This window comes from Strongylocentrotus purpuratus, unplaced genomic scaffold (assembly GCF_000002235.5).
Source record: "Strongylocentrotus purpuratus isolate Spur 01 unplaced genomic scaffold, Spur_5.0 spur5_scaffold_1, whole genome shotgun sequence".
Taxonomy (NCBI): Eukaryota; Metazoa; Echinodermata; class Echinoidea; order Camarodonta; family Strongylocentrotidae; genus Strongylocentrotus; species Strongylocentrotus purpuratus.
Genome location: NW_022145594.1, coordinates 42394593 through 42532734, shown reverse-complemented (window position 1 = coordinate 42532734; position 138142 = coordinate 42394593). Strand labels below are relative to the sequence as shown.

The 138142-nt window shown below is 38.2% G+C and overlaps 2 protein-coding genes and 1 non-coding gene across 4 annotated transcripts; 1 reads left to right on the top strand and 2 right to left on the bottom strand.

Moving 5' to 3' along the window:
* The first annotated feature begins 16657 nt into the window (after positions 1-16657).
* Positions 16658-80205, top strand: LOC585630. The gene is made up of 37 exons (XM_030978805.1): positions 16658-16699; positions 16911-17146; positions 18323-18413; positions 20928-20981; positions 21854-21915; positions 26291-26367; positions 26930-27012; positions 28237-28331; positions 51815-51932; positions 54035-54256; positions 54627-55085; positions 55877-56014; positions 56623-56703; positions 57400-57509; positions 57747-57870; positions 58209-58424; positions 59684-59835; positions 60725-60876; positions 62192-62376; positions 63070-63117; positions 63574-63677; positions 63895-64053; positions 64237-65797; positions 66749-66868; positions 67459-67586; positions 67940-68033; positions 69006-69125; positions 69935-70228; positions 70818-70921; positions 71943-72033; positions 74296-74400; positions 74839-75019; positions 75681-75977; positions 76552-76756; positions 77597-77738; positions 78217-78501; positions 79476-80205. Exons 1-37 carry the CDS (start codon positions 16658-16660, stop codon positions 79566-79568), a joined length of 6828 nt encoding a protein of 2275 aa, XP_030834665.1. The 3' UTR covers positions 79569-80205.
* Positions 72493-72610, bottom strand: LOC115921528. Its single transcript, XR_004062937.1, has one exon. It is a non-coding gene; the product is annotated as a U5 spliceosomal RNA (small nuclear RNA).
* Positions 80206-86224: 6019 nt separating the features above from the next.
* Positions 86225-128885, bottom strand: LOC585391 (amyloid-like protein 1). 2 transcript variants are annotated; one of them, XM_030978253.1, is made up of 11 exons: positions 128610-128885; positions 99217-99343; positions 97528-97628; positions 96535-96811; positions 95746-95948; positions 95092-95283; positions 94197-94425; positions 93599-93828; positions 92791-93034; positions 92015-92196; positions 86225-91561 (listed from the first exon to the last, which is right to left on the bottom strand). In XM_030978253.1, exons 1-11 carry the CDS (start codon positions 128868-128870, stop codon positions 91310-91312), a joined length of 2298 nt encoding a protein of 765 aa, XP_030834113.1. In that variant the 5' UTR covers positions 128871-128885; the 3' UTR covers positions 86225-91309. The 2 variants fall into 2 exon arrangements, with proteins under 2 accessions (XP_030834113.1, XP_030834114.1); XM_030978254.1 differs by lacking the exons at positions 99217-99343; positions 128610-128885 and adding an exon at positions 98994-99050.
* Between the last annotated feature and the right edge of the window lie 9257 nt (positions 128886-138142).

The following is a 138142-nucleotide window of genomic DNA, read 5'->3' as shown; positions in this document are numbered from 1 at the left end:
GGGAGGGTGAGAGATAAGAGAGAGAGAGAGAGAGAGAGAGAGAGAGAGAGGGAGAGAGAGAGAGAGAATAACAAGTGAGAGGGTTACAGTAAAAGAGAGTTATTTCATCGCTTATGATATCCTTTATATTTTACTTTCCTATCATTTTTTTCTTGCTGTCTTTCTCATGTTATCCACTTTTTTCCTGTCTCTCTTCATGTTATTCTTTGTTTTCCTGCTATCATTTTCTTGTTATGTTTTTCTTATATTATTCTATGTTTTTCCATCTTTTATCTATTCTTTATCATTTTCATTTTCTCTTTCTGACTTTCTGTATGTTATTTTGTAAAATATCTAGCTGTCAACAATCGAAATTTAAGCAACATGCAAGTACTACAATCATGTACTTATGTACATTGAGCTGCTTGGTGCACATGTTTTCTTTGGTATTTTTTTCTACAGATCATCCTTTTGCAAGTTTCTTAGTATAAAGCCACGGTAGAATAATGCATGAAACATTGATGTAACCCCTTTGAAAAGTTAGGGAAAGTCGCTCCAAGGACCGTACTGATCGAGGGCGCGCGTTGCTTTTAAATGCAGGAAACATGCTAGTGAAAGTTCATGAGGATGAGGCTGGAATATTATATGAACTTCTACTTCTGAAATGGAAAAAGATAAGCATGCTTCAAAGGAAGAACTGGCAGAGTCACCACCAGAGATACCATCTAATGGCCATTCGTTGGGAAAATATGGTGAGTCAATTTGTTTTTATACCAGAAAAAGAGTAAAAACTTTCATTGGACTCCCGCGAGTTTTGAGCTGAGCTGAGCTGAGCTGAATTGACGAGGATGTGAAGCCGACAGTTTTGGCTAGCATGGAGTGGTGTGAGCCGGTGATGTGATTCACATATTAAATTCAGTGTTGGATTCAGACATAAAAGATTGGGAATGAAACACGTACTTCTGTCCAGAAGCGGATCCAGCCGGCGGCAAGGGAGGGGGCCGAATAGGGGCACAATTTGTTAGAAAATGTTTAGCGGCAAATCAGCGAGCCGGCAAATAAGTGTTGGGGGGGGGGGGTGGGGTAGTGGGCACTTTTTTTGTAATCAAACACCCACCACCCCCCCCCCTTGCGCCAGGGGGAGGGCCCTTCTTTTTTTTTTTAAAAAAAGGTTAAATTTACCTGGTTTTTTGGCCATGGGAGGGGGCTGGGGCCCCGGGTTCTCCCTAGATCTGCCACTACTTCTGTCAATCAGTATCACTTTTAATCATGTTATTAAATGTGCTGTTATAATTTCGTGAAAAAATTAGACCCATTTAAAAATGTTTATATAAATTTTTTGAAGGGAGTGAATGTCATTATTTATTTGTGCTGGTTGAATCTGAGACAAGTCTGTGTACAGCATGTACAGATGTCTACTCCTGCATCTTGCACATTTTATTTTTATAATTTTTTATAATTTTTTTTCTTTCTTTCTGAAAGTAAGTGGCAGATCCAGGACTGTCAGGGAAGGGGGGGGGGCATAAGTCTGAAGAAGAAAAAAATCAGTGTCAGTTTCATGTAAAAAACTGCTTCTGCTGGGAGGGGGTAGGATCGACCCCCCCCCCCCCCCCCCCCCAATCTGCAGTTGATCAATGACCAGGTACTATCTCCACCTTCAACCTATTTCAATCAAAAAAATTGTCAGTACAACTAACACATTTGATTGGCCCAAATTACTGTTAATTCGTTCAAATTTTGTGAATTCTTTTAAATGTACATTTATCATATATGACTATTTCATTCGAAAAATTGTGGTGCTTAATAGGGATCTGGAGCAACCACTGTTATCAATTATGACCTTGTTTACTATACAAGCTGAATTTGATTTAAAAATAAGTAGTAAATAATAAACATATATGTAGTCTTAAAGGGGACACAAAATATCCCTTAAAGGCACTGTGTCCCATTTGCAGCTAACATCAAATTCTGTACAACTTTGTAGGAATTATGAATATATATATGTCCTATCTGTAAAATTTAAATGTTAGCATTGTCCTATTATTCAAATTATGCTAGGAGACCCGTTTACTTGCTAGACTTCAATGTCAGACACTATTGAGTGACTGACTGACTCCTCTTTTTTTTGGTGGTAATAATGTACATAAAATGAGGTGTAAAAGGTACATGAGCATTCGTCTACATCAATAACCCACTACTTGTAATGGCCAAAATTAAACTGATTGAATCTTTGCACAGCACAAAACGTACAACTATTCGATACAAGGGTCTGAAAATCAGACTATTACTAAAATGATTGCAATCACTAAAGTCGATTCAACAACTGATGCTGGTTATTTTCCCATTAAAAGCCATTTTCAAGCCCTTTTAATTCGAGGGAAGTTCTAAATTACTCTTAACTTTTAAATGGCGTTGGAACTTCACTTTTTCTCTTTTATTTTGGCCTGCAAATGGGACATAGTACCTTTAATGTAGATAAGATTTGAAGTTGTTGGAACTAAAGAAAAGTAACCCCTTCCATGCCACTATGTTTATGGAAAATTTTCGCAAATGGAATTTTCAGGAGTGATTTTTCTTACTTAAAATGCTTTGTTGCATATGTATTAGGCATATAATATCTGCAACATTGGATGATTTAATCTTTGTGATGGAATATCTGTTTCTATTTCTGAAAGGAAGAAAAATGTGAACCTTAGTAGGTCAAACCAATCAATTGTGAAATCCCCATGGCACAGTAGTTTACACTAGATATTTCACTTTTGTTATACACATGCAGTTGTGAGCCCCTTTAGCAATGATTCATGGCTGAATTCTCTCATTCTTTCTGTAACACTTGATATTATGGTTCAATGATTCAATTTGGACTTTTGAAATATGTCTCATATTTTCTATATTGTATACATGCACGTTACAAAGAAGCAGTGTTAGTTCACTGGAATTGTAGGCATGAACACTTATGAATGAAATCCGAATGAGAAGAACGGTAGTCTTTATTCGGTTCTGCGCTGTCCATATCCGGTTGCATCCGGTTATCGATATCCTGCGAACATCACGTCAACTTCCTGCTAGAGAGGTCTCTCATATTCTATAGACTTCTCTCGATCCAGAATTGATCTTGTCTTGTTTTGATGTTCATTGCAAACTACAGCTCGGGAAAGAAGAACAGTAGAATTTTGGTGAGGAACTAAATCACACTACACGTACATTCTTAATTTCTAACCTGGTAAGTTACTTGTTGTAAATGTAAGTTGCTGCCGGGTCATACATGTATACAAATGCATGGGATCAGCCCTAACTACATGTGGCTTTAAGCGGAGGGCCAAAGTCAAATGCTTAGTCATGCATTAGGAACCAGAGCATATAACACTGAGTTCCCATAGGACGTTTAAGATATCAAAGTAAATTATTTGATTGTGTTTCTTGTTATTTATTGATGTAATTCTTATAAAGGCTTGATCTTCAAGACTATGTAAAAACTAGTTTTATTTCATTTTTAATCTGTTTCTATCTTGATTATTTGAATTCAAACGACTTAAATTACTATTTTCGTAAATTCTATTATAAACGACTGGGCCCGTATTCAATAAACTTCTTAAGCATGAAATCTAAGTACTTTTTCTTAAATTTTGGCTAAGAAAAAATCTTAGCCAAAAATCGTATTCTATAACAGCATTGGGGACTAAGAAATTTGCCTTAAGATTAAGAAGAATTCTTAGATTGTATCTAAGAAAAAGGACTTAAATAGCATGTCGTATTCTAATACAATCGAGATATCTAAGATAAGTAAGAAATCTACCCTATATTTAAGCATACTACGAGGATGCTTAAATAGGGCTTTGGCACCGGCAGCTCAATGATGCTGCAAGCAAAAGCTTCGGGTTTCGATCAAATGGAATAAAAACAATGCATGCAGCGCGAGCGCAGGTTACCTATACCAGTCGACCATCAACGTAAGCTTTGTGTATATATACAGCGTCGACGGCGCAGTGCGCAAGAGCGCCATATATAGGCATTGTACTTGTTTATGTTTGTTTGTACAACAACTAAACGAGAACTATATAGCGTATCTACATAAAATTGTGACATGGCTGTCGTATATATAAAGAAACCGTCTCTTACTTTATTAGTCTTTGGCACTAAAATATGGAAACGGAATAATTTGCAATCGGCATAATATTAGGTGAGACAAAATTTGTTGTATTATGAGTCTGATAAAGGTTACATTTAGCCATTTAATTAATTTTAGGCTAGCATAGCAGTAGGCTAGCTAGGCCTAGACGAAAACTAAAACAAAGGGTAGCTTCCAAATCCAATGCTAGCGCTGGTCGGTCGGCTAGCGATGGCGCTCCCTTCCTACTCACAGACCCTGGGGCTGCAACATAAGAAAGCCTGGTTGGGCTGTACGAAGAGTGACAGAAAAGTATAAAAAGCCTACAGTGGATGTTAGATCTAGCCTCAGGGGGTCTTGACTAGACTGTTTTAGTGTCAGTTGGTCAAGCCCGAAACAAATATGTGAGCATCATTCCTCTCTTACGCTCAATCTCCCATACACGTTAGTGTATAATTTTCGTGCGGTGCGATTTTTATTTTAACACGCAAGTTACATAGGCAAATTGAGTTGCAATTAATTCGCTCGAGTCGATCACTTTAACTTTCCAACATGACGTCATCGGGTCTAAGAATTTTTCTTAACCTTCGTCTTAGCTAAGACAAACTGCTTTACGTGTTTAGAATACGGCTGAGGCAACTTTCTTAACCAAGACAAATTCTTAGACATTTTCTTAGACTTAAGAAAAATGTCTTAGAAGTTTATTGAATACGGGCCCAGATGTGGAAGACTAGTCAACGCACCCTTTCGGCCAAACCGGGGGGGGGGGGGGGGGGGGGGGGGGACTTTGGACGAGTAAATAGTCGTGTTCGACGCGACACGACACTCCCAACGCACCCTTTCGGCCGAACGGGGGGGGGGGGGGGGGGCTTTGGACGAGTAAATAGTCGTGTTCGACGCGACACGACACTCCCAACGCACCCTTTCGGGCCGAACGGGGGGGGGCTTTGGACGAATGGTTGCGTTTAAGTCAACGCGCCGCACCGCGACCGGCCTGCCCACACTTTAGGCATATTAGCCTAAAATACATGTGTGAAAAAGCCCCAGCACCTGATATCATAACACATAAGCACTGTTACAGGTGTCTTCACACACAGTTCATTTCAACCCTACATGCAGGATGAATGTGTATATGTTTGACTAATGATTTCACTCCCTTCTATCTGTATTCACCATCTTTCCTTTAAACAAAAACAGTTTACCAGGTCATGTATAAAATGAGAGGGTTGTGAAAAGGCTTTGTTATATACAATAAATCTAGGCCAGGAAATAGGTGTCTTTGCCACCAGAGGAACAAATTCAGTCAATGTTCTCTGCCCGAAAAGGAAACCAGATTTAATTGAAACACTTATTTGATTAATTGATTTAAATAACAACTGATATAAAATTAATCTTAGCCAGGTTCCCTTAAAATGCAATTTCATTCATAATGATGAAGATAATCTTTCATTCTTGTCAAATCTTGATTTTTAATTTTTTTTTACAGGGTCATCTGTAGAAGAAATGACACAAAGTGATCAACTGCTCCAAGGAACGATTGTTTGTCCTCAAGCCAGGCAGCATGGCTGAATTTGTAGAGAAGACTCGAAAAAGAGCTGCGGTAAGTGGAAAGTTGAAGTAAGATATATTTTTTGTTTAATTTAATACTTTTGCCAGTATTGTTTCTATTTCAATTTTTGTTTATGAGTTTTAGCAAAGTAGTATATAGTAGTAGGGGATCGAGGCTGATCAGGCCGGGCCCCGGAAACCTTCCAGTTTGGATTTACGGTCCTGTTCCAGGCCAGTTCCGACCGGTAGAGGTGGTTGAGCGGTTTAAGCACTTGACTGGAGATGTAAAGGTCGTGGGTTCAATCCCGGCACATGTAACATGTTCTTGATTGAGGTTCTTAACAGGTATGAATAGCAAATTCAAAGCCGTCTGAGGTTGTAGCCTTTCTAGGCAGAAAAAGTCTATATCGTCTCTCAATCTTGGACAGTCTTGCAACTGTTCTGACGTTACTGAAATTCACGCCTGATCAAACCTTTCTCTTACCAGAATGCCCATGATATCCAACAATTTTTTTTTCTTGTTCATATTCACATGACTATTACAAACCCTTATATGTTTACATTTCTAAAGATATCTATCAAATGACATCTAAAGATATTGCAATTTGTCACAAAGTTGGATCACATATCGTATGCTGTACAATAAACATGCACATGTTTTATTCCTCTGTTCCCTCCCCAACCCACCTACAGGCCAAAGAAGTGGTGGAATTATGGAACAAGCACCTGCGAGACAGACGCAAGATGCATGAGACCAACATGCGCATCGTTCTCTTTGCCCCGCTGCTCTTCAACAGAAGCACCCTGGCCCCTAAGTGGCAGCAGTGGATGAAACAGGATCTTATCATAGATGAGTAAGTTTATTGATCAATTTGTAATTTATGCTGAGGTCAAACGTGTTGTCCTTGAGTGGCAATAAATTTGGACCTTGGATTTACATGGACTATTCAGCTGCCGAAAACAGTGTGGAATTTCTAGGATAATATATCTGTAAAGTAGTTAGAGACATTGTTAATATAATTATTAAGCACTATATTGACCCTGATTATTAACGTTATAATTATTATTAGGGTAATTAACTTAATGGAAAGATTTATTCATATCTTAGATGCACTTTAGTAACCCTGATAGGTTTAGGTCAGACCAAGTTTGAAGTGAGATGGCACATTTGATGTCAGTTTTATGGCAGAGCTCTACAACACTTAATGTATGGGACACAAGATGGCCCAAAACTGTTCCTTGGAATTGTGCTTTAAATATACATGTAGTGAGGTGATCGCCTAACAGGCTGACCCTCTTCAAGCTCTGCCTTATTTTGCTTACTATTTCCTCACTTTTGATAGAGGCATCATCAATTTAGTACTAGTTGTTTGTTTTAACACCAGGATTATGGCCTGGACCAGTTTCAGACAGTTTATCTTGATATTGAGCGACAGGAGAGTGGACATAGATTTGCAGTTTGGATATTGCATGAAGTTACAAGTTGATCTATACGTCCACCATTCTGCATGTATGCAGTGAAGTTCACTCAAGCAGCCTCTCTATTGTCCTCATGAATGGTCACTTGGATCTACAATGGAGCTGGTCAAGCTGATCACTTTGTACTCTTTGTATCTGCCCTGGGAAGAAGTGCATTCACTGGACACTGTACTTTAAACAGTGGCTTGTTAAGTGGTGTACATGCAGTACAAACTAAAACTGAAGCCCCTGAAATTTCCGGGAAGTCGCCTTGCATACTATGCAAATACTTCATCAACTTTTCAGCTTCAACTGTTGATAGCGGGTGACGTGAACCCGAACCCTGGGCCTATCAGCAATGACTCGACCTTGGAAAAGCAGAACCATACATCAACTCAGGCGCGTAGCCAGGGGGGGGCGGTGGGGCGGTCGCCCCCCAAAACGCCGGCCAAAAAAAAAAAAAGAGAGAGAAAAAAAGAGGAAAGGGAAGAGGACGTAGGAAGAAAAAGGATTAAGAGTCGAGAACGGTACAACGAATCGTCTTCTTTCTCTAATAATTTAATAAAACGTCGAAGCTTCCGCGCTTCGCGCGGGAGGGGAGGTGGAACTGAATCAGATAAGGATTAAGAGTCGAGGACGGTACAACGAATCGTCTTCTTTCTCTAATGAAACGTCAAAAGAAACTGAATTTAGATAAGGATTAAGAGTCGAGAATGGTACAACGAATCGTCTTCTTTCTTTAATAATCTAATAAAACTTCAGAGCTTCGCGCTACGCGCGGAGGCAGGGGAACTTGATTCAAACAAAGATTAAGAGTCGAGGACGGTACCGCGAATCGTCTTCTTTCTCTAATGAAACGTCAACAGAAACTGAATTAGATAAGGATTAAGAGTCGAGAACGGTCCAACGAATCGTTTATTTCTCTAATTTGATGAAACCTCAAAGCTTTCGCGCTTCGCGCGGGAGGGGGGAAACTCCCCCTCCCTGCACCCCCCCCCTAGGGAGCGCGCTACGCGCGCTCTGTAAGTGATTCGCACGCTTTGCGTGCTCACTACCGCCCCCCTAAAATTAAATCCTGGCTACGCGCTTGCATCAACTACCTTACCTCTGTTGAGATTCAGAAATGACAACAGCTAGGGAGTCCAACGTAAACTTTAGTCTTGCATTTATTCACCAAAGAAAAACACAGCCCCTGTACAAGAACAAAATTTGAACGAAATATAATTAGCATATAGCCTCTGGAGCAAAATGTAATAACAAACAATTCATGGTTCAACAATCCTCAACTTTCACTATCTTATCTTCAGCAATTCATAAAATGTGACATCCATTAATAATATGAAATATATATAATAATCATCAGTTCCAACAGTATAAATCAACTTACATGAATTGTGATCTGCCAGAAGTAAATAACAATCTCCATTAGCAGGCACAAATTAGTGCTTCTCTCCTCTCTCTCCAATCTACAATGTCTCTCTGTCCCTGCTATAGCAGCTCTGGGTGCACAGACCCCGAACAAAAGAAAATCACTCATCCACTAAAACTTACAATAGGATCCCCAATCATGCCTATAGGGTATCAGTACATTGGGCAATACAGGTACCCCAAAAAGGCGGGAAAGTAAGGCTATTGTCTGATGAGGAAGGGGGGGGGGGTTGCTTACATTGTAGACTGCTCCACCTACAATTCCTTATACACTAATGCACCAATACACTATAATACATTATGGCATAATTACCTCAACATTCCATATTACAACATATTCCCCGCAATTAATGTCATAATGTTTGATAAAAATGATACATTATTACGAGCGAAATTCCAAATCGTCACCTTTCCCCGCAATTAATGTCATACTGTTTGACCGAGATTTTAGCGATACATGAAAATATAAGCAATGAAAATCTTTCTATAATACACTTCCCCGCAATTAATGTCATAATGTTTGACCAAAATGTTTTTCAGTAGTATATGAAAATACAAAACAATGTTCTTTAAAACATTATGCATAGCATTAATAACACATCACATCTTAATCTGACAAGTAAATATTAAATTCTTGTCTTCAAATTCAAAGCTCTCTTCTTTTTTTTTTTACTCTTGTAACGCCGATATTGGAAGCCGCAGTGGATTTCTATGCTGGCCTTTAGTTACTCGATTAGACCTCCTACGCGGTACCTCGGGACTGGGGTTCTCAAGTTGAGAGTTGTCTATCTCATCAGGTACTATATCTCCGCTCAGATTGAGAACGTCATCCGTACCATTTTCTTCATTCTCAACATTTGCTCCGTCGTGGTCATTTCCCTCATCTGGAATATATTCATCGTCACGAATGTCTACTCGCAGGTTGTTCTGATCCCCTGGAATATTCATCGGTCGATCCCACAAGAAAGTGAAAGAGGGGGTGTTCTCTTCTATAGAACGAGTCGAGGGGTGTTGTGACGTGGTATGGTCACTTCTGCTTTCCTGAACAATATGAACTGGCATCTCTTCACGTGGGTCTGGAATCAGCAACCTTCTGTTCACTACTTTGGTTGGTCCTCCTAACATTGGTCGAATTTTGTAAACGTCACCCGTGTCATTTACCGCCGTGATTATGAAGGGATCTCTCAACACTTTGTCGTCAAGCTTGTGTCGACCCTCAAACGCGCACTTCTTGATCAGTACCCGGGTGCCAATGCTTAGTGTGGAACTCATTGGTAGAGCATCATGTCTGATCTTTTCACTTCTCAAGATCGCTTCCATGTTTTGCTTAGCAACCGTATGAGCATGTTGTAGCGACTTCGAATGCTCTGTAAGAAAGTCCTCATTCCAGTCTGCTTCGCTATTCCCAATTAGCTGGTCGATTGGTGTGTGCGGCTCTCTCCCATACAGGAGACGGTATGGCGATAGCCCTGTTGTTCCATGAGGGGTGCAGTTGTATAGGAAAACCAGCTGGTGGATCAGCCCAGGCCACTTTCTCCGACGATCTGGCTCAAGGGAACGAATCATGCTGCATAACGTTCGGTTGAACCTTTCCGTTTGTCCATTGCCTTGTGGATAGTACGGTGTGGTGTGTGTCTTCTCAATTCCGTACAGTTTGCATAATTCTCGGACAAGAGAGCTCTCGAAATTTCGTCCTTGATCGGAGTGGATACGTAGTGGAGCACCGTAGTGGACTATCCAACCATCGATTAAGGCACGTGCAACAACTGCTGCAGTCTGGTTCTTGCAGGGGATTGCTCGTGCAAACTTGGTGAATGCATCAGTGATTACCAAAACATCCTCGTATCCACCTTGACCCTTATCCAATTTCAGAAAATCGATTGCGATCAGTTCTAGGGGCTTGAATGCCAGCAAGTGTCGTCTTGGAGTTCGTATTGTCGGTGTTGGCGTCTTAGCTGCAATGCAGGCAAAGCACTTCTTGATGTGTGCTCTCACATCATTACACATTCCTGGCCAGAAACATCTTTCTCGCAGGATTGCTATGGTTCTGTTTATCCCTTGATGGCCCCATTGGTCATGAGCCATCTGTAGCATCTTCTCTTGGAGGCCTTTGGGAACTAACAACTGTCTTCTCTGTGGATGTTTGGAATCTGGTGGTCGTCTGTACAATACCCCTCCACAGTCTTTGAGGTACATGCGTTCTTTCATCCAGGACTTTGTCTCTCTGTTCTCGCTTTTCATTTCATCCTCTGGCTTCCATCCATCTCTTATGTATTGTCTGCAAGCTGACAGTGCATCATCTTGCTGCTGCAGAATCTCAAGTTTCTCTGTGGAATATGATGGGTATACTTCAGGAGCTGCCCGAGGTGCTTCTTCTGGCCCCTGATCACTGTTTACTGTAACTTCCACTGGTAAGACAGTAGTTACTGTCAGAGCACCGATCATCTCTCTCACCTCTTGTTCATCATTGCCAGGACAGCGGCTGAGAGCATCAGCACATTTATTGAGCTTGCCAGGGCGAAATCTGATGTCTAGCTGAAAGGGTGCTAGCTGGGCTACCCATCGTTGTTCAGTTGCCCCAGTTGGGCGGTTTGAAGATGGGCCAACGGGTTGTTGTCTGTGTAGACGGTACACTTTGAACCTATCAGATATCCTTTGAACTTCTCTACCACCGCCCATTTCAGTGCTAACAGTTCAATCTTGAAGCTGGAGAAGTCCGGGTAGTTATTTTCAGCTCCACGTAGACTGCGGCTTGCGAATGAGATCGGGTGAAGGTGACCGTTTTCATCTGCCTGTGATAGACAGGCACCTAGTCCTTTGAGAGAAGCATCGACCTCGAGAACAAACTCTTTTCCAAACTTCGGATAGGTTAGCACTGGAGTTGAGGACAGTCTTTCTTTCAGTTTTTGAAAGGATTCTTCTGCTTTGTCTGTCCACACAAACTTTGGATCCAGCATAGTCTTCTCAGGCTTCCTCTTTCTCTTCTTTTGCGACTTCTGTCCGATTAGTGCATGAAGAGGAGCTGTCAGTCTTGTGAAGTCAGGGACAAACCTCCGATAGTACGACGCAAGGCCAAGGAAAGACCTCAACTCTGATCCATTCTGGGGTGTTGGCCAACTCTTGATTCTCTCCACCTTGCTTGGATCGACCATCACGCCCTTCTCGCTGACGATGTGTCCTAAGTGGGCAACTTCTCCCCTGAACAAGTGACATTTCTCTCCTTTCAACTTTAGACCATGCTTCGTCAACCGGGCAAAAACTTCTCCAAGTCTTTCCAAATGTTCCTCAAAAGTTCTAGAAAATACCAACACATCATCGAGGTACAGAATTAGTTTTGTGAAGTTCATATCACTGAAGATCACCTCCATCACCCTCTGGAAGGTGCTTGGACTGTTGCAAAGACCTTGCGGCATTCTCTCAAATTCGAAGAGTCCCCATGGAACACGAAAAGCGGTCAAGGGCACAGAGTCAGGATGCATGGTGATTTGAAAGTACCCATGAGACAGATCCAGAGAAGAGAAGTATCTAGCCCCATCCATGACTTCCAGGGATTCATCAATTCTGGGTAACGGGAAAGAGTCTTTCACTGTAATCTTGTTCAATTGTCGGTAGTCGATACATAGGCGTAGGGCTCCTGATCGTTTTCTAACTAAAACGACTGGGCTTGCATATGGGCTAGCAGACCCCCTGATGATCTTTCGTTCAAGCATGTCTTGCAGAAGTTCACGAACTTCTGATGTCTCGTTGGGGTTAATTCTTCGATATGGCAGGCGTATTGTCTTGTCAGAGGTCACCTTTATCTCATGAGGGATAAGATCACACTGTCCCAAATCAAACTCATCTCTGGAAAAAGCTGCTTCATGATCTGCTAGAAGTTTAGCAATCCTAGATGCCTCATGATAGTCCATCCCACATAAGCTGAGGCCATGAGGAAGCAATACTTCTGTTCCATCAGTGAAGGTAAACGTTTCCTGTGTAGTGATATCATTTGTTGGTTGGGTTTCTCCTCTGTGTTCGAACTGGCCAACATTGTCGTTGTCATCTTGAACCGATTCTGTTGTGGCAATCATTACATTACAAACATCCACCTCAAGTTGGTCCTCTCTGTTTTGAAGATGAACTTCACTTCGTTCTTCTACTTGCACAGCAGATGCCACAATTGAGTGAGGTGGTAGGATGAACTCATTTTCTCCAGCATTAATAAGGAGTAAACGTAACTCTCTATTCCCGGTAGCACAACCTTCAATCACATGAACTTGAGAACTCTCCAGCTTAGTCAGATCCTGGATGAACCAGACACTTGACTCATTGGCAGCTTCACCACCTTGAGAGGACTTCATCGCACATTCTACATGTTGTATGGTCCTGGCTGGCAACACTACCTCCAAGGCACCCGTGACAACCTCTCGTATTTGTGCATTGTCCACTCCTTTAAATTTCAAGCAGTCCTTTACTAACTGGAATTCTTCTTGAGTTTCCTCTGGTGGAAAAAAAGCTCGTAGTGCATTACATCCCAATAAAATTGGGAAGTCTTTTTGTCTAGCTCCACAAGACTCTCGGTTCACGATAAGGAACCCGACGGAAGCTTCTTTGCCGTTCAGCAAAACTCGAGTGCGGATAAAGCCTTCTACAGGAACCTTTGTTGGACCCACCCCAACAATTTTTACCAGTTTTTTCAATGGGCTGACATCTCCTGCTGCTTTCTGAAGCTGCGAGTGAAATACGTCTGAGGGTATTATCGAAGCCTCTGCTCCAGTGTCTAAGACGCAACCAATTTTCACGCCGGCAATTTCTGCTATTGCGGTCGGACTTTCTGAAACCAATTCTGTTTCGCTGTCGCACATTATTTCATCTATTGTCAGCGCAGCTTCTTCCAAAGTGGTCTGTCTGGAATGTGCAAATCTCGTTTCTGTGTCAATCTCCCTCTTGTCTGTTATAGGCGTGTCGGCTTGTAGCTTATGGGAGCTTTGTCCCATGGGCTCTTCTGTCTTGTCCTGTTGTTCATTGTCCCCTGCTGTTTTGCCCTCAACAGCAGAGGAAGCTAGTTTTCCGCCTGCGGGGTGACATCCTGGTGAGGAAGGTGACGTTGGGTGGCATGTGGCGGGGATGGAGCCTGATAACGTGTTGCAAGCAAATTGAAGTTATCCTGGTTCCTGGTACCCGACTCCTGACTCCACTTCTCTGATTCTGGTACGCTGAGCTGTTGGAGACTCCTGGAAAAGCTGGAGTGCCTCTGCTCTCATCCTATTGAACCCACTGGGCCCATGAGTTAATTGGATGCGTCTCAACTCCCTCCTGACCCAAGCCTCACGTGCGCCATTTACAAATTGGTCACTCAAAGCTTTGTCTTTTAATTGTGCCAAAGCTTCACCTTGGGCTTGGGTGATTGCTGCCTTCTCCAGCTTTATGTATAGGCGTATCAAGGCCCGGCTGAAGTCACAAAGCGATTCCCCTTCTCTCTGTACGCGGTTATGGAACTTGCTGCTCAACGACTGTGTATTTTCCTCGTAGCCAAAACATAGTTTAAGACATGCTACAACTTCATCAAAATCACGTCTTCGGGATTCACTAAGGCACATAATTTCCTCCCTTGCCGGTCCTGCAAGGTGATCTACAAGAAGTCTGGCCTTACTGCCCATTTCCATGTTGTGTTGAGCAGTGATCTCATAGAACTCCTCAAGCCATTCCGATAGTGCAATGTCGTTTGCGTGTTGTGGTATTCCCCTAAACTTGGGCAAGTTGCTCTGGAGAATGCTCTGTAGCCCAATGGAACGACGAAAGAACTGTGACAGCATGTCCATGTCTGAAGGTTGCTCCCTTGGTGTCATAGTAGGTCGTGTGGATGATGCTGTCGACGTGGTAGTTGTTGTTGTTGTCACAGTTGTTGTCGTAGATGTAGGGGCCATTTTCCTGCACTTAAATGTGTTAATTATGAAATTCAACAGGAACAATAATATTTCACAACAAGCAAACTTAAACGAACAAATCATCAATCATGTGTATCATTACATGAACATGTTCTTCAAATTCATTAATGGTCACAATGTATCTGACCGAGGCTGTTGAATGTTCACTGTCTGTCCCATGTTCACTTTTGCCTCCGGACGTTGCTGACACCAAATATCGCCAGCCGACGACGTCACGGCCGCAAGAAGTTGGAGGTTGGTCAGTATCCGTGCAGATGATCTCAGTCCAGTTGTCCCTCGCCGTCAGTCATCCCACTTCTGACACCATTGTTGAGATTCAGAAATGACAACAGCTAGGGAGTCCAACGTAAACTTTAGTCTTGCATTTATTCACCAAAGAAAACACAGCCCCTGTACAAGAACAAAATTTGAACGAAATATAATTAGCATATAGCCTCTGGAGCAAAATGTAATAACAAACAATTCATGGTTCAACAATCCTCAACTTTCACTATCTTATCTTCAGCAATTCATAAAATGTGACATCCATTAATAATATGAAATATATATAATAATCATCAGTTCCAACAGTATAAATCAACTTACATGAATTGTGATCTGCCAGAAGTAAATAACAATCTCCATTAGCAGGCACAAATTAGTGCTTCTCTCCTCTCTCTCCAATCTACAATGTCTCTCTGTCCCTGCTATAGCAGCTCTGGGTGCACAGACCCCGAACAAAAGAAAATCACTCATCCACTAAAACTTACAATAGGATCCCCAATCATGCCTATAGGGTATCAGTACATTGGGCAATACAGGTACCCCCAAAAAGGCGGGAAAGTAAGGCTATTGTCTGATGAGGAAGGGGGGGGGGGGTTGCTTACATTGTAGACTGCTCCACCTACAATTCCTTATACACTAATGCACCAATACACTATAATACATTATGGCATAATTACCTCAACATTCCATATTACAACACCTCCAAACAACCCGCGAAAATACAGCAGGTATGAACTTCTACAGCTTCATATACCTGGACAACCGAGAACCGAACTTCAGAGAGAGGTAAGAGAGAACATTTGCTGTCTTGGTATTGAGAGAAGAAATGAGAGGAGAAAATGGAAGAGCCACAGAGGAAAAGGATGGGAAGGAGAAAGCAGAGACCTATCCCAGTACGTATTACAACATGTAACCGACCTTCTTTGAACAATGCTCTGAAACAGGGAACTCGTCATCAGAGTAACCTGATCAGTGTTCCAAGATTAAAAAGATTAAGGATCGCACGTCCAGTGAAGGCAGGCGGAAAATCTACTCCCATATGCGTCAGCCATTGGAACGCTCGTTCCATGAACAATAAAACTACCCCAATATGTGATTTTATTTTGGATAACGGCATTGACGTTATGATCGTGACTGAATCATGGTTACGAGGAGACGCTCGTGATCATTACATTATTGCCGATTTAAACATGACTCTTCCCAATTATTTGGTAGTTCGATCACCACAATCGCTCATCTCGTGGTGGTGGAATTTGCATCATACATAGATCATGCATAGCCAGACAGAATGTGGACCATTCAAGCTTTTCATCTTTTGAACTTATGTACTTGTCTGTGCGAGTAACACCCAGGGATATTTTTGTACTGTGTGCAGTCTATCGACCTCCTCCATCTCAAAAGAATGGCCTGAAGTTTGATACATTCATGCAAGAGTTTTCTACCCTAATTGAGTCTACTGCATCATCTGAATGCAGTACTATTCTGGTGGGTGACTTTAATATCCATGTTGATGATGTCCACAACAGAGAATCCAAGGTCTTCCTTGAAATGCTTGAAGATGCTGGCTTGGAACAGCATGTCACATCTCCCACACATGAAGCTGGTCATATCTTGGATATCGTTTTATCTGATAAAACTAGTAACTTGGTTACTAACGTTGATTTGAAGTCTGGACTCCCATCAGATCACAAAGCTATTTTAATAGTACTAAAATTTCAGCACCCCCAGGCTCAAAAGAAATTCATCAGGGGCCGAAAGCTTTGTGAGATAAATCGTGATGATTTCAGGAGTGACATTATGAATTCCAGCCTCCAACAATATTGCTCTGAGGATCCATCACTGCTCGCAGACAAATTTTGTAATTTAATGTGTGAACTTTTGGACAAACACGCACCAGAGCGCACAATCCCAGTTTCTCTTCGACCGTGTGCCCCTTGGTTCAATGATGAAGTTCGAGAGGCGAAACGGCATCATCGTCAAGCTGAGCGTAAATGGAAGAAGTCTCGTCTTGAAATACATAGTCAGCTTTATCGGGATCAGTGCTGCTCTTACAACCAACTTCTGATACCATATCTAATTCACACTACTTAACATCAACCATAGAACAGTGTGATACTAAACAGCTTTTTAGATTTTTGAAAAAACTTACTACACCTGCGTCTGAAAATATCCTTCCTGACCATTCATCTGATATGCAGCTAGCTAATGACTTTGGACAGTTCTTCCACCAGAAAGTTCAAGGCATCGTCTCTTCCTTAGGTGGTGATGGCAATCTTGCTGACAGCTCGTCTCCCTGCAACTACTCCTTCAATGGATTTGATGTAGTATCCGAGGCAACTGTACAAAGAACTATCAAGGAGAGTCCTTCCAAGTCATGTAGGCTTGATCCTATACCAACAACCCTCCTCAAGGATTCTATTGATGAAGTGGTTCCGTTTATTACCAAGCTTATCAATCAGTCATTATGTACTGGTATTGTCCCAAGTGCGTTTAAAACTTCTTATGTAACACCGGTGTTGAAAAAGCCCCATTTAGATCGTAATGATTTAATCGAATTATCGCCCTATAGCTAATCTTATGTTTGTTGCTAAAGTCATGGAACGTATTGTAGCTAATCAACTGAAAGCGTATCTTAATGATAATTGTTTATTTTCTGACATGCAATCAGCTTACCGGCAGTTTCACTCTACAGAGACTGCACTGCTCAAAGTGTACAATGCTTTACTATTGGCAGTTGATAAGGGTCAAGAAGTAGCCTTAGTAATGTTAGACTATTCAGCAGCGTTTGACACTATCAATCATCATTCTATGGTTGAACGCTTCTGCCACACGTTCGGGATTGGTGGCACAGCCTCAAAATGGTTTACACCATACCTTGAACATAGAGAACAGAGAATTGTAATCAACAAAAGTATATCTAACCCTTTAACCCAGTAATTCAACGTATCCAATTTAAAATTCTTCTCCTTGCCTTTAAAATCCGTAACGGTGAATGCCCCACGTACCTTTCCAGTCTTGTAAAATCCAAACCCCCCCCCCCCCCTCCTCCAGGTTGCGTGCTTCTACTTCCTCTCACCTTCAACTAATTCCTGGCCCTCGTGTGAAAACGAGATACGGGGATAGAGCGCTTTCTGTAGCTGCCCCCCAGTTGTGGAATAGCCTCCCGTCCTACATTCAAAATGCTCCTTCAACTTCCACTTTCAAAGTAATGTTAAAAACCAATCTGTTCAAAAACATACCATGAATTTTTTCTTCTCTAAACATGTCAAATAAATAAATGATGTTGTACTTCTATTTGTTATGAAATAAGTCATGTTTAGCAGAATTTAAGTTAGATTTAAGTTAGATTTAAGTTAGATTAAGCTGATTTATTCATTTATTTGTATAAACAAACTGTAATTTTGATTTTGTAATGTAACATTGCATACTGTATAATTGTGTACTGAATAATATTGTGTACTTGTGGTGCTGTCGTCCCGGCTTTATTTCGTGTAAGGATATTGCTTCACTTAATGGCTGGTGGGACAACAGCACCACTGCGCCTAGAAACAATGTATTAGGCGCGTTATAAATGTGATTTATTATTATTATCATTATGTTCTTTCTGCAGTGCGGCTCTATTTACGAGAAAGAAGGAAGTATTCTCCAGGTTAGATGATCTTGAGAAAGTATGGAAATATGCTTACACCAAGCTCTCAACCGTAAGTATTACTCATGGTGCCCAGCCATCCTAGAAATCAGGAAAAAAAATCTGGAAAATGAGTTCCCCTTTTCTATTTAGTAGGAGACCAGCCTGTAGGTCCCGTGACCAATCTCTGGGAACAAAGATTTGAAAGTGTTTTTGTGTTCCCTAATGAATACCAAACAATTTTGACTTGGGCTGCCCCCTTGAAAATCCCAGGCATTTTCGTGAGGGGTCAACAAAGGTCACACAGGGATAGAAATTAAAATAGTTCCAATCGTGTCAATATGCATATAAAATTACTCGTCTGGTCTTGAGGATTCCAAAAATATATAGTTTGCTATACCTCCGACCTTAAATGAGGGCGCTATGGTCAAAAACGTTGAAAGGTCAACGCACTTTTGACTGGTGGTCAAATTCACCAACACAGTGAACCTTATCAAATTGCATATCAAATTACTCGTCTGGTCATAAGGATTCCAAAAATGTATAGGTTATTATACTTCCAACCTTAAATGAGGGCGCTATGGTCAAAAAGGTCAATGCACTTTAGAAATTCACCAACACAGTTAACATTGTCCGATTCTAATCATTTTAGGGTCTAATAATATGTTTTCTGACATGGCAAATTCAACTATGCAACTTTCAAAAGTAAAAGTGCATACTTGACCATGTACATTCAAAATGGCTGCCGTTTCGGTGAAGTGCATTGACCAAAAACACTTTCAAACCTTTGTTCCCAGAGGTCACGGGACCTACAGGCTCGTCTCCTACTAATTCAGCCAAAAGGCAGGGAGTTTTGAGAAGAATTTGTTTGTATTAGGGGTTATCTTGGCCCATGAAATTTGTAACTTGTGCAATTTTGTAGTATGTACTTGATGGTTGGCAATGTTGGCTTTTTAGTTGTGTCCCCCGGCAGTATGCCGGAGGGGTATTTTGGATTCGGCAGCATTACACCGCCGCCACCGCGTCATATTCTTGTGTCACATTCCTTGACAGATTTTTTTTTCAGAATTTGCACAGAGGTATATCTTAGTTCAATCTAAACACCTATATTTTTTGGTGATGCTGCCCCCCATGCAGTGTTCCGTCTTCTATAGGGTAAAAGGCTGCCGGTATATATATTTGTGGATGGTTTGTGTGCGCCCTATAGGCCACATTTCTCAAGGGATTTTGTTCCAATTTTGAACCAAGGTGTATTTTGGTATATTCTACAAGCCTATAATTATGAGTAATGCTGCCTCCAGTGTTCCGTCTTTTATATGGTCAAAGGTCATATTTTGAGATGTCTTGTGTGCACTCTATCGTGCGGTCTATTCACTGCATCATTTCTTGACAGATTTCTTTCAAATTTGAGTATGGAAGTGTATGTTGGTAAAATCTCTGGACCTATAGTTTTTGGTGATGCTGCCACCAGTGTCCCATGTTTTAAAGGGTCAAAAGGTCATATTTTGCAGGATGGCATGAGTGCACTCTGCAGACCCCATTTCTTGATGAATTTCTTTCAAATTTTGTATAGAGATGTATCTTTGAACAATCTACACATCTTTAATTTTTGGTGGTGCTGCCCTCATTGTTCCATCCTTTATAAGGTCAAAGGTCATTTGTCGCTTCTGTGCGCTCTTACTGCCACATTCCTTGAAGGATTTCTTTCAAATTTTGTATGGAGGTGTATCTTGATCAGATCTACACATCTTTAGTGTTTGGTGTTGCTGCCACCAGTGTTACGTCTATTATAGAGTCAAAGGTCATATTTTGGTGGGTGTCTAGTGTGTGCTCTACAGGTCATATTTCATGACAGATTTCTTTCAAATTTATTATAGAGATGTATCTTGATACAATCTACACATCTGCACTTTTAGACGATGCTGCCCGTATTGTTCCGTCTTCTATATGGTCAAAGGTCATTTGTCTTTTGTGCGCTCTAACTGCCACATTTCTTGATGGATTTCTTCAAATGTTGTATGGAGGTGTTTCTTAGTAAAATCTACACCTCTTTAGTGTTGGGTAATGCTGCCACCTGTGTTCCGTCTGTTATAGGGTCAAAGGTCATATTTTTGTGGCTGTCTTTTGTGCGCTCTTACTACCACATTTCTTGACAGATTTCTTTCAAATTTTCTACAGAGATGCACATATTCTACACACATTGTTTTGGTGATGCTGCTCTAGCTATAGTCTTGACGATCTCTACGTACGTCATCCTTTTGTTTCAGGGAGGGGAGAGGGGATCTTTGTCCCTCCTTCGAACATAAGGATGACACAAAATATCGCTGCCACTGCCGGGGGATACATTTGCATTGCGCAGCAATACAGATTGCGATATTTCTTGTTTGTAAATGCTTTCTTCTATGATCCTGGAATAACAAAATACCATTAAGGAATATTCAGGGAAAATAAGGGGATTTTGTTTTTACAAAATTATGGGAGACCTGATTTAAGGTTTACCATGTTCGTTACTTTGTTGCTTTGGGCCAGCAACTCAAATGGGACCAAATTTGATTCTATATTGAAAACTGTTTTTCGACATATACAGATGGGAACAGATGATTATGTTCAAGTGACTTGTCTCTTAGAGGAGGTGGAGAAAGTGAGTATACTTTTATTAACCTTCAGAACACAAGGCCCTAGTTGTATTCTATGAGAAATTCATGTTATACTTTAAACTTTAGCAATCACTTAATAATATTGTTCTTTGGGGCCGTATTCTGAAAATGATGTCTTTTATGTGAGGAAAAATAGTGATCATTGTCATAACAAACCGAAATAACGCGTAACTAACACCTACTATCGATGCTTGTGCAGATGTCTCTATAAACTTTACATGAATTAAGCCAGATTTGCGCAGATATTAATGATACTTGACATCATTTTACTTACATAAAATATACCATTATTTTCAGAATACTATCCCTGTATGTTTGGGATTCTATGTTGCTATACTGTATTAAAAAATATGAGCTTCAAACATTGCTTCTATTTGGAATTATTCAAAGTGTATTTACACTCTTAATTTACATGAAATTATTTGTGAGTAGATTAGTTGAGGCACCCCTACGCATGTACCGTAATAGCTTTTGATTTGCACATTCAAACTTGCAAAATCATGCATGTGAATAATAATTACTGCTAAATTATTGAGAAATTGCAAGCCACCTAGCTTGTTGAAAAGTCGTCTGATTTTCTTATGATTTTAAACTAATTTGGGCTTTACCGGTACTCAGACTAGAAGGCATTCAATGCTCTAAAGCATATAGATCGTTGATTTTCATATCATTAGTCAGAACCTCAGTTTAGAAGATTATATGTCTGTCCAAAATTTCATGTCTAATATACGAATAATTGTAAATCAGATCACTTTTGCATCGTAAGAGTGTGGTTCATTCACAGTCTAATTTGTTTAATTATATGAAAATAAGGCACCTTCGTGATATGAATTTGCGTCTTTTTGTTGTTGTGCAGGTTGATGAACTTCAGGTGGCCATGGGAGTAGCAAAAGACGATTCATATTTTGGCACATTTTAGTAAGTTTGTATCCAAGTATTCTTACTTTATCTCTGAATTATACAATTACTACCACAACTAGGTAAACTGGGTAAAATACTTAGCCAGTAGCATCAACTGAATCCCAAAGTTGGCTAAGTATTTTATCTAAGCCAATAACTGAGTAAAATACTCTTATTTCTGACCTAAAGGTACTATGTCCCATTTGCAGGCCAAAAAATGAAAAGGTTAAATTCCAACGGCATTTGAAAGATAATACTAATTTAGAACTTCCCTAAAAAAGGGGGGCTTGAAAATGTCTTTAAATGGGAAACTAACGACTATTAGTTGTCAAATCAACTCAAGTACTACCAGTCAGTAAGTAATGGTCTGATTTTCAGACCATTGTACCGAATGGTCATACGTTTTGTGCTGCACAAAGATTCAATCAGTTTAATTTTGGCCATTACAAGAAGTGGGTTATTGATGTAGACAAATGCTCAAAGAAGAAGAAAAAGCCAGTCAGTTACTCAATAGTGTCTGACTGTGAAGTCTAGCAAGTAAACAGGTTTCCTTGCATAATTTGAATGTTAGGGCACTGCTAACGTTTAAATTTCACAGATAGGACATACATTACATATTCATAATTCCTGCAAAGTTCTACAGAATTTGATGTTGGCTGCAAAAAGGGACATAGTATCTTTAAAGGTAATACAAAGTTTTGGTATGGGGTCATGAATTTCGTTCAAATGAACATATTGGAAGCATATGTGATCCTACAATTTTAGTGATCCTTGTCACGGTCGAAAACGAGTCTAAATTTATGAAATTGTAAATAATTTTATGTTGTATATCTCCCTCTCAAGGTCAAGATATTAATTGAGCTATAAAACAATGTTTTTTGACTAAAATCAACCAATTAGCTATTCCCGTTTGGAAATTATATATCTCAACTACATATTCTGATATTTTCATGGTCGCAGCTATTAACATTGTACGGCCATAGGCGCTATTTAAAATTCATCAAAATTTACCGGGAGCATCAGTAAACTTTTAAATTCAATTTTTCTCGAAAGCAGAAGTGTTCTAGGGGCTAAATTTTTTGGTGCATATAATACATCCATATGGGCATCCAAATATATCGAAATTGTAAAAAATCACTATCCACCCAATTTTCAAAATTCCCAAAACTTTGTAGTACCTTTAAGCGTTGAGAATTGAACACCCGCCAAGGCAATAAATTTAAATGCTTGTATCAGCATAGGGTCTCTTTTCATATAAACCAAGGAGCATCTCATACCTCTTTCATATTAAGGGTAGGAGAGAATTGAGACCCGACCAAATGGTAATAAATATAAATGATACTAGCATCACTTTGATCCATACTGGATGCAGACCAACTGATACCCACCTTGAGGGGGGGGGGGGGGGGGGGAGGTGCTAGAGTTCGGAGTCTGAAATTTGATTCTCTGTAACTGAATGGCAACCATACTACTTGATGCAGAACAAGATATCTCTTTGTGGGTTCCCTGTTTGTCTTGGGACTGCATGACGGGCACAAATCAGAAATTGAAATTGAAACTAAGCAATTATTATCCGTTCAGAATTTTTTTGTTTTTCAGTTGTAAAAGTTTACAAACCGATTTACAAAAAGAATTAAAGGTTATCATAGACAATTACAGTAATGGTAAAATACAGTCATAACCGCTGTAGTAGGGTAAGTCAAATGAAATCAATTTTGTACAACGAGGATGGCGATAAAGCGGGAGAGTAGAAGAGGAGGTGGGTAGAGCAGTGAAGTAAAGATAGAAAGAGAGAATGTGGATACATTAGGCATGCCCTGTTCGTTACCATGGAAACAAATGCTCATAGTAGTTTTGATCCACTCTAGCTGCTGTAAATATGAAAGGTAGTGTGATGTTAGCTGTTGATCAAGTGGGTACCTATTGCTCTGGGCCCTGTTTCATAAAACTTATGTAGTATTCTGGTATTCAAGAGAAGGGGGGGGTGGTTGTCAAAAAGAAAACACTACCAGAACACAATGACATGACTCAAAGTTGTAGGATTGTGAGCAGAATTTTTTTTCCAACTTGAGCTAATCTGTAGTAAGTTCATTACAAAGAAGAAAAACCTCTTCAAAAGCAGAAAAGAAACAACAAAAGAAATAACATCAGTAACTACATGTTCAAAACCTCTTCATGTAACAATTTAAAGCCAACATTAAATGTATATCACTTAAAACCAAGTCCATGATACTTCAATATTCATCAAGTGAGTAATTCTATGTAAAAGAAGAAAATGTAGTCCTTATCATTCCAAAATATTCCCTTTAGCTATAAGAGGTGAAATTTGATGAATCGATCTCTTCACTGAAAGTATATGAATACAGGTCACAAAGAATATCAGAATAATCCCCTGAAATATGCCTAGTCATGGATTTTCAGTCTAATTAATGTACCTGTGATTCATTATAGCACCTTGTTATCAACACCTGAAACAGAAGAAATATATAACAAATGATGTTTGTGTTCCAATCACGCTCCACCATCCTGATTCGCCCAACTAGGACTGTAACTACTACTTGTCGCTATGAAGACAAACAATGGTACTAGCTTCCTCAACTCAAACACTGGAATCTAGAACAAAGACAATATCACTACTTGTCATGAATAACAAGTTAACTATACCATCAAATTGTTTTCAAAACATTAAAATGCATCAAGTATATCAATACACAGATGAATAATGTTGCATTCATACTCTACTAAAATGTTCACTCTTCGTTATAGAATAACTGAACCAAATATATCAAAGACTCAAAAAAATGAATTGAATGATATTTAAAATGACAATATTACTTCAACTTCCAACATTAAGTATTGAGGAATTTAGATTAAGAGATATAGAAATGTTAACAACAAATGCTTTAATTTGTCATACATGTTCCTCCAAAGAGCACCAGAACTATTTCTCAATCTGAATCCTGGTCAATCAGTCACCTCAACAACTTTTTAACCCCCAGCTCAAAGAAGGCTAATTAAAGACTTGATGCATGGCTGATCGTAAATGGAAAGGAGTTAAGTCTTTTGTCAACTCTGTTTGTTGCTACGGCAGGCAGCCAGTGAAAACGAATTCATTTAATCAAATTATGGAATAGCATGCATTACTTTAAACAAACAGAACTGTGTTATTCCTGGCTCATATTTCCTGATTGAGGTGGCATATGAAAGGGCAGAAAATTATTTTTCTAGAAATGTGATTTTCTCATTGAAATTCAGATACGGCCCGCCAAATGACTTTTTGGAACCCTCTCTTCAAATTCTTTTTAATCACTCATGCATGAAATATGCATCATATGAGTTGCATCAAATGGAAGAAGAGGATCTAAGCTTTACAAATATGTGTCATTTATTAATTATAATTGTGATTAAGTTATGATAAAACATCGATAAGTCTTGGTTTTGTTTTCTGGGATGCACTGTATACTCCAGCTACAGTATTCAATACCATAACCAAATAATAACACTTAAGTAGATATAAATGTGTATATAATCTCATCGACATTAAAATAAACATAAGATACTCTGCCTTACATATATAGTTTACAAAGCCACTGGTCATGCACAGCAGCTCTACCGAATAAATGCACACAAACTATGTACATTGTGTATTATGTACTAAGCTACACACTGTATGTGCTCCTGACCCCTACACAGTGATGCGATCCCTTCACTTTTGTTACTTCCTTTTCCTTCATTCTATCTACTCAATATCAATAATAACATGACTAAATTCCTTATTCTACACTATAAAAAAAATCAATTAACATACCTCGACAGAAACATGAAATTTTCTGGAAACTCTACTGCGAAACTCTGATTGTCAGTCACTCTCCTCACTAAGTTGGTTGAACAATGACCTACATGTAGACACAAGAAAGTTTCTTCCCAAACTGCCTAATCACTCTCTTAATATTCTTCCACCTAAATGAATTATTTAGTCCTATTTCTAACCAAAGATATGTTTAATAAAACATACAATCAATGACCTACATTTCCATTAACAATCCAGATTCAGTATAATTACATCTCTCTCAATTTGAACTATTAAGTCTGTGGATTTTGAATATGCGTACTGAGATAAAGTGCAGAGGCCCCTCTCTGTCTAGTCTAAGGTGACCTTAAAGACAAAATCAAGTTTACTCACTATACCACACTTATTATCAATAACAAATGGTAAAATTCTATATCAAATCTGCTCTCAAATTTCTTGATTTCAGTAGCTAACCTCAGTTATTGTCCTTTTTTTTTAAAACAATGTTTTATGAAACAGGGTCCTCTACTCGATCCCAATTGGCATTGAATATGTAGCAATATGAAAAAATATTTTTTTTTTAAATTCTGTCTCTTTTTGCAGTAAAAAGTTGAAGGAAGTAACAAAACTGAAGGATGGTCGAGTAAGTCGTCTAACGGCTCTGGTCACTATCAAGCAATGTGAGTACTGCCCTCTATGGTAATCATTTACACAGCCTAAAAACCATTCAGAAAAACGATCAGGTTTTTTTCCCGGCCCCCCATTCAGTGTTATTTAGGGTACGCATATGCGTGTTCCCAGCACCCGTAAGTCCGGTGTGTAAAGTCAATACGGGCAGATCTTTTTCTTTGTTACCAGCCAGAGATTTGGGAACATGCATGCGGTCCCTCCGTTCTCGGAATGGGGGGACATTTTTTTTTATAGCGTACACTTATGGAAAATTCCATAAGAAACCATTTGATAATTATTATTTAATTTTTGTTGGTAACTAGTGTGCATGCATGACTTGTCGCTGCACTGCATGCATTAACACAGCAGCCAGGAGATCATTGTCACGTGACAAAAACTGGAATGATTCACTAGTGTTTTGAGAGTCAGAATTTACACAGTAGATATTAAATACTGGTGAAATTTCTGCCAACGATTGAAAAGAAACCACACTCCAGAAAATGTGATAGGAGATTTATTTTTCTTAGTCTGCATGGAATATTAATGACTTCATCGTGTTTCTCATAATTTCAGATTGGCAGTATGTTAACGACACAGTGGTTCATAAGAAGGAAGTATTAGCTACTCTCATGAACTTGAGTGAAAAGGATGAAAAGGTAAGTTCATTTTGTAAAATATATGTATTGTATAGGATTGTAAAAAAAGTCTTGCAGATTCAAATTAACACTAAAGTAAGAATCAGTGATGTGAAACTTATATTTATTTATTTATTCATTTATTCATTTATTCATTTATTCATTTATTCATTTATTCATTTATTCATTTACTATTTATTCATATGTTTATTTATCTTTCTATTTTAATATCGAATGTGAATTGCAACGTAAGTAGAAAAGAAAATCTCAAACTAGTTAAATATATGAAGATTTTGGTTCAGTGCATGATCAACAGCTGAGACAGTATTTCTGGAAATACATTTCATTATACAAGAACTTGAGCTCACAAGAAATGAGGTCTTTATGAGCAGGTGGTCCTTATCTGCAGTTGATATTCATATATTCAACATGCTTTAGCAACCCCCTGTATAGATGTATCGTCTGTCTATAAGGACCACATATTTTTGTTTCCCTTGAATAGTAATTTACATTGAAAAACATGTACCTATTAGAGCAAACTGCATATGATGATCACTTACCCAGGCGCGTACGCAGGGGGGTGTTTGGGGGGTTAAACCCCCCCCCTTTGGTATTTTTAAGTGTATAAACCCCCCTAAAAAAAAAAAAAACCCCCCCCCCCCTTAGATTTTTTTTTTTTTTTTTTTTTTTAATAATAAAAAAATAAATAAAAAAAAATAAAAAAATTATTCCCATGGCTGACCTAAAAAAAAGGCGACCTTACCCCCAACGAAGCAAAATGTCAAATTTTCAAATTTCAAGGCCATAAAAAAAAAAGTGTCCTCTTACCCCCCCCCCCCCCCCCCCCCCCCCCCCCCCCGCTTATTCAGCGGCTGGCTCGATTTAAGAATGTTAAAAAAAAAACCTTGAAAAAATCCTGCGTACGCGCCTGCACCTACCTATTAAGGAAAAGTCCACCCTGATATAAGGACAGTTTTGATAGCAGCAGAAAATGAGAGAAACAGCAATCATTGATTAGCAATAACAAAGTTATGGATATTTAAAGTACAATCATTCAAAAACAAATGGGTCACTCTGTGTGACGTATCTTGCATGATCCCCTCCTTCCTCATGGGAGACAAAATTTAAGACTTGGCCACTTTAAACAGGTGGCCTTTGTACTAAAACAGGTTTCACTCTCTGTGTAATGACATGGAATTATTGTATTGTGATTTCTATTTTTACATGTTCTGTCGTCTCTAAAAGGACATGAACAGTTCAAAGGACAAAGGCAACAATTTCGTCAAAGGAAAACGATACCGCAATGCACATGACATGTATACCAAGGCTCTGGCAATAGGGTAAGTTTACCTATATTAGCATGTGACTCTGTAAAGCCCATCAAAATAGCTTCTGCAACATTGATAATGATAATAATAAAACTATAATGTTAATAATGATAATAGTAGTACACATGCAATTAAAAAAAATAATAAGATACATTCGTACCCCACAAGACAGTTGAACCACTTCCACACAAAAACAGTTATTTACACCGGTCCACACTATGAATATGACGGACAAAGAAAGCGGTCAAAATATACAGTTCCTCAGGTAGACAAAGGAACATCCCTTCACTGCTATTATGTAAAATGGTGAATGTGCATGCGACACCTGTTCTACACATTTTTACATAATAGCAGTGAAGAGATGTTCCTTTGTCTACCTGAGGAACTGTATATTTTGTCCGCTTTCTTTGTCAGTCATATTCATAGTGCCAGTATTATGGAATAACATAGATCCATCTCTTTAACTAATTACCAGTCAATTCACATTTAAAAGAAAGATAAAGCTTAAACTTTTAAACACATATACGGCACTGGTTTTTTTAACTTATACCAAATGTGTCCACAAATGGGTCCAAAATTAAATTATGTTTACTCACTTCAAACTTGTATTTTTAGGATCAGGACTAATCATATTTTTGAGAAATGCTAATTCTGGACCTTAATCTATCTCCTTATTTATTCACCAGATATGAATACTTTGAGTTTTTACAATTTTATTGTAAACTATAGCTTATCTAATAACTGTGATATAAAACTCATTTGCTATTAACTACACCTTTAAATATGTTGGGTCTTTAAGAATATGTTTCAGAGATTATTCATGCAAATTGTTGAGTTTCTATCTTGAAAAATACAGATTTTGTATCCCTTGAAAGTGAAAAATAGCTCCAAATTAGGGTTTTGACAATAACAAGTTTTTATTTCAATAGGTAAAATGCTTTTTTCTTAGGTCAAACTTATTTTATTATAACAACTGATGATATAAGGTAAATACATGCAAAAAAATTGGGAACCAGTGCATTGCCTAATAATTTTCAGATGGCACACCACTGATGTTTCGGACGTTACACACTGTTAACATTATAACTTTATTCAAGTTAATTGCTTTTCTTTAGGTATTATTGACCTCAGTTACATTAATTGTTTGCAGAAAAATACTTCTGTAACATTTATGGAAAAAAATTGTGCAGTTTTAATTAGTTTAGCACATACATGTATACCAATTTTGTCTTCATCGACCACTCAATTTATGTAAGGTATATTATTCATTTCAAGAACGTGTACCGGTAGTTTAAAATGCTTATGTGATCTAACAGAGTGAAATATGAAGCTAATAGCAATTGTAGTCATCAAAACTCCTTAGAAAATTCACTTAGAAACATACTCTTTATTGCATGTTATGAACAACAGTGTGAAATGTATACTATGGTTTGTTTCGGATGTTACACGATGTTAACATTTCAATGAGATCATCAATTTCTACAAACTCTACAATATGGATGTTTAATCAGCTCGATAATGTTCTTTGCCTTCAACTATATAGTGTGTCATTCAATAATATCACTAACACATACATGTATGTAAGCACTGAAAAATTGACAAATCTTTAAAAAAATAAAACTATAAAAAAGTACCCCCAGTCATGTAAGTACAGTAATAAGAAATAAGTGAATCCTAATGTATTTATATCTCGAGAATGAGACATTTTTGATGTATTTTAAAATTGTGTATGTTTTAGGTTATAATACTACTGTAGTAACAATCATCCTTTACCACTATTTGTATTAGGAGGCCGTTTCAAATGACAATATGTTTTGATGCTCTTAAATAAGTATTTATTTATTTATTTAATTGATGACCGATTGATGAATGGATGGATTGATTGGTTGGTCGGTTGGTTGGTTGATAGATCTTAACTCTTGCTGTGCCTATATTACAGGTGACAAACAATATACAGTGTAGGTTAAACATGTACCGTATTTGCCGGCGATAAGGCCGCAGCGCCGCACCCCCAACTTTGACATTTCGTAGAGGAAAAAAAAACAAAAAACAGACAGCCCATTTATATTTCACACAAGTGTAGGGTTGCGGTTCTAACAGATAATTCCCAGAGATGCCAACCCTCCCGATTTTATCGGGAGGCTCCCGATAATTCACCCCAACTCCCGACCTTACGATCACCATCCTTATCCTCCCGATTTATTAAAAAAAAAAAAAAAAAAAATGATTTTTTTTTTTTTTTTTTTTTTTTTTTTTTTTTTTTTTTATTATGATTTTTTTTGGAGGGCGCTTATCAGTATATATATCTGTGAATTGAAAGAGAAATATCATCTGCTAACTTAAGCATGTAATAATTCCACTATGTTAAAAGACAAATTAAGAGTAGCGAAAGATTGTTTCAGCATATGGATCGCCGTAACCAATGCGTGGATATTGCCACAGAATCCAAATGGCGGAAAATCAGCAAAATAAGACCAGGAAATGGTCTCGGAAGTATAAGACCGAATACAGTATCAAGTACCTGTGTAATCGGAAGTCTGAAAGTAATTCATCATGCATTTTGTACAATTTTTATGTTATTTAAAAAAAAAGGGGGAATTATTTAACTAAATACACATGTAAAATGCTCCAAAATAAGGCTCAGATTGCACCAGAGAGCATCTAGAACCCCAGAGCTTCCAGGGCCCTAAGGCGGGCCCTGGACCCCGGCCGCATGTGTCGGGCGCTACGCGCTCGAGATGTGCGCTACGCGCACATTAATTGGTGTCGATTACAAATCCTCCCTATTTCTGATTTCCAAAAGTTGGCATCTCTGAATTCCTAGCACTCTTAACACAGAGGCAGCCCAGCAGACATGTTGTAGGATTGATAACTACTAGCTAACTGACCATGTTTTAATGTGTAAAAGCATTACAGCATTCTATGTAGCATTCCACATACATTCCATGCAAAGTAGAATAAATCAATAACTATTCATATAGTCCCATACAAGTATAAATCAACATCACAAAGTATTCTTGAATATTCAAACATAAACAAAGGGTATATATTGAATATTCATAGTATATGTAAATTATACTATTTAAGCTTGACTGCATCAGGTGAACATTGAAACAAATGAGAGAGATAGACAGATGAAAGGATGGTGGATGAAAAGGGTGAATGTGAATGAGGGATGACCTATTAATATGAAAGGGATGAATCATGGATATGAAGGGGATCGAGTTTCAGAAGTTCAAAATAAATCTCTACACTAGCTTATACATTTTGTATGTATGCATACATACATGTAGGATCATTAAATAAGGTATTACTGGTAATGCCCTTTTCTTTTATACATGTATGTACTTTCTACACAGATTAGTTACGTGTACTGAGTGCCCTTTTTAAAAGGTATTTTCAAATGAAAATCCATATTTCCCATAAATTTTTAGAAAAACATTTTTTTTGCTTGATTTTATCAACTTTATATACCTGTATCATACCTGTGTCATGTACATGTACACCTGGTATAGCTTAAGTGGGTGATTTTGAGCTTTGGTAACCTACCAAATAGTTTAGATTGACCATACAATCTTTGGTTATATGACATAATTTGGAACAACCTCTGTAAAAATGAAAACGTGATGATTTGCAAACACACAGCAATGTAAATAGTAAGAGGAGAGGTTGAAAAATTGAAATTTGCTATTCTCACATCTATCTTTGCCCCTCATTTGAACTAGTTAAAGTATGAAAATGTCTGTTAACAGTTTAATGTAACATCCGAAACGTGCTAACAGCATTGTGACAATATCTTGTTTGTGAGACTTACAAGTTATAACACTGTACTGCCTATTCAGATAGAGGGCGACAGCACTGAATAAAGACACACACTTCATGTTAGCCATCTTTGTACACATATGAGTTATTCCAGTCTTATAATTAGGGACAAACACTTAACATGGTGGCAGCTGGTGTTTGTAACCCACTCATTGGAAGTCTTGCCATGATTTACCAAGGACTTCACACAATTTGTTAGCTTTCTAAGCTGTACTTGGAAGGTCAAATGTGCACCTCTAACTGAAGTTTTCTACTGTGGCCCCACATGCTTAACTCTGTGTGAGTGACTGCACAGCTGTTGTCACTGTTCTACGACTACGGTAAGCTTGTGATTTTCTCTACTGTGCTTGTGCTTATATAATAGTCAAGATGCCTGATGAGCGAAGTGAAAGTAGTGATGTGGCCAGTAATGTGTTCAAAAGGCCGAACATAAACCCTCCTGCTCACCTGAGGGTATCTGATGGAGATGCGATTGAGGGATGGAAGATGTGGAAACAGATGTGGGACAACTACTGTGTGCTCACAAATCTATCTTCCCAACCCGAGGAATATCAAACGGCTCTTCTCCTTCATAGTATTGGGCCGGATGGCGTACGCATCTACAATGGAATGAAGTTTGCCAGTGATGCAGACAGCAAGAAGTGTCATCTTATTCTCGAAAAGCTTGACTCCCACTTTCTAGGTGAAAGAAAGGAATTTTTTGAGCGCTTCAAATTCAATCGCAGAAATCAGGAAGCAGGAGAGAACATTGAACAATACGTCACTGTGCTGAGGACCATGAGCAAGTCATGTGGTTTTTGTGACTGTATGAAGGACAAGCTACTGATGGACAGACTGTTATTGGGTGTGTCAGATGACAGCATGCGGGAGAAAATGATGGGAATCCCAGACCTCACTCTGTCCAAGGCCATTGACGTATGCAAAGCTGTAGAAGCAGCGTCATTGCAGATGAAAGCTCTCAAGAATGAGGAGGTAGTCTACAAGGTCTACAAGAAGGTCAGCAATGGTGCATCTCATTATTCTAAAAGGCCTGGCAAGAGCAGTGGTAAACTGAAGGATGCAACTGACCCAAAACGTTGCAAATTTTGCTGCAAAATGCATGAAATGAAGAAGGAGAAGTGCCCTGCTTGGGGCCGCACATGCATGGCATGTAAGCAAAAGAACCATTTCAAAGGATCTGAGGTTTGCCGAGCTTCAACCATACACTGCGTGGATGATGACTCCAGCTCGTCATCAGGTGAGAGCATTAGCTCTGTCACCGTACAGAATATCAATGCGGTTGATGCCAACAATCATCCTGTTTTCTGCAAAATGCTGCTCAACGACACAGAGGTTGACTTCCAAGTAGACTGTGGTGCTACAGTGAGTCTACTCCCACAGAAGTATGTTGTTGCTCACAACGACATAAGAAAGGAAGCAGTGCAGCTTCAAATGTGGAACAAATCAACAGTCACTGCAGTAGGAAAGTGCAAGATTAAGACGAGGAATCCTGTTAATAACAAGAAATATGTTGTTGATTACGTGGTGGTTAAAGAGAACCTGACTCCCCTCCTGAGCAAGAAGGCAGCAGAGAAGATGAACCTCATCACAATCAATTATGATAACTTTGAACAGATATATGTTGCGACTTCAAAGGATCGTGCAGAGTATCCCGACGTCTTCTCATCCTCCAAGATTGGCACACTCCCGGGAGACCCAGTCCATCTCTACCTTGACGACAATGTAAAGCCCAGCATTCGACCTGCTAGGACCATTCCTGAATCCTTGAAAGATATTGTCAAGGCTGAACTAGATGAGCTAGAGAGAAAAGGGGTCATAGATGTCATCACTGATCCTACGGACTGGGTGAGCCAACTTTCGGTAGCGACAAGGAAATCGGGCAAGGTTCGTCTGTGCCTGGACCCACGACCCTTGAATGTGGCATTGAAAAGGGAACACTTTCCCCTTCCAGTGCTAGATGACATTCTACCCTCACTAACTGATGCCTCGACTTTTTTCTGTGTGTGACCTGCGTAATGGCTATCTTCATTGTCCCTTAGATGAGGAATCCAGCCTGCTCACAACATTTGCTACACCGTGGGGTAGGTACAAATGGAAGAGGCTCCCTTTTGGACTAAAGGCAAGCAGCGAGATCTTTCAGAGACGTCTACACCAAGCGCTAGATGGCCTAGATGGAGTCCGCTGTGTGGCCGACGATATCATTATCTGGGGTTCTAGTGAACGGGAGCATGATGATCGACTGGAATAACTCATATGTGTACAAAGATGGCTAACATGAAGTGTGTGTCTTTATTCAGTGCTGTCGCCCTCTATCTGAATAGGCAGTACAGTGTTATAACTTGTAAGTCTCACAAACAAGATATTGTCACAAGCATATCAGAAAGTGCTGTTAAAATGGCTGAATAATTTTTATGAGTCACTTTTATTGAGATTTTTTCTGATAAATTACAATTAAGGATATACTAAAGCAGCCAGGAATGCCTTGCACCACAAAGTGGGGCTTCAATATTTATGTTTTATAAGTCAATTTTGCAGAAAATTTAGATATTTTATGGAAAATTTGATTTTTTGCATCATATTTCTTCATATTTTTATATTTAGATTTAAATGAAATTATCAAAATATTGTTTTTAACAGGAGTGTGCATTGTGAAATCGTAACTTGCACATATGATCGAAAATTAGTTGAAATTTGCAAACTATGTGTTAACAATCAAATAGTGTAACGTCCGAAACACCCTTCTTGAGTTTACACAAAATTATTGGATTTGAAAGACCTGATTTGTGTTTTGACTTGTGTTAAGACTTATAATAACTTATTTCATAATGATTTATTCACTCCAGATACTCTCAAATATGGATTATCATCATTTATTTGCTATTTTTTGTTTCGGACGTTACATTTGTTTCGGACGTTACGACTGTTAACGGAAAATTGGTTTTAACTTTAAAATAGTATTGTAATGATGTATTGCAAATTTCTTTTTTTTGGTGGGTAGCCGCCATGAAATGTTTAAAAAATGTTACGAAAGATAGGTCCTGCAGTTTATATATTTTCTGCTACTTCAAATTGAAAGTTGTTTCGGACGTTACAAATTTGTTTACGGAAAATGAGACAACTTTTTCAAATTTTGAATATATTTATAATATAAGCGCTACTATAATTAAATTATATTTTCTTTTAATTTAATGACTTGGAGTAACTAATAAGCTTATTCAAACCATAAACAATCTCATGAAATGATTGTTCTAGTGGGTTAAATGAGGGCCTACATTGTTTACGGAAAATGTAACGTCCGAAACACCATTTTCAATTGCACTGTTCTATCAAAATACAGGAGTTAATTCAGATTACTGTCAACTTTCTTTAAGATCTACCCATGCTCATTAATCATCAATAGAAAAAAAAACATATTGCTTGTGGGTATATATTTTTTTCGGCTCCAACCAAAAAGGTATGTCAATTTTGTTACAAAATTCCGTAAACAATTGGCTGTTCAGGGATACCTCAAGCACATACAGCAACGCTGAAATTTTTTCGTTAAGCTATGGGAGGTTAACCTAGGTCCATGCTACAAGAAAAAGTTGTAACTGATTTCTAATTCTTTATCTTTGTAAAGTTTCAGGCTGTCAAAGGGTCATTAAGCTATTTGGTCATAGTTAAAAAAACCAGTGCCATACATGAATCTCGGTTTGTTTGACTCTCGACTCAATCTCTTTCTCAATCTCTTTCTCCCTCATTCTACTGATCTAATTTCCTTTTACTAGAGCTTTTGCAATCATTCATTTTCCCTTTTTTTGTATCTTTCTTTCTTTTTGCCTTCTACTATTTTCCTCCATTTTTTCCTCTTTTTTATTTCCCCCGCCCCCCCCCCCCAAAAAAAATCTAGAATTTCTTAGCTACATATTTTTTTTATTTACCGTATTGATTTCCAAGCATACTTTGTTCATGTTATATTGTAAAACAGCATCTGAGGAACTAACACTTCAACAAGCTCTGCTTCTAGTTAGTTCCTCTTTTCTCATGCTTTTTCTATTATATTTGTCGTTTCATTGCATACTTTTTGTGATATAATTATTCATTGTATTACGTTTTGCATGAGAAATAAAATCATTTGAATCAATAAAAGCATCAATAATAGTAATAATAATAATATTAATAACTAGATGAATTCCCCTTACAAAAATGTCCTGTGGTAATACCACAGGATTACCACAGGACTGTACCACAGGACTTTACCACAGGACTGTACCACAGGACTGTACCACAGGACTTTACCACAGGACTTTACCACATAATGGTAAATTGGGACATTCCAATTTACCACAGGAATACCACAGGACTACCACACACCGGTTACCATACAGAATACCACAGAATTACCACACGACAGTTACCACATGGATTACATGTGGTAACAGTTACCACAGAAGGGATTAGTATGTGGTACTAGATACAATGGTCCTGTGGGAATGTCCCAATTTACCACAGGAATACCACACATCAGTTACCACAGGGACTACCACACAGCAGTTACCACACACATTACCACAGGACTACCACACACCTGTTACTATACAGAATACCACAGAATTACAACACACCAGTTACCACAGGATTACCACACGCAAGTTACCATTGGAATACCACATGCCAGCTACCACATAAAATTACCACACAAATTACTACAGGAATATTTCTGTGGTAATTTGTGTGGTTTTGGGGGACATTACCACAGGATTATCACACGCCAGTTACCACAGGATTCCCACATTGCAGGTACCACAGGACTACCTAGCATGCCTACCATATACCAGGCATTACCACAGGAATTACAGATGACAAAACTAGACTTATAAAAAATAACATGCAAAAAACATTTTAGAATGAAACCCTTGATATATTCTTAGATACATTCAATGCACACTTTACAACAGAAAAAGGTCAGATTTGATTCAAATTTGAAAATGTATGCGTTTTTTTTTGGCCATTACAAGAAACAGGTGATTGATGTGTACAAATGCTCATGTACCCTTTACAGCTCATTTTATGCAGGGATATTACTAGTCCAGAATCTGCACGGTCCTTTATAATTTCCCTACACTTGATTCAAGCCGTCGAAGATGGCGTTATCAACAAACTCATAATTATGCTCACCAGCCCAGCCTGAGGACCGTACAGACAAAAAGCTCGGTTTAATGGCCCTCCGTTGAAATTTCAACGGAGAGCAATAAAACTATGGACCGCCCACCATCATGTTTACGCCGCGCTGATTGGTTGGTGAAGTGTCGATCTCTTGAGACCGAAGAGAAACGCGTTTGCAAGTATTTATTGTTTATGGAATTTTCATTATTTCTTCTTTAAACTATACAAAATAAAAATATTTGGATTTATTGCAGCTAATATCATTGTTATGTATCATATATCTATTTTTACAATTGTTATGTCTGTATGAACAAACGCTGATGAGGTCTATGCTGCTGTTATTTTGTAAAACATATACTAGCTAGCATGAAAGTAGACCGTGAGTAACAACAGTGTTTTTACTCAGCGTTTGTCTTCGTTTCTTCCATGTGAATTCCAGCAAAATGTACTTTTGATAGACGTGTTTGAATAGATTCAGCTCAGAAGCCACCTGACCAGGGCTCAAATTAATTTTTTGCCCACGGGGGCTCTTCCAAAAAAAAAAGAGCCCCTGTGAGCGTTCTCACGGGGGCGCTTTTAGTGCTGACGGGGGCTCTTATTTTAATACAAATTTCCATTGAATTGGTACCGTGAAACTCCTTGGTATGTTATCATTATCATTTATCTAAGTCGGTATTTTTCCTCTTAGAAATTTACTTGTTACATAGCTGTTATTGACTTTTATCCCCGTGAGGACATTTTCTCCATTTCTTCCCGTTCTGCACATAATTTCCTTCTCATTATTCGGAGCAACCTTATTTACATTCTTTCTTTACTTTTAGTCTTTACCATATCCTTCCAAAACACAGGGGCGGATCAAGCTTTTTGCTAAGGGTGGGGGGGGAGGTACCCCAAATACGATGTGGAGCATCGTCCAAGAGCCGCAAAGCGGCAAGGCAATTTTTTGGTGCTTTTTTGAACCCCCGTCAGTGATGTTTTCCTGGCATCTACTGACATTTACTAATACTGTGTAGGTCTAGACACATGATAGCATTTTTCTGTGCACATCACATTTTTCCTTGGCAGCCCAAGGGGGAGGGGGGGGGGTTAAACCCCCTAGATCCGCCCCTGCAACATCTTATGCCTTCTTCTTCTTCTCAATATTGATTTACTGGTCGGGTTACATTATTTGCTGGGCTTTAAGAATCACCAGATTTCAGAGGATTCAAACTTTCACAATGAAAATCTTCTCCATGTTTCAGTCCTTGCGCGATTGTCGATCTCCAGCTCCAGCAGATATTGGGCGTCAGCGTGCACACCGGTACTACCAGCGCAATATAGCCAATCTGCTGACGGCCGAACCGCGAGCTTCCATTGTTTGTATCGGGAATACTTGTAGAGATGGTAGAGAAAACGCCATCTAAGTTCCATTTCATTGGTTTAAGGTTTGAAAATTAATACTCAATATTGTGTTAAAGTTATATCAGAAAAGAAATCTTAATTTTATAATTCCTGACACGGGGGCGATTTTTAATTTTGCAATCGCCCCCATGAGCAACCTGACGGGGCGATTATGGAGCTCACGGGGGTGAATCGCCCACCGCCCCGTGTATTTTGAGCACTGCACCTGACTGTTTTGACGAAAAATTGTATTTTGTAAATAATATTTAAAGGAAATATTTTCGTGTATTTACAATCATACAATGAACTATATGGGAACGGGTGTGCATGATTTTTTTCTTCTTCCAAACGAGTTATGATGCACACTATTTCCCTTTTGAGATAAATTATCAGAAGTAAATGTACTACATGTAGATTGGGAAAAGAGTCATTTCCCACATTACATATAGTCTGAGATATAATGCAAAGAAGTTCTTAATTTTGAAGAAAAATATAGATGAATGCAGCATATACATTGTATTCGGGGGGGGGGGGGGGTAAAGTGTGGAGGAAATCTTGGAGTGAGTCACCAGAATTGCTTAAGACTAGTGTAGGTCTACAGTGCTTGAATATCATAAGTGTTTGCACAAAAAATAAAAAGAGAGCATCCTGGATGGGTTTTAGAAGTCCCCCACCCCCAGTCCCCCACCATCCCAAATTAAAAGAAAAATTGAGATTAAAAACTCCCAATAATTTGTTAAGAATGCAAACTACTTCTGAATGTTGAAAGAAATTAAAACAATTAGGCATAAGACATAAAGACTCTGCAAATAAGTGGAGATGAATGTGGAATGAATGTTTTAGATTTGAATCAACAGGGGCGTGGTATGATGGTATGGTGCATGAAATTGTTTTGTTAATAATAATAATAATATCGGTATTAGTTCTGTCAGACTTGACACTCCTCATGTGCTCCTGAATATTTATGGCTTTAGCATGGCTGCCATTAGGACACTCTGGCATTTCAAGTAATTAATTCCTGCCCAGTACCCATTTACATCACCTAGGTTGTTGTTTTGAATAAAAGATAAATGCTGCATTTATGTGTATAAGAAATTTGCATAGTTATTCATACAGGAAAATCACTGTAGAATTCGAATTTCCCGACCAGATTAAAAATATTCAGTTAGAGGAAAGGGACAAAATCGCTCACTTGATTTTTGAAGATTTTTCGTTAAACGCTAGGATAAAATGTTTATCAAACGTTTGAGTTGACGTGGTGTCACCCCCTTACCACCCCTCCCTCTCTCTCTCTCTCTCTCTCTCTCTCTTAATAAGGGGCTCCCACTGACAACACCTGTCAAAGTGTGGTAGGAAAAAAAGATATACGTATCATAATTATAAGGAAACATCCAGGGGCATTGTGTGGCTGTGGGCCTTAAGTGGAATTTTCCCCACGAGCCACCCTTTATTTTTGTCAGGATCAAGGCCCAGTTGATTTGTGGTCTGAAGGGCACTTGATATATGCAACTTATATATTGAGCGGGCAGGTTGCATCAAACTTTCAAAACAAATTTTTAAGTCCCAGTCTGCCCCTAGAAACATCAAATGAGTTTTCTGTCAAAGGCATGATGTAGAAAAATATAGAGGTCTGTCCAGATGCTGTAGGCCTGTTGCCTGGTTAATTGATCTTTTGATCGATCAGCCAGACAGGACCGAGCCTTTATGGTTTAGGGCCGCCGGTAGGCCTATAAGGACATTTTTTTTTAAATTCCATTTTACCTCATTAAAGTAGCATCCAAAGACATACTATATTAATTTTGATAGTCAACTTGTGCTATAAAGTATGTGATCGGTAGTCGTCCAAATTTAGAAAGAAAGTTACGGCATTTCCATGATGTCAAAGAGGGCCAGTGTGATTCCCGTGCCGGAAAAAATTAGAAATGAAAATGGAAAATTCATTCCCAACACTTTTCGGAGCTATGAAACTTCTTTGATTTAAAGAGTAATGAATTATTAACGCAATGATGTAAGAGGGTTGAATGTTCATACTTATTGTCCCTCGGCGGAAAATTAATCTTTTTAAATACAAGTGCCACAGACTACACCCCAACTGGGTTGACACATAACCAGTATGACATTTGTTGTCTTTGAGATGACATGCTGAGTTTGCAAGACACAATGCAAATCCCACGTTTGTGGGTGTAAACAAATTGCTATTTTAACTCTATACAAGGGCAATAGAAGTACAGGGATTAGGATTGGAACATTAATCTTGGCGATATCCATTCGCACCCCTGTTTTATGGGTTTTATTACGTAAAAGTGCTAATTTGTTTTCTCATTTCTAATTTATCTTGTTAAATCTTGTTTATAAAATCATATTAGTTTGGCGGTAAATTCCTTTTCCTATTCATAAACAGGAAATATTTTAATATTAATACATGATTCACTATCTGTCCTTTTCCTCTATATCGGGTAAATCTATTCTGAATTGTTATTCTTACCAGTTTAATGTAAATAAACAAATTCAAAGAAAGTACTGCACCTTCCCATACCTTCTGAGGAAATTTCACACATATAAAATAGATGGTTAAATTGATCTAAATGGGTTTCCTTGCATAATTTGAATACTTGGATACTGCTAACGTTTAAATTTCACAGATGGGACATACGTGATATATTTAAAATTCCTGCAAAGTTCTACAGAAATTGATGTTGGCAGCAAAAAGGATTCACTACCTTTAAGTGGATATGTGTATAAGTCCATGGATACACATGTACATGTATATATATATTAACTATAAAATGTTACATACCAGTAGCAAGGCTATCCGGCAAGTTTCAATGAGATATCATGATGAACATAAACAGTCCAAAAATGAATTCTTTAAAAATGTATATGAATGAATACATGTGAAGGCAATTAAAGGTATACAATACATAAATAAGTTTATATCCATAACAATGTTAAAAGTGTTAATTAATAGCACTTGCAGCTAGGTCTATCTGTCAAGTGTCAAAAGATGTCAATTGTCAAACATGAATAGTCTTCAGATGCATTTAAATGAATACTAAAACAAAGCTATAGATACATGAATAATGACACATCTATAAAATGTTACACAATACTGGCATCAACTATACCAGCAATGAGCTGTCATGGCAAAAAGTGTAGAGAAATAAAGTTATGAAGATATATTCACACACAGATAAAGGATATATGTAAATATTTTATTACGCTGTAAGGTAATTAGGTGATACGTAACGAAGTCTACGTATCACCTATTGATTTCGTCAAGATTTTTATTATTATTATTATTCTTCCTCGAATTTGTTCGCAGGATATCTCAAATTGAATAAAGCCATTGTCATGAAACTTTCAATGATGATAGATCTTAGTCTAACTTAGAACTGTGTGACTTTTCAAAGACTCAAAATTATCGTGACGTCATCCAGGCGCCATTTTGTGAAAATCAACTTATGATCATATCTTCATAACGGAAAGTAATTTTTCATTCATATTTATTATGAATAAGATCAATATCCGTCCGGTCAATTTCAGGTCAAAAAACGTGCGCAAATGCGCGCGTACGCGTTCGTCCGCGCCTTTACGTGCGCGCAAAAATTTAAAATGCTCTAAATCATCCCAAATTTTTTTTACATACGTTTCAAGCCATATGGAGCATTTGACAAAAAATCACTCAAACGCGCATGCGCGCCCGTTTTTTGCGCGTTTTGGCATTTTGCAACATATAATCGCCAAATTTTCTCTGTCATCATGTTTGACACATTTTTCCAAGCATTTTGATACCATGTTCATCTCTTTATCACTATTAATAACGGAATGAGCGTCCGTTCAAGATAAGTATCCGTGAGCGCGAGCTCATGTATTACATAGCATATATGGGCAAAAACATGCCTATAAAAAGTCCATTGGGATGAATAAGGACTGCCAAGTTTTTTTCATATTTAGATAGAGTATGAGTCGGAGATATGATTTCATATCTCATTTGGCCATTAAATGCATCTTGATGTCATCATAATGGCCTTGGAAGTCAAAATACCAAATTGCATATTATGACGTCATTATATTTATGGACAATTTAGTGTATTTCTCATAATATTGACTGATTTTCTTCCAAATTGCGATATCTTGTAGATGAGGCAATTGCCTACAAGATAAATACACACTGCTTTTTATTTCATTGATGTCATCATAGTACAAAATTCAATTAAAGGCCACATGTCAGAATTTTCTCAATTTGCGTGTTATGCCTATGTAATGTGAATTTCGTTCACATCATGAATCTACATGACATTGATCTATGAGCACTATCTAGCTTATTTGTGCTCTATGTTCTCCCAAATTTTGATACGGTGTAGCTAAGAAAATTATCTACAATAATGACGTACATTATTTATCATTTTGATGACATCATCATAGTGAAAAAATCAAGTAAAGGTGACATGTCAGAATTTTCTTAGTTTGCGTGTTAGGCGACTTTTTCTGCAATCCTGATTCTACAAATCTCTATCAAATACCTGAAGGGGGCGCTATACCACTCTTAATCATGGTCACCAGGGAATTTTAGTATAAACTTTTACATAACATCATATTTTGTAATGATAAACTGTATCTATTTGGATTAACACAGTCAAATGTATATTCCTTTTGTAGAAAAGAGGTAAAAACCTATCGTCTTATCTTCTTTGAATGTTCTGAAGGGTCCAGAATATGGAATGAGGTGGAAAACAATTTAAAGATGTTTCAGTTGCTTAATATGCAATGGATTGATGTGTTACTTGGTTTCATGTCCTGCCCCTCTCCCTTTTGTTGGTCTGTCTCTGCATCTATCTATATCTCTCTCTCTACTCTTTCACCCTCTCACCCTCTCTCTCTCTCTCTACTCTTTCACCCTCTGCCTCTTTCTCTCCCTCTCTTGCCTTGCCTCCCTCTTATTCTTTTGCTCTGTCTCCCTCTGCCCTACACAGTTGAAACTTGACTCATGGATAGACAATAAATGGGAGAAGTATTTTATAACGAAAGATGAAATCGCGAAAATGCGTTCTTCATTATGTTACACATGAGCATAATTATGTATCACCTAATTCGTCAAAGTGACGAATTAAAGTCTACTTCAATTTATGTTAGTCGAGATTGCCTTGGTACAAAGATGTGTATTGAAGATTTATTTCTCAGATTCATTCCGACCTAACGCAAGGTGATTATGACAGAGCGAGGCGACCTGGAAGTACTTGCTGAATGTTTGTTGGTCGGCATAATTTGCATCATTTTGAAATGCTTTCCATTTAATATAGGAATCCCATACCAATGAACATTTACCCAGTATGGGTCTCACACTCTCACTCATGTCTTGCATTTCCTTGACGTGTTTTGGACAGTTCAGTCTTACAAATTAAGACTGCATGTCTGCATGTACACCAGAAGACAAGCATGCCAGTGCCACACAGTCCACGTTGATGACTTTCCAGCAGCCGAAGATACCCTGAAAAATAAAAAAAAAACAAATACAAAAGTAAGCACGTTGTAGTATTATGCTATTATTCTATTATGCTCTCAAAATAAATCTAGCGAAAATTAAGAGTTGAACATGGCATACACTGTACAAATGAAATTCATCTAAAAACTACAATTACTTGCATCCCTCACAAATTCATGACGTGAGATGCCCGCAAAAAAAAGGATCGTCTGCATTTTCGCTGAAGATTCTGATTTCCGATCCGCACGTTGGCGATGCAAAAAACGGGTTCTGCAATAATTTTACATTTACTTAGCAGTCTACAGAGACTTTTACGTTTTGAGCGATAAATCCTAGGGAAGACGGACAACCCATGAAAGTAGACGGATCAGGAACCCAAAACCCGCAGAAGAAAAAAAAAACTTTTGCAAAATTTTTGCGGACGATCCTCACACAATCATGCCGATTGGCAAGTATGACACTTGACAGTAGACTTACAATTTGAATTTTTAAATTATTCTTTTTAACATCGGTAAGTTGACAAAATTGTATTTTACTGCTATTTAGGTGTCATCAATTGTCACTAAAGTACCGATTTTGAGTGATATTAGTTGAGTTTTGTACAGTATAGTGTTTGAAATGTTGAGAATCAATAACACAGCTTTTAATACACAGCCAGGATAGTAATGCAGCTATGTGTGGATAATTAGGCTACTGATAGTACGTCTGTACTAGTAATCCCATTCTCTTAATTACTAATTAAGATTCATGTTTGATATTTCACTTCCAATGAAAAGCCTTAGGTACACAGAATATAGGTGACTATAATTACGTACACCTACTGTCATAGATGCAGTACAGTAGGCCATCTACGACCTTCATCAAATGCGATCGTTTTTCATTTTTTCATGAACCAAATTTATAAGAGTAAGATTTACTAACCAAATTTCCTATTTTGTACAGAAAGCAAACACAATTCTGTATTGAATTATGTGTAATTTTATTACTCACCTCCTGGTCAAAATGATGATCTTTAAAGTAGCTCCAGCAGCTAGCAGTCCAGAGCAGCAAAGTCAATCGTTTTCTGCAGACCGACTATTTGTATTTCCCCACACATGAGTGGCTGTGTGGGACTACAGTCTGAGTCATGTATTAAACTTGGTCTGGTATGGTAAACTCTGCGATCCTGCCCCATTTTGTTAAATTCTTGCTCTGGAATACACTTAAAATTCGTCTTTCCTGGTGTAAATCTAAGCTTTTCCCTCCATACTCTGGGTTTTAAAGGAAGACAAATCTGGCAAAATGGCAAAGTAATGGTGGAAATGCGCCATTGGGAATTAAAAATAAAGATCTCGCTCTCTATTTTGTGTGGTAACATCAGGTACCACAGGAAATACAAAGTTACCACAGCCAGCCTTTGACATTATACCACAGGAGTTGAGTTAATATTTCAAAAGTTCCTGTGGTACTAAATATTCCTGTGGTATTTTATGTGGTAACATCAGGTACCACAGGAAATACAAAGTTACCACAGCCAGCCTTTGACATTATACCACAGGAGTCGAGTTAATATTTGAAGAGTTCCTCTGGTACTGACTATTCCTGTGGTATTTTGTGTGGTAACATCAGGTACCACAGGAAATACAAAGTTACCACAGCCAGCCTTTGACATTATACCACAGGAGTCGAGTTAATATTTCAAAAGTTCCTGTGGTACTAAATATTCCTGTGTTATTTTGTGTGGTAACATCAGGTACCACAGGAAATACAAAGTTACCACAGCCAGCCTTTGACATTATACCACAGGAGTCAAGTTAATATTTGAAGAGTTCCTGTGGTACTGACTATTCCTGTGGTATTTTGTGTGGTAACATCAGGTACCACAGGAAATACAAAGTTACCACAGCCAGCTTTGACATTATACCACAAGAGTCGAGTTAATATTTCAAGAGTTCCTGTGATACTAAATATTCCTGTGTTATTTTGTGTGGTAACATCAGGTACCACAGGAAATACAAAGTTACCACAGCCAGCCTTTGACACTATACCACAAGAGTCGAGTTAATATTTCAAGAGTTCCTGTGGTACTTAATATTTATGTGGTATTCAGTGTGTGGTAATAGTAGGTACCACACGAAATATCAACTTACCACAGCCAGCCATTGACATTACCACAGGAGTTTAGTGACATTACCACACGAGTTGCTGTGGTACATAATATTCCTGTGGTATTTTGTGTGGTAATATCAGGTACCACAGGAAATATCATTTTGAACCCTCTTCTACTGTGACTGGATCTTGTAAAGCGCTGGGTTTGTGCTCATATGAGGTAATTTATGATACCGTAACTATTTGTTTTTTGAGACGTGTTGCTTTTGTGAGACTTGGACTATAGTACAGTCCCATCTACCAATTTTTGTGTGCAGTCATTTACATTTTCTTTTTGCGTGTGTGTATGCACACATCGACATTGACTCATTTCATGTGAACTCACCTGTGCCGAAATCTGACTACTTTTACTTCAGCTGTGCAATATATTTTTCATCATCCTATTCTCATCAAACGTCTCGCTACATTAAATTTCCCTCGTTTTCTATTAGAGTTTTTATAGACTATCAGCAATGAATACTCGCGCTAAGCCTAAAGCACAAACCCTGACCCAGCCATCTCAACCTCTCATCAGTGCTGAACAACTTATCCCAAACATTGAATTTCTCAACTCTCTCCCTAAACTTCTCCAATGTATGAGTATCATTAACCTGCTCGAGCTATTTACAAATGTAGGAACAGCAGTGGTAGTTCTCTTTCCTCACTTGCCAGAAATATGTTTATTTTTTCACTGATTATAATAGTGTCAAGATTCCTGACAGTGACATTTTACTTGCTGTATTTTTCATACTGATTTATATTTGTTATTGTGTACATAGTTGTGTGAATTTAATGTATCTTAGTCTTTGTCAATGAGACTTTACTTTTTATTAACTTATGTAAAATATTTTAATCTTTTTTATAAAGCCCTTTTTATAATTCCTTGGTTGTGTGTAATTTTTGTATTTTTTTTGTAATTTTTTGTTCTTCTTCTTCTTAGCTGTCGAAGATACTGTGGAGTGTTGTTTTTTATTGTTGTTGTGGTTGTACGTATCAATCTTGTGTGCCATAACCTATTCTTGTGGTTGGTACATCTTTTTAACCATTATTTATATAGCTGTAATTTACATGTACAGTGCGTCCCAGAAAAAACGAAACCGAGAAGTGTCGATGTTCTATCATAACTTAATCACAACTATAATTAATGAATGATACATATTTGGAAAGCTTAGAGTCTCCTCTTTCATTTGATGCTACTTAGATGATGCATTTTTCATGCATGAGTGATTAAAAGCAATTTGAAATAAGGAAATGAAACAGACATTTGGCGGGCAGTATATGAATTTCGAAGAAAAATTCGCAGACGAGAGTCTTCATGCATGGCTGATTGTCAACGAAACTGAGTTAAGTCTTTTGTCAAATCTGCTTTTTGCTACGGCAGGGACCCAGTGAAAACGAATTCATTTGTTAAAATTATGAAAATGTAAGGGCTACTTTAAACAAACAGAACTTAGTTATTCCTGGCTCATTTTTCGTGATTGAGGTATCATATATGAAAGAGCAGAAAATGAAATTTCTAGAAATGTGAATTTTTCTTTGAAATTCAGATACCGCCCGCCAAATGTCTGTTTCGTTTCCTTATTTCAAATTGCTTTTAATCACTCATGCATGAAAAATGCATTATCTGAGTAGCATCAACTAAAAGAGGAGACTCTCAGCTTTCAAAATATGTATCATTCATTAATTATGGTTGTGATTAAGTCATGATAAAACATTGATACTTCTCGGTTTCGTTTTTTCTGGGACGCACTGTATAGTAGGTGGTACCTTTTCTAATGCCTTTATCTGATTTCTGCAAAAAGGATAGTACACCATACCTTCTAGAAGATCAATTCAATGAGTTTATGAATGAAGTTGACTCTAAGACTTCATTATCATTTATACATTTTAACTGTCGTAGCCTATGGAAGAATTATGAAAATATATTTGATTACATTGCTTCTCTGTCAGTCACATTTGACGTGATAGGTCTAACTGAAACTTGGATAAATCAGGATGAAAATTTGTCATTATTTGTACCTCCAAATTATTCTTATGTAAACTGTGGCAGAGTTGAAGGTCGTGGAGGAGGTGTTGGAATTCTGATACACAATAATTGAAAATATTTTCATCGTTCTGATCTTACTGTGGTAAACAAACAACATGAGATGATCTTTATTGAAATTCCAAGAGAGACTGACAAAAATATTTTAATCAGAGCTATATATAGACCGCCTAATCAATCGGTTGGAATGTTCATCAATGATATCTATACAGTGTTATCCAAACTCCAAAAAGAAAATAAAGACTGTTATCTTATGGGCGATTACAATATTGATTTAATGAAAATGGATGTGTGCCTGTATGTAAATGACTTTGCCGAACTAATGGCATCTCCTTGTTTTTTCCCAATTATTTATAATCCGACTAGAATAGGAAAGTGCAACTCTTATCGATAACATTTTTTCAAATACAGTACATAAAGTTTTAAAAATTGGTATTCTATTGACAGATATAACAGACCATTTACCTATATTTGCCACTCTCTCTTGGAATAAACCAGTGAATTCCGAAAGAGTATTTTATAAACGCAATATAACCGACTCTGGTTTTCAATTATTTGATAGAAAGTTCAGTACCTTGAATTTTCAAAATATGTATAATACATCTGATGTTGATATGAAGTATAATATATTCATGAATGCTTTTAACAACATATATGATTCCAGTTTTCCACTTAAAAAGATTACAATTAAGGAAAGGAAAAGTGTTAAACTGTGGATTACTAACGAAATTAAAAAACGGTGTAAAAAGAAGAATAGATTGTATAAAAAATATCTTTCCAAACCATCACTGGAGAGACAACGTAATTTCAAAACATTTCGGAATAAGCTGAATAAAGATATAAGATATGTGAAAAAGAATATTATTTAAATAAGTTTCAGTCCGTGAGAGGCAATATGCAAAAGACTTGGAAGTACATTAATGAAATAATAAGGAGGAAACCCCAGGGTGTTCATCCTGAATTTATTTTAAATGAAGGTAACAAAATTTATGACAATATAAGAATTACAGAGTTGTTCAATGACTATTTTGTTTCTATTGGAGCCTCACTAGGCAATCAATGCTCTTCCATAAATGACTTCAATTGTTTTTTACAAGGTAATTATTCCAATTCTTTTTTCTTAAAACCTATTACTGAGGGAGAAATTGTTGAGATTGTTTGTAGTTTTAAAGCAAATAAAAGAGCCGGACATGATGATATTGAACCAGAGATTGTTAAGAAAACTATACATGTTTATGCCAAACACCTTTGTCATATTTTTAATGAGTCTTTTATTTCAGGACAACTTCCAGATCAATTAAAGTTAGCAAAAGTAATACCCCTTCATAAGAATCTATGTAAAGAAAAAATAGAAAATTATCGACCTATTTCTATCTTGCCAATCTTTTCAAAAATATTAGAAAAATTGGTCTACAAACGTCTCATTAACTACTTGAATAAGAATGATATTTTATATGCTAAACAATTTGGATTTCGTGAAAAACACTCAACATCCATGGCTCTAATTGAATTTTTAAATCTTGTAACTCAGGCATTAGAAAATAAGCTAATTCCAGTTGGTATATTCCTTGATTTTTCTAAAGCGTTCGACCATATTAACCATTCTATTTTGTTACAAAAGCTATCATTTTAGGCATACGGGGAACTCCTCTCAAATGGTTCAAAAATTACCTAGGAAACAGTTTGTTCAATTTAATAATGTTTGTTCTCAATCATAGATCCTTTCAACAGGAGTACCCCAAGGCAGTGTTCTTGGTCCTTTGTTGTTTTTGTTGTTTATAAATGATCTTCACTTTGTGTCAGACAAGCTTAATTTTGTTTTATTTGCTGATGACACCAATATATTATTATCAGCTAAAACTGCGCAATATTTAAATGAGGTTTTAAACCAAGAACTGAGTAAAGTTTGCAAATGGTTCACTGTTAATAAACTTGTTGTTAATATGAAAAAACTAATTATATGGTATTCAGGAGAAGAAAGGTTGGAGGTGACTTTAATGAATTTAATGTAAAATTTGATAATGTGTTGCTCACCAGAGTTAATTCAACTAAATTTTTAGGAGTTTACATAGATGAGTACCTCTCTTGGAAAAGTCATGTCAGTTACATATCTTTAAAAATTGCCAGTGTACTGGGAGTTATTTAAAGTGTAAATAAACTGCTCCCGCCAAAAATATTAATGAATTTGTACAATGCTCTAATCTTGCCACATTTTTCATATGCTGTCTTAGCTTGGGGTGGATGTTTAATTACCTTAACGAACCGTTTGCAGGTTTTACAGAAAAAGGCTGTTCGTGCAATAACAAACTCTCCATATCTTGCACATACTGCACCCTTGTATAAATGCTTGAATATTTTGAATGTGAAATCTCTATATTATATGCAACTTGCTCAATTTATGTTTCTTTTCAAGAAAAATCAGCTGCCATGTATTTTAATGAGATGTTCATTGTTAATGCTGAAATTCACTCTTATGAAACAAGAAGTTCAAATAAATTCATTTGCCCTCTGTTTAAACAACTTTTTTTCAAAGGAACATTTATTTTAGTGGACCATCACTATGGAATTTACTTCCCAATGATATTGTCAGCTGCTCATCACTTTATTCTTTCAAGTCAAAGTTGAAACAATATTTGATCTTGTATCCAACTCTTAAGATTTAGTTTGTACGGTGTTTCTTTCTATTTTCTTACTATTTCTTTCCTGTATATCATTCATTTTCTCTATATATTGTATTTCTTGGTACCACCAACCCACTACTACTCACCCCTCACATAGATTTGCATGTAATATCTATATATGTTTTTGTATATATTATTGTTTAATTTTTTTTAAAAACTATTGTATTTTGATATCGTAATTTTAAGCAGGGGATGATCCCCGATAAACCTCTGTGGTTTTTGATCACCCCCTCTGCAGGTTCATCTTTTGTTGTAATGCTTTTATATTTGATTGTAAATTATACTGTCTTTTATGAATCTGTGGAAATAAATGAAATTGAAATTGAAATTGAGCTCACCGTATGTCTTTTCAGCTGGTTTTGCTGGGGAAACCAAGTCTCGATCTCACCACTCCATAGTAGTTTGAACCAAGTGCATTCAAAAGCAATGCCACCACCCGTGCATCATCCGTTGCCCTAGCGCTGACGGTGCGAACGCTGGTATACACAATCATTTGAGTGATATGTTCATTGTTTATTGACAGAGCAAGTTAAACACATGCAACACGCAGCTAGCACAAAGTAGCAGCAAAAGCGGCAAACTATAAAATGCCATTTGTCAATACACAACACAAGGTGTCAATGGGTACCTGGCATGCTTGGGTAGTAATAATTTTAGGGCCTTCAGGAAGAACAGTGTTGGTGCAGGTGAGGCTTCAATGGGTAATCATATTACTATATTATTATAGTGTGATCCAATATCCTGAACATCACATAAGTCATAACCTTAACCCTATATCCTATGGCGCTTGTCCAATATCTTGTACCCTTTTCAGTGTATTCAACCACATCCTGTACAGCAATCGTTGTCAGACGGCACTTCACATGGAAGATTTCTGGGATGCGTTGGTGGATGCCCGTCGAGCCATCACAATCAAACCCGATTGGCAAGAGGTAATAAACCGATTTTAGAATAGGATTTATAATCAGATTTTGGGGGTTGTTGTAACTTTCTAAGCTCCAACCAGTCTGCACTGCTTTTTTTGTTTTAAGTGTGAAATGTTATTCCACTCTAAGTTGTGTTTCTTTGGGTATCAGGAGAGACATGTTTAGGTTTCTCTCTGTTAACAGACCATGGGTTATGTGTAGACAATTTGGGGTCTTAATTCTTTACACATTGAGAAAACTTGGGTCCTAATTCTTTACACAGTAAGAAAATCTGGGGTTCTTTTTCTTTACACAATAAGAAAATTTAAGGTCCTAATTGTTAACACATTAAGAAAACATGGGGTCAGAATTCTTTGCACAGAGAAAATTGGCGGCCCTAATTATTTACACATTACAGAAACTTGAGTTTCTGATTATTTTACTGTACCTCTGTTACTGATTAGCTCATCACTATTTGATGATAAAATGTGTTATGGTGGACATCACATTTTTGTCTCGCCTGCGTAGCAAAAAAGCGAGACATAGACGCTGCTTTTCCGGTGACGGTGACGGTGGCGGCGGCGTCAACATCAAAAACTTAACCTAAGGTTAAGTTTTCGAATTTTTTATATAATTTTGAAAGCATAAGTCCTTAGTCAATGAAACTTGGACTATAGGGACATCAAGTATCCCTGATCATGTGAGTTGAATTTCAGGTCACAAAGTCAAGGTCAAAGGTCATTTCAGGTCAACAGACTTAGACTATGTTGTGGCATCATTAACGAAAACTTAACCTAAGGTTAAGTTTTTGAATTTTTTTATATAATTTTGAAAGTATAAGTCCTTAGTCAATGAAACTGATACTGTTTTCACACTGGCAATATTTTGCTTAACCCCGTACTATAGGTGGGGTTAAGGGGGGTCTTAGCCCCACCTATAGTACGGGTTAAGCCTATTCCACTTTCTGTTCAGACTGGTTTTTACCAAAGTGGGCTAAAGTTGGCTAACCCCACCTATAGTACGGGGTTAACTAACCCTGCAAAATAGCAGGGCTAACTCCGCAATTGTGGTGCTAACTCCTGCTAACCCCGCAATTGCGGTGCTAAGCAAATGAATGAGAACAGAAACGAAAACTAGTCCGGTACTACGCAATGGAGCGTATCGCAGCTGGCCAGATGCGAAGTATGTCCAATCATAACATACACGATATCCGGGGTTAACGAAATGCAGTGAGAACAGCGGGAATTTTCTTATTCCGGAATAGGCGCTAGTACAGGACTAAAAACAGCGTGTGTGAAAACCCCAAAAAATAGTCCGGGGTTAAGGATAGTACGGGGCTAAGCAAAGTATGGGGTTAAGCAAAACCAGTGTGAAAAGAGTATTAGACTATAGGGTTATCAAGTATCCCTAATCATGTGAGTTGAATTTCAGGTCACAAAGTCATTTTAGGTCAACAAACTTAGACTTTTTTGTGGCATCAACATCAAGAATTTGAATTTTTAGCATATTTTCAAAAGTGTTTGTTCAACTTCCATAAAACTTGTATCTAATGGTTATCAAGAATCACAAGTCATATGACACAAATTCCAGGTCACAAGGTCAAAGGTTATTTTAGGTCAGTAGACTTATGTTTTCACAACTTAATATGAGAATAAATAATCAATTTTTCTTATTTGTTCATGAATCTTAATCAATATTCACTTCAAAATGCTGATTATATTCAGAGGATTTCATTTTTGGGGGCCTGCTAATGGGCCACCCTGCCTATTAATAATGTTCCAACCTCAATTTTTCATCATATCGAATTGCGTAATGCAGGCAAGACCGCCGAGAGCGTTTCCCTTGTTTTATATACCCATAACTTTACTCCTAGGAATCAGGTGCACAAAGCTTTCCACTGTTTTAATCTTGACTCCCTAACCCCTCCTCCCCCCCCCCCCAAAAAAAAAGAAGACAAATAATTAGGGATCAAGGCATACAGGTGTGATATTTTTTTTGTTTGTGAACAAATCATTTCAGACACTCAGAAAAACTTTGTGTGGAGCCCTCACAAACTGCCATTGAAATTTAACCCATGATACGATCATCACTCTTTTATTTATTTCTTTCTCTTCTCTTTCTTGTGACAGGGTCATTACCATTACGCCCAAGCTTTCTTTGAGCTGAAGAACATTGACCGTGCGCTGCACGAGAACAAGCGAGGGCAGGAGCTGTGCGACGATGGCGGGTCCCAAACGGGAGACCTCCAGCGGCAGGCGACCATGTTCAACGATAAGAAGAAGAGGCTCGTTAGTCTCAACAGCAAGAAGGAGGAGGTGAGAGAGTCGGAGACGGACAGTGATAGCGATTCAGTAAGTCACTGCCCTAGAGAGGGCCCTGTTTCATAAAAGTTGTTTTCAATAATGAATACTAAATTACTATGACAAATTTTGCTTTAAATCAATGTTTCTTGACAACAATCGACCGATTTGCTATTCCAGTTATATAATTATATAAATTATATATCAGAACTGCATATTCTGAGATTATTCATGATATAATGAAATAATTTGTATCGAGGCGCTTCGCAAAGACATATGCATAAATTTGGTTACTTTACGAAAATTGTCTATTGTTATGTGCAAAATAATCAATCATTCCCAGTTGTTTTGAGTCAGTTTCACAATGTGCCTGCATTACCAGTATCTAATTTATTTTTCTCCTTGTCTTACTTTACTCTAGGATCGCAAAGGGAAATCCCGAAAGCCAAGCAAACTCCCAGACATCAATCAAGATCTGCAGAAGAGCAAGGAGGACTTCAATAAGAAGAAAGCTGAAGAAGCTAAGAAGAAGAAAGAGGAAGAAGTGAGGAAGGAGAAAGAAGTGGCAGATAGGAAGCGAAGGGAAGCGGAAGAAAGGGAGAGGAAACGCCAAGAAGAGCAAGAAATTAGACGACGACAACGGATTATGCACGATGTAGAGGCCTCAAACAAAAGCTCGGAGGAGGATGAGAAAAGAAAAGCAGAAAGGAACAAACGAAAAGCTGAGAAGGCGGAGAGGAAACGTAAAGAGGCAGAGAAGCAAGCGCAAGAGCGAGTGAAGCGAGATGAGAAGGAAAAACATGCTAAGGAGAAGGAGAAACAAGCCAAGAGGGAAGCTGAGATAGCAAGGCAACAGAAAGAACAGATGCGAAGGGAAAATGTAAGTACAATGATAATTGATGAATATTCTATCAAGCAAAATTGAATTTTGATGTATGTCAATTGAGATGAGTTTATTTTTCCTCTAAAGCACAAATCGATAAAAGGAAAAAAAAAAATTATCTATTCTTGCCTCATATAACAGGTTTTTACTCAAACATTTCTTAACATAATATTGTATTGTCATCATCATCACATCCATTATTTATTTATTTTGTATCGTGCATGTAATCAAAAGAAATTTCCTTGTATGATTTATTGATAATAAAGAAGAATTTAAGTGAATTGATAATTCTCCTTATCTCGTATAGCTCTCTGTATCTAAACTCTTGAAGCACTCTATTGCGTACATGCCAACTGTTTAAAGAGGAACATTCTTCTTTTTGGGAGAAGATAATTATCATTTTAATGCAGGTGTTCCTCTTCCTGTACAAATTTGTCTGTAGTATTGAATAGGAGAGTTAGGAATGTTCCTCTTTAAAAAAAAATATCATAATTTGTTTTGTTCCTATTTCTTTGCTGTCAGTGTTGGCAGGTATGCTATTGTGTTTGGCATGTAAACCAGTTGATTTGCTGGAAAGGAGAATTTTGTTGTAATTTTCTATGCACACCTTTGATATTGATCATCATCGATGATGTTTTAAGAAACGCATATGTTATAGCAAAAAGCCACCTTTCTTCATTATCAAATAAATAAATGCAAAACAAACCCAGTTCAGTTAAACTTAGTAAAAAGATATATTAACAAATTGTATTATCATTCATTTTAAATTTATTTACTTTTATATTTAGGAGCGTTTGACCAAGGAGAGGAATGCTATAGAGAAGTGTCTAGCTGATGGTTCCCTAGCCCTAGTCAGCGGTCAGTCTCGCCAAGCTATCACCCAGTACGACAGGGCTGCAGAACTCTTGAAGGCTACTAAAAAGGAGGTAGGGATATTATTCAAGTTGGTTCATTTTGTAGAGCGTCTGCCTGTGGAACCTAAAGATCATGGGTTTGAATCAAACCCAGGTTGATGACTGAAGCTTGCATTGTGTGTAAATGTGCCCCTCCCCTCTTTCATAGACACAGGCTAGATTACAGTGGTAAACTCTACAACTGAAGGCTAATCCTGGTGATTGACAATACTTGTTATTTGGTGAACGCCTGAATGGCTTCCAATTTCCCATGAGAGCCCACTACTATGCGTCTTTAAAAACACTATGTTGACCACCTTGAATAACATAGAGATTGTCCCTGGAATATATGACCCACTATCATTTTTTCCACTAACCTTGAAGGTACAAATCAATTTTTCTATACTTTTTAGTCTGCATGAGTACACGAGGCAGACTACATATTTGTCTTCCTGTATGTGTGATACAATAATTTTCTCAAGAATACCTTCATGTGTAAATAGAACTTTCCAATTTTATTTCATCTCTGTATTGCCTTCTTGTACATGTATGTGTGATACAACCATTTTCCCAAGAACACCTTTATGTGTAAAATAAACCTTTCTAATTGTTCTCTTCTCTGTATTTCCCCTTTTGTTTAGCATTATGGGATGCATGAAGCAGACTACTTGGTCTTCCTGTATGCTCAGGCCACAGCCTACCTCAAGTCCGGAATACCTTTAGTAAGTATATAATTTGGTTTATTGCAGTACTACCCAATTGGTCTACACCCAGCCCGTCTAATATCTGTATGGTCTAATTATCATTCAATCATAAGTAATAATAATCATCAAATTATTATTACACCTATTTATAGTAAACAAGATGGCCAGGAAAAAAACTGGGTATTAGACTAAGTCACTAAATGAACAAGAGACCAAATGGGTTGTGGCCTCTTTAGAGATTAGACCAAATGGAAATTAGAACAAACAGCTATTAGCCTAAATGATCATTAGACAAAATGATTATTAGACCATGTGAATTGTAGACAGGCTGGCTGTAGACCATATGCAATTTCACCGATAATTTATACCATTGATATCAACTCTGAGTACACAAATACCAGCCCTCTTCAGCTTGCTGTACATGAACTGAAATGTCTTCTTGGCCCCATTTTATAAAGAGTTGGCATTGATTCAAGTCGATCGCAAGTCCTCTAATTAATTGCAAGTTTTCTAATTAATTGCAAGTTTGCAGTCATCTATCTTTTATGTACATAGTTAAGATTGATTTCAGTCATGAATCTGTTACACATTTGCTCATAGCCAATCAAAACCAAAGCTTTCACTAGCTTTTATGAAATATTCTTACTTGTTTTTGACAACAACAAACGGATCCTTAGTTTCATGTCCATTTGATTTTCTGTTTTAAATTTTTAGGAAATCAACGAAGCTCTGTCCAGGTTTGAAAGCATCACAAAGGACTTCCCCAACATGCGAAATGGACTACCTTTTTACGGCCTGGCGACAGCGCTCTTCAAATTAAACAGGTATGGAATACATTAATTATCCTGTATTACAGACTGAGGTCTTTTTTTTTTTAATTCAGAAATGTCTGTTTTCCCTTTAAAAAATGTCCAATCATACACACAATGGCCAATTTTTTCAAGTACTTAAAGTGTGGGGCCCGTTTTCTCCCTTTTTATTTATTACAAGTGCACTTTACACACACACACATATGTCTGCAATTCTCTCTACATCTATCAAACGTGTGTTATTTCCTCCAGGTTTACTGAAGCGCTTGATCCTATCGAGAAGAGCCTGTTCATCACCACTCGATTCGATCAGACCATCCACACATGGCCCGGAACCTCAACCAACATTGAAGAGACGGAGGAAGGCAAGCTCGAGGTAAGACCAACAATCCATCTCATTTGCATTTATTTATTTCCACGTCAAGGTAATAATAATATTCAATTCAATTCAATTCATTTTTTGTATATTTTAAAACCTGGAAATGTAACATGGGATTTTTACAAGCTACAAAAACAGTAATAACTGGAAAGCATAAGTGATAAATAAACATAAGCCTTGACATCATAGACAAGGCAAGGCTTTAATCTTCATTTACCAAGTCCCCTGGAGGGGACTTAATGCTGTCTGTCCCCTGGTTGCTTACGTCAGCTAAGGCAATCCTCAAACATTATCACAACCTTTCAATCATTGCAACTCATCTGGTTTGAACCTAGGCTGCACTGAAAGAGCTTCAGCGTTGGTGCAAGAACCCACCCAGTGCCGACGCCACCTGCAGGTACATGGAGTGCACCTCCAAGAGGGAGATGTACTTCTCCGACCTAGACTTCAAGGGTTACATCAAGGTACAGTGCAGCGAACGTTGTTACATCGACTACCACATCAACTGCTGGAAGGCCATCAAGAATGAGAGCAATATCTTGGGCGAGAAGGTGAGTTGGAGGACAGTCTTTTACATTTAGTGTTTTATGCAAAACCTTGAAGGAGACATGAGATGAAAATATGAAAGCATCTGGTGTCACCCAGGCTGAAGACCATGAGGCAAGAAGAGCCATAAGGTAAATAAAACTGCCAACCCCACAGCATTGGACAACAGACGCTAAACAATTTAGGGGTAGGAGGAGGAAGTGATGGAGGGGGTAACATCTTTAAGTGCTATTCAGATATGATTTGATTGTTGATTGTGATTATGATGAGCAACAACATGGTTTCATATATTGTGCCCATATCTGTCATGCTGTCACTCAAACGGCTCTTCAACAAGAGGGGGGGGGGATGGGAATGAGCTTCTCCTTTTTTTCTTTGAGGAAGTTTTGATCTCTTTCAGCCACACTGACTGCCTTACATATGTAAAAATTTAAATATTCAAATAAGGTTTGTAACAAAAACTCAAATATTGATGAAATCTCTCTCAGGTGTTCTGCCTAAGGCAGGTCCACACACCAGAGCCTTCTGTATTTCTTTCTCCATCCCTCTCTATCTGTAGCCTTCTTCTTCATTATGTCATATGATCTGTCACCTTCCAAGTCTGACACCGTCCCAATGCTTGGTCTTTCTCTTCTCCCCGTTTACCATCCATCTTCCCTTCCAAGATGTCACTGAGCATGTTAAGATGTGTCCTGTCCAGGTTTTCTTACGTCTCCAAATCTGTTTTTCCAAGCTCCTCTGTTCATTTACTCTATGCAACACTCCATTGGTGACCCTGTCTCTCCAACTAATTCCTTCCATTCCTCTCCAAAGCCACATTTCCAAACTGTCAATCAATGAAATTTATGAATGAGTATTTCATCGCCTGGCTGGCAGAAGGGCGTTAGCTCGAACTTCAGGTAAAAAATGAAGCGTTAAGCAGAAGGGCGTTAGCACTAAATCGCCTCAAACTTTTATAAAACTGACTTATTTCTGAGAAAAAAATTGTGGCTGTGTTCTACTATTACATTTCTATTAGTCTTTTAAGTTTGAAATCAATTTTCGGGACGGAAAGCAGTTTAAATATAAAACAAATCTTTAAATGTGAATAATTTGAAAAGTAGTTTTCAAGTCGCTCGCGCTAACGCCCTTCTACCAGCCGGCCTACGATTTTACCATTTAGACATTGTAAGAATGATTGTATGCTGAACTATGGAAGAATGATTGTATGCTGAACTATGGACACATATTAACCAATGCTTGCAAATTGTTTTCCATGTTGTAGGAGGCTCTGAAGACTAAGTGCTCAACACCCGACTGCCTAGGAACCTTGAGTTACATTAAGGTGATCGAAGGTAATGGAATCATCAAGACAGAGTTCAAGGTTGAGAAACCACCAAAGCCAGCCAAGGATGAAGCAAAGAAGAAATCTGCCCCGTAAGAAAACTTTTGTTGTATAATTAGATGATAAGTGTGATGTGGAAGTCTAATTCTGAATGTGAAGAAAAGGTTAATTGAATTCATGATATTAAAATGTCTGTGATCATGGAATTAATAGAAATAGGGATCATGGTTAAATCATCTAATGCAGGGCTTGACGCCAGTTAGCGTCCATGGGGGCCCAAAATCTAAGTCTTGATCCGCCTCCCCCCCCCCCCCCCCTCTAAGTTTCTTTTTCTTGACTTTGTTCTACATATGGCTCATGCATAGACTTTAAAAACCCCAATCCGGGCCCCCTTCCTTAAAAAAGTTGGTGTGGACCCCTGTTTATATTTTGGCATAATGACTACTGTGTCAGTGTAACAAACTGTGCTGATTGGCAGTTTAGTTCAGCTCATATATTTGTGCCTCCCCAGTGGATTAACGTTAAAATTAAAATATCCGCCAAAGTTTTTTTTTGCAGTCACTTTATCAATACCTGTAGAGAGACCAAGTCATGCCAGCTTTCCAAGTTACAAATGAATTATATCAGTTGTTCTTTTATCTTCCGAATCCCTCTTTTCCACAATAAGCTAACTTTTTTTGTCGTATTTTAATGCTCTTTAACAATTTATTGTGTATATTATTCGGAACTGCCCTACAAAGCCATCATAGGCAGTCTGTTTAGTTCTCCTTTTCCATTCTATATCAATTGTAAGATTAAACAATATGTATACATTGCCAATGAAGTTGATTAATCTGTATTTTCATTGTTTTTGTATAAATACATGCTTCTTTGCGTCTATTGTTTGTTTAGTGAAAAATGAAAAAAATGAATCTACTATCGTTCAGTATAATTTGTAGAATCTTAAAACTTCCATGTATTTTGTTTGGTTCATTCTTTAAGGAAACCCACCAAGGACCAGAAGAAAGGGAAGAAGTTTCGGAAGTATCACCAAAGTGATAGCTACATGTACAAGGCAGAGAAGGGCCAAGGGGATGCTGAAGGTCAACCTGGACATGGTCAAACAGCAGAGGGCGCTCATGCAGAAAAGGAAGGTGGGTAAACACATTGGCCCAAACTAACATACAAAGGAGAATCTTTTAAGTAGCGGTTTCATGTCCATACGTTTAGTAATCTTGTATTTTTATTTTAGTCCATGATGGAAGTTAAATTCCTGTTTTAAACCATGGTTTTTCAAGAATTTGCTCTTTTGTAGAGCTCCCTAAAATGGTAATAGCACAGCATTTGTAAAAATAGTCATGTTACAGTATGTGTAATCATCAATGCACAGAGTACCATGTTATTTCTTTTGATAAGAAAACTTAAGTCTGAATTATTCACACAGCCTTTAATTTGAGTCAAAGTCCCTAAATTGACTGGAGGATATCACTCCACATTCATGGGTTAAATAAAAAATATTTTATAGGATGTTGGATTCTCTCAGTATGTCTTTTGTATTTCATTGACAATGTGCTTTACCAGATCGCAAACTCTCCTCTTTCATGTATATAGGTTACATAAAAAATATTTTCCTGTTCTCAAGGGCTTGTTTCCAATTTGATGTCGGCGAAGAATGATGTGGGATTTTGTCAGTGTCTCCTCTGTATTTCTTTGTGTTTTACCAGATTACAAACGCACACCTCTCTCATGTATCGTTTTTGTTAGTACGTATGTATGTGACAGAGTCCTAAGAAGGCCTTTCCAAAGCTATTTATGTGCTGTTATCATTCAGATAGTCAACACCTCCTCCACCAATTCCAGGTGATAAAATGGGTACCCGGTAGGATGCGCAGAGCTGCCAACCATTCCGTTTTTGCCGGAATTACTGTTTTTTCCCTCAAATTACGGTATTACGTTTTTTCTTCATAAAACACGTTTTTTAATAAAAAAATTTAATTAACAAAAAATATATATATATATATATATATATTTTCAAAAAAAAGGAAATGCCGATAATACCGAAATAACCACCAAAAAAATTACCTGCTTGTATGGAAAAAAACAGCATGATGAATGAACATTTATGCATTGGAAGTGTGTCGCGCGTGGTTGTAAGTTTAGTTTTAATGAATTCCTTTTCTTTGCTTGAAATTCCTTTTTTTTGCCATCATCATTCCTTTTTTTGGTCGCACAAGGTTGGTAACTCTGGATGCGACCGTCATTGTTGGTCAAACAGTTTTTGAGCGTCGAGTAACGCCTGGCCGGAATGCTCCCCAGGGAGTGGAGATTGTGCACACATCGTGTGCGGGAAAGCATTGAATCCAATGACCGGCGTAATAGTATATCTTTAAAGCGCTTAGAGAAGCCGAGATGTATTAAGCGCTATATATATAAGCTGAATATTATTATTATTACTTGTCTTGCTTGCAGATTCATCCAGTAAATCAGCTCATAGAGCAACCAAACCCAGGACCGGATCGGATGCTGGTATTGCCGCGGCAACAGACTCCACTCAAAATGATACCTCCAGAGTCCAGGGAGCCGAAGGAGAAGCAGAGATTAAACCAGAAGCTACCTACGTACTGAAGAGGGACGAGTTTGATGACGTCGAACAGGTACGACTGAAAAGGGGGACAAATTGTCAATTAACTTAAGTCGGAATTCATAAAAATTAACATCAAAAGCTGGGACTTGAATGATGGAATGATTAAAGAGCATATAAATACACAATTTATTTCATAGGTGAAAGTGAAATAGGAGAGATGAAAACAGGATAGTAATAGCTTTAGTAGGCCATCAATGAAAGATCTCCAGAGTCCTCTGTTCTGTCCTTTTTCCAGGGATGCCAGTTTTCAGGCATAAGCATGAATTCAGGCCGTGCCAAGTTATTTTCAGGCCATTTAACGCTTTTTTGTGTACAAAAAAGCTCATTATAGGTGATTTTCAAGCCCTCTTATCAATTTTAACTGGCATCCCTGTTTTTTTCTGACAGGTGTTTCTTGACCAGCTAACCTCTCTTCCCCCGTGGTATTCCATATTGGGGCCTGTCCGATGAAACCTGATGTTGTCCATAGCGTATGCCCAATCCACTTCCAATTTCTCATTTAATGAAACTTTTGCCACTCGCAAAATTTACGATAATGATGTGCCATCAGAAGTTCCTGTTTATTTAGAGAGACAAGTACAACAGTATTTAATGGGGCAGCTGCGTCTGTAACCTTTTGTAGTAGTTTTACTATTTCACTCCTATACTTTCAACATTTTTATAATTGTCCTTCTCTCTGTTTCATATCTATGTACCCTATCAGAAAAAGACCAACAAAGCCCAGCCTAAGAAGAGCAGAAAACCTGTGACGGTAAGATGATGTTTTATTACTTACTAGATTCAGAACAATAGGCAATGCACTGCATTTTCCACCCATCTCCCCATATGGTATAGTCGTTATTTTACATTTCCATCTCAGGAAGACTCTCTGAGAGTCTCAGGGATATTTCTTGATGGGACCACAGGTTCACTTTTTTAATGGTATTTCCACCAATTCTGTTGTCAGCAAATTATGAAACGAGTGAACATCTCCCTTTAGTTTAATTGTCTGTTGTTCTGCTTTACCATACAGTTGGCTGAAAGGGCCAAAAACATTGTATTGATTGGTTTTGGACCTGATCAAAGACAACTGGAGCTGATGATATATTTTACCAGAGCTTTTTTTTTAACTTTCCGAAGCTGAATGGCTCTCAACTAAAATGTCTATTTTCAGTGATGTGAGTATATTGTCTGCTAATTAGTCTGTTCTCTGCTTTTTGCCTTGCAGTTGCATGAAGAAGCCTCAAACATTGTCCAATTTGATTTTGGGCCCACCACGAGACATCTCTATGGAGCAGATGATGCAGAAGAACTTCAAGAGAGGAAGAACAGGTACAAATATATGAACAATTTTTTGAAATTTATTCTCTGGAAAAATGTTATATTTGGTGATTGATAATAGGAAATATTCAGAAGAGACGCTTAAGTCCCCTCCTCCTTTATCCCCTTGGTGTTAAACAATGTAAGAATTGTAGTTCAGGGCCTGCGTATAAAGACTTGATTTCTATGCATAAAAGACAATATTTGTGTTTTCTTTCCAAAACTCCAGGTGGCATTCAACCCTGACTGTTTCGGAGGATCGTCCCTTTGCCATTCCTGAGTACCTACAGGATGCTGCGAGGAAGATGGACGCATCGTTCCAGAAGGAAGGATTCATCATTGTGCCAGAGACAGATGAAGAGAAGAGTCAGAAAACGGTCCTTTTCCTGTAAGTAGATTTCAGTGTTAGATAAATTGGGGAGAGAAGGAAATGGTCAAAAATTTTATGATTGTACTAATTCAGCATCTTTTATGAGGAGCCTGCACGTTTATGTTGTATTATCGTGTCGTAATAAAGGTTGTAAGTAATGATTCATAATTCTCTCTCTCTCTTTCTTTCCCTCTGTGCCAGCCATTTCAACGACATCTTTTCAAGCAATGGCCCTCTCTATCTTCAAGATCCAATCATAACTAGATATATGGAACACCTGACATTTGAGCACCAGGAACTTATACTTAAACGAGGTGGCCTCAAGCCATTCCTTCTCGAATCCGAAGACATGGTCGTCATTGGTGATTACGCAAGTATGAAGGGTGATGCTCAGAAGTGCAGAGAGCTAGCGATCCGTAACGGATATCAGGAAAGGGAACTAAGTGGTGATGTTGCGGGTTACTCTCTGAATCCTAACTCTGTTCCGTTCATTCCCGGTCTTGGTGGCTATAACCCAACCTTGTCGGTGGGTCTTGATCAGTTTGATGCGATGACAAAGCGAGGTCCCGTCTCTGGGTTGGACTCTTTCGACGGCGATGAGGATAGCGATGAAGAGGACGATAACGAAATTAAAACAGAAGAGAGCGAAGGGACCAAGAATGAATCGGACAATGACGACACCACCACTTCAAGCGATGATGAAGATGACGATGAGAATGATGACAGTGATGATGACAACGATGAAGCCGAAGATTCGTTCCACGATGCTTCGTCAGAGATGCATGCTTCTAATTACGAAGGAATAGAACCAGAGCTGTATCAGTCGATACTTGAAGACAAGGTCAGCGTTCCCTCCAATTGCAAGGTCGATGGGATCGACGATGAGGACTACCATTGGGAAGATCACTATAGCTCCAAGGAACTCACCATGGAGGAAGTGGACGATGATGTGGTAGTCCATGGGGAGACGGACAAAAATGGTGAACAATCACACGTACAGCGCGGTGGAGAAGGGACAAAGGGAAATACAGGGGCTAGTAACAATATAGAATCCAAAGACACTGTTGACTCTGCAGAGGGTCGTGAACGGCAAGAGAGTGTAACTAAGTTGCCTGTTCCTTCTGAAATGGACAGATCTGATTTTGAACTTATTAGGGATGGAATCAGTGGTTGTCAATCTGAACATGAAAGTAGTATCCAAAGCGATGGACCTCGGAGTGTAGTACAAGAATCTGCGAGTATAACTGAAAATCCTGGAAAACTCATGGTGGTTAATGGGGTTGCTTCCATTTGCTTCCCGAGTTTGGTGGGAGCGCCAACAGAACAACCCTACGCCGAATCTAATGAAATGACTTCTGAATTGAACAAAGGTACTGTTAATCAGTCTGTTAGACCAGATAAAGCTGACAGTGACGATGGCACATCTGTGGATGGGGTTTTGAATCCCCGACCTGATGATGAAGTAGTTGGTGCTAGCAACACCAAGAAATTTGAACAACCAATCTCAAAACCAGTAGCAACCCCTGTATCGAATAGCACCCATGTTGTTAATACGGAGACCACTATGCCAAAGGTTAATAGACAGGAGAGTGGGAAAGAAACGCAGGAATTGCAGAGGACTCCATTATCTGAGAGCGACTATGAGAAGATGTTTGAAAAGCGAATGCAACAGTGGAAGGACCAACAACCAGCGGTCCACGAGCAGAGAACCTTCGGTACGAACACGGATGATTATGTGAATCAGCAGATGGAATCTCTTCAGGTAAGTTAGCTTCTCATGGCATGTAGAAAGTTGGGAACATAATATTTCTTTCCTGTTGTCTTTGTTTTGTAGTGGAAAGGTTAAAAAGGAAAATAAAAATTTCAGCTGATTGCTAAAATTAAGGAATTCACACAGTTTACTTTCTGAAATATATAATTTGTATTTGTGGTCAAAAGTGTCAAGATACACTTCAATTATACCGTAATTAATGTTGTATAAACCGCCCTTGTGTATTAACCGCACCCCTTTTTTTCGTCCTAAAAAAAAAAAAAAAATTTGCCGACTTCTTTTTGCCGACTTATAAAACAGTAGAGGACCTAGGATAGAACCTTGTGGCACGCCGTGTAATAGAAGAAAAATTGGAGGAATTATTATTATAAACTACATAAATTATAAATTTTTGTGCCATGTATTAATTTGCGCCATTCTAATAATCAGAAGCACATTATTTTTATTGTCTCATGATTCCTAGTCCCCATCCTTATCCTCTCTATCATCTTTCTTTTCCCCCAATTTTTTAATTTTCTATTAAATTTATTGCTGTTCTTGTCCCAATTTCCCTCTTCTCTTCCTCCTTCCTTCTGTTTCTCTTTTTCCGCTTGAATGTCAATACCTCTTGTTCTGATCCAGTCTCCCTTTTACCCATTTCTTTTCCCTCAACTCCCATCTCCCCCTCTCCCATTTCTTCAAATATCAACCCCACCCCACCCCCTCCGTCTTCTGCTCTCTTGTCCATATTCTCTTCCATCTCTCTTTTCCTCCTCTCTGTCTCCTTCCTCTTTTCCATTCTTCCTCATATCCCAGTACTACAGAATTATCCTTGCATAATTGACCTTTCTCTTGCTTCTAGACAGTTTCTCCATCAATTTGGCTTGATGACCTGTATTCAACTTAATCATTTATATTCCTTCCTCAATTAATCTTTATCTATGATATTTGTTATTATCCCAGAGGGCTTTGGAACAGGCAGAAAACAACAAGAAGATTTCAGAAGCGAGGATGATAGAATATCAGCAAGCCTTCACCAGGAGGGCAAATGAAAAAATCAGGAGCTTACAGGAGAAATATCAGGCAAGTTGTGGGTCTCATAGTCTGTTCACAAATAAGGAAATTTATAAGAAATTTGTGTAGAGAAATGTATAAAGAATCATTGTAGAGCGAACAGAGCATACAGACAAGAGATCAATATCGTATAAAGAATCGTCCTATAAAGAAGTAAGTGGACTGTAAGCTAGGCAATCGTCAGTGCACGCTCCTGATAAAGTCTCGTTCAGATATGACATGTTAAAACCACTGCATTTTGTTTTAGAGAGGATGATATAAAGCTTAGTATGCTCAACAGTTCTGTATCTTATGACACAGAGCTCAATGAATATGCGCCCGTTACCATTCATTGACATATTTTTTTAATGTGGCTGATTTGTTTGCGGCGGTTCATCGCACCATACCTGAACAGGCCTTGATTGATGTAAAAACGTGGTATAAGTAATAATAATAAATAATATGTGAAGAAGGGAATTGACGAGAAGAAGTTGAGACTTATTCCAATTTGGAAAGCCAAATATCTGTCACTAGTATGAAACTGGGAGTCCTTATTATATTTCTCATTCTTGTTCTCATCCTTCTCATCCTTATGATTCTTCCCATGTTTCTGTGTACAGAAAGACTTGGATCTGCGTGAGAAGAAGGCAAAAGAAGAGAAGCAGTTGCTGTTCAATTCCCTGCACCAAGTGGAAGCCGAATACCTCAAACAAAATAAGAGATTAAATGTCCTCGAAGAGTATGAAGAGTAAGTGTCTTTTTTTTATAATTTTCTTCAATAGACCATTTTCGAAATGTAATCAAATTTTATTTACAAATCTTTATTAAGTGCCTTATTACAAATTATTTCATTCAGCCGACTCAGGATGAATTGTCACTAAAGCGTGTTTTGTACAACCTAACCAAATGCAAACCCAAGCCCTACATTATCTTTGAAGGGGGAAAAAATGAAGACATATGTGCTTTTATCTGGCCCCTTTTACCAACCAATAGTTTCTCTTCTTGTATATGTAAATATCATTGTTTGAAATGTTTTGCTGTATTGCAGTTGATAAAAAAATAAATTCAAATCAAACTGTAAGTTCTAATGTCTACTTACAGATCACGCGAGAGAACTAAGCAGACTCTTGCCAACCTCAACGAGAAAAACAAGAAACTGGTTCTAGCCTTAGCCAATGAGAATGATAGACTTTGGGTAAGTACAAGTTTGTGTTCATTCTATCAGGTACCATTAAAGCCCCACCGCACTGCTTTGGCGAGGAGGGATTAGACCTCCCTGCATGGTAACTGACAGGTGGTTATCTCATCAGATAAGCTCTCAATTAACATAAGAAAAAGAGGATCATGGGGGACCAATGGTCACCGATTAGGCATTGTTTGCTATATAGAGGGCGCAAGTAACTATAAATAGTGCAGTGGGGCTTTAAAGCAATACTGAACTGTTGAAGTTTCTGCTCTAGTGTACTGTTTATTGCACAGCGCCATCTCATGGTCAACTGGCCAACAGGTCGTAACCCAACACCTAATTCCCACTTCGCAGACAGAGGACTAGATGCAAGCACAACAGCACAGCTAGGGTAATAATGTCAAAATACACTTCAATGAGCATATATTGATAGAATTGTAAATCGTCTTATGCGCCATTCTGATTAGCACAAGCACATTATTTTTATTGTCTCAGGATTCCTAGTACCCATCCTTATCCCTTATCATCTTTCTTTTCCCCCAATTCTTTAATTTTCTATTAAATTAATTGCTGTTCTTGTCCCATTTTTGCTCTTCTCTTCATCCTTCCTTCTGTTTCTCTTCTTCCTCTTGAAGGTCATTACCTCTTGTTCTGATCCAATCTCCGTTTCCCCCTTTCTTATCCCTCATCTCCCCCTCTCCCATTTCTTCAAATATCACCCCACCCCCCCCCCCCCCCCCTTCCGTTTTCCTGCTCTCTTGTCCATATTCTCTTCCATCTCTCTTTTCCTCCTCTCCTTCTCCTTCCTCTTTTCCATTCTTCCTCATATCCCAGTACTACAGAATTATCCTTGCATAATTGACCTTTCTCTTGCTTCTAGACAGTTTCTTCCACAATGTAGTTTGATGACCTGTATTCAACTTAATCATTTATATTCCTTCCTCAATTAATCTTTATCTATGATATTTGTTATTATCCCAGAGGGTTTTGGAACAGGCAGAAAACAACAAGAAGATTTCAAAAGCGAGGATGATAGAATATCAGCAAACCTTCACCAGGAGGGCAAATGAAAAAATCAGGAGCTTACAGGAGAAATATCAGGCAAGTTGTGGGTCTCATAGTCTGTTCACAAATAAGGAAATTTATAAGAAATTTGTGTAGAGAAATGTATAAAGAATCATTGTAGAGCGAACAGAGCATACAGACAAGAGATCAATATCGTATAAAGAAACGTCCTATAAAGAAGTAAGTGGACTGTAAGCAGAAGCTTGCCGAGCTCAAGGAGAGATACGAGAAACTGGTTCTAGCCTTGGGCGATGAGACAGATTCTCTGAAGAGTGAGATTGGTAAATATCGGGTAAGTACAAGTTTGTGTTCATTCTATTAGGTACCATTAAAGCGCCACTGCACTGGTTTGGCCAGGAGGGATTAGACCTCCCTGCATGGTCACTGACAGGTGGTTATCTCATTAAATAAGCTTTCAATTAACATAAGAAAGAGAGGATCATGGGGAACCAATGGTCACCAATTAGGCATTGTTTGCTATATAGAGGGTGCAAGTAAATATAAGAAGTGCAGTGGGGCATTAAAGCAATTATATGTGCATACTGTTTATTGCAAAGCACCATGTTATGGTCAACTGGCCAACAATTCGTAAACCAACACCTACCGTAGTTCCCACTTCACAGACAGAGGACTAGATGCGAGAACCAACAGGACAGCTAGGGAAGCGGTGATTATGGGACCGTACTGCTACAGCTAACCCGAGATGGGAATTGTGTATTGCTAATTCAGTCCAAACTACAGTTTGAGATGGCGTTACAACAGCAGATGCAGAGTGGGCCCGGATGGAAGGTCACGTAGAAGGTCACTACTGAAGATAAACAATCATTCCCTTTTTTTTGCAACAGAATTCTGTCAAAGACAAAGAGAAGACTAACAAGATGCTTGAGAAGCAGTCTAAGAAGTTGACGACGGAAAAGCAAGAACTCCATGACAATGTGTCCAAACTCCAGTTTGAGATGGCGCTGCTCAACGAGGATCGTCTCACCGCAGACTCCAGGAGGACCCAGATGGAGAAGGACATGGAGGAGTCTCAGAAGGTTTTCAAGGAGCTGAAGGGAGGGTGGGATGCCTTGGAGCTACGTCTAAAGGCCAGGGATGAAGAGGCTGTGAAGTCCTTGGGAAGGGCGTGCAAAGCTGAGGTATGTGACCCTGTCTCTACCACCACATTCAATTCTTTTGAATATTTTTTGTTGTTGTGTGTTTGTAAACTTGCACTGTTGGAAGTTATGTTTTCATCACAGTGCAGTAGAGTATATTTGTATAGTAGCTGTGCTATATAAATTGATCTAATTATTATTATGTTTTACTATTATATAGTTCAGGACGTACAAGTCGTTCTTTCTTAAAGGTGCTGATTGTTTGATCATTTAAAACTGCGCGAGCACTGGGGTGGACGGAAATAAAAATATGGAGATTTTTTTTTTTTTTTTTTTTTAATTTCAAAACTTCTTTCATTGTTTTATGTATTGATCAGATCTGAATTAAGGAAATGAAAATAGTCTGCATCTTTCCTAGAATTCCTAAACAATGCAAGGGTAGTTTGTTTCATGTGACCTCGCTACTTTTTTTCCCTCACAGGAATTAGAACGCTTCTAGATAACTTTCACTTGTACCAGTACTTGCCCTCAAAAAAACATTTGTTAAACTTGGGCTTAAATGAATTAAACTAAACAATGCTTGTACTAGTGTTCTTCATCACTTTCTTCATCCATTTCCTTTGTTTTGTAGATCCAGTTCCTGCATCTGTTTATGGCCAAGGAGCTGAAACCATTGGAAGAAGCGTGCAAAGAAGCAAATAGCCACATTCAAACTATAGCTAACATCCTCCAAAAGTAAGATTGTTTGTTTGTTTTAAAGTCCCACTGTACTACTTGTAGCTACTTGCTCCCTCTATATATCAAACAATGCCTAATCGGTGCATGTTGATCCCCCATGATCCCCTTTTCCCGAAAGGGAGGTCTAATCTAGTGCAGACAGGCTTTAGGGAATGATCTTAAATGCCGTTGATCCAATGAAGTGTGGTCCTTATCCAAGGCTGGATACTAACCGGGCCGCAGACTGGTGGGTGCCCAAGATCCTAAGTAGGGACCTCAACATTTCAAAATGTCATAATGGGGCTTTTGCATGCAGTCCTTAAAATTTCAGTCCACACCCCATACTAAAGACTTGGTATGTACGGCCCTGTCTTACTCGCCACTACCCAACAACCTTCATCAAAGAAATAATCAGACTTCAATTTACACATCATGTCGTCAATCAACGCCAATATCATACAGGTGTTCCTTGTAACTTGTGTGAAATGTTGAATCTTTATTGATTCTCAGTCCTTTAAAGACCTCTTCAGAGGATTGCACCACAAACCTATTCTCTAAGTTATATTCACGCCATGCAAACATGTACTTTCAAACAATATTTGAGATGTATATTTGTCACAATAATTCAAATATGTCTTTCTCATAAGGACGCTCATTTAAAAGACATTGATATTCTGTTGGTTACACTGCAGTGCACCACACTAACTTTTTTTTTTAACTTGGGTTCAAAATTAAATTTTAAGGGTTCTAGTGCAATGGGCTGCTGTTTTTTTGAAGTTTTAGCTGTCCCCATGTTACTGGAACCGTGTTATTTAATGTAAAACATGTGCAGAGTAACCACTGTCATGGAAATACCTGGAAAGTCATGGAAAAGAAAAAGAAAAAAAACTAAATATGGGTCATAGAAAGTCAAAGTCTCAAATTTTTGTGATAACCCTGATGTGGGTCCAAACTGAAATGATACTTTCCTCTTCAGATAAAGTTGACTGTGGTCCCATTCACTGAGATTGATGTATGTTCATTGTCATTTGTTTCACAGTAACCCGATGATGGAGGAACATGTTAGAGCCATCAGGAGTATGTGGCAAGATTGCCTCGCAACCAACCAACGAGCTGCATCAAAAGCACAGGTAATACACCTATCATATTCATTTAATGTCTTCTGTAGAATTTTGAGTGTGCGAGGTATTGTGAATGAAAATTGGAAAGCGTGTTCACTGATCACACATCGTAACTCTATTTCAAAACTTCTTTTCTTTTTACTTCTTCTTTTCATGTTACAAAGTTTATCTTGGTGATCAGTTACCCAACATATGCTGGGAAGACACTCCCTCCAGGCCTTATTTTGGCGAGGAGTGATAGGGTTAGGGTTAGACTTGGGCCTAAAGTTAGGTCGTGTGTTTGGTCAAGGGTTAAGTTCAGACTTTGGTTTATGGAAGGGAATATCTATTATAAAACCACCTGCATTGATTGGACTCACACTGTCACTGCTTGGTAACTTGAATACATTTGAATTCTAATACTTTACTTAACTTTAATCCATCGATGTTGGTAGGACAGAGCCTGTTCATCGATCGATTGAATTCCTTTGCATCAAATAATTTTAAGCCAGAGAAAAATCTTTATAGACTCATCAATGTGTTCCTCTGCACGGAAATCTTTAGTAAAAGGCGAAAGATTTATGCGTATTGCAGAAAAACCACCCATGCTGACTCATGGGTGACATCTCATTCTATTTAAAATTCTTGCTTTGTATAACATGACGTAAAGTCCTCGTAGCAAAATTGAAATACCCCCTTGCTTCTTGCTTAGATGGAGGTATTGGGAGGCTGCCAAGAACCACTGATCCCCAGGTCAACAATGTGGTTTTGCCAGTGATCGTTGCTGGAAGGGAGAAGAGAGATTGACAGATCGCCATAGTAACCCCCATAGTAACCACTGACCTCTAGGTCAATGGTAGTAACCCTAACGTGACTGCACCACTGACCTCAGGACTGCACTGAGTTGTCCACATGTGCAGACGAAGTGTCCCCCTAATAAAAATCCGCGCAGAAATTAGTCCTCATTAAGAAGCTGCATTCCGTTGCATGAGTATTCACTGATAATAAAAGTACATCTTAATATCAATTAAGATATAACAAGCTTCTGACACAAGACAGAAAATCGTTAAATAGTGCAGTGTAAAGAGAACTTTCTTGTTATTATCAATGCGCGGGTGAAGGGGGTGTTTCAAAACCCGAGTTTGAGGACTCATAATTTATGAATGGGGTTTTTCAACCAGGAAAAACCTGAGGACTGTCGCTTCGACTTGGAGAAAAAGACTAGGCCACTATAGACTGAGAAGAAGAAGAAGAAGAAGAAAAAGAAGAAGAAGAAGAAGAAGAAAAAGAAGAAGAAGAAACAGAAGATCGAAGAAGAAGAAGAAGAAGAAGAAGAAGAAGAAGAAGAAGAAAAAGAAGAAGAAGAAGAAGAAGAAGAAGAAGAAGAAGAAGAAACAGAAGATCGAAAAAGAAGAAGAAGAAGAAGAAGAAGAAGAAACAGAAGATCGAAGAAGAAGAAGAAGAAAAGTGGCCGCCAACCAGAGAGAGAGAGAGAGAGAGACACGGACACCCGGGGAATGGATCGAGAGACAGACATAAATAAACATGATCGAGGAGAGAGAGGTGGGAGAGACAGAGAACTAGGGAAGGGGGAGAGAGACTGAAGGAGGCAGCCTGAAAGAAACAGAGTCGGAGAGAGAGAGAGAGAGACGGAAAGTAGCGCGAACTATGTTTGGAAAACAAGTTGATCAGTGGTTAGGCCTCCTCTGCAGCAAGCAAAGAAGGGGGTGTTTCAATACCCGACTTTATGGCCATTTACTCGGGTTTGCGAGCTACGAGGGGCAGACGTAATGGTCATATAATTGTCTTGTTATGTCATTTGCTGAGAGCCCGAGGACTATACCTGCTCATTGACTTTTTCTTGATAAGAGTCTTGCCGACGCCCTTCTGGCTTTCTGGCACACCAAACCAGGTTTTTGTCTTATGTTTCACATATTACATGTCACACCAATGGGAAATATAGTTCTTTATTTTTATATGGACAATAACATCTTGAATGAATGACTGAATCTCAAAGCGCTTTATTTTTATTTGTAAAGGAGCTTTATAAATTGCAGCTACAGTCAAACCTGTCTACAGCGACTGCCCAAGGGAAACACAAAAAGTGGTCTTTATAGACAGGTGGGCTTTGTAGACAGGTTCCTGTAATACATTTTTCAATGAGAAACAATTTTCAAGGGAAACAAAAAATGTGCTTGTTGTAGACAGGTGGTCTATAAAGTAGGTTTGACTGTATTATTATTATCATTATTATGTTTGTTTTTTAACTATTGTTTGGTGTGTTTTTTTCAGAATGAATTTCAGAAACAGGTAAATGCCATCCAGAATGGTGCTACCTTGGACTCTATGAAGCCTGTGGAAGTCCCTGCCCCTTACAAACCTGAAGGTCTTGTCAAGGTAAGACACACCTACCATATTCTTTTATGTATTCATTTATTTCTAAGGTATTCTGGCAAGTTATTTTGTAAGACATTGGCTGCATATGATAATGCCCTTTCCCCATAAGATAGGATTTATTCGATTAGAAGTCCAGTGCAGACCTGCCAACCAGTATGATTTAGTTGTATTTCTTATGATTTTTAGAAGCAAATATGACAGTACGATTTTCCTCAATAAAGTATGATTTAAAATTTTTAAAAAAAACAACAACCAACGATCCATACAAAAATTTCTTCCTGTATGTAGGAACTGTAAGAGGCATTGATCTGCTTAACAGTCCATGTTTATTTTTATGAATACAACTTTTGGGATTAAAGAATACAGTTTTTGAACTCCAGAGATTGGCAGGTCTGCCAGTGTGTAACTGATTCTCTTATCCTTTTATTTACCCTGTAGGGAGCGAGCGGCTCACCCACCTCCCAACCAGCCTTGACCCTACCTTCCTCCATGGCCCATGAACCAGGCATGGCTGCCCCAGCCCCAGGCTCATGGACGATGTCGGCCCCCAGGATGAAACCTGTAGACCAGGATGGGATCATAGCGGCGCCCACGGCAGAGGGGGTGCCTCTGAATGGTGGTGAGTTTTTTTTAATTCAAACTTGGAAATTAGACCCTACACTTCACTACTCTCTTCTTCTTCCTTTTTGAGTACAGACCTCTTTCCAGAGTATTATCGTGCAGGTGCAGGTGGACCACTACACCTGGGTTTCCCCCTACTCTTATACGAATAGTGCAGTGGGTTCTTAACGTGCAAAGGTAGTGACTCTTCTCTACACAGGGCTTCAATTTAACATCCTATCCGAGGGACGGAGTGTTTTAACCCGCATCTATGAACAAGGGAAGGGGCACGTTAACACACAACGCAGGTTTCAGTCATCAGCCTGGGTGGGAGTCGAACCCGGGATCTTTGGTTCGACAGGCGGATGCTTTACCGACTGAGCCAACTCGCCTCCTCACAGTGTCAAAGCCTTTCAAACCAATATGCATGAACAATATGGCCTATGTGAGATCACACATCCAGGAAGGGATGATGGCGGCACCCAAGGCAGAGGGGGTTCCCCAGATTGGTAATGAGTTTTGTATTCCAGGTTATCTTCAATAAAATGATCACAAGGAAATTTTTGGGTAATGCTTTAACAAAATCTACGGCAGAAATTTTAACAATTTGTTCATGTCTGCAAAATAATTGAGTCACTTAACACTTAACTTCCAAATGTAACCATTCTTTGATTCCTCAGCAGGTGTGGTGGAGAACCAACCTGCTTCTCACACCAACCCTGAAGCTCAACGCAAAACCTTGGCCATGGCCCAATCAGAGGCTATGGCAGAGGCCCAGGCCCAGGCTCAAGCTCAAGAACAGGAACAAGCTCAGGCCCAAGCGCTAGCCCATGCACAAGCTCAGGCTCAGGCTAAGGCTAAGGCCCAGCAGATACAGCAAGCCCAAGCCATGAGCCGAGCCCAGACTCCACCGGTAGTCTCCCAGGGAGAAGCAACCACTCAGCAAGCTGCTATGTCAGGCAACCAGCAGTCTAATGGTAAGTATGGGCTTGAGAATGAACCATTGGGTGTTTTTATCACCATTTTGTATGTATCTTTGTATAGAACTCCTATTACAGGTCATTTTATTGTACTAAACCCAAATTCAGTGATGATTTCTCCATAACAATAAGGTTAACACCAACGAAAATCAGTTATCATTGATGATTATTAGATTTTTTTCTTCTTTTTCTTCAATATATGCTATTTGATGTGTTGATTTTGTACCTGTTTGAGATCTTTTTTGTGTTTAATATTGTAAGGAAAAGTAAATTCAATGCTTTGTTTAGCCATCCATTCATTTTATTGTAATGTTGGTAATTCTGCTCATTATTTTAACATACTGATTTATTGTTATCAACCTGTCAAATAACCATTAGTATACAAGAGATAAATCTTTATATGCCGCACAAATAACCTCCACGTGCCACATTGTATTTATCATTGGATAGATACACCAAAGGCTTCCAGATGATCTATTTTCAGTGCAAAAATACATCAGTCCATACTTACTCATTAATTTAACAATGTGTTTTTCCCCTCCCCACCCTTTCTTATCTTTCATAAAACCAGCTATTCCACCAAACATGCAACACGCTCAGCATCAAATGCGGATGTCGCAGCAACAAGGGGCTGCCGCTCGCCACCAACATCAGGTACAACAGCAACAACAGATGCTTGCACGGCAGCAATACATGGAACAACAAGTGGCACGACCTAAGAACAGTTTTGAGCGGATTATGCTGAGGCTGCATGGCTTCTTCCCTAATTACAACAAGTAAGTGGAAACAGAATCTGTATTAAAACCCCACTGCACCACTTTTAGATACTTGCGCCCTCTATATAGCAAACAATGCCCAAGCAGTGCCTGTTGGTCCCCCATGATCCCCTTTTTCTTATGTTTATTGAGAGCTGATCTGATGAGACAACCACCTGTCAGTGACCTTGCAGGGAGGTCTAATCCCCCTGGCCAAACTAGTGTAGACGGGCTTTAAAGAGAATGTCGGCTTCTGGTGAAGAGGAGGCCCGATGGCTCAGTAGTAGAGCAGTTGTCTCGTAAGCAGGAGGTTCCTGGTTCAAAATCAAGTCGATGCACTAGTGCCCTTTGGTTAGGCATTAATGCTCATTGCCAAGTCCCTTAAAGAGGACTTAAAGCCGTCGGTCCCCTATCTCCTTACTTACAAGCACATGCATGCTTTCTTAGCATTCAGGTAAAAAAAAAAACAAGCAATAATGAATAATATGATTGCTATCTTGTTGGTTGTATGTCTGTTTGGAGGAATATCATGTCTCATGGAAAGGGTTATTCTTCAAAAATGCCTCATATCTTAACTATGACAAGATATGGCTGAAATATTTTGGCCAGACTTTTCATGCAACATGTGTCTGTATTTCATTATACCCGATTCATATATCAATGCTGAAAGGTTTCTTTTCTATAAGGCTCTTTTTCTTCTTTAATAATCTACATCGACCTCCATAAGAATTGAATCTGCGTTGTCACATTTTCACAATTTTCCAGCTCAATATCCCTGTACCGGTATCTATCTACTATAAGTTTTCTTTCAAATTCAGTATTTTTAAGATTCATGTTTCTCAAAATCTGTTATCTTGACAGGGTTCAGCTGACTGGTTTTCTGAAGGAGGTCCGCACATCTAACAATGGCTCCCTTTCTGGTCTGTCGGTGGAAGAGATCGTCCGTCGTGTTAAAGACCTCGTCCATCAACGGCAACGCGAGACAGCAGGCAATGCTTCTCAGGTGAGGCCACAAGGCGACAATTGGCTATCGAGTGTTCTTGTTGAAAGACTGTTAGCAGCTACTGGATAAGTCAAATGTTTGTGTGTGTACATATAGGAGGACCAAGGTATTCTAGCCATTATATTTCCTACACTCCTGACCACATCTAAGATTGCATATGTGGTCATTGCCTTAAAGTAATAAAGATCTTAAGGGTGTGATTTGGAAGCTGCAAAGCAAGGTTAGGATTGATAAGTTTGTATCAATAACATGTTTGATAATTCTTCTTGAATATCTTTCTATTATTCCCTTGAGTTTTGTAATTCCATGAGCACTGCTGGACGTTTACGATACGACCTGAACTTCTGTTTTACTGATAAAAATAGTGTCGCAGAGATTAAATGCTGTAATGGCAGCTAAGCTAAACCCAGATAAGGCGGTATATAAATGCCTATCATTACTATTATTACACTGTGTTCCCATGGCTTACATTCCACAGAGGATGCAGAACAAGGGCTTCTCAAACCACCAGGGCATGTCTGGAGGTCGCCCCACTGCCCCTCCGGCCACCTTCAACACCCAGCCCAAGCGATCCTCTTACTACAATGCCCCAACCCCACCCCAGCCGGCCTGGTCGACAGTGGGCCACATCCAGGGGCTTAACTTGCACAAGGAGCTTGTCGATGGAGAGGCGGAAGAGGAGGACCCCTGCGTGATCTGCCATGACGAGATGAGCGGGGATAACACCTTGGAGATAGAGTGTGGGCATATCTTCCACATACATGTGAGTGATAAAGTATAAAAATGATGCATGCGCATGAGTCCATTATACAATCTATCGGCACTTGAGTTGAGGCTGTGTGTATCTATCGCAGATTGATTGTATAATGGACGAATGAAAACATGCATCATTTTAGGGGGATAACATCTTGGAATAGGAGTGTGTAATATCTTCCACATACATGTGAGTGATATAGTGTACAAATATTAGACAGCAGTGAGGGCATTAGTAAGAATTACCAACACAAGGTACCTTTGGAACAGTCTAAAACGCCTGAGGCGATAGCCGAGTGTGCTTGGACTGTTTCGAAGGTATCAAGTGTGGGTAATTTTACTAATGCCCGAAAAAAAATGATGTGTATTATTTGTTAAATGGATCAATGTTTTATAAAATGATTTTACTAACGGACCGGTCATAAGTATTTACTAATGACCAGTCATTAGTAAAATTACCTGTTAGGGAAAATAAATGCCTGGTCACGTGTACGCTCTCAACCAATCATTCGATTAGTATCCGCTTCATCATCTTATGATACAAAATAGTTCATATTAGGTAGGGTGTAAGTATTCATGCATGATTTGTCATGACGAGACCAGTGTTCCAACCATTTTAAAGGTCACAAGGAAGCAAATCCCCAAAATTATGATTCTTTGGAATCCCTTTACGTGGGGACAATGTAAAAATGTGAAGCACATTTCAAAACATGTAGTTTCATTGCTTTCCATCAATGAAGTATATCCAGCAATGTCTTCAGCAATTCATTAAGTACTTGGACCCCTTACCAGGAACCCGTTTCACAAAGCCTTTTTTCAATGACAAATGACAAAAATCAATGACTAATCTGCAGATAACCAGTCAGAAGCAAGGATTTCAGTAGCTTATAACAAAAACTGTCATTTGTCACTGATGACAAGTTTTGTAAAACAGCCCCCAGGAGTATTACAAATTGACACTCTGTTTCTTTAATTTCCATGTAGTGTCTCCATGAATGGCTGAAGCAGCAACAAACTTGTCCGACGTGCCGTAACTTCACCATCCTCAAGGATGACTACCCTTCACTGCACAAGTAAGAGAGAGATGAGACGATCAGATCTCTCAAAATTAAACTTGCTTTCTTCTACTGAAGAGGGGATTTTTCAAAGTCGTGTGCCTTAGTTTGTTACTACATTATCTTCTAAAACCTATCACCTCACCAGGATCATCTTTTTATTTTTCTTGAGAAAGATTGTTACTACATTCTTGTAGACGATTGTTGCACTTCACTCATCAATCATCAATAGTGATCTGTCAGTTTATGACAGGTTCAGTGACCCATTCAAAATTCTATATCAAGTGTCTCTCCGAGTTTCTCTCCAAGTTCCTCGGTCTTGAGCCAACCGTTTCATCGTTTCATACCCTGTTGCTCCACATTGTGTGATTACATCGTCTAGAAAGCCTTTTCGAGGTCTTCCCCTCTTCTTCTTTCCATGAATACGACCTTCTATGACTCTGAGCATCAGACCCTCATCATGCCGCATTATGTGTCCAAGCCATTTGTTCTGTCTCTCTCTAATCATTTGAATCAGCACCCGCCTTTCTTGAGCTCGATGCAACACCTCTTCATTCGAAACTCTGTCCCTCCAAGACACACCTAGTAATTTGCACCAGCACCACATTTCGACCGCCTCCAATCGCTGCATGTCCTTTTTAGTGAGTGTCCACGTCTCAGCCCCATACAACAGTACACTCCATACTAGAGACTTCACAAGACGCTTTCTCAAACTAAGGTCAATGTTGTGGCTCATCAGGATATCTTGTCTTCGAAAGAAGGCAGCTCTTGCCAGAGCTGAGCGCAAGTTGACCTCTTTGGCAGACTTGCCATCCTCAGTCAGCACACTGCCTAGATACTTGAAGTGGTTTACTTGCACTTCACTATACAAGTAAAAAAAAAAAAAAAAGACTAGCGGTACACATGTTGGTCAGATGTCTCATAAAACCTTTCATTATGTATGACTTGTAAGTCAGAGCTGCCAACCCTCCCAGTTTGTCGGGAGACTCCCCAAAATCCACCAATATCCCGACACACATAAAAAATCTCCCAGAAGTCCTGGTGGTATCATTTCATGTGCGGTTTCATGTTATCTAAGTGTAACCACGCACATGTGTGAGCTACTTCATATTGATTTTCTTTGATCTAGTCTAGTAGATATCATATTTTCACAATCTTTGGAAACATCTTAATATGAATGCACTTGTACAAAATGTTGTGAATGTGTTCTTGATAAGCTTGAAATAAGGTTATAATTAGAGCCCATTTGATACCTGTTTTTATGCAAAAAGGAGTAATATTTTGTTGAAAATTTTCAATCACCATTACAATAAAGACAACATCGAGTCACAGATTCTCAAAAACTTCACTGATTCCTTATAAATCATACCCAAATTTACTGTCAAAATATTCAAATATCAAAAATTTGCACACAGAAAGAGTGTCAGAAAGGCTAAAAACCAGGAGCTCCAAGGGGGCTCTGCCCCCTGGACCCCACCTGGACCCTCGCTTTGCTCAGTTCACAAAAATCTCCTTGATTACAAAAACCAAACGTTGGCAGCTCTGATAAGTTAATAATTTGTAATGTTATATGATGTTGATGATTTATCTACTCTGAATCAATGGTGATGTCAAAGAAAGCCATTTATTATTAGTGATCTTTCATTTTACCAAAATGTTCATGTATATGAATTATTTCGTTAGAATTAAGATGTTGTAGCTTGTAATGAGTTAAATTTTGCATTATTTCTACAAGAAAATAACCCAATTTTGTGATAATTACGTTTATTAAGGCTTGTATGTTGCAAAGGTATCCTTTAGTTACAAAGTTATCCACAAATTATTTGAATTGTGTCATTTTCTTTCCTACAAAAATGTATATTAATGAACATGGAATGTTATTATCAAACATTATTATTATGTAATAACATTATTATTTTAAACAGTAGTTATCATGTCTCCGCTACTAAGTAGATAGAGGCATTATGTTTTCAGGTTGTCTGTACGTCCCGTTTTTGTGATCGCGTTATCTCAAGAACAGATTGATGAATTCCCGCCAAACTTGGGTCATGTATGTATCTCGCAAAGCCAATGAATGATTAGCTCTTGGGGTCACGAGGTCGAAAGGCACAAGGCTCGCTATGTCTGCAAAATCAGCTTGTGATCACGTTTTCTCAAGAACCGATTGATGATTTCCTGCCAAACTGTGGTCATGTATGTATCTTGCAGAGCCAATGAACTGATTATATTTTAGGGTCAAAGATCAAAGGGTCATACATGTTTATGACAAATAGCACGTAATCGCGATATTCTAAGAACCTGTTAATGGATTAAAATCTAACTTGAATTCTAAAAATTGCTTCTGTTTTGGTTTGTAACATCGTTCTATGGCGGAGGCATCATTTTCGACTGCGCTAGGTCGAAGATTCATCTAGTTTTTCTTTTACTTCACAATCGGTAGAATAATTACCTGTGTAGGTAGGCTTTTGCTTACCCTGCTGTATTAGCTTCTTCGGACAGCAGTCATAGCTGGCGCTGTAGCCAATGCACTATGATGATGTGATCGAATGGGAACGTACGTTGAAGAAAGCTTAGGTAATTTCTCTACTGATTGTACAGAAAAATAACATTCAAGTAACAGCACTGATTGGATGAACCTCTTCAGTAATTTGAATACTGTAGCTTCAGTAGGTAATTTCTCTACGGATTGTGAAGAGAGAACTAAATTTTCAACTTTACATCACCAATCAGATGAACCTTTGCCTTAAAAATACAATGCTCAGTAAAATACTTAGATCAGCTACTTATAACGGATGAGATGCTATATTACAAACAAAAAAACATTGTTATGATTAAACTGTTGTGATATGCCTTTCGCGAAACTTGCAGAAAAATAGAAATACAATTATTAGTTGAAGCAAATCCATGTATTAACGTTTACTTTGTAACTGCAGTAGCCGTAAACTTCTTATGAATATTCTGTCTAAAATTATGTTAAGTCATTACTTGTATGTGCCAAATTGGAATTTAACCCCCAAAAACACTTGGAACTCTTAGACAATATAACTTTAGCAAATGTTCCCAGAATAATAGCCCATCACCATTAGTATCTTCTTATCTGATATTTTCTATTGAGTTTTTAATAACACAGTAATGCCAGGCCTGATGATTACTCAATTTAATTTCCTGATTGTTTTTTACTCAAGGGGGGGGGGGGGGGGGGAGGGGTTGAGTTTTTTTAGTGCTATCACCCCTGTTACACCCTTTCGGCTTTAAACAGTTGATATACATTGTACATGTATTATTGTCACAAATGACAATGAAATACAGTGAATATGGTGTACACTTTTATTTAATTTTGTGTCATGATGTGTAACAATAAGGGTTTTTATTCTTTTTACCTGTTTTCAATAAGTAAGTTTTTTAAATATTATATTATTAACAAACAGACGTGTTTCTTGAAACCATCATAAGTCTAATCTTCCTGGATATCCCATATAACCATGCGTTATACAATTAATTATGTTTCTATAGGATGTCATTTATTATTTTCTTTCTTTATGTCTAACCAGAGAGGTGATAGAGAAGGAGTGGAAACTCTTGTATTTTATTCAAACGCATGCGTGAGTTCTAAAGCGTAACAATGGGATGTGTAACATTCCACGCAGCTTTGAAGTTCCATGCTCCGAGCCGCTCTTCCACTGCGGGGAATTTCGGAGGCCAGGCACTAGTTTCACATTTATTACAAAATATTAAATTATCGGCAAAATTTCAGTGTAAATTATTAACTTTATACCGGTATGGGGATTGTATTGGGAATAGTGCATCAAACAATTATTCAAATTTAGTACTCCGCCCTTCCTATAATTTGTGTGCCAGAGTTGGTAAAAGAAAAATTACATCCTGACAAAAACTCAATATTTAAGGACAATCCGATTATATTCGCATGGTTTAATGTCCCGACATTTAATCAATGATTTACAATCTTTGATAACTTTAAGATTGATAATGCGTGCTTTTTGGATTTTTGTCGTTGGAAAAAAGTATGAAATTACAAAGGTTTGTGTTCGCTTGTTCAACTTATTACACATCCGACAATTGATGATAAATCATTGAAATTGACAGCGAACAGTTGCAGTGATACCATTTTCTGATGTAGGAATTCTAAACCCTGATATTTCATACGCTCTTTTATCTCACCACCTGGTCAAAAGTTAAAGATTAGTGCATAAATTTTCGGCAGCTTGGAGCATGGGGTCAAAGGAGAGCTACTTGATTCTCTATCACCTCCCAGGTCTATTAAACCATGGACCTATTACGAATGGACATTCATTGTTTTCTTAACGAATTCATTGAGATTGTCTCCGTCAATGTCGTCTCAATAACATTCCGTACATGTTTCTTCACTTTGAACTCACGATGGTCACCGCCAATAAGCCGGGACAGAATTAAGATAGTGATTTTAAACATGTCAATCTACATGCGCAGAAGATATAAATAAATCGCTTAAATCATGGGAAATCGATGTGCAGTTCTGGTTAATAAATGGAAATTGTTGTTCCGTGTACTGTGTTCTATTTTTGAAAAACATGTTGATACTACCAGATAGGTTTTGTTTGGATTGTTTGTGATTTAAAATCCTGTTTTCCCCAATTTCCTCATAATATTCCAGAATTACAACGCACAGGGCTTATAAAGATCATGGCCTTCTAATTGTTTTATAAGGTCATTGGTGCGTGCAAAAGTGTGCAAATCAGTAATAATAAATTTCATATCACCAAAATCGTCTGCTTTTCAACTTTGCTGCTCCCCATTGAGGATGTTTTTATAGAAGACATACTCTTACAGAGCACACCATCCAAACAAAACCCAAGAGAGGGAAACTGCTCCTTTGTCAATGCCCGAAAATGCTTATGCAGTTGTTATTGTTAAAACAGCTGAATGTTCTCATTAAGATGCACATAATCAGACGGCGGTGACTATTATTGGATCAAAGAAAGAATCACGTTGAATGTCCATCCGTAATAGGTCCATGATTAAACACATACAAGTACGTTTTAGCCTAATTCTCTACTCTCAAATGTGGAAGATGAATACCGGTAGTTTTCACCAAAAAAAAATATTTGCATAGCACAGCTAGTATAGTTGGTGTTCACAATGTTCTAGTGAATAAAATGCTAATCTTACAAGATGGGTGTTTTGTTATTATTTTGATGTCTGCTTACTTATGTTGTATCCCCCAGAGAAGGATACATGTACACTGTACTTAATTGTCACTCGCAACAATACCACAGTGCATCGCACTTGACGATCCTGCCAACCTTGTGCTACCCAGTGTCATTGCTAAATAGCTGCGTTCCCACGATGCCAATTTTGGGCGATGTAAAGGTCTTATTTAGAGCTCACCTCTGAAATGCATTATTGTAGTTTCCTGTAAGTATAGACTATTTTGGTAATACATGTACGTTCAAATTAATTGATATTCTGTAATATTTCATAACCAACTCTTTCAAAAAATTGAGCGGCTTCTTTTGTAAAGCAACATTTGGCATATATAAGTTGTTGCTTGGTCAGACAAAACTCCACCAATTATTTTAAAGAGTAACAAATACGTACATAAACTACGCAAATCACATGTTTGAGATAATGGGTACCGTAACAAGATGGCTACCGTTTTGCATCGATGGCTTTGGTTGTACAATAGCTAATAGTTGGGAATTTTTAAAAATGGAGAAAGAAAAGGCAAGAAGAAGAAAAAATAAGCCTGGTTGACACTTGTGACATATAGCCTATTTTGATTATCAGCTGTTTGTTTAATTTCATCCCCTTAATTGTGGTGCCCAGTTTTCAGTTGCGAACCTCTACAGAACATACATACAAACATGCAAAACATCACCAGATACACATCGTTCAACATAACTACATTTCTTTGTCATTTGAGGAGGGGAGGAGACTTCAACAAAACAAACAAATTAAGTATATTTACCACCATTCTCCTCTACTGCCATCTTACCTCTCCTGCCCTCCTACCTCCCCTCCCATCTTACCTCTCCTGCCCTCCTACCTCCCCTCCCATCTTACCTCCCCTCCCATCCTACAACCACTCCCATCCTATCGCTCCTCCTATATTGTTGCTCTCTCTCTCTTACCATCCTACCTCTGCTACCCTCCTACCTCTCACCATTCCCCTCTACTGCCAATCTATCGAGCAATCTCTACTCCCATCATCCCTCTACTACCCACTTCCACTACCATCCTACATGTTTTAACATTCCACCTCTATAATTATACCTCTCCTGCCATCTTGCCATCCCACCTCTCTCACCCATCCTTTCTATCCTACCATTCAGAGAAAATCTGCCATCCTACTTTATTGCATCTCCTACCCTTCAGAAATCATCCTACTTCTACTACCACCCCACCGTCCTACCCACATCTTTGTCACCCATCATCCTCCTTATCCACCCTTCTACCACTCCCACTACATCTACTCCTACCATTCAGAGAGAAAAGAGTTGATGAGAAAGGTGTTCAAAAAATCTCATTTGTATGAGGATGATTATAAATACATGTATCGTATTAGTCCCCCAGGTATCAGCCTCCTGAAAATGGTTGAAATGATTTTTAACTCATTTTCTCCAGTCTATAAACCTCATTAACTCTGACCACAAAATAAGGATACGAAGTAGAGACCAGTAATACTGAAGACAAACACAATGAAAACTTTTTTTTAATTTTCCACTTTTTTTCAAGGCAAGACCGCCTTTAAGGAGAAAAAATGATACAAATTATTGAGAATATGCAGCTCTAGACAATGCATGTTACACAGAATAAACTCATATAACAGCTATACCGTAATTGATATTGAAGCACATATTTTTCTTTCAAACGGGACTGAATACATAAGCAGTACGGTAAATACTTCAATAACATCTCTTCCACATTTTGCGAGACAGCAATTTCCTCTTTGAAAGCCAGTAGACTTTTCCCAAACCCCACCCAATTTTCTGATTTAAAGCCCTTCTTTCCCAAATGTAATTGTATCTCCAAGAATGTTACTGCTTTAAAATTGGTCCCAAGATCAAATTTTGGGTCTTGTTTACATCCAAAGCCTTTGTCCCATTTTTAAACACAAAAACCCAAGTTTATGAACTGCAAATAAAATTTGTAGAAAAGGTATTGGTGCCGCTCAGTGTTGATTTTCTTCCAAGCATTTAACTGTGGATCAACAACAAAAATTCTCCATTTCTTTTTTTAATATTTCAGTCTGTAAAGTAAATACATGTTACATGTCCAAATTTAAAAGATTATATCCACATTTCCATAACTAACCCAAATATAAATATTCAGTTAAATCATTACTAATGAATTATAACCCAAAATGAAGTACTTTACTTTCATTCATTGAAATGGCCCAAAATATATATGAAATATCCTTACAATTTGAAATGTCCATCTTCTTTCTTTATCTCCCCATACATAAATAAAAACAACAAAAATCAAACTAGTTTGCACAAAGGAGGTTTAATATATGCATTAAAACCCCACTGATTTTGAAAATGTACAGTCAAACCCGTCTATAGTGATCACCTTCTAGGAGGAAACCTGTCTAAAGGCCACCTGTGGTCACTTCCTCTGTTTCCCTTGGGTGACCTTACTAGACAGGTTTGACTGTACCTGTATCACGATGACCGCGATCAGCTGGAGCAAGCAAGCAGATTCCGACTTGAATCATGGCCCTTGTAACGAAACAACGATCTCAGATCCATGGTTTACTCAAATCTGCCATCAAAGTCACATCCCATATTCAAAACAGACTAGCTCCAATTTCACTGACATCCCATTGGAACGGGTGTTGAATTTAATACACCTGTTTGAACAGGTTGTCTGCAAACATGTCCTTAGGACGATTTTGTGAAACCTGCCTGTTCCTTACATAAACCACTTTTGTGCACACCAGTCGCAGAATACAAGACGGTTAAAGTACTAAGCGTACAACATTTTTGGCAAACTGACAGAACACAAAGAATTAAAATACATATAGATATCACTCTTTGAGGAATATTACTTTTAAGCTTCTTATATACAACAAATAAAACCACATAAGAGAAGAAGAAATACTCAGAAATTCAGCTTGTGTGCTAAAACAGCCACATAGGAAATATAATGTAATGCTGGTTTAAAAGATATTAGCACTTAAAAAAATACCTGATTTTGCTCCTCAAATAACAGATATCAACAAAACTCCATACAATGCTGCGATGGAAACGAAATTATTGTAGCCACAGAGCACTTGTACGTCTACTGCGTTTGTTTACATTGAGTAACAAAATTCTGGACAAGTGACAAAACAAAATGCCTAACTTAATTGGTTAAGAAATGAACCACAAAGAATGTTCCATACCACACTTGGGTTTCAGATATGTTTTCAAACTCAAATTGCTATCCACATTGATACTGTCATAACACTGGAAAAGACATGTATTAAGTATGACACACAGTAAGTAGTTGTGTATGGAAAACTCATCAATATCGTTTAAACATTTCTAAGCTACATGTACATCAAACGACAAGATTTAGCATATTTTCAAAACTCAATTACACTATTAACATGTGATTTAAACTAGATGAAAAATACAATAAATTAGTTTTTCTCACATAATGATAAGTAATGGTCACAAAAAGTACTGTTTCATATAAACAGATAGTAAAGAGAAGCACAAGTTATCTCTCATCTTAAAACCTCCAAAATCAGTCCTTGTTTATTTAAGAAAAATAACCTTTTTCCCACTAAAAGATCATAGCATTTTCCCTTTATTTTTAGAAAAAATCTTACTTTCTCTTCTTTTGATTCTCCCAGAATATGTATCGAAACTTTGAAAAGACATGAATTCCCAATTAACCGTGATCCTAACTCTTAACTACCAATAAATTTTCCATCATAAGAAAACCATACCAAAATAAATTTTCAAACAAAAATGTGACTCCCACCCCTCTCCCGAAACTAAGAATCAACTCCACATATCACTCTTTGCCAACCCCCTAACGGAATATCAATATATGAATATTCATAAAGCACACATAGTATACAATTAATTGACGTTTGTACAGCACTCATTTGAATAATATGAATACTATTGAGACATTGGTATATTCATTGCTATCACTTTTTTTTTCACAAGACACTCACGCAATGAGGTTTATATAGACTAGCAAAGAGCTACGTTTGCAAGCTAGATGCTACACGTTACACATTATAGCACATGCCTTTTTTATAATTCATATTCAATATTTACAGCAGCGTTCAATGCCTTTTCAAATGAGTTTGTCTGCACCCGTATTTCCCTTCTTGCAGTTGACCAAGGACCTATCCATGGGACCCCCTTAATCCTGCCACACAACACTAGCTACTGTATCTTCATCACCACAATGGTGAGGTGTGGCCTTCAAGGTATAGGATCTAGGATTTTAAGATTTTGGTCTTGTAACCTTCCAACGAGTATCCAGAAAATCCAGAAGATTGAAATGTTTGTTCTTCTGAAACTAATGGTACACAGACCTTCTGTTACAGTCAACTGGGAATCAGGACCTTAAAGGCCCACTGCACTACTTGTAGCTACTTGCACCCTCTATATAACAAACAATGCCTAATTGGTGACCATTGGTCCCCCATGATCCTCTTTTTCTTATGTAAACTGAGAGCTGAGTTGATGAGATAACCACCTGTCCAGTGACCTTGCAGGGCAGTCTAATCCCTCCTGTAAACTACGGCAGATAAGCTTTAAGCCTTGTAGACCTTATGCCTGTTGGACCACAAGTCTTGTGGACTTCATTCTTCATTCTTAGGAACCTTGAGTCAACTGCGAATTTCCTTTTTCTGTTGTTATCACTGCAGTGTAGTTGATTATCTCTGCTATATTACCAACAGCCTACCATGCATCCCTATCTTACACTGTCTGTTGATAGCAAGAAGGGCATTTACTCTGTTCTAAACGATAGGAATGAACGCCCCTCTGGCTCTCCGCAGATGATGCCTACCCAAGCATTGTCTGAGGAAGTGGTATGAAGAGATTCAAACACGGGTTGCACTAGTCTAATAGTAGTTCATGTACAATAGCTAGGAGATGTATCAAGTTATCATGACTACAAAAGCAAATGTTTCAAATGAATAAATACTTAAGATGGCATTGTTGCTCCGTCGCCGTGACAACCTGAAAGTCATAAAGGGCACGTCCATGTACTACAATATACAATCGTACGGTTCTATTATTTACTACTCTTAGTTTTATCTAGTTTTACTTCAATACAGATCTACATAGAGCAAGATATCTACAGCCATTTAGCTCACATAAAATGTATTATTTTTCACAAGACATTCAAAAGTTGGCTAAATTTTGTACAACAATGAACTATGTCACAAGTTACTACTCCACTACTTGGTGAAAAAGATTTACAATAATTCTTTTTTTCTTTGTTAAATTAATATTATAGACATCATGATTATATCACACGAAGATCAAACAATTTCTCATCTTTCATTTACACGTACGGTACATGTATAAGTTAAGAAGTAGGTCATATGTAATTTCTAGATTTCACAGCGATTGACTTTTTTTAAATAACAGAGTAGCTACAGTTTACTTTTATGAAGAGTATTTCATGTTTTCAAAATCTAGATGCAAGTTTTTATCTTTAATTGGATCAAAGGATCCGATTGAGCCTTTGGCATGGAATACATTTATGACAAATGTATTTCTTACCAAGCAGTCCCCGACTGCAACATTTTTCATTCTCTGAATAAGAGAACTCCTAGCGAAAAAGCTGAAATACTCATGTCAAATATACGTTAGTTTTTTAATAATAACATTGCAAGTCTAGCTCACAATTTAAGTCAGATTTACATTATGACACTCTCTTTTTCCCATCTTTACAAGACGATTGAGTCACAAGACTATATAAGAATACACAAGTTTAATAAGTTGTGAGTTAGGTATGATTCTCTAACATAATATAATGTTATACACTTTTGATGAGCTTACGTTTATATCATTCAGTAGATTCATTCAGTCAGCAAACATATCCACTAGATCATTAACGTATCAATTTTATGTGCTGCAAGTTGTGCATTTAATAGCTTGTCATAGCATAGTTAATATCATATTTTCGTTATGTATATCACAATTATGTAATGAAACCCATAAAACGATAAGGTTTTATATGAATTGTGACTCTTAACAATGGAATGAGTGCCGAAAAAAGTGCATTCTGGATCATAAGTTACACTGGTTTATCACAATAAATAAGGAAATCTTACTGTACATTTAATATTGCAGTGCTTAAAAGCTTCTTTCTTTAATAGAGGAAAAGGGGTATATTTTCGTAAACACAGGTTGTGATACTGATATACACAAACATATATATAGATGTGGTGGAAAAAAGCAAGTGAATAATTCTCGATGAAGTACTCAGAATATATAGGAATATACTGTGCTATTCATAACGAGTTGAATGCCTTTTAAGAGTAATATGTTTGCAATCCTAGATGTAGCGATACACACTTTATATTAACTACCATAATCATGTGAGCAGTAGTACTATATAGGAGATTACTCTTGTGGAAAGCGAGCCGATATGATGGGCGATTATCCGGTCGTCCGCGAGAATGTTATACTATTTCTGTGCTAGATGATTTTCTGTCCAGTATAAATAAACAAAGGTGCAGGAATACACAGTTCAGCAATAGAGGGCGATCTATTTTTTGGTCGACTCTCCGTCACAAGCTAGCTACTGCATGTCAAAGTACTTATATGTTGGGTTTTCGTATCCGTTTTGCTGCATGGCCACAATATGCCTCTGCTCGACTGTTAGGTTAGGGTCGATCTCGGTGAAGCCGCTATTGACGGGCGTTCGTCGAGTCTTCCTCCTAACGATGAGGACCGCGATGACGAGTACCGTGGCCACGGCAAGCACTCCGCATGCAAGTCCAAACGCCATCATGGGCTCGTACCTCAGCGACATGCGCTTTTTAGTGACAGACTGATCTCCCCGGAAATTTGGAAAAATGGACAAAAGAAGAACAGAAAGCTTGTAAGTATACAAATACAAGTATGTTATAAATGTATGCGACGTACCTGATGTTTAATCGTTATATAGGAGGCCAAAAAGTTATATTTAGGCGGGAAAGAAATTGATGTAAAAACAATTTTTTTTTAAACTAGCAAACATTCATCAAAGATGCTTAATGGCTCAACTATTTAATACAATTTTGAGCTCTATAGATAATATTCACTCTGTGAAAACGCAAGGAAATCCTAAGAATTTCACTCCATGAGTCTTTTATAATCTCTACCCAAATAAAATACACTTGGAAAGAACTAAGAAACTTAGTGTTCACTTATGCAACACCTACACCATCCAGACCAACAGCACAATGACTTCAAATCGACTACATATTACAAATCTTAGATTAGGAAGAGTGTTATTACTCACGTTATCAATGCTATTGACATCCTGCCTGCCGACCAATCTCTGTTTCTCCATCCTAGCAGCGGCCGCAGACTTCTCCACCTTAGCTTTAGGTTTCTGGGCTATGATCAGGGTTTGGGGCTTGACGACGTCGGAATCAAGAGGAGCGGTGAGCTCCTCGTCTAAATAACTCTCAATAGGTTTTACTGCAAAGAGGAAAGATGGATGAAAGAAGAAGTGAGTTTAGGAATTCACTTGAGGCCTTAGCCTTACGGATCTGAGCTATGATCAGGGCTTGGGGCTCGACGACCTCGCCATCTAGAAGAGCAGTGATCCAGCTCCTCATCTGAATAACTCTTTATAGGTTCAACTTCAAAGAGGAGATATCGCTCATCATCTATAAAAAAAACTCTCTCTTTCAAAGAAGAAAGATGGATGAAGAACAGATGACCTTAGGAATTCAGGCACATAATGTCATCATAGCGGAATTACATCGAGGCCAATCTCTTATATTTTAATATGGTTCATATATTGCTGTATTCCCCTTGGTCATTTGACCTACTAGCTGATTTGATCCTGCCAGCTTAAGTATCATCAACAAAAAGACAAAAACATTCAGACTTTCAGAGACAAGTAACATTACTCAATCAAGGGCTTCTGCTGTATTCTAAAGAGGTACCGCCTGCTGTTCCACATATTGACTTTGATGTCAGCATCACATAGTCTCACATATCAGCTATGATGTCAGTACATTACATAGTCCTAAACACCAATGTTGATGTCTGTACATCACTGCTTACCTGCAACAATCTGTACATTTTCTGCTGGGACCTGGATCTCTGTCTCTTGCTCTATCTCTGGCTCGGTGTCTCTGCTGGGCGTGGGTGGTTCTGGCTCTGTCTGTGTAGCTGTAGAGGTCCTGGGCTTGGTCTGGCTTGGACTAGGCTTAGTCTGGGCTGGGCTAGTCTTGGCCAGGGTGCTTGGTTTGGTCTCGAAGCTCCTAGAGACGGTTGGGGCTTCCGTGTCCTCTTCCAGGAATTCCTCCTGTAGGATGAAGAGAAGATTCAAAGAGGTGGAAATTTGATCGTCATGTCAATGTTAATTGAAACCATGACATTTATATTTTCATATTAAGTTTGTATTGTCAATACATTTTTGTTGACACAACTTTACCTCTAATCCCATGACTTCTGCTGCAGGTTCAAGTTCAATCCACTTAGCAGCATTTGCCTCTGTTGTTCTTTCTTTATAACGACTTTCCCCATCTCTTTTTAAAACTATACATGTATCTTAATCCTTGCGTATCTGGCTCTTATTTCATACATTCTAGATACTTCATGTAAATCACAATCACACTCATCATTTCCTCTTATTTTTCCTCCTCTTCTTGCGAGGTGATGCCTACCGGAACCTCTTCTTCTGGTTCCATGATCTCTGCTACCGGTTCCAGCTTGGGAGCTGGGTAGGAAGTGCTTCTTTTCATTTCTTTCCTATTTCTCCCTCATCTATCTCTCTCTAAATATACTTCCATCTTTGCCTATTACACTCTCTCTCTCACTTCTCATACCTTACACATTGCATTCATAAGAATATCTACATCACACTCACCACTTCTTCCAATTCTTCCTCCTCTGCCTGTGAGATCACTTCATCGGCTACTTCTGGTTCCGTGATCTCTGCTACCGGTTCCAGCTCGGTGCGCTGGGGGGCAGGTGGTGCTTCCGTCACCTTGGCCTGGGCAATCATCACCTCCTCCTCCTCCACCTCTTCCTCCTCCTCGGTAGCTCGGATGAGAGCTGCATCTTCTGGAGTGTCGTGGGTGCTGTCCAGGAGAGCATCTGCACAGTTCAAAGGTCAGGGTCAGTTTACATATCTGATGGTACTTATACAGTCAAACCTGTCTATAGCGACCGCCCAATAATCATCATAATCATCAAGTTTTCTTCTTTTGGGGAGCGACTTTCTTTATAGATCTAAACATTCCATTTAAAGATACCTGACTAAAATGCTCATGCTGTAAACTTTTGCAGAATTTTGATCTCTATTCTTGTCTCCTATTCTTGTGACTTTTGTCTGGTGTGACCTGACCTACAAGACTTCCAGTCCAAATCGTCTGTTGAGAGTCAGAAGGGAGTTAAGTCATGTACTTTAACACAGAGTTAACACCCATCTAGCTCTTAACAGACACAATTCTCCCAGTACTTACCAACTTTAGGCTTGAGCTCTGCGTAGAGGTCTGGTAGATTCTGGAGCAGGTCTACGCTCTGTGCGACCTCGATGTCCAGAGTCTTGAGCTTGTTGAGGGTGAAGCGCTTGTGCTGATCCGCCTTCATGGGGTCTGTCTTGCGCAGGTGCTTGTAGTGGATGATGTAATGTTGCCTGGCCTTCTGGATGGCGTGGAGGTAGCGCCTCAGGGAGTGAAGGATCTTCTTCGACTGGAAGAAAAGGAAAAGCAAATTGAGATTATTTTTGAAATAACGGAGGCATGATGGCTCAGTGGTAGAACAGTGGTCTCGTAACTGGTAAGGCATTAATCCTCATTACCAAGTCCCTCAGAGGGGACTCAAAGCCGTCGGTCCCCTGGTTGATTACTAACAATCACACACGCATGCTTTTTAGCAAGCAGGTAAAACAAACAAACCAAATTTGAAAGATGGAAAAAATCTAAACACTTGGAAGGGTGTTTCGGAAGTGTACTCATCAAGGTTTATTTTGAAGTTGACATGAAGCTATCGTCTAAAGGCAAAGTTTTACTGAACAAGGACAACTGAATATGTATACGGAAGGCTATATTTGGTAATTGTAATAAATAAACAGTGGAGTAAATGTCGCAAGAGGGTGTGTTGTATACCCAGACATTGTGTGTCTGGACAGGTTGTGTATCCGGACTGTTGATTTAAAACAGCAATTTGACAAAGTTTACAAGCAATATTTCCTAAATCTTCTAAGACATATATTATACATGACACCTATTCATGACAATTAGTGCTATTTTTATAAATATTTTTTTATTAAATCAAGTGTCCAGACACACAACTCCTCACACATCAGAGCAAATGATTCTACAGTTTACATATGTCTGTAGTTTTTATAAGACGTACCTTTGGTTTAGGGACGTCGACTGTGAACCTGTACGCCTCATACGATGCATTAATCTTCTCACGTAGGCTGACTGCGATGTGGACCTGATGGGCTTCTCTAAGCTCCTCCGTCTCTTCTGCGTTCTCCGTTTCCATGGTACCGATCGTCTGCTCAAACCTCTGGGTCATCTCCTTCCTCATCTGCTCAGCAGCCTGGAACGATTAATGGAATGGGACAAATGTACCATGAGTAACAAACACAAAACATCGTATTTTCAATAGCTTATAGCAATAATTCTCTTAAATTATTACTTAAGTGGTCCCAAACTGCCAAACGATTCCAGAGTGATTCTTAGCATTCAAATTAATATCAATTTTTGTTCTGTCTCTTGTCAGTCTGATGTTAGTCTTGTTGGAGTGACTGGGGTCTAAGAAACCACATTAAACAATCCAACTCTGTGACCAAGAACAGCTTGCCTCCAGGTCCTTGTCTTAGGTATTTACACCAAACAACCCCTTTCCCATCTCATCTCTGCATCTAATGTCTTGAATATTAACACCTAACCAAACACCCTATAACACTAAACCAAACACCCTATAACACCAAACCTAACACCCTACGACACCAAAACAAACACCCTATAACACCAAACCAAACACCCTAGGAAACCTTACCTCTGGGTCCTTGGCCTTCAGTGTCTCGTAGTGCTCTTGTGCTTCCTGCCATTGCTGCATGACCCTGGCCATCTTGGCTTTCTGGTTTGATGAGAGACGGCCCTTGGCATTGCTGTATTCCTTCTTCTCCACCCTGCCGGCGAGCCCTTGCTCAGAGAAGTAGGGGTCATCCAGGATGTTGCTTGTGATCTGTGGCTTAGCAACTGCAAACAAATAACAAACAAGGGTTCTAAGGATTTGAGGATGTAGGAGGGCACTATTTAAAGGCCTGTGCCCCCTTCAGAAAGAACCCAATTGAAATACCTTGTGTATACACTACCAAGAGAACTTCCCCCCTTTACAATTTTCAACCCAAGAAGCACTTTAAAAATATGATAACCCTGTGCATGCCATAACTTTGTATAATACATAATTAAGCACTGTAAATACCTGTATGCAATATGTAACTATTAATGGTAGATTACCATTAATGCTAATAGTTTTATGGGATGGGGTCCAGGTAAGTCAATACAATCCAATGTCCTTTAACATAACTAATGGGACTTCAGACTTCAGAGGTTCCTTGAATTGGTCAACAGATGGAGCAGTGTTTATCTGTCTTCTTTTAGATATGATATTATTGGTATTGGGTATTGGTGCTAATGCATTATTTTGTATACAAATTTCCTTATTCCATTGTGTTTTAAACTCTCCCCTCTAAATTACATCTTAATTTACTGCTACGTTTTTTTCATCTACAATACTTTTTTACCAGGAACAGCCATCCAAAGTATCATGATCTGTACTCACCAACATTATCCCTCTCTGGGGCTGGGGCTGGGGCTTGAACCGGCAACTCTTCCTGGACCTGAGCCTGAGTCTCCCCTCCTGCAGCGGCGGCCTCAGCCTCGGCCTCCTCCTCTTCCTCCTCCACCTCGGTCTCCTCCTCCCCGGCGGTCATCGGCCGGTAGGTGGGAGGGGGGCAGCAGGTGTACTCCACCCCCTTGAATTTATCCGTCTGGCAGGGTAGGAGCATGCCGGTCGAGTTGATGCCCATCTTCTTGCCTCGGCAGTCCTCGTCCGCTACCTGTGTTAGTGAGAAACAAGGGAGCAGAAACAGGTACAGCTTCAATAGAAATGAGAATTTTTTTCATTTTGCATACCAGGTAAATCTGTATGACTATCCTTCAAAAAAAAAAAAATTGGGGCCACAATTTTATATACATTTCTCACCTTTTCATAGGGAAAGTTTTTTAAATAACAGCTTTGGAGTTCAAACATTTCATCAGTTGTTCATTCCTAATGTTAATAACAAATTACATTGATAATTTTTTTTTTTTGCGAGAGACCAAAAATTATGAAGAAGAACAAGTCCCTTTAAGCTCATTTTTCCTAAAAACAAAATCCAATCCAATCCAAAAGATATTTGATATAGCGCCTTTTCTTTTCAGTTACAAAGTGCTGCACACAAGCTCCACAATGTTTGGGCCACTTAAAAACAAATGGTAGACAGTTCTCAGAGATCAGTTAAGTATATGTAGGCTGGTAATAAAGTAATTTCTAGCAGAATAGATGTGACTTGAGTAGTTTCTTGAACTGGTCAACAGATAGGTAGCTGGGGAAAATTTCTTTCCCTTTGCATTTTTTTGTTAAATGTATGTATCAAGCATTTTTATTTTACAACATAAATACAGATCAATCATTCTTGAAGAACTTGACAATAACAAAACAAGAAATGTATAGAACAAATCAGAACTGAGCTTTTGTGATGTATAGCAAATAAGAAGAACATTTGACACTAACCCCTTTCCAGTATTCAGGCTCCCTGCATGTGTTCTCATCATGCTTGTGGTAAAACTTGCACACATTGTAGACCATGAGGGCATCGCTCTCGAACGGGCCAACTGACGGAGAAAAGAAGAGATGATAGTGAGGAATATTATAGTGAGTCTTGAATAGAATACTGTCAATTCTTAATCTCTTCTCTGTAACTGTGTTCCATTGCGCCATTAAGTCTGTTCACATTTTAGGTTTTAACAAAAATCAACTTCTTTCACTACAATTTCTGTGAGATCTTTATAATCACATAATGGCCTCATTTATAAGTTGCATTCTGAATTGAAACTGTAATTTACAAGTCATATTTCTGTTTCCATTAAAATTGCTCATCCGTGGGTAAATAGAGGGCAGCATACTGAGCAAACGGGTATTACGCTCTAGTGCCTACTAGTGTCCCTTAATGCGTACAGGAGCGTACTACCCATTGGCTCAGTGTTCGCCAGGTTGCCTACTTCACGAACGACTATAAACCCATGCATGAACATCTTTACCTAAATATTCTATAAAGGTACATGTACCTATCTCTAATATATCAATATTTCTCAAGGCTTCAAGAACATGATTCTATCTGTTTAAAGCCCAAGTCCACTCCAAAAATAACCTACTTTCAATGGAACTAGAAAAATCAGACAAACCAATCAAAAAAAGTTTGAGCAAAATCGGATAACTAATAAGAAAGTTATGAATTTTTAATGACATGAAAAACTTTGAAAATCACTACACAAATTGGCAGCTCACTCATGAGTCTGTGACGTATGGTCCTCACTATCCACTAATTATTTTCTTTATATTGATAATATAAATTTCCTATTTTCATCCTAAGAATCTTATTTCTTCACACCAGCATCCAAGTTAGATTGTTAGTAATATTTCTATGTGTGGATGCACAAATAAAGAGTAATTTATGTCCAGTTAAATCATGAAAAATTGAATTTCGATAAACTATTTATATAAAAATCAATAATTATGAAATACAATATTCAGAAAATAGTATCAATTCTTCAAAATTCATAAAAGTTTTTGGGAAATGTCATGCACGCAATATGATACAAATCATATAACCTGGGCAAAGGCATGGGGAAATCAAGTTTTGGGGGTAAAAAGGGAAATTAATGGGATTAAACTATATAAAGCAATTGATAAGTTGTGAGGACGTGACGTCACAAACTGATAACCATTTTGGCAAATTGTGTCGTGATTCTCATTGTTCCATAGTTTGACATACTTTTTCAAAAAATCATAACTTTCTTATTAGTTATCCGATTTTGCTCAAACTTTGTTTGATTGGTTTGTCTGATTTTTCTGTTTTTATTGAAAGTAAGTTATTTTTCGAGTGGACTTGTCCTTTAAGTCAATCTTCCTTAGCTTAATATTCTTCAAATTTCCATCTCATTCTCCTTTTTTTCCATTTTCCCATCCCTCTATCTTACCCAGGCATCTGTAGTAGGTGACCTTTGCCAAGCTTGCACATTCATCTCTCTTCCTGTATCAACTTTTCCCATCCTATCTCTTTCTCTCTCTCTTTCTCTCTCTCTCTCTCTCTCTCTCTCTCTCTTCTCTCTCTCTCTCTCTCTCTCTCTCTCTCTCTCTCTCTCTCTTTCTACCTTCCATCTCATTCTCATCTTTCTTCTATTTCCCATCCCTCCATCTTACCCAGGCATCTGTAGTAGGTGACCTTTGCCGAGCTTGTACATGCATCTCCGTTGACCGGACACCACTGGTCAATCAATATGGGCTGACTGCTGTCCACTATGTTGTTTATCTCTGTGTCTGGGTATTTCTGCAAAGATACAACAATAACACAATCATTTAGAAACTTTGGCAAATAATCTTAACAATAAGTTCACATGAGAATAGCAATTTGCTGTTTGTGTATATTATGTATTGTCAATGTATTTTGTTTTCTAAATAGAGGAGCAGTATGAGAGAATGGATATAAGTTGAAAATAATAGAGAATACCGGTACTAGATGTATTATGGCATTTTTGTACACGACAAGAAGTGGATTTAGTATACAAGTATGTTTGCGTATGTTATTCAATATGTCCGAGTGTGATTGCGTCTGTACTGATATTGGTAATATCTCTTCACAAACATCTGTTTTCATTTCAATACCAAATTTGTAAAAAAATGAAATAAATGACAAAAAAAATCTACTTAACCACAGTCTCCCTGTATATCATCATGAGACAGTGTTCAATCTGCATGAGGAAAATTAAATCAATATCAAATATTTTCTATTTATGTAATTTCATGCTTTACTTTCTCTCCCTCCACACTATCTCTGTCTCTCCTCTTTTTCTACATCCCCCTCTCTCTCTCTCTCTCTCTCTCTCTCTCTCTCTCTCACTCTTTCTCTCCCACTCTTTCTATCTCACTCTCTCTCCTCCTCTCTCTTTCTTTCTCTCTCTATTTCATAGCTTACAATCTGATCACATATCACAACTTTCAGTCTCAACTAGCGAATATCACGTTCTGAAATACTTGACCCAGCTAGGCACTTGAATTGAGTGCTTTCAAGTTCATGGGTAGAACCAGGGGAGGAATGGGGAGGGTTAATGAGAGAGAGAGAGAGAGAGAGAGAGAGAGAGAGTGGGAGAGATAGATAAAGATGGAGAGAGAGCCGGGGAGAAGGTGTGAGAGGGAGAGAGATGGATATAGAGGGAGAGAAAGAGATATAGAGTAAGGAAGAAGGGGAGAGGTAGAAATAGAGAGAGGAAGAAGGGGTGAGAGAGTGAGAGAGAGAGAGGGAGAGAGAGAAAGAGAGCTATAGAGTAAGAGAGAAGGGGTGAGAGATAGATAAAGAGGGAGAGATAGATATAGAATAAGGGAGAAGGGGAGAGGGAGAGAGAGGTACAAAAAGAAAAGTAGTGGGGAAAGTGAGAGATAAATAGAGACAGAGGAAAAAAGAGAGATAGACCGAGAAAGAGAAAGAGAAAGAGAAATAGACAGAGATTGCAGTTCGCAGCCATACATGCTCTGCATAATAACGATTGGCCATGTTTTCCCAAACAGACCAGGCATGGAGGCAGGTGTGTGCATTCGGCGCTGAATGCAGTCAAAAATCAATATCAAATCTGCGCTGGAATACAGACACAGCTAGGGCTTGATGAGTTGGCCATTTTATTTCTCTCTGTGTTTCTGTGTAGGCGGAAATACAGATAACCTATAACCTACATGTATGCAAGTATATGTACTGTGATGTAGCCCAGCTCCTGTTTAAAAGGAGCATTCACATATGTGTGTGCAGAACATATTGGACAATGCTTTTTCAGTTTAGAGTTTTCTAAGGGTCTAAATTCCTCTTCAAATTGGCAACAATTACATTTTCCACTCTTTTGGAGGGTAACACAATATAAATGTGTATCAATAAATAGTGTGAATGAAAATTACGAAAAAATCAAGATAAAGTTGCACATTTTAATAGAAACCTTAATGATTTTTTTATTTAATTAAATTACTTTTAGTCATTATCAGCACAATGTACTGCAATAGAAATGGACTCAAATTTCCCAGTGATGTTTGCACTTTCTGCTAATGTAAAAAGTGTAATTCACTGAAAGTTGATATCTAACTGCTTTTGGTGTTTTCCCTCTCCTCTCAAATGTTTTCCTATTTTGACGCAGCGCCTTTTTGAGGCCATACACCGAGTCACGAATGAATAAAGCTTTAACGCATCTCTTGTGTCCAAACCACCAAGAAATCCAGAAGCCGAAATTCGTCCTACAACACCAACACATCCATATGGAGAAAGCCAATTACGTCTGTCGGCAAAAGAAGGTATCCAAAATAAAATCACTGCCTCTGGGGCTTGAAGAAACGACCATGAAACTGGACATCAAAATTTAATTTAGAGCTATCAACTGAGGGTATGAATTTTCACTGTTTTTGGTTTCTAGCTATGCATACAGAGAGCTGTTGGGGGGGGGGGGGCTGCGACAGGCGACAGATCAAAGCAATGCCTTAAGATCCGTTCACATATGAAAGAAAAACCAGATGACTTTTTATTATGATGATGTTGAACAGAATATGGCAAGCTTGAGTTACACTGTACGTGTTTTGATAGCTGTTGGCCTAGGGTTGATTCACTCAAATCCAACTAAACTAGTACAATACAAGACAGGGACTACATCGTGTTCATGTGTCTAAACCAAAACTGATGAGTCTTAAAACTCTTTATTACGTCACAATCTTTCGTGCGCGCTTACAGTGTAGCTGCTCCTAATGAATATTTATACATATTCTTACATCCTCCCTTTTTTGTAAAAGATGTGGAGTGACATCATTATTTAAAGGATATAACCATATTACTGTCATGGATACACAAAACAAATAATTGTGGTTATTGAAATTTCTGTCTTAGTGCAATCTTTAACTTTAACATATCAAAATCATAGAGCATGGAATATATAGTCGAATGTTGAACTAGAACATGACTTTGGTGTACAAATAAGATTAAATAGCTCGAAATACAATCTTTGCTATGTAGTATATCAGTTGTAACCAGTTTTATGATTAAAATATCAACAAATTAAATGCTTTTTTTTTTTTTCATTTTGTTTTGTTTTTCTAACACAACACTAGAGTACTTATTTACAGCTGTCTATTATACATAATGTAAGCATAACACTTTTCAAACTAACAAACTCAATCTGATCAAACTCTCTTGGGAGTGAAATCTTAGCAAAAGAAAACATTATCAGGATATTTTTGACTTAAATTCTTGATCATACTAAAATGTTCCGCAAAACTTTGGCTAGACATCTTTGTCAATCAAATAATTTCAACACATATGTATATTAGCTTGCATTAGTTTTCAACAAAATCACAGAATCATCTTTTTTGCTTCAAACATCTTATTTGTCAACATAGTCACCAAATCTTTGGGGAGGCTTGCTTACTCTACCAGATCTGGTCTTTAGGAAAGACTGAGTGTCATTTTTGTCTACCTGTTCTGTTCGAGTATTTTGTGTTCTCTGAGGTTTGTTTTCTTTCACGTGATTTTGAGTACTTTGAGGGTGTTTAGTCATGACAGTGTTAGATGGTAGATACGCCTCTTTCCTTTCAGTCCCATGAGCACGTGGTTGTGGCTGTGGCTTCTCAGAAATTGTTTTCTGTTGATCTTCCTCAGTGTTTGGTGGGGGTTCTTCAGTTCTCTTGAGGTCGACCCTGTTTCTTCTGAGGAGTAATCCAGAGTCGGTCTCCACCTCGTAGGACCTCTCGTCGAGCCGTCTATTTACCACTGCTCTTTGCCAAACTGTGCTTCCTGATTTGTATGGCTTGAGACGTACGATATCTCCTTCTACTAAGGTCGGCAGATCTTTGGCATGTAAGTTGTAGCGTTCCGACTGCTTACGTTGTAGCATTTTAAGCTTTTTCCTGTCTTCACTGAGAACCTCTGCACCTCTTGGTTTCAGGAGACTGGATGAAGTGGGAAGTAGTGTTCTCGTCCTCCGTCCATGAAGCCTTTGCGCTGGGCTACTGTCAACACCTTGGTTTGGGGTATTTCGGAGTTCTAGCATTGCTAGGTAGGCGTCACCCTTAGACTGTGATGTTTTCTTGAGGAGTCTCTTTGCAGCCTTCACTGCAGCTTCTACCTTCCCATTTGCCTGGCTGTGTCTTGGGGAGATTGTGACGTGATCAAACTGCCATCTTTTAGAGAACTTCGCGAAATCTTCGGATGAGTACTGTGGTCCATTGTCGCTGATTACAGTGCTCGGGATGCCATATCGAGCGAAGTGGCTCTTCAGTTTCCCGATTACTGCCCGACTGCCAAGGTCATACAGTCTGTCGATTTCCCAGAAGTTGGAAAGGTAGTCGACGGTAACGAGGTAGTGTTTCTTGTTAAGTTCGAACAGGTCGGTACCTACTTTCTCCCATGGCCTGTCTGGGATGTCGTGTGGCATGAGGGTTTCCTTCTGGTTCTGCTGCTCGTACATTCTGCAGGCTTCACATGTCTGGATAAACTGCTTGACATCCGCGTTCATCCCAGGCCAATAGATGATTTCTCTGGCCCTTCTAAGGGTCCCTTCAATTCCAAGATGAGAAGTGTGAAGAGTTTCCTTCATTTCCTTGCGGAGGGTTATGGGGATGACTACTCTTTCTCCCCTGAATACTAGTCCATCTTGCACGCTTAGCTCGTCTCGGATATTGAAGTATGACTTAGCCGCTTCGGGTACTTCTGCTTTCTGTTCCGGCCAACCTTTGTGGATGACCTTCTTGACGGTCTGTAGAACCTCATCATTGTTAGTATGAGATTGCAGTTGTTTAACCCTCTCCTCTCCCATACTCAGGGTTTCAACGATGTTCACCTCACCAAATTCAGTGGCTCCTACAGTGGTGGGTAGGTAAGCTCTTGACAGCATGTCAGCCAGATGCATGTCCTGTCCCTTTACCCAGGTGATGTCGATGTCGTAGTGCAACATCCTCATTAACATTCCTTGAAGGCGTCTTGGTGCCTTATGGAGAGGTTTCTTGACGATCGCCTGTAAAGGTTTATGGTCACTCTCGACTATGACCCTTTGTCCAAAGGTATATTGGTGGAATCGTTCGAGAGCGAAACATATGGCAAGTGCCTCTTTCTCGATCTGGGCGTACCTCTGTTCAGTTGCTGTTAGAGCTCTGCTAACGTAGGACAACGGTTGTCCCTTCTGGAGAAGTACTGCTCCGAGCCCTGACTTGCTTGCATCACACTGGATGGTCAGTGGTAGGTCTGGTGAGTAATATGCTAGGACAGGTGCCCTGGTCAAAGATTCCTTCACTCTTGACATTGCCCTCTCGTGCTCCGATGTCCATTCCCAATCGGCATCCTTATGTGTTAGTCGTCTCAACGGCTCAAACATATCGGACAGCATAGGTAGAAACCTTGCGAGGTAGTTGACGCTGCCTTGTAGGCGTTGCACTTCCGTAGGGTCAGAAGGGTTGGGCATCTCTAGAATTGCTTTGACCTTTTCAGGATCTACCTTCAGTCCCTTGTCTGTCACTATGTGTCCTAGAAATGGAATGCTTGTAGCCTTCAGCACAGATTTCTTCTGGTTGAGTTTGATACCTTTATCTCTGCATCTCTGGAGCAGAGCTTCTAGCTTACGATCATGGTCCTTCTCTGCTTGCTCTCTGTTGTCTCCAACACCAAACAGGATAATGTCGTCAGCAACACACTCAATTCCATCAAGGCCATCCAAAGCCTGTTGTAGCTTCTTTTGGAATATTTCCGCTGACGCATTCAGACCAAAGGGTAGTCTTTTCCATCTATATCTCCCGAACGGGGTGTTCATTGTTGTAAGGAAGCTACTCTCATCATCAAGCTCACAGTGGAGGTAGCCTGATCTCAAATCAAACTTGGAAAAGATCTTAGCCTTTGACAGCTCCGGGAGAATGTCTTCCATGACTGGCAATCTGTGTATTTCCCTTTGCAAGGCTTTGTTGAGGGGTCTTGGGTCAATGCAAAACCTCAATTCATTCTTGTCTTTCTTCTCAATAACGACCAGTCTGCTACACCATGGGGTTGGTTCCTCAACCTTTATCAAGATGTCTTGGTCAACCAATTTAGCAAGTCCATCCTTGACTCTCTGCTTCATTGCAACTGGTACTGGTTTGGCGTTACACTGTGTTGGGGTCAATTCTTCCCTGGTCACCAACTTGACCTTGCCAGGTAGTTTTCCAGGAGTTTGCTCGTCAAAGATGTCACTGAAACTCTCTAAGATGTTTTCAGGGCTTACAGCACAGACCTGGTTGAAGTTCTCATAATGTACAGTTATGAATTTCATCTGTTGTGCAGCTGGACCGCTCAGGAGTGGTACTAAGTTCTCCTTAACAACGATGAAGTTGACTCTGTACTTCTTGTTGTTCTTAGTGTTACGCAACACGACCTTAGCCCGACCTTCTGCTTGAAGACGAGAACGGTTGTACATCTTCAGTATGATGTTCTCTTTGACTATGTCTTCTGCACTCGGGACAAGGCTCTTTGAAATAACATTCACACTCGCACCTGAGTCAATCTGGAAGTTAGCTGGCCTGTTCTCAACCAACATCTCCGCAAACAGTCCTTTAGATGGTTTGGTGCCTGTAGCGTACACCTCTATCTCTATGTGGTTCACAGATTCCGTTTCCGACTCTGTCTGGTTCTCTGCTGAATCCTCAGACTCTACGTTATGGATCTCCTTCTTGTACTTTGATCCCTTCTTACAGCATATGGCGAAGTGGTTTTCTTTCCCACATTTCTTGCACATCTTCCCATAGGCGGGGCACTCTTCCTTTTTGCGTCTATGAGTATTTCCGCAGAACTTGCACTTTATGAGATTCTCTCCTTCTGGCTGTCGCCTTGGACTCTTCGTCCACTGCTTTCTTTCATGTGACTTTTCTACCCTGTGGATAGAAGGATCATCTCCAATGACCTGCATTTGGGAGGCAGTGACTTCAGAAGAACGGCAAATGTCTATAGCTGTCTCCAACTTCAAGTCTTTCCTTTGGAGGAGGATTTTCCTTGTTGCAGTATCAGCAATTCCCAACACGATGCGATCTCTGATGAGGCTTTCCCTCAGGCAGTCGCAAAACTTACAGGTTTTAGCGAGCTGTTTCAACTCTGTCACATATGCTTCGATGCTTTCACCTTGTTTCTGGTCCCGCTTGTTGAATATGAATCTCTCATATATCTCATTGGTTTGTCCGATGATGACAGAATTCATCTTCTGGATAATGACATCGACTTTCTTGTCATCTCCATCTCTTTCAAAAGTAATAGCATTGAAGATTTTTAGACCTTCAGGACCTACTGTATGGAGAAATACAGCTCTTTGGTACTCACTGTCCTGTTGCTTTTACTTAGTGATAACCTCATAATTTTCATACATTTGTTTAAACATCTTCCACTCTTCCACCCTATCTTCTTTATGCCTTAGGGGTGGCGGTGGTGCAATATGAAAGGGAAGTTGAGCTTCAGCCATGTTTGTAAATGTGTACAATCCAATCTGTTACATGTAATGTCACTGAACCTGGTTCTGTCCTAGACAAAAAGTACCATGCATGCAGAGTTACTACAACAAATATAATGCATTGGACCAATACTTAAAATCAGCACATGAACAGAAAGAATGCACTTGTATACTATCAATACTGGCAATCAGTATGGTACACACAATGTCCATACAACTCTTGAACCAAGACTATGTAGTTTCACACCAATAGGTCACATTACAGGGATCTACTAAAGTAATGACAAGAACGTCCCTGCCTAGGCCATCTAGAATACTAATGTGTCATGAACTTAGATACCATCAATATTATTGAATACACATGACATTATCATGAGACCTCCTCGTGAACTCTTACAATTCAGATTTTAAGTCTATCTCACTTCTATACATGACTAACTTCTAACAGAAGACAATGGTCAAACTAGCTAGATCTAAATGTAGATCTGTATTACTATTACTAATAATACTAGTCAGAACTCAGATGGGTACCATGGAATCCCCAATTGGTTGAATATATCATACAACTTACAAGTATATAGCTCTCAAACCTATAAAGTACAGAACAAGGGTTAGGCATATTGCTTATCAACAATAATCAAATTCAAAACAATTCCACACTTGACCCTCCTTACATTCAGCTCAGTCTTATAATATTAATAGCTGATTGTTGTCCAGTCCAGTAGGCCTATATAATTATAATTAACTGTTCAATCTCTTCGAAGTATACTGAAGTTATATGTCCTGAATATCAGTTCCAACTCAATCCGAGGTAGATATGGACCTATCAGCGATCGTTAAAGCTCAGTTTCTAGACTAGATCTAGATCTGATATTGATCAATCATCAAGTCCCTTTTCCTTGTGAAGACAACACATCTGGAATAGATTCTGGATACACCTTGTCGTCGTAGTGTAGATCTGGCAGTGATACTGGAGTCCAAAGAAGTCTGCACATCAAGAAAGGCTCACTCAGTGACTGACGTTACAATAGTTGCGCAGTAGTTCCAGTTAATAACACAGTCTCATAATGTAGGTCTAACTTGTTACATGTAGGTCTACAAAGTCAAGTATGCTCCCATCGCGTGAAGTTATTTTTCTGCTTCACTGCTGCAGTGCTGGGCTCACCTGTACTGTAGTCTAGTCTCGGAGGGTGCTTACACCATGTCCATGTCCGCACGAACACACACAAATACACTGTAGATCTAGGTCCTATCTAGACCAGAGTCGATCTAGACTAGCTTGTGATCCAATAACGATAAACTCCAATCAAGAGTTCGATTACACACATCATCGCACGACGACGTCGAAGTGGTTCCAGGTCCACATGCACGCGACACATAAAAGTTCTTTCTCGTGCACCGGAATACGGATTCACAGAAGACACACACATGTAGTACAGAATATACACGACGACGCACTATAGTACATACCGCACCGCACTGCGTTGAAGTCGCCAAACTCAGTTCTCGGTCATCAACAATTCTGTCTCACAAAGCATGTCCAAAATCCGCTATCACTACAGTGATCAGACTCAAGATCATTTCAACGGCAAAAAAACATCTATCCCACCGCTGCCACCATGTTTTGATAGCTGTTGGCCTAGGGTTGATTCACTCAAATCCAACTAAACTAGTACAATACAAGACAGGGACTACATCGTGTTCATGTGTCTAAACCAAAACTGATGAGTCTTAAAACTCTTTATTACGTCACAATCTTTCGTGCGCGCTTACAGTGTAGCTGCTCCTAATGAATATTTATACATATTCTTACAGTACGCTCCATACGCTACCAAATAATATTAAATTATGTTTTGGAATTGAGAACAAAAGTGACATGGAAATATTGTTTTATTTAATGTTCTGTCTGATTCGAGGTTTAATAGAGCTACCAGCTAGATACAGTCATCACATAAACTGAAGCCTTAGATGTGGCCGATAATGTTTGGCCTAAAATGGCATGGACTCACCCAATACCACTCCATATTTCTGTATCTTTTTATTTGGGGAGGGGGGGGGGCAGTGTGGGTATATCTTTGTCACTGTTCTGCTGTCTGCATTTTTCATCAAAAGTTGCATTCAGTGTGAAAGATGTTTGTTAATATACACAATGCATAGGACTTCTGTTGTGCACAGCTACTTTTCCATTCCCACATATACGTACATGAAGCATTCATTCACACGTAACTAAGAGATTGTGATTTCCCAGCTCATGTGTGAACATGCCATCAACCTCGGACATATTGACTTCAGCCTTGGCCTTCCTTCCCTGTAGGTGAAACTCATAACCAGTGGAGGGCAATTGACATCACTCATTTTCATATCTGATGCAGATTGTCTTCTCCCTATATACATGTACATGTATAATAGTTTTGATTTCATATTGTTTTTCGCTTGGATGTTGTTATAGTCAAACTATTGGGAAAAAAATAATTGTTTAATAATGCCATCATATTTCTATATTTATCACTTATTGTTTGCAGGTTCCCACTAGAAGGGTTTAATAAAAGAACAAAAACAACAACAACAAAGCACAGAGCCAGAAGGGCATATTTATCATGGACGGATTATAACAGCCTTTAAGCTCTCAGTATACAAAATAGGAGATATTCCTCTCCGGAAGATATAGCTTATGTTCTGTACAGCAAATACATGTAGCAACTCATCTAAAGCCACAAGGGCAGTAACTCATATCATTTTACACAGAGGCATCGTCTTTCTAGCTCCAGAACACATGTGAAATAGCAACTACATTAAGAATTCACTGCTTCTGTACTGCATATAGCAACTCCTTGCAACTTTCTGGTAGTGACGATGAAATTGAGGTCATGACCCCAATCACAATATTTCGAGAGTGATTCTTGATCTCCCAGCACGCCCTCTCAATAGGCCTGTTTTCATCAGCTCGAGATTGCCAAATACCCCGCTATTTCTGATTTGGGAAATAATCCAGAAGGTACAAATCGTGTCTTTATCAGCTTGAGACGACCTCGAAACTTGAAACTTGAAACTTGAGCTCGAGATATTTTGCTCAGTGTTCGCTGATGGTGCGAGTCATCGGGCTGCTGAACGGACAAAAAGCGGGATATTTTGCAAACTAGCCCAAGATATCTTAGGATGATTATCTTGGCCAAATATCCCGCTAATTGCATCTTCGGGCTGATAAGGACGCAAATTAACTGGATAATTTGCGATCGGGATTAATTCAAATAGCGGGTTATTTGGCAATCTCGAGCTGATGTAAACAGGCCTCTTGTGATAATATTCTTTGAAGTCTGCACCACATGCTCCAAACTATGATAATATAAGGAGTAGAGAACGTTCTCTACATGTAGTTGTTTGATTAGTTTTGATGGTTTGTTATACCAGACTGCTAAGAAAGCATGTATGCTTGTAAGTAGGCAAATAGGGGACCAACAGCTTAAAATCCTCTCTGAGGGACTACATGTAGGAAGTGGGGATTAATGCCTTTACCAAAGGGCCATAAGGGCATCCCGAATACAAGACCATTGCTCTACTACTGAGCCATTGAGTGATACATATGCAAGTATCATATTTTTAGCTTAAGTTTCTTTTTACTTTGGGAAAATTATGGAATTCATAGCTAAAAAGAGACGACTCAACTGAGAAAACAATTTAATCTCCACCCCCTAGCTAAAAAGGTTTTTATCTTACCAAAGCAATTTAAGAAGAATAATACAAAAATATGAAAAAAGATGGCCCGTAGATATGAAATAGATATGAATTTTATTTAATATATTTTATAAAACTAGAGCTGGACAATCTCCTGGAAATTCGGAGAACAGATGGAATTTGGCAAGAAATTATTTTTAAAAGTCACCATATCAAATCTCATATATTTATCGCTCTGTAGATATAGAGAAGACATAAATATGCTTTACATAAATATGAATTCTATTTCTTTTACTTTTTTTTAGCTCATGGGTCGACCGAAACATTTCAAACATATCTCATGATTTATTGAAGGTACATAAGTACATAACTGCACTCTTATTTCCCAAAGGAGGTTTCTGTCAAATATTTTTGCCAAATTCTGTTTTTCTAGACATGAGTAGAGTAATATTTATCCATGACCCTACCCAATAAATCACCATCCAACCATCCCCTTTCCAAGTGTTCCAACCTAATGCAAAATCATGTCATATATCATCTTATTTTGTGACAGGTTTGACAGTTCAATATTGACATCTATCAAAGGGTCAAAGGTTGCTCTGCATATTCTTCCACTGGAAAGAAACATGAAGCTTCTTGATAAATACAAATACATTCATTTCTCAGAGTCAGGTTGCTTTCTCACAGTATCAAATGTTCGGTTGCATGAGAAGTCCAGAGTTCCTTCGATGGCTAGGTTCACACAAGAGTACTTGGCTTAAAACTTTGGAGTTAAACAAACAGTCTATGCGCAACAAGATAGATTCATTTTATTTCTTGGTAGATGTAGGCATGTCCAACTTATCTAAATACTAGAATCTTGTTTTGCATTGTACTTTTCTTTGTCAAATGTATGTATCCATCATGTTGTACATTTGCTTACGGTATACGGTTTGTATTCACAATAACCGATTGCCTGGCAAGAAGTTTACAATTTTGAGCACTCATTCTTTAAGTCATGTAAACCCTAGTCATTGGTCATTATCTAAAACTTCTGAAGTTTCCAAAAATGTAAAACTTTGCAGTGCAAACATACGGTAGCTATTGTTGAGTTTCTTGAGAATCCCATTCCTTAAATAATTAAACAATAGCATCATGAGTTTTCATGTTATCAGTAAACTTGAGATCGAATAACAATAATAAACTCCCATGGGGAAAAAAATCATGTGTCTCACGATGATATACGAAAGGTATTATGTATGTGATGTCGAGGCACAAAAGTTAAATAGCGATTGGTAAAAACAGAAAAATAAGACATACTGAGAAAAGGCCCGAGAGAAAGATGGGGGGAAATCCCTAAGGCTGTAAAATGCAAATGACAACAACAGATAATAATCAAGGAAAGGAAAGGAAAATAAAGGTTTGAGGACAGAAAAAGGTAGCGAATTATGAAAGGAATAAAAAAGAGATGAAAGTTTTCCAAATAAAAAGGGTACTTAAAAATAGAGTGTGTGGCAGAGTGGGTGGCAGAGGGTATTAGGAGATTATACTAAATATCAAAATGAACCTGAGACAACAAACAAATCTGGAAAACAGCATCTCTTTTAAAAATTTGAAATACAGGGAAAATGGGGAAAGCAAACACAGAAAAATATTCACATCATGCGCAATCTGCAGCTGTGTAGAATCAGGATATATAATTCATCAAGTATTATGAGATATTGATAGACATGATGAAGACACGATTTGGAACCATTCACACTCCCAAAATAGAGCGCTTTAAGGAAAGCAGTCTGAAAGAATATTCTGCTTCTTGATGTATGGGAAATGAGCAGATATGATTAAGAGATCGTTTGGATCTCATTCACACTCCAAAATGAAACCATTTTTTTTTCAGAGAGATCCTAAAGAATTCCCACTTTGCCAAGTATTATGAGATGTAGATGGTTTCTATAGAGAAAAGATTATTGCCGTTGATTTCCCAAAAATTCTGTAGAATCATGTTAAAGGTAGCCCAAAGGAACACTTCCTGGGAATACTTCCAGGTGCAACTCAGCAAATGTATCTTCATAATCACTTTAAGAGTACCCTGACTAAGATCCACCCTGCTTAGATCATTCTTTACTCCCAAGTGTGAAAGGGGCTTCTTCATAGGGGGTGGATTTGCAGGCCATCTTCACAGCTGTTCAGATGAAACCTAAGATCTGATCATCTCCTCAAAGTTGCCAATTTGCCATCAATATCTTGAGTGCGGAAGTCTGACATCACTTTTTTCTTGTTCTATACAGCTTTAGCACTAAGAAATATTTCCACATTTTGCCTATTTTTTTTTGCAATATTCAGCTTGCTTGTCAGCAGATGGATTATTTACCCAAATATTTATAGGTGTAATTATATACATGTAATATTGTGAGCAGAGGGAAATATTTCTGAAAATAATTTCAGACAAAAATCAGTTAAAATACACAATTTAGGCCCACTATAATCACTATGAACATGACAGACAAAGAAAGCGGACAAAATATACAGTTCCTCAGGTAGACAAAGAAACATCCCTTCACTGCTATTATGTAAAAAGGTGAATATGCATGTGACACCTGTTCTACACATTTTTACATAATAGCAGTGAAGGGATGTTCTTTTGTCTACCTAAGGAACTGTATATTTTGTCCGCTTTCTTTGTCCGTCATGTTCATAGTGATGTGCTCTGCACTTTTGGTTATCATCAAGTGGTATATTTAAACAAATAATTTCAGGTCAAATTCTACTACAATACATGGTTTATGCCTACATACATTACTTCTAAAGTTTGGCAATTTCTATGACAATCTGTGAAGCAAGTGAGCAAGTAGGTAAGTTACTAGTGGGTGATTGTCTATATTTTGTACAAAGTACTTCTTTAAACATCTATATCTAAAAGTATTTCAAATTAATGTAGTAGACTTAACCCTGCAGTGGAAATCATACTGCAATTGGCATATTCATCATTATGCCACGGGACCATTATAGAAACCATTACCGGCATACCTGACTTTGATTAATTAACTCATCAATCATTTTAAGTGCTTTACATCAAGATAAAGGATTCAATGATGCGCATAACATGGGAACATAGTATTACTACATATCTTCATCATTAATTCATGCAATTCATGATTTCGATTTAGAAAAGAAATATAATTTCTTTATAAAAACTTCAATCATATTTAAATGCTTCACATCTTTAGAGAGAGAGAGAGAGAGTTCAATTTTTACGGAAAGGGAACACTGTATTTCGGCGCATATTTATAATGCCTTGTGACGATACCGCCTACCCATAACTCATGAGGCTGCCTCCTAACACCTTGCCGCATCGATTCTATACATCACTGCTCAGAATTTGGGTGATCAATCTTCAAAACTAGTCTCAAATTTTTGAGATGACAAAAGAGAAAATTGCTCCAGAGACAGAAGGGCATTAACTCTGTAAATTGTATGAACCCTTCTGCCTCTCAGCAAGAGACACTGTCTGTTTGGAGCCAGAAGGGCATCTAATCGGTGTAATATGATTCAAGTGAATTCCCTTCTGGCTCTGAGCAGAGGAAATCCTTAAAGATAAACTTGAGTTCTGGTAATGCGATTGCATTGTGAAAGAAAAGGTGTGGAATGGATCAGAAAAGTTGATCGTATAGCATGTAAGTAATGGTGTGTAATGCAAGGTTCTGGAGTCATCAAAATCATCGTAAATTTGGCAGAGTCTTGGTAAAGTAACAATCACTTACACAGAAAGATGTATATGGGACAGCACACATGGTGTCGGGCTAGTACTACCCTGATTTGCTTATCTTTCTATGCTCATTTCTCATCCAGTATACATTTTCTTCCAAAATTGTTTGGCACATGACATTTATTTGTAATCTTGAACATTCAGTGTAAGTTTTGTTAGATTCTGTGAGAATTCATTTTCTTTTTTTACCAGAACTCAAGTTTATCTTTAAAGAACCCCTTGAAACTACATGTAGGTCATCCGTTCAGACTGAGAACCAGGAAGGGCGTTAAGTCTGTGAAGAATTACAGGAGTTCTGGCTCTCGACTTAAGACGTCACGTATAAAAAAAAAATTACAGGTAATGATTACACACTTGTGTAATTCTGTTAACTCAGAGGGCCTTCCCTCGATAGTCCTCTGGGGTCTAAACTTGAAATGTAGCAATTAACAGCGTGACTTGTACAAATCTATTCATGGCAGGGGTCCATTACAGGCAGTGCTACATTCAAAGCTGATTTGATAATGAAATAAATCTAGTTGAGGTGACGGTGTCTTGAAAAGATAAATTAAGATTGCTTCTACAAAGTCCCCATGCCAAATAGTGAATATTGTCCATGTGCTATCTTCACCAATTGCAGAGTTTTAAGAAATGCTTTTTTAACTCTCATACATCTTACTCATCCAATTGATTTCAAAGAATAAATTCTCTTCTTTGATTTATTCTAATCCAGAAAAAAAAACTATAGGCCTATTGGTATTACCTTATTCAGTATCTTTATACACATGTGAATTTTCAAGAGTCCAATTGAAAAGCGTGAAAGTTTTGATTTCTGTAGACATACTAATGTCGCAGGATAAAACCTTACACAATATCACTTAAAGTTGGGCTAAAATTTCAAATAACACAGATCTTTTAGAGAGAGGCAGACATAATTTTGAGAAGAAAAACAGGCTGATCGACACATGCTCCTATGACAACTGCTCTAGGGTCACTTTCCTTTACTAACCAAACTCATATCTTCAATCGTGGACTTCACTCTTTTCTTAACACTTACCCTAACCCCAAACCTCACACTCAATTGCAACCTTAACGCTAACCCAAACTACTCCCAATAGCAGTTCTCTCCACAACTCTATATTTTCGACAAAATACAGCCAGGAGCAATCATCACCAAAGCAAATGTTGGGACACTGAAGACAAAAAACATGGCTGGCTACAAATGATCATCTTTTTTTCTCTTTCCTCAAAACCTCCCTGTCTGGATATTTCAAGGTCCAAAACATGGAGATATATACAAAACCCCTGATAGGACAAAAGAAGATATGACCAGGGGCCCCAATTACATTACAATGGACAAGAATTGTAAAAGTTCTTTGATTTGTGTGACCTCTCAATAAACTATTCCACTTTTCAGATTAAAGAGGGAAACCATAAAATTGGGTCTTTTAAAAGTTTTGTTAAATCTTCCGGCAAACATGAAGAAAAGAGAAGACCTTTCATCACAAAAGGCTGTTTGATACTGTAATTTTAATGGGGGAGATGGCTGAGGGGAAAAACGAAAGTATGTTTGTAAAGCTTTCCTATTTTGAAGGTGATTCCTAATACTGTAACTATACCTTTTATTACCATCAGAAAAATATGTTGGTGTTTTCAGTTGAACAAATATAAGATTGTAACAATTTCCTAGTGACACAGTTTGGAAAGCTATTCACAATAAGTAGCCGAGGCTCATGCGTTGGCCTTCAAAATACTACATAATCCAAAAGGATAAAAGATGGAAATTAAGAATTAAAACAAATACTCTGAATATCATCAGCGTATTTATGAACCAACAGAGTCGGTCATAGAGATCAATGTATTGATTCGTTGGTTCATAAGACTAATGACAACATCATGCTTCATGCATGTCTGTGAAGTACAAACCATTCTTTTTAACATAATCAAAATGGACGGGGATTTTCAGATTAATGCGGAACTAAAAGAGATGCACTTATTTCTATAAAAGGGTACCCTTTGGTCCATCTATTGTTCCAATTTGTTTCACAATGCAAAGTTCACCCTGCTGTCAATCTCTATGCATGGGACTATGACTGCTAAATACATCTCAATGAATGTATGCAGTGTTCCAGAACGTCTGAATGCATGCATGAAAGCATGTTATTGGGTTCGCTTCAGTTTTCATCTAAACTGCCATTTACTCTTGAATAAAGCTACAAAAGGGAGAAGGGAATTTTGAAAAAGAGTAATTTTTAATTAATTTTTTTGAAATGCCATTGTGTAGCCTCTATTGTGAAGAAGAGAACTTTAAAACTGGAATGCTAATCCCAGAAAAGAAATAACGACTCTTTGAGTATTGCATTACAGAAAGAGAAATATGTAAACAAACAAACAACGATGCCCTGGAGAAAAAAAATTATGATCGAAATGTTTGTTCCAAAATCAAATCATATTTTAGATCATAATGCTAAAAGTCACAAGGTTGATCATAAGTGCACTCGACCCATGTCACGACCATTCATAAAACCTTCAATTAGCATTTTAAATAACCTTCATGTTAAGAAATGACTGTTTAACCAAGGGGTTTAACAATCCTTGAACAATTCTCATGAATACGTTCAATTGATGGTGCATGAATAGAAATACATGTATATACTGTTTGAGCATAACACCTACAGCTCATAAACGGTTGTTTACTTAACTAAACGTAGAAGGTGATTCTACATGCTTGTAACACATTTGCTCTATTGACTTGGAGAAATTTCTTCAATGATGTTTGCCTTCGTGTACATGTAAATATGATAAGACTCTGAAATGACAGATCCTTTATGTTATTCTGTTTCATTCATATCTGTCAAGAGTTGTTACACATACAGTTAGCAAATTATTCATACCCTTATAAAGTTTTGTATCTTTTGAAGTATGTGAAAATTTGATTCGTCCCGATTTACATTCCTTAAGAATGTGACATACAGTACTAGAGCTTACATCTTAAAGTATTCAACAAAGGCCCTAATTCAACCAGTCCACCTTTCATTCTTGAGTAACGAAAAACTTTTAAAAATACAAAATTTAGAAGGGGTAGGAATACTTTAGTTGTTAACTGTACATATGCATATATGTCATATTGTTTATTCAATTTCAAATTGCTTTACTTTCCGTTATTTATTACGTTTTTATAGAAATATAAAATAAACTAAATTACCGGTAAACTTAACGTTTAAAACTATGATTCTTGTGTGAACACAGCCATAAATCAGAATATTGAGACTAAACCGTCATCAACAGCAGATTGCTTGCTTGCACGTTTAAAACTTTGTATACTTGTTGTTCAAGTCTTGAGTGAAACCTCATTGATGCTAGTGTATCATAGTTCAAAACTTTGAGGTTTCACAAACTTAAAGTTTAAAGTTATGATGATCATGTTTGATGATGATCATGCATGAACACAGCTCCTATCAGAATAGGGAGACTAAGCAGTCATCAAAAAACACTGACAAAAGAATGGCTTTATAAAGGGGTGTAAAATCAATGTCAGATTTCCAACACAATACCAACACTTCACAACAATAGAAGTCGAAGTTTGTCTACCAAACAAGCCCACTGTGAGCTTTCACAGCTTAATGATGTTATTTTGTGGAGTGGGGCTTGTTAGTTTCCCACCTTTAACATAACAAGTGGCCTGGGTGTGATAATATACAGCCCTTAAAAGCCTTGTTTATGTGTTTTTTTTAACTGCAAACAATTGTTCAGTAGAAAAAAATTGTGTTTGCAAGAGACCAATAAATACATCTTATCTTATAAAGGGAGAGGTTCTAAGTTTCAATGTAGTATTCCGACAACATTAGATGCTAAAGATAGGGATGAGAGGGAGAGGGAGAGGGAGAGGGTGGGAGAGGGAGGGAGAGGGAGGGAGGGAGGAGGGAGAGAGGGAGGGAGAGGGAGGGAGAGAGAGGGGAGAGAGAGAGAGAGAGAGATAGAGAGGAAGGGGTAGGGAAGAAACCTCACACGATCAGAATCCATACATCATTTGATCAATTAGTCTGTCATCATCTTTTGATCTTACACTGTACCATGTATTTCCTGTTCCGCTCACGCTCGATTTAAAACGATATTTTTTCACTAAACAAGCTCGCGGCACTTCCTGTCAATTGTATTTAGAGGAACATTATAATTTACTAACTTAAAGACAGATAAATGTGCGGCTGCATGATATTATACAATGCTATTTTGGTGTCTGAGCTTGAACTAAATATAGTTCCTTCTTTTATTTGCCATTGCCCAACTTTAAGTGAATAATTGGTTGATTCCCCAACTTTGGGATAGCTACATGGGAAAAGTGAGCAATGAATCTCTGGTACACTCAAAAAGAGCTCTCGAAAACTAAAATACAGATCTGGTAGGGAAAAAAATGTCATGTACCGTTGGGCATGACTAATTAGCTGACGACCATTTCTATTTGGAAGTAATGATTCTCATTTGTGCCTCAAAATTTATGTCATGCATGGACCCTAGATTCTTCTTTTATTCTGAAAACTTCTGTGTAAAACAGACTGTACATGTTCATGTATTCCTAATTTTGACCAAAGAGATTCCCAACTTTTGCTGTGAAACATCAAAGGTCTGCTCATGCTTAATTCTTCTAATAAATTCCTAAAAATAAACTTGTGAGAAAAAAAATTGCATTTTAAAGGCCTCCATTACACTACCCAGACCTTAACTTTTTTAACAGGATCTACTTCGTCTCTCCTAAATCACAAGTTTTACAACTGATTTAACATGTTGATTTCTCACCTCTATATTTGCACAACTACTGTTACAGTCCCACATATAACAATTACTGTACGGTTCATTGCTTTTCTAATAGTCGCACCCTGCATGTTAAGTACATGATGGAAAAGCCTTTTTTTCGCTCTCTTTGCTTTGAAGTTTCTTTGTCCCCGGGACCTGCGGCTGGAGGTGTAACGATCCCTGTCAGAGCGTGTGAAAATTGGTCCCACCGAGCTGGATACGGGCACTTTGTTGCCGCTTAGACCAAGTGGGGTGCCGCAACGGTTTTTGAGGGTCTTGTTATTTTTAACATTCTCTCTTCTTGTTATGCCCTGCATCTAATACTCGATCTGGAAAAGAGTGCAGTGTCAAAATACGTTTGATGCAAAGGTGTAGACCTGATCTTAAAAAGTAGACAAAGTATCATTTACATGTTTTTCACATTCATGGGCATACTAATACAGTAAAATACCCTCCTTGTATCTGAGTTGACAGTGCATTTTATTTATTTACATGTCTGTGATTGGTTATGGGCTATCCATTCTATTTCTTCTGCTCTAACATTTTTCCTTCATTATATCATGGAGCTAATCATGATCACACACTGATGATTAGTCAGCTGTCACGTTAATTGACCTCATCAAAAATAGTTCCTTTATAAATACGGTTCTTTATAAGCTGTTGTTTTCTAGTCTGTACGCTCCTTTCACTATACAATGATTCTTTATACGTTTCTTCATAAGCTGTTGATTTCTTGTCTGTACGTTCCTTTCACTATACAATGATTCTTTATACGTTTCTTTCTAAGCTGTTGTTTTCTAGTCTGTACGCTCCTTTCACTATACAATGATTCTTTATACGTTTCTTTCTAAGCTGTTGTTTTCTTGTCTGTACGTTCCTTTCACTATACAATGATTCTTTATACGTTTCTTTCTAAGCTGTTGTTTTCTTGTCTGTACGTTCCTTTCACTATACAATGATTCTTTATACGTTTCTTTCTAAGCTGTTGTTTTCTAGTCTGTACGCTCCTTTAACTATACAATGATTCTTTATACGTTTCTTTCTAAGCTGTTGTTTTCTTGTCTGTACGTTCCTTTCACTATACAATGATTCTTTATACGTTTCTTTCTAAGCTGTTGTTTTCTAGTCTGTACGCTCCTTTCACTATACAATGATTCTTTATACGTTTCTTTCTAAGCTGTTGTTTTCTAGTCTGTACGCTCCTTTAACTATACAATGATTCTTTATACGTTTCTTTCTAAGCTGTTGTTTTCTAGTCTGTACGCTCCTTTCACTATACAATGATTCTTTATACGTTTCTTTCTAAGCTGTTGTTTTCTAGTCTGTACGCTCCTTTAACTATACAATGATTCTTCAAGCCTTTTATTAAGTCAAAGCAGACCGGGAGCCAAATATCTGAAAAAGCGGCTCCCGGTCCTTATTTTTTTTAGAGAACCGGGAGCCGTTTTCCAGGACCAGGAGCCGTTTCCAAAATTGATGAAAATATGTACCGTATTCTTTTAAATTATTTGTTAAACGTTACCTTTTATTTATACATACGGTAGTTTAATTTCTAGTTTAAATTTTGAGCACTCTAATATTAAATCACTCATACCTTAGATAAATCTGTCATTTGTAGTTGTTGTAGTTCATGTTTAATACTATTTTCATGCCGTTAAATGTCAAAAATTTAAAAATGTTGGGAAGGGGGGAATTAAATTATTTCTATAAAAAAATATTTAAGAAAAACCAGATCTATAATGACAATGCAGAGCTTCCAACCTGTCGCTTTCAAAAAAACATATTATTCAGCTTGAAAAAACATATTTTAGGTGAAAAAAAAGATTATGCCTGTTTTACGTTTTTGTTATTTTCCCTATAAAATGCTATTGCATTCATGTTTCTTTGAATAAAAACGCATTCAATCATTGAGAACGGCCGACCTGTCACTTAAAAAAAAAAAAAAAAATAATAATAATTAGAAAATTAAAAAAAAAAGATTTGTTAAATATATTTACCTATTTTATCAGAAAAGTCCATTATTCAAAACATCACAGAATTTTAGTCAATGAGTACGAGGGCCGCTCGTCTGGCAAGTCTGGAGTTGCAATCAACTTTGTACATAAAGTCAATGCATCAGCAGATCCGGTGTTTTGATTTTCATTTGCCTTTTTGAAGATACCATTACATTCGAAGGGCATGCGATAGGCCAAAAAACTGGTAACAAAATCGCTGATTTCTTGATTTTTAGCGCTATTTTGATGAAACTGTTTCTTAAAACTGGGCTTAACCCCCGTGAGCTTTGGAAATATGGCTCCAATTCCGCATTTTTGACAGCAAAATTTGGCTTTGGGGATGGATTTTTGGAAGTTACATCGAGACTTTCTTGTACTATTACTAACACTGTGTGTGTACTGCAGTACAGCACTGATGTCATTTGTGTGTGTATGCATGGCCTGGGCTGGGGAAATGCGCTCCTCTTTGAGTGGTGTACATCCCATGTATTGTGTGCTCCGTTCTCCGCTAGGAGTAGGAAATAGCGGCCGCTCGTATTCGTGCTGCAATTGTTTCTGGGCGATTTTAATTAGGATTCTCATTATAATGATTTGTTAGGGTTCATTCTGTCCACGTTTAACTTGTATCAAGTAAGTTTTTGTCACATTTGTGAACATTTAGTGCTAGACATGTGGAAGTTTATGAAACAGAAAATGTTAATTCTCCCAGACCGGGCGCCAGAAATAAAAAATGAACGGCGCCCGGTACTCATTTTCCCCGTCTTACCGGGCGCCAAAAGTCAGGGACCGTAGGGTAAAAATCGCCCGGCGCCCGGTTAATAAAAGGCTTGTGATTCTTTATACGTTTCTTTCTAAGCTGTTGTTTTCTAGTCTGTACGCTCCTTTAACTATACAATGATTCTTTATACGTTTCTTTCTAAGCTGTTGTTTTCTAGTCTGTACGCTCCTTTCACTATACAATGATTTTTTACACGTTTCTTTCTAAGCTATTGTTTTCTTGTCTGAACACTCCTTTTACTATGCAATGATTCTTTGTACGTTTCTTTAAACGAGGTTTATTAGTCTGAACAAGCCATCAGTGTTTGAATTCAGGCGAATGATTGGACACTCAATATGTAGAAAAGCACCAGCAATATCAGGCCTTCCAGGGACCCTTCGAGAGAGCTCTAAATTCAATTCAGGAATAGATTGACATTTCTCTCTCTCAATGGGACTTGTTATCTTTAAGTCACCTACATAACACACAACATTCATCATTCACCTCACCTTCAAACAAACGTCAACAACTTTCTCAACGTTACGGAGAAAGTTGAGTTCTGGCCACGTAATTGATTGTATCGTGAGAGAAGCCGACTAGAAGTGATTGAAAAAGGTTGCTGCATCTTTTTTCAGCACGCATGTTTAATTTTGTGTATACTGTGAGGTTTCGGAATCATCTAAGAGTAAAAATCAAAGGAAATTTGGAGCCCATTTCTAAAGCAGTATTGTGCTGTTCATGGAAAAGTATATCATAGCAAACGTCAAAGGAAGCATTTCACAAACAAAAAAGCCACCACAACAAAATCATCTAACGTCTTCGCTGTGTTTACATGAGACAAAGTGCACGAGATTGACTACTTTTTTTTAAGGTCCATGAAATTCCCTGATTTTTCCCCGATTTGAGTGTTTTTCCTCTAGCTCCTTGACTTTTCCTGATTGGGAAGAAGAAACAAAAAGGAATTCATTTTCAAATTCCCTCAGATTTCTAATATTTGCTGTTTTGACAAGTCGGAACAAAATTCAATGTGGCTAGGAAAAAAATGTCTATAACAACCCTTTCTTCACATTGTTTGAAGAGCATCAAGAAATCTTAGCTCAATCACAGCTCAATACACTGGTCATTGCGATGGGAAAGCTTTACAATAACCTGACAATAGGGTCAACCTGTATCAGGGGTGGCACCAGGATTTTGTAAAAGAGGGGGCACAACTGTCCTAATATTTTGATGAAAAGACCCTGCCCCCCAAAAAAGTTATCATCTCAAAAATCGGGGCACAGGCAAATTTAGACTTCTGTATTAAAAGGGGGAGCCATGGGCCGGTCATGCCCCACCCCTTGTCGTCCCCCCCCCCCCCCCCCCCCCTCCCCCTCCATGCTCCACTGACCTGTATCTATATATGCGCTCCAAATAACCAGATTCTTGTAAATAGAAGAACCTTCACTGAAAAGCAATTGTCCAGAAGTGGTGAGGAGTCTTTTATATAAGAACCCCCGAAAGGGGTCAATCTCATTTAAAGTGCAAATAATTGGCTAGATTATAATTGACCCACTGCCTTTCTTCTCCTTTTGATATAACTGGCCAAAGTAATATTGACCCCATATTCCATATTATTCCCCCATTGGCCACTTACTCCCTTTGTGAGCTGGCCACCATCCTGCGTAATCATTTAGCCCCTTATTCCCTTTATACAATGATTTCATACTATAATATGTACAGGTATACTGCAGTATCCTCGCCAAGGGAATAGTGATATAGGAGTTAAACCAATCCTGAAGCAATTAATTATTCACAGTCCAGCAATAACAAAATCTATTTTGCCCAAAATGTATTTTTCTATAGCAGGACAGCAAGCTTTCTCCCCCTCAAGCTCTTAGGGTGCGTTCAAGCAGCATTTGTTCACCCTAGAATCACGGTTTTCAAAGACGTTTAGTTTAAAACACGGTTGCGTTCAAGCGATTTCAAGCATTTTTTGTTGGTCGTAAAAATAAACGTGTTTAAAAATGCAAACTTGAAACGCTGAAAAAGATGCGTTTTGTACAACGCGTTTTTTTTATGAGCAGTGGCTGGGCTTGAAATGAGTGAGAATCGGCGTTGATGAAAAATTGATTGAATGCTCTCCCGCAGTAACTGTGTTCTTAACGGCGTTTTGATTTGTGATTCAAGCTTCATAAAATGGCTTGAACGTACCCCTAGTCTTACAATCAAATATCCTGCTCTTCAGTAGAGCCACCACTGGGAAATGGCAGTAAAGGAGATGTCCAGCGGTTTGAGCTCTTGACTAGCAAAGGACGTAGGTTCAATCCCAACATGGCACTTATGTATTTTGCCAAGACATTAAGCTACATTTGCGTCTCCATACCCAGGAGAATACGGGGAACTGGTAGGATGACCAAAGCCTTTGCGACAGTAATTGCCATGACATGAAATGGTGCTCAAGTAGTTAAAACTGAAACTGAATTACACTGTTCTTATTGACAAGCTAGTATAAAAGGGCTTTTGCCCAGGTAATATAAACGGCTGACAATCTGTACATGTATATTCCATTATCCTTATTCCCTTACAACCAAATACCATATGGTCCTGTAGTGCCACCACAGAGAGAAATTAGTTTGCAGGCACAAAACCTTGTCCTTCATAATTCATTGACAATAGAATTAACTACATGCTTGTTGACGGCACTACACACAGTTAACTACTAAATTATTCATATCCTTACCCTACGTTTTTTAATATTTTTTTAAGTACAGGTGTATAAGAAAAATTAATTCGTCCAGATTTATATTTCTTGAGAATGTGACATATCAAGTACATTAAAAAAGTATTCAACAAAGGCCCTAATTCAAATAGTCCACCTTTATTTCATCAAATGTATAATTCAGTTGTTAACTGTAAATGAAGGTAGAGCTTGTTAGTAACAAGCATCCAAAACAAATGGGCATAACAAAAAATATTTAACAAATTTAACAGGGCTCAACCCTAAAACTTTCAACATGGACTGGACCCCCTGCTAAAACCAAAGTTAAACCAAAGTTCTTGTAGACTCTATAATATTATAATATAGCCTGCTCTTGAGTCAGCATGAGACTGGCAAAGTAAGGCTAGGCTCAAAGCTTTAGGGAATTGTATTTGGTAGTCAAAATACAGTCTGCGCTGGGAGACTAGATATGAACGGTGGTGAAGGAGTTAAAAACCGATACTGAAGCAATTATTCACCGTCCAGCGTACAATTCTTTGCCCAGATGTAAAGGTGTTTTGATTGTAATGTGATCGGGGTCAAAAAGAAGTCTTGCGAACCCCTGCTACGTCAGAGGTGATAATGCGTGGTCGAGTTCAAACGAGAAGCCCTACTAGCACCCCGCAAACAGGAAATCAGAGGTGTTAATATGGAGAATATCAACAAATATTACAAATCAAAAGGAATTCTATAAATATAATTTTTACACTTCCACATGAATATTGCAGTGCTGTAGTTTTCATTTCTTGATTTCATTCTCATTTTACATGTACATGTACATATTTCTTAATCATTCAAATATTTACTTTTCATCAATACTAAACGTTTTCTTTTCCATTTCATTGGTTTATTTGATCTATTTAATTTCATACTTCTTATGTTATTGTTTTTTGGATATCTTTAATTTTAATTTAATCAAAAATCTATTTACCATTCCTATTGATTGATTTGATCTTTTTCAGTTTTAATAATTTCATAATTTTTCATAATTTTGTCATAATTCTTATTTTCATTTATTTCTATTTCAACATTCCTTTTTCATCATTTAATCTACAATGTATCTCATCTTTCTAAATATTTTATTGGGAATACGTAGGCCTACATGTATGTATAAGAATGTACACAAATGCTAACTACAAAGAAACAATGTGGTTTTACATAATGTACAAGCCTAAATGCATATAAGCCTACATAAATATGTAAAGATACTGTCATTATAGTACGAGTAGCGGAAATGCAAGACCAATGTGTGCATTTGTGTAAATTGTTTATTTGTTTGTTTGTTTTACCTGACTGCTAAGAAAGTATGTGTATGCTCGTACGTTTTCAAGCAACCAGAGGCCTTTGAATCTTCTCTGAGGGACTTTTAATGCCTTACCAAAGGGCACTAGCACATCGACTTTGTTTCGAACCCGGAACCTCCCGATTACCAAACCACTGCTCTACCACTGAGCCATCGCGCCTCAATTAAAATCAATAATTTTTTTTATTTCGGGAGAGTCTCCTCTTGCAGACTATCATCGAGGCAGGTTCCTGGGTGCAAGACTTTCGCCTCGCGGCATGCGACCACTCCAGATGATAAACGAAGAAATCTGAACGCTTCCCTCACACACAATGGTGCTCTATCTGACGCTACGGGGCACACACGGCCTTCTATCAGCAGATAAATATAACTCAAGTTTATAAGAAAGTATGTCGACAGTGTATAATTGTATATCACTGACATATATAGGAATTTAATTTTCTTGAAACCCCTATTATGAATCATTAAACTAGCCTAAATACTACCCCCCCCCCCCTTCCCCCTATCCCCCTCCCCCATGTAAAGGGAGAAGGATCCATCCTCTAAAATCATGAGTGTCTTTCTCTTTATAAATACTGTAAAGGATTATATTTTGGAGAGACTACGCGTATACACAAAATGTATGTAAACTTTAAGCAATTATGAGAGCAATACAAATTACCTGAATTATCATTTCTGATTAGCAATTCTTTGTTGAATTAATGATTACTTTATATGGGAGTGGGGGGGTGGTTCTGTCTGTATGTTAGACATTTTTGGAATGCATTCATATCCTCTGGCTTATACAAGTAATTTGTGTGCATGATTTCAAGAAATGCTTCTCTACTGAAGTGGAAATAGAAGATCAGGCATGAGAGACAAGCAGCACTTCAGATTCTGTTCTCTACTTGAATATCGCAACGACAGAATAAAAATATTTTTCAAGCATGGCAAAGAAAGGTGTTCATATATCATGACTAAGATTGCACAACGATACCCAAGACATTTTTGACACATCTAAATGTGTCTACATGAATATGTAAATCTCTATCCATTTTCAAGTACAAACAAATTGTTGTTTACATTTTTCCAGAATTATGATAAAACAGCTAGGAAAAAATGCAAGTGATTGGTCTTAAATGCACATGATGGCGGTCGAGCTGGTACTCCCCCCCCCCCCCCAAAAAAAAAAAAACTGTTCACTAGAGGAAATACATATTTTCTATTTGTATCACCTTAGAATGCAGTGTCCTTTATTTTACTTCACAACCTTATATCATCTCAAAGACTGATAGAATACTTTCAAATTGTATATTCCCATTTGATACCTCAAATCGAATATCCATTATACATGGCGACCACAAACTGTCACCTCAAGAAGAAAAAAAGCCACTAACTCATCTATTTTACATTTTCCTCCGTGACAGGATCAAGTCTGCCCCCCCCCCCCCACTCTTCCAACACCCCTTCATCTTGTATCAATTAATATCACCATGGCAATTCATCATCTCCCAATCCCCCAACTGCCAATCAGGAGAATCCTACTTCAAAGAACAAAGAATACACTAGGAATCGTAATCTAATTTGTATGCAATATGAGGAAATTATCATACTCGCTGCTGACAAACAAATCTCGTCCCCCCCCCCCCCCCCCCCCCGTCTCTACTTCATCTCATGCTAACCCATCATTACAGCAATGACCCGGACCCCCTACAATCTATATGTATAATCCTACCTCAAAGAACCCACTAGGAGTCGTCATCTAATTTGTATGCACTAGGCAGTACATTATCATCCTCGGCACATATCAATCCTCGACCACCCCCCCCCCCCCTCTCGACTTCATCCTTAACCACATCATCACCATGACAACGACCCCATCCCCCGCACTTGAGCAAACTCAATGCTAGCAACATTTCGTTTGCTCAGCCCCTCCAGTGTGCCCTAAATTAGCATCTGCTGCGGCGGAACAGCGGATCGCATCCCAAGTCCATGGGATGACTCATCCCGTCCTCGTTTCAGTGAAAAACAGCTTCACTGAGTCAGTCTCCCACTAAATTATTCAGCCGTCCTCAACAGTATAATGTGCTATGGGGTAACTACACATTGCGCCTAATAGCAGACAGCATCACATTTTGCAACAAAGAATGGCGCAGTTTAAAAAATTAAAAACTTTATTCAGTGGCGCCACTTCAAGAGCATATTTCGCCCCTTTTTGCATCTTCGAAGCTCTCTCCTCCCAAAAGTCAAGAGGCTATTTTTGGTGAGAGTGAATTCGGGCCCATGACAGGCATATCACTTTCACTTAAAGATTGTTTTAGTTTGCAAAAGGGAAATTTCTTCTAGTGCCGATCCTTCACTAAACGTCCAATCTTTCGATGGGGGATAACGTTTCATCTTAAAATGGCGTCGCTTGAACTCAATACTGTTCGCAAGAAAGCTCGTATTTGGAGAAGATAGAACTAAAATCCCTCTCAGACTGTACATCATGTATGCTTAGAGCCAGAAGGGTATTAAATCATAATCTCTCACATAGAGCTAACACCCTCCTGGCTCTCAGCAGACAAGTACTTATCGTTTCATGTTTCATTTTGTCTCTCAGAGCTTTTCAGGATGATGCCAAGCTTTTTTAGGAAAGAGACAATTGTTATCATTTTCCTTTCAAAAGTGGGTTTTCCCTTTCTATCCCTCAAAGCCTACAAGCACAATTAGCACATAGATATGGAGAAACCTGCATGTACGTATATTTCCTAACTTTGAATTTTAAATTTGTCATGGCACATATAATCATAATATTGGTATTTGCCAGAACAAATTAAGAAATATACATGTGTGTATATGCAGGCTTCTGCATATCTATATGCTTGTATGCTTAGAGGGATAGTATGGGAAAACCTACTTTTGAAAGGAAAATATTAAGAAATTGATTCCTTCCTAAAAAGAGATTCACAATTATTATCTATCCATTCAGTAGAAAGCTGAATTATAAATAACAAGTTATGATTTGGGTATTTTAAAAGCATATGGACACCATGTTTATAACTTTACAATAAATGTATTGAATGAAAATCTAGATATATAATATCATTTTGATCCATGTTTGGCTATGAACTGAAAATATGATGGAAAATAAAAAAAGCGATTATAAATTGTCTTTACCGTTTTGCAGTAGTTGAGGACTTCTGTTGCGTCGGCGGTGAATTCTGCTGATGTATCGGTCAACCATTGACCCGAGAGGATATCTGCGTATTTGTTGAAGTATCCTTTCCTAACGGCTACTCTCAGTTCAAACCTTGATGATGATGGGTCAAAGGCACCAGCAGCCAACGCCTGGAGGAAGATAAAGAATGAGAGAAGTTGGTTAGATGGTCTAAATTTGATGCAGTCATAATCACCATTATTATGTTGTTTTATAGACATTATCAGTAGCAGGAAATTATCCTCACCTCCACAAGCAATATCATTACTTGATCAACATCATCTACATCTTCCACTTCTCAATACTTTAATCATCGTCTTTGACAAACATCATCACCATCATCATCATCATCACCGTCATTTTCATTATCAGCATCATCATCGCAACCATCACCATCACCATATTCATTATCAACATTGTCTAATGATTGTTTTTAAAGATTAACAGTCACTGTCAGCTTCAAAGTAATCTTCATCCCCTCAATCATTCATCTTCCTCCTCCTCATCATCATCCTCTTCCCCATCATCATCTATATTTCATCATTATTACCATCTTCAGGTTCATAATCATTCTCATTACCTCAATCATCATCAATAGTAGAATTATTTTATCTCATTTTTGTATACATCATCCATATCATGATTTTAACTATCATATTCATTATCAAGACAAACATCTAACACATCCGCTTACATGTCAACAGTAACAAGTACACATACATGCATGTATGAATATACTGCAGTCCAAATACATGTACACTACACAAATACAGATGAAGGCAAGATTAATGCCTTGAAGCAAGCCTACACTTGTACACTAGTCGAGACCGGAAAATAAAGGAAAGATTAATGCCTTGAGAAAAGCCTACATCTTCGCTCTAGTTGAAGCCTGAAAGCATGCCTCTAAAATCCAACAGGACACCAACAAAATTGTCATGCTCATCCATTTCATTTGCGATGCGTGACATCTTCCATTTCGGTGGCAAATTTCACCGTTGTCTCATCACCATGCAATATGCATTCTCTCTCCATCTCACATTCTATGCTAGATCTGTCATGTCTATGCCTCTCTCTTTCTCTTTCTCGATCATTCTCTATCTTTAACATGATACACCTTTTCTCTTTCTATTTCTTTCGCTTCCTATCACTCACACATACTCTCTCTCTCTCTCTACTTTTCTCTCTTTTTCTGTCAATCTTTTTCTCTCTCTTTTCCTTGCTGCCCCCATCCCCTTCTCTCTCTCTCTCTCTCTCTCTTTCTCTCTAGACTGCGATTTCTCAACCTTTTCTCTCCCTCTCTCTCTCTCTCTCTGTGTTTCTTTCTTCCTCTCAGCATACACCATCGTCTCTCTCCGTTTCAATATGTTTCTATCTCTCTTTCTCTCCCAATTCAAGCCTACATTGCACATACATATACTCAGTTTTGAAATTGTCTCTCACTTTTTCTACTTTATATCTCTTGTGCTCTCTCTCTCTCTCACTCTCTCTCTTTCTCCCTCTCTCTATCTCTCTGTGTTTCTTTCTTCCTCTAAGCATACACCATCTTCTCTCTCTCTCTCTCTCTCTGTTTCAATATGTTGCTATTTCTCTCCCTCTACCAATTCACATTTACATGTAGGCCTACATTTCACATACAGATTCAATGTACAAAACTCAGGTTTTATATTATCTCTCACACTTTCTTTTTTTTTATCTATCTCATGTATCTCTCTCTCTCTCTCCCGACTTCATGAGCACGAACCCAACAATTCCTGATCAGTCATTGCATCACACTATTTCCAATAAACATAAACAAAAGCTAAAATTCAGCCCAACGTCAAGCATTCGCACTTTCCTACCAGCCAAAAACGCAACCTCTAATTATTCATGAGAGTCGCGGTCACGGCGGAGCCTACGCACACATTGCATCCCTGAGATACACGCTCGCTCGCTGACGAGCATAATTAAAAAATAGAAGAGGGAGAAGTGAAGTGGTATTAATTCCGGTTGCTATGGCTACCAGAAATTACTCTGATCCGCTGCTCGATGTGCATTAAAAACCCTCTGATGGCAGATTACAAATGCATTACAGTCTGGATATATGACAGTATTGGGATATAACAATATATATATGTCAATGTCACTATGGCATGAGGAAAATGATGTAAATTTGTTTTGTTCTTAAATAGAATTGAAATGGTTTATCAATAAAAGGTCATTGCAGCAAAAGGCCAAATTGGGGGTTGGATAAAATAAGATGTTATATAATTGAAGTGGAAAATATTGTAGGCATGAAAATTGTATTTCAATAGTCAGAATGCAATTTGCATACATTCTGTGTTCTTACATACATCATATTCATATTCATATTTATTTATATCTAAGTAGGACAAGCTATAATGTTTGTCCTACCTAGCAACAATTAATGTATGCAAAACTGGTGAATGAAATCATTTGTAACAAGTCTCTAAACACAAATTTGGCAATTAAAATTAATTACATAATGAAAATGGCCTATTCAATATATATATATATTTCCAGTGAGAACCAAAACATCTACATTTCAAAGTTCAAACTTTTGACATTTTTGTTTGTCTCAGTTTTTGTGTATCTAATCTTAGACAATGGTTGGGCAAACTGAATACATTTCTAGCGCAGGCATGTATAAATATATGCTTAGAAATCAAGAGCGATCTCCTTTGATGGCCTCTGAGAAGTGAAAGCCTGGTTATCAGGCAGGCAGGCCTAATGTAGCGCCCTCGTCTTCGATCGCTAATCAATACTGACTGGGGATACCTACGATAGAAGGGAGCTTGGGAAAGGGAAGGAATAATAAAGTCCCATGTCGTTACCCTAGTAATAGAGAATACATAATGAAGCACAGTCTGGGCTTATTATTCTCAGAGTGCCTGGCATTCATGGTAAAATGGAGTCTCTTTGTTTTGTCAGTCTGTTGTTTCATGTTGCCTAGGCTCTTTGTTCTTCTTTTATTTAACCACGCATAGTTTTAACATTGCATCATTTCACAATTTGTACATCCCTGTTATTACAGTGCTTTAACAGCAGTAATTTTGCTTTTTAATCTTTCCAAAGTTGATAATGCATTCAGAGAAGATAAGTGCATTGTTTAATTACTTTCATTTTTACAGTGAATTTGTTTTGAAAAAATGATGAAAATGAAAATGTAATGTTCCCATTTTCTTGACTTCATTTTATCTTACATTCAGTAACTAATCTCTACCTTTTGGGAAGATTTGAAGTCTTCATTTACTGTATATTCCATTTCTCAAAATTCCTTTTTTCAAATGAATCTTCACAGATCATTTAAAAATTACATTTCTCACATTTTGGGAGTTCTGCTTTACAATCCTTCAATCTCACTGTATCATCCCTTCAATTCACACCCAAACAAAACAACAACAAAAACAATTTAAATTTTAAAACTTCAAGCCAGGCCCTGCCAGGCAGTCCAAAATCGTTGCTCGTCTTTCCTTCTCAACGCTTAGAAATCAGCACGGAAGCAATCGCATATGGGGAGTTTTGGCCGCGAAACCGATCCCGAAATCAATCACTCTAATAAGCGAATGGGCCTGTAAATACCAGAGCTATATTTAGGCCAAATTGGCAGCCATTCTGCCCAATTCTAAGATGGTGGACCGCGGTGGAAATCCAATGCGCCAAGTTAAGATGAAAAGTACATTCTTTTTACATCTACTTAAGTACTCCCCATTTTGTCTTTCGTGAATATGAAGAAGAGAAAGAGAAGAAGAGAGGTTAGAAATAGTAAACAAAAAGGGCATTTGTCCAGTCTATTTTGGCAGAAAATAGAGTACCCCTTGATTATTCCTAGCAAAATGCCATACAAAGTAAATTAGGAGGCATGTTTTTGCCCTTTTCCATCCTTTCAAAAAGTAAATATCCTCATATTTTGATAATAGATATCTCTAAGTGATTGGCATTTATAGTTCTATACCTAAATGTAAATGAAGATAATTACCTATTGTCTATACAAAATAAAATTATGACTTAATCATACTTAAATTATGACTAAATTGCTCTTAAACTATGACTAATTCACACCTAAGTTATGACTAAATCACACTTAAATTACGACTAAAACGTACTTAAAGAGAAGGTTGAGTTCTGGGAAGAGGTGAAAAATAATTTGTGAGCGTTATCATTCATATTATGCAAGTGTGGAAGAACATCAGATAAGACATGTTCCCTGAAAAGCATGGCTCTTCAAATGCCTTCATATTCTAAATATGTCATTAACATCGTAAAACTCGGGGGGGGGGGGGGGGTAGGATTTTTACGCCACGTGTTCATGTAGTCCCATATACATCTTACCGTGTACAGTGTTTGTAACTTTACCAAGACTTGGCCAAATTTCTTATCATTTTGATGATTCCAGAACCTTGCAATACACACAAATTCTCACATATTAGATGATCAACCTTTTCTGGTCGATTCCACACCGTTTCTTTCACGATGCAATCGCATGACCAGAACTCAACTTCATCTTTAAGTTATGACCACAACACACTTAAATTATATCTACTGTAGATCACATTTAAATTATGACTACAACACACTTAAATTATGACTAAATAACACTTTCATTTATTACTCATTTTAATGGATTCTTACAAAAACCAATCAACAAACAAAAAATAGATTTTAAAGATTTTTCCAGGCCAGCTTTTCCTTTTTCATTCCAATATTTGTGATACTGTCTACCCTGTGTCAATCAATTCTTCAACACCTTTTTCTTATCATTTCATGCCTTGTTCCGCCAACGAATTTAATGCCATTGTCATTTTACAATAGCTTTTTTATCACAATAGAAAACCTTTTCAAGTTCACACTTCAAATGTGATCACATCTGTGATTTTCTTACGCAATTTTCTGCAAATTTACAAGAGAAGCATCTAGGTAATGTAGATGTATAGCTCATCAAGTCTAAAATAATTTTCAGTAGTATCATACTATTCTCTCAAAGGAATCAACCTCACCATACAAAGTAACAATATGGGATATTTCTTTCAAAGTCCCATTCATTCAGCTTAATTGCCATATTTTGTGGTTTATTTATTTTGTATTCATAGCACTACAAACACCTCAACTGATTTATTTATTTATTTACAAACACTACATCAGGTGAATGAATAGGAAGAAAGCAATCATTTTACCCATTGTGTCCATTCATTTCTATTCCACTACATTATATGCCGGCAGCTTTGAAAATATATATTAAGCTGAAATTACTTCAATTGACAAGATGTTTGTTCAAAAGAAATTAATAAATCAGTCTTTTCAATACAAAGTACCACAACTTTCAAATGTCAGAAAAACATAGTTTTTTGTCCATATGTTTTTAAAATGATTATTATCAGCATTATTTTCAGAACTATAACACATTTATCGAATTGCATAGATAAATAAATCCTCTCCTCTGAAAGAATTCAAAACTATGCTCTAGGTGTAAAAGACCCTTTGCTAGAGAGAATCATGATGAACATTAATCATATCGAACATTGACAGGCATTAGATAATGGCATAAGATAAATATGTCATTTAAATAACATCAATGTCAAACTCGGTTTCGATTTTGTATCACAGCTACCTATCCAGGCATAAATATAATGGGACCTATGTACACAGAGAATGTTTTTCTATATTACTATGGTTGGCTTAAACTTGTTTGTACAATGTAATTTGTATGGAGATGGTATAGGGTAAGGGAATAGTATGACCTTTGAGGGAAAATAAGGAGCGTAATCTGATTATTTTCATAGTGGTAGAGACGCGATACTGTCAATGGGAATACAGTCAGATTATTTTGATTGCAATATCCCCGAATCAACATCCCATCTCTCTCTCTCTCTCTCTCTTTCTCTCTCTCTCTCTACATTTTTCTCCATCTCTCCCTCTTTCTCATTCTATCTCTCTCTCAAACTTTCTCCAGCAGTCTTCATCTCTCTTTCTCCCCCTCTCTCCCCCTCCATCTCTCTATTTTTATATAATCCCTCTCTCTCTCTCTCTCTCTCTCTCTCATCCTCCGCCCCCCTTCTTCCTCCCTCCCTTTCTTTCTCCCTCTCTCTCTTTCATCATCCCTCCCTTTTACCCCTCTATCACCCTCCTTCACTTTCTCTCCAATCTCTTCCTCTCTCCCTCCCTCCCTCTCTTCCTCCCTCCCTCCCTCCCTCCCTCCCTCTCTCTCTCCCTCCCACCTACCTCCCTCTCCCTCCTCCTCTCACTCTCTCTCGTAACATTTCTCCCTCATCTTTATGTTTTCTACATCATATCTATCTGCATTCGCACACAGATCATGCATCCTAATTTCAATTAATTCTAATCGCTTCCCGTACTTGATGAAAGGTCACATAATTACTACCCAAATAAATAGGATACTGCACTAATACTTGCAATACAGTCGCTACATGCATATGATGTCAATTATAAAAACAATCATTTATTCTGGTTAATCAATTCTACAGATCCACTTTTATGCCACTCGTTTTGGTACTCCTTTTTTACTTCCAAAATTTTCTCAATAATGGACAATTAATATTTTGTCATGTACATATTTCTGATGTAAATACTAGAATTTAGGTCTTAAAAGAATTTCAGTAGCACTTCTTGTAAATAACATGTTTCTCTGTTGCTATTCTTTCTTAAATTCTCAAATTAAAGATGTCTTTTTCATTTTTTTCAGAAATTTGTCATTTTTTTTCAGTTATCGTTGTATTTATGCATATTACATTCCTCCTAAATACTGCATGATAGGTGGAAAAACACTTCTTGAAAAAAAATATAAATTCCTCACCACTTAATCATTGTTTGTGTCCATGAACAAAATATTCCAGATTATAATCTCTATTTTTTTTCCCCTTCAGCCCACAATCATTGCAATTTCTGTCAATTTCCTCATTTTTTTCCATTTAAAGAAAGTTAATATGTATATCTTGTCATCTTTGTTCAGATATCCTGGTATTCATACATAATACATACTTTTATATACTGGTACTGCATGATACATGTAGGAAAACAAACACACTTCATGATAAAATCTACATTTCTCACCAGTTAATCATTGTTTGTGTTTTAGGAAGAAGAAAAAATCCAAGATTGTAATCTCAATTTCTCTTTCACCTTCAAAGTTCAACCTTCAATCATTGCAATTTTCTGTCAATTTCATGATAACACACATCATAAACAATGCCTCCTGATTCCCATTACCAACCTATCAGCTATTCCAAGCATTTTTCTGACAGTTTTTGATCAAAGTGATAGAATTTAATGTCAAATACGACCTCCTCCCCTCTTACTGGAGTCTTCAATTTTTCAGAGTGTGAGAGAGAGAGAGAGAGCTGTGCCCTGAATACATTTACATGTCATCTCATCAGCCTACAGAGCCAGAAGGGCATTAATTCTCTGTGAGAGTATATGAGCTAACACCCTTCTGGTTCCAAACAGACGATGTATTTGACGAGCAACCTGCAAGCTTGTAACACTTTGATTGATAAAGGCAGGAAGTCGCACCTTTGACGATGACTTTTTCAACTTAAGGGCATTTTTTCAAAAGTGTCAGCTATATATAAGGATTTATGCATAAACAATTCACTTCAGACTCACTGGTAATACATAAACCATTCAGTTCAGACCTACTGGAAAGATGTTTGTAAGGTGCATTAGGAAAATTACCCTGATAGAGTTACATTACAATGTAATCTCAGGTGTTATTATTAGGTAGGGCTTGACACTTACAGGCGCCCGAGACCCAAATTTAAGTCCCATCCCCCTAAAAAAAATTATATTCAGACCACCTTCCGAAGGAATTAGTGTGGAGCTGTAGCTTAGGGTTAGGGTTAAGGTTAAGCACAATCTTGAGTCCAGGTTTGAAGTTAATCATTTGGTTAGTATCCAGGACACTGACAAAAAAGTAGTTTTCACCTGAGAATATTATAGAACCATAACAGTGACTGGAGGTTTACTTTCAATCAATCATCAAACCAAATGAATGTTTCTTTCAGTTTGGCACTGAAAGAGCAAAGCTGTTCAGATTTATTATCCTTTGAGTTTGACACGTTTTAAACCAATCTGGTGTAAGGCACAAGTACATGTAGTCTAAACTTACAAACACACAACATCCAAGATGCATGATTCATGATTCATCTGATAAAAGTAAGAATGACATTAAATGTTTGTTAAATAATATGAATAAACACCCTTCTGGGTCAGAGCAGACAATTTGTGCTTGTAATCATGCAATAAAAAAGTTTCTTATTCATAAATTCAAATGCTACACACTGTAAAAACGTCTTTTTAAACGTGTCAAAAACCATGTGCCAACACTATCATTATCCATGCAGGTTCTTCCAACCTATTTCGAGTGTGGGTTCGGGTTCGGAAACAAACTCCGGGGGGCTTGCATCCAACAAATCCCATCTGATCCTGCCTCGCGCCAAGATTTGCATACGCTGGGTAACTACGACCTGCGTTGCACCTCGGGCGGCTAAAGTTTCAATTTATACAGTGCAACATTTCGCATGCCCAAAATGTCAAGGATCATTCTAAAATGGTTGGTTGGAAGAGGATAATGTAGTCCATTTCAAAGGTTTGGAAAGGGATCTGACAGATGTTGATATTGGAAATGGGATTTTTTTTTTTTGGACATCCAGAGGAGCTAGAAAGCATTAAGGCATTGGGGCCCAGTTGTAACAAAAATACGATTTATCCTCACTCTCATATAGAGAAAGGAGGAGACAACCGACTTTGTTGGCATTCAGACAGTAAACCTCTCGTATTATTCAGGAGCTTGGAAACGGTAAGGGATTGGATCCAGCTGTAACAAAAATATATTTTATCCTCACCTTCATAGAAAGAAGAGGAGACTATTGATTTTTGTTGGCATTCAGAGTTTTTCAGACAGTAAACCACTCAAATTATTTAACCCCACTCCCCCCCCCCACCTGCCCACACACCCACTCACTCAATGTATTGATGCTTAGATGGAAGGAGATGTAGCATACATGTCCCTGATTCCACAATATGGCACACAAATTGGCAGCCTTAATTTATCTTCACCTACATATACATGAAGAGTATGAGGGGACTTGGGGACAGTATACATTTGCTGTTGTCTTGTAGAAGAAGAAAAAATCTTCTAAAAAAGTGGTTAATCAGGGAGAATAATTACTTTCTTACTTTCTCGTCACAGGCAATACCCTTCATATCCACCTAATTTCTATTGAGGGCCTGCATACTATAGACTTTAATTTTGTTATTGCTTAAGGGTATGCAAACTAGAGACTATACCCTTCATCCTACAATGCCTGCTATAGCAGTCAGGTATTCATTATTAATAACACAGGGTTGACATCTAGGGTCTGTTTGCTAGAGACTATCATCTTCATAGTCCACACTCCAATGCTATCTATATAGTAGTCACACATTCACCATTACTAACAAACTTAAACATAAGACTGACATGTGGGGTCTGAAAGCTAGA

Excerpts from the sequence above, each read along its gene's own strand:
- LOC585630 (XM_030978805.1), top strand. The coding sequence starts at position 16,658 with ATGAAGTTCGAGAGGCGAAACGGCATCATCGTCAAGCTGAGC. Across the intron at positions 18,414-20,927 it reads CTTACACCAAGCTCTCAACC|ATGGGAACAGATGATTATGT; the intron begins GTAAGTATTACT and ends CGACATATACAG. Across the intron at positions 21,916-26,290 it reads TCATATTTTGGCACATTTTA|TAAAAAGTTGAAGGAAGTAA; the intron begins GTAAGTTTGTAT and ends CTCTTTTTGCAG.
- LOC585391 (XM_030978253.1), bottom strand. The coding sequence starts at position 128,870 with ATGTCTATAAAACAACATAATAATGGTGATTATGACTGCATCAAATTT. Across the intron at positions 95,284-95,745 it reads TGAAGGCCAAGGACCCAGAG|GCTGCTGAGCAGATGAGGAA; the intron begins GTAAGGTTTCCT and ends TAATCGTTCCAG. Across the intron at positions 93,829-94,196 it reads AGAGCTCAAGCCTAAAGTTG|ATGCTCTCCTGGACAGCACC; the intron begins GTAAGTACTGGG and ends TGAACTGTGCAG.